The following is a 121,896-nucleotide window of genomic DNA, read 5'->3' as shown; positions in this document are numbered from 1 at the left end:
ACTTCCAGTTTCAAGAAGGCAGTTGCAGATAAGGCAGTTGCAGGTCGCAGTAGGTAGAAATGCAGGTTGCATGAGTGGGACCTGCGCAGACTACTGTATGCATCCATACTGGAGCAAAATTTGCACTAAATTGTGCACCATGTTCACGCACATCCCTGCCCATATACTGTATATATATACAGTATATTATTCAGTTGCTACAATATAGTGAGGACTGTAAGGTGTTTTCCAGTTGGAGGACCAGCTATAACAAGGGGAAATTGTTCATACGAGTCAGAGGCAGACTGTTGTGGTTTCCTCTTAATCTGAGAGGGGCAGATCTACATGTTGGCCTGCCTGACTGGTGCGAAAATGAAACAACACCGTTTCCTAAGTGTTAGATGCATTTCTATATTGTGTGTGTGTGTGTGTGTCATAGCGCAAACATTTTCTGGGAAACTGACCACACAAAGTCCACACGCAAGTAGCCACAGCCTACATGTTCTTCACTAGTCATTTACTAGACACAAGCCTTTATACCGTATTTATCTCAAGAACTTAGTAATATGCTGTTTAACTTCATGTGTGTTGCTTATAGGAACTGCCTAAAGGGCACCTTGTTTTGCCCCAATACACTGCTTTCTGCCACTCACACATCTATTTAGGTGGATGCTGCCCCTACTCTACACTATGAATTTTTTTTTACCCCTTTCTGACGTTCATGTGGCTGAAGTGTAGCCTTTCCAGTGTGAGCAGTGAGCCACCTCTCGTGTGTCACACTCTTTAGTTTGTTAGTAGGACTTAATTTATCACCCACAGGGTCACCATCACTAATCATGGGGCCCTGTTTTACTGAGTTATCAGGGGCTATTCCTACGGAGGGGCCACTTGTTCCCAGGGCCCTCTGGAAGGTGGGCCCTGCCAACAAGTAATATGGCAGCCTTGTGAAAAATACAACGTTCCTCACAAGCATAGTAATGCCCCAAATCCAGCCCACTCACAACCAAAATATACCAAAACTCTGCCCATTTTACTCCAAGCCACACCCTTTTCCCCAACTAGCAAATCATGTCTATCCTTCTTAAGGACCACCTCTGCTATTGGGCCCCTGACTGCAGAACCCCCCTGTACCTCCCTGATGGCTGCCCTGATCACATAAGCCTTAAGGTCCCCATACACGTTGAGATTCGCTCACTTGGCGAGATCGCCAAGTAAGCGGCTCTTCACCCGATATCCCCACCTACCCTGGGGCCAAACGATCGAATTATATGCAATGGGGCAGTCGATTCGGCTCGTTGATGTGGTCCCCGATCCGACTGAATTTTCTAACATGACGGATCGATATCTGGCCCCTCGTTTCTGCCCCTACATGGGCCGATAAGCTGCTGAATCGGTCCAAGGGACCCATATCGGCTGCTACTATCGGCCCGTGACAAGTAATCTGTCCAAATTCATAGACCAACATCTCCAACCACTAGTTCATAACCTACCATCTTTTCTCAAAGATTCTTACCATCTCATACAAATATTATCCTCCATATCCTGGTCCACAGATTACCACTGGCTCACCTGTGACATCACATCCTTATACACAAATATTCCTCATCAATTTGGTTTATCTGCTATTCAATTCTTCCTGGCCACTATCCCCACAATGCCGTCTGTACAACAACGATTCCTGTTGCAGTGCATAGAATTCATCCTCCATAATAACATTTTTTCATTTAACAATAAATTTTATCACCAAATCAGCGGCACGGCAATGGGAAGTTCCTTTGCACCTTCATATGCCAATCTCACCATGGGCTTCATAGAATCACAACTTCTTTTTCCTAATCATCCATTTTCAGACAATATTATCCTTTATAAACGCTACATAGACGATCTGTTTTTCATTTGGAAGGGTGACATATCCTTAATCCCTGAATTCATTCAATACCTCAATAATAATAAAGCAGGCTTACAGTTCACATCACAACATCACCCTAACTTCATTGATTTCCTCGATCTCACCATCTTTACTGAAAACAATTCTATCAAAACAAAAACTTTTTTTAAATCAGTTGATTCAAACAATTACATTCACTATAACAGTTCCATCACCGGCCCTGGACCCATAACACACCATACAGCCAATTCAGACGAATCCATAGAAACTGTACAGACAGCCACGAATATTCCAGACAATCCAAAATACTTAAAAGGAAATTCACAGCACGAAAATATCCAAAGAAACTGGTTAATGATGTGTTCATGAAGGCAAAATCTACTATTCAAAAAAACCCCACACCCCCACTTAGTGACAACCCACCCATCCGGTTCATTACACAATTCACCAAGGAACATCAGGGCATTAGGACCATTCTGAACAACCGTTGGGAGATCCTACTTCAGGACCCCTTTCTTAAACCCCTGTTACCTAAAAAACCTTTAATTACATACAGACGAGCACCCAGTTTGCGCAACATCTTAGCCCCTAGCAAATTACGTTACAGGAATCATAACAATCCAGCAGGATCCATTCCCCTTACACCTGGATCATATTCCTGTAACCATTCCCGTTGTTTGGCCTGCCCTTTTGTTACCAATACATCCACCTTCTCATCCCTCATCACCAACATTCAGTATACCATTAAGAGTCATATTTCCTGCCAATCCAAATACATTATTTACCTTATAACATGTCCATGCCGTCTCCAATATGTTGGCAGGACAACACAAGATGCCCGGAGCCGTATAGGCCAACATAAAAGGAACATTATTAATAAATTTCCTATGCACAGTGTGTCACGTCACTATCACAGAGCACATAGCAGCAGCCCCGACACCTTTTCCATCACACTTATCGACTCCATCAGTTCCTCAGATCCTGCAGCTTTTGACAATCTAAAAAAACGAGAAATGTACTGGATCCAGACCCTCAGGACCTTGGTACCTGAGGGTCTTAATGAAGTTTTAGAAAAACTCTATTAATTCATCTTGTATTATTCCATATGCCATATTGTTCCGTTTTATCTTTTACTAGTTCTTTCTTGTAGTAGCCTTTTTATGTAGTTTTATTACTCTTTTTATATATATTTGATGCTTTTATGACCGATGGTCATGCTATGATGCTATGTGCTCTGTGACCGAGGCTCCTGGTGTGTATATACAAAGACACTGTTTTTTTTGTGCTTATTCTACATTGCCTGATGAAGCAGGAAATGCCTGCGAAACGCGTTGCAATATTGTTGTGAATAAACTATTACTGAAAATTACCACTTTTGTTGGTGTCTGCCTGGAGGAGGTAAGCTTACTACTACCTCCTCTGAATTACCCATTGGGTTTTTAAGTGTTTTTAGCTAATTTTATCCTTTTGGCGCCTCTGTTTTGTCTTATCACTACTATCGGCCCGTGTATGGGGACCTTTAATCACAGATCTTCAGAGAAGAAAATGCTTGGAAGCTTTACTTTCTGTACTGTTCCAAACACTCATAGTCACAATCAGTTTAGAGAAAGAAACGCTTCTCCGAAAGTATAGGAGTTCTAATAGAATCCATTAAAGAGGAACTGGTTACTCGTAGTTACAGTTGAAGTGATGCAATCTCAAGTCCTTTTAGAATTTGAGCTTCATTTATATATTTTGTGGGATTCATTGGAATTGAGTTATGATGAAATTTTTGAAAGATTCCGCGTGAGTTTCCTCAATCTTTAAAAATGTTTTCTATTCCTCTTGTGAAGGAGGAGCCATTCAAATCCCCAGAATGGTTCTGGGGGGTTACTGCCACCTCCAATATACGGTATGGCCTCTACACTTGGGAAGATTTTGTGGTACAACCATAGGTGGATCTTGCAAGTGTTCTTCAAAATTTTACAGCTCCTTAGGTCAGAAGAAGATGTGCAACTGAGTGGTTTATTGATGATTTTGCTTATGATTTGGCCACTATTCATTTTCTTCACCCATAAAGTAGGACGGGGGTGGTTTGATTGGTTGATATGATTTTATACACAGATATTTCTGGTGGGTGGTTGTGAGGAACCAGAGAGTTTCCCATTGGAAGAGGTTCATCACTTGGGGGCAGATTATATATAATTTATCTAAGACATATTGCCCACTTTGCATTAGTACATATAACATAGACGAAAAAACACTCAGCACCTAAAAGCTGCCCAGTGTATGTAGAAATCAATAGGAGTTGTAGTTTCAAAATGATTGAAAATGAAAGTTAGAATGTTATGTTGTATATTACTGTTATATTTATAAAATTCATGTATAAATAACATTTATTCCAAGATGTACAATGAACAAAATCTTATTAGAATTTGATAATTAATAAGATTATTGAAGCGCCGTCTGCCAATCCCACTCTTTCCAAATATACACAGTCCTTGCCCAATCTGGCCTGAGATTATTGCCCTACTGCGTTTGCTTCTGCTCAGATTGGGCCTCCATTGTAGTCTCTTCACCTCCTACAGTTTGTCCTTCTGGTAATTGCAATATGTATTTATACTGATGGTTGAAGAATCCCACCTGCAGGCAGAGGTAGTAGATGATAATATAGAATTAAGTACAAGACTGAACTATGGAAATGTACCCCCTATACACCCACTTACCTTGTACAACCCAGCGCTGATCAGAGCCAGAAGCACCAAGCCCCCCACACTGCTCCAAATAATCACAGGCAGGTAGTTATACTCAATGAAGACCTTCAGCACCGTCTGGGCCTGAGGCAGAAAGAGTTGATTAAACATGAAGACAATCCATGCAAAGAGGTCTAAACCTGATCTGGTAAACAGGGAGCAAACTTGCATTTCTGTTGTATTACACTGTTAAGTTCTAGCTTGAGGTCCCATCAGTTTGCACCTTGAACTGGGCTGTCAGTCCTTAGCAAGGATAGCAGACTGAAAAAACATCTAACCTTGCCCTACTGTTCCCAGCTTGACTTACTGTTTCCAAATTGTCCAGCTGTTGCTATCATTCCCTGAGGTCTCCATCTTGACACACTATTGCCATTTTGCCCTGCTTCTGCTGTCTTACCCTACTATCTTCAATTGTCCAACTATCTTGCCATGAGATTGCCATCTTGTCCAACTCTTCTCATCTTACCCTACTGTCTTCATTTTGTCCTACATGTGCCATCTTTACTCACTATTGCCATCTTATGTGACCATCATTGTCCATCTTGTCCTTAGGCTGCAATGTTGCCTTCATCTATTATTTCCATCTTGTCCTACTGTCATTATACCTCCACTCTTCCTACCTACAATGCTGCTCTGTGGTGTATCACTAAAACCTAAGGCAACTTGCCTATAGATAGCTCTAACTCTTATACTTACTGAGCTGTGAATGGCATTACTAGATCCAATACCTGAGCCCTGGTGAATGGTTGGTTCTGCTCTAGGATGTGCTGGTATCTGTCCGAGTTATACGTAATTTCTGCAGAACTTTGTAGCAGCACTTTCTGGTGGGCAGTCTGAGAACAGAAAAGAATTCAATAACTACTCAACAGCACAGATGGTATTTTAAAGACGTTCCAAAACCAGAACAGAATTAATGTAATCTCCCTCCCTGAAGCACTTTTGCATTGTACATTAGTTTTCTGCTTTTAGTGGTTTCTGAGTATTACCAGTTTTAGACTTTTAGCCCAACGATTCTCTTTAAAAGGCATAACCCATAGGGTTGCCGTTGGGTCTATAGTCTAAAACTGCTAATATTTCACTGAGTATAGTATATTTATTGTCACTCAGGATATTGTCACCAAACACCTGCTATAGGTCCTACATTTTAGGGACTTATAGTACAGATTTTCCAAGACACTTGCTAACATAGGTCATTATCTACATCATGGAGAGGTAATTGTGGGCCTGCCAGGTGGTTTGCTTTGGCTTTAGTGCAAAAAACAATGCCTATAACAACTGTTAGTGCTAAAAACTTTTCTTTCCCTGAGCCACATACTAATGGTAGAACTCACAGTTGTTGAAACCTAGGGGAAGATGATGTGTTTTATGCTGACTGTATGACTTTCTAGAAGACTGATGGTTGACGATGATGGTTCAATAGGATTCCCAACACCTTTGACACATCAGTTCTCTCTCAATACTATATGATGCCTGATAGACATCAGGGCTGAAGAAAAGTGGCTTCCAACTGTAGATGGCTAGCGAGAGCCATTTACGCAAATTATTGGGCACCTCCATCCTGTATGGCACATATATTCCTTTCTAATAAAGAGCTTGATAAAACAGCTCTTATAATAAGATCATATGTGTTAGTATATAACCAAAGCACAAGAAGAAGTAGTAGGGATTTTTCTGGTGGACAAACTTCCATATCACAATAATGCTGATTGATGGCATTACAAAATATAATTATAGACTATATAATATGAAACTTATGAATAATGACTTATGAAAAATGAAAGTTGCATAGATAGAGGGCTCAAGAACTGTACTATACATCTTCATTGTTTCATGTGCTAAATAACATCTCATCCTAACTGGCCTTTAGACGTCCCCAACCAACATCCAATTCATTAAGTCCCTGTCGAGGACGCAGTACCACAGTTAGGCGACAATAGTCACGGAGTACTGAGGTCTCTCTCCCAACATATAGAAAAGGGTGGAGAATGTATAATATAGAGTTAAATCCAATAGGATGTAACTATATTCATGTTTAGTTGGTAAGCTACATAAAAGGACCTTCTATACCCGGCAGTTGCCCATCACCTACATGCAATGTACAGGTATTTCTTTCACTAACCTGGGTGGCCCAGTCTTTGGTCACTTGTCCAGTGATCGTAAAATTGATTGATTTCTGAATGTTCAAACTGTCGATGCTACACACAAACCTGAGACATGTCATCACGGTGCAATTCTGTGGAAAAACAAAATACTTCAAAAGACAAAAATTAGTTCAGAACCTGAAGGGATCAAGAGGCAGTTTAGACACTGAGGATGATGAAGGTTAGGTTGTTGGGCAAACAGACAAACACTGCTGATATCCAGAAGGGTAGACAGGCCAGAGGAACACATTGTTTAGAAGACATGAACTGGCAAAACACGTAACAGGGGTGACAGTCCAGAAGACAGATATTAAAAGAACCAACCTTGAAATGTATTAATAGAAAAAAACACCATGAAGGTATGGGGAAAGAAGTGTTGTAGAAAATATGGCACAATTTGTAGACAACCCAAGAGCAGTGCTGGAGAACTGCATATCTTATAAGGTGTTCAGAGAAACCCTTCCCTTCCACCTTGCTAGAAGACACTTGTGGTGTTACATCCAACTTATTACCCAGTGGACTGAATGGATAGGGGAGCTGCCATCCATTTCTCTGTTGATGCCCAATCCACCTATCAAGATTTTTAGCTTGGTCAGATGGTCAGTCAGACTCAGTTCAACTCAACATAGAAATGGGCAGATACATATACATTCAGTATAAAGTTAAAAGGTTGCCATTCATTTTGACCAGAGATATTTTAGTTTTGATGACCCCTACCTTCTCCATCTGTACATACATTACATACAATACATTTCTTTACACTTATTAGATGTCAAGGTATTTGATTGTACCACTTTCTTAGTAGGCTTAAGCAATGGGCTATATGCCTAAATACTGCACAAGATTATTGACTGAATAATAGTCTACAGGTAAAGTGTCTAAGACTTTTGCACAGTACTGTATATAAAGATAGCATGATAATAATTATAATAGCACCTTCACATGGAAACAAGTGTTTGCCTAATCCTGAGATGGACCAAGCCCAAATGATGGAAAGGATCTTGGGCTTTAACCAAACTCCCTGGATTCTGTTTATTCTTAAAAACAGATGCTCAGTAGTTATTTACAGAGGGATTAGGCAACAAAAAACCTGAGCTCGGAGTTTACCAGAACTGAATGAGCTTCATTTTCCTCCAGGAACTCTCCTGTATTGGTTATTTCCCCGGTGTTGGTACAGTTAGTTGTACTGTTGCTTAGCTCCTCCTACAAAGAGAAGGGTAATTAGGAAAAATAACCTACTACCCTCCAAAACAGTATTTGAGGAAATTTTTCTTGCCAAACACAAATTTCAGATAGTGAGCCAACTGAGAGATATTTTTCATACTTGCAACAATTTTGCTCAGAGTTTTAAACATTTTTTGCCAAAATTTGGGTGAAAAACAAATGTTGGGATTTAAAAAAATGCCTTGGTAAATAGGGCCCAAATATTTAATTTTAAAAGAACACAACCAAGGGGAATAACTTGATTTTGATTTGTCCCTCAGAACAAAGTTATGAGGACTTACTGTGGAAAAATAAGACCCAAAGGGTCAGAAATGAGCATGATGGGTCTACAGGAACGAGCATGATGGGTCTACAGGAATGAGCATGGTGTATATACAGGAATGAGCATGGTATGTATACAGGAACGAGCATGATGGGTCTACAGGGATGAGCATGATGGGTCTACAGGAATGAGCCTGGTGTGTCTACAGGAATGAGCATGGTATGTATACGGGAATGAGCATGATGGGTCTACAGGAATGAGCATAATGGGTCTACAGGAATGAGCATGGTTTGTCTACAGGAATGAGCATGGTATGTATACAGGAATGAGCATGGTTTGTCTACAGGAATGAGCATGGTGTGTCTACAGGAATGAGCATGGTATGTATACAGGAATGAGCATGATGGGTCTACAGGAATGAGCATGGTATGTATACAGGAATGAGCATGGTGTGTCTACAGGAATGAGCATGGTGTGTCTACAGGAATGAGCATGGTATGTATACAGGAATGAGCATGATGGGTCTACAGGAATGAGCATGATGGGTCTACAGGAATGAGCATGATGGGTCTACAGGAATGAGCATGGTGTGTCTACAGGAATGAGCATGGTTTGTCTACAGGAATGAGCATGATGTGTCTACAGGAATGAGCATGATGTGTCTACAGGGATGAGCATGATGGGTCTACAGGAATGAGCATGGTGTGTCTACAGGAATGAGCATGGTTTGTCTACAGGAATGAGCATGATGTGTCTACAGGAATGAGCATGGTGTGTCTACAGGAATGAGCACGATGTGTCTACAGGAATGAGCATGATGTGTCTACAGGAATGAGCATGGTGTGTCTACAGGAATGAGCAAGATGTGTCTACAGGGATGAGCATGGTGTGTCTACAGGAATGAGCATGGTGTGTCTACAGGATGCTTCCAAAGAAGTAACAAGGAAGTAAGAGCTCAGAGCAGGCAATGACAATGACAGCTACAGACCCCAACATGAGTGACCAGTGGTAGATAACAATGCTGTGCATGGATTGTAGGTTTTTACCTCTGAAACAATGATATCTGGATTTTCCCACACAACAGTCTCCTTCAGCTTCACAGGAACCATGAAAATAATGGATATTGGTAACGACCTCTGCCCTTGATTCCCAACCTGCCGGGATAGAGATATTACACTGTATTCATGGGCTACACACATTGGCTATTTAGTAGCCCCTATGCAGACTGCAGCCTACAGAACGCTATGTTTGGCAATTACACTGGGTTTTATGCAAGTTAGCACCTACTTTGAGGCCACAGGGAGCAACCTCCAAGGGGTTGGAGAGCAACATGTTGCTCATGAACCACCGGTTGGGGATCACTGATGTAAACCATTACCTCAAACCCATAACCATATGGGTCTATGATGGCTTTGAACCCCAAATCCTATAAAATAGATCAAAGCCTAAATACTGAAGCAAGTGGGCTCTCCAACAAGAGTTAATTTGGCCTATTGCTTTTTTGTAACAAAGGGAGATCACTCGGCTTGGCAACATTACAGTATAATCAACGATAAGTTGTAAAGACAAGATATCAGTTACCATGATAGCCCCCCCCCCCCCATTCCATATGCCTACATTCTAAATGATTTGAAGGCTCCAGAGAGAGTCCAACTTGAACTAAATTGACAAAACTTGATCAGACTTGGTCAGAAGGGGTAAAGATCTACCTACTTTGTACATGTGCTTCACATCACGCACAATAGGACTTCTTTTTGACAAATAGTAGTTTGTGTACTTGGTGGATTCTTCAAGGCTAAGGCAAGAGAATAATGTCAATTAATAGCAGAAAAAAATGAACAAAACATATGATAACACATTAAGACAAAAATCCTGCCAAAAGTTATTGGGCACTTGGGTGGCCAAATTGCTTCCTAGATTAACTTGTGAAAATTATACCAGAACAATAGGATCTACTCAAGATAAAGTCTAAAAGCAGCAACATTCTTATTGCTTGGTGATAACCTGTTTGTTGAACCCACCTATCTGCCCCATCCATGATGATGCTCTGTATCAGCTTTACATTGAAAAAGGACTTAACGTACCTGGTGATAGTCACAAAGATTCCATACAACACTTTTAATTGGACGGTTGATTTCATTAGGTCATTGGGTGCTCCTCCATTGTCACTGTGGAAAGATGAAGGAATTGATTCGGCTCTGGTGCAACTTAACAGAATCTAGTGGTAAACTATACATAAAGACAATCTTTTAATCTGTCAGCCAGGATGGGAGTTAGTGGCTGAAGGGGCATATGGAACTAGGGATGGGGGGGATGGGGTGTGGGCCAAGAGGCAGGAAGAGAAGTTGAAGGCTTGGCACGCAGAGGAGCTGTATACAAAACGAAGGGGGTGGTGGTTGATGATCAGGCAGGGCACTGGGCCAAATACAATGACTTAGTTGTCAATACTACTTGGCTCAGCTTTGATCTGTATGCACAATAAATAGATATAGCTGTCCCTGGCTGATCCGAGGATGTGCAAACCACTGACTCTCTTCTCCTCTATGTGGCTTTGCATCTTAGTTATCCGGTAGGGGGTGTTAGAAATCAGAGAAGAATGGAGAACCCAACTGTGAATTTTAACCACATGCTTATTCACACTGGCCTTGAATATCTTGTCAAGATGTCTAAATTGTTTAAGGCAACTGGAACATTTTCAACCCTACTGCCTGTACACTCCTGTTACTTGGTATGTTGGTCACCTGGTGACGTTGGTTGTAATGGTCAAACGGTTTCCTAGATTAGCCAAAGAAGAGACATGGAAACTGACCACGAAGATCGCCTGAAAGAGAGAACCATGGAGAACGTAGTTATGCACTGGCACTCTCATGATTGTAGGGTCTAGGGTTATAGACATTTCTTCTGAAAGCTAAAGTTGTGTGTTCTGGATGAAGCACAAGTGGATCCTTAAGTGACTGGACAATTCTAACAAACGCATCTGGGAATAGCCATAAAATATCGACCTTTTGTAAAACATGAGTATATGGGCCTGATTCACTAAAGTGCGATTTAACGTGCGCTATTTATAGCGTGCGTTAAAAATTTTACCGCGTCTTAATTTTGGCGATTTTTCGCACGATTCACTATAAGCATACTCGCGCTTTTTTACGCGCGATATTGCATGCGTTATTTAACTCGCGAAGACTATTTCAATGCGGTATTTGCTGGTACATGTGCTAAATTACGCCCGCGAATAGTCACCGCATATGAATGGTAGCTTAGAAATAGTGTATAAAAATTGTCGCCGCATATAAATGGTGTATATAAATATTAGCCACATATAAATGGTAGCATATAAATGGTGTATATAAATATTAGCCACATATAAATGGTAGCATATAAATGGTAGCATATAAATAGTAGCATATAAATAGTAGCATATAAATGGTAGCATATAAATAGTAGCATATAAATGGTAGCATATAAATAGTAGCATATAAATAGTAGCATATAAATAGTAGCATATAAATGGTAGCATATAAATAGTAGATGCTTATAAATAGTAACCGCTAGTGATGAGCAAATGTGTTCTGGTTTCTTTAGTGAAAATTAGCAAATCTTTCGAAAGATCCACGAAACGGCAAAAAAATTGTTGCTGGGACTATTATTTTTTGACGCTTGTATAAATTTTTGTATGTGCGGTGAATTTTTGCGTGGCAAATTTTTTCAGGCGTTTTGCCATTGGCGGATTGTTTTGCGAAACGCATGAAAAAATCCGCCGCAAAAAAAATTCAACGCACGTCCAAAAATTCGCTGCAAATCCATGCCTGCCGAAACATTTCATCACTTGTAGCCAAATATAAATAGTCGCGCAAATGAACGCACGCCATGTTAGCCATACTCGCCAATACTTGCAGAAAATTACTGTATTAAAAATGACCATTTCGCTGCAAACTGGCGCCTGCGTCACTCTGGGGGAAACACATACTTGAATAAATAACACTGTAAGTCCATATTTTATTGCAAAAAATAATTTACTGTACTTTTGTATAATTTTTCGCCTGCCTGTAGTAGGTGTTAATTTTCGCATAGCCGAATGCGATATTTAGCGCGCAAAAGTTATAGTGAATCATGCGATCATATCCTTTTCAGCACGGAAATGAATGTATGCGGTAAAACTAGCGCGAGAAATACCGCATGCGAAAATGCGACTTATCGCATGCGGTAATGCTGTAGTGAATCGCGCGCTAATTGTCGCGTCTTTTTTACCGCAAAAAAGCGTGCGATAAACTTTAGTGAATCAGGCCCTTTATCTGTAGTGAGATCTTGAGAACAATGCCAATCAAGGACATAAAAGATTCTAAAATATCTAGCAAGAGGCAATTTTAAGCTATAAACTCTCATCTCCAGCTTCCTGATAAACTCATACAAGAAATCAGTTGAAGGTGGTGAGCGGATGAGAGGCAATGCCTCTGGCTTAGATTGTTCATTGATACTGGTTATAAACTAAATGCTTTTGCCTTATAACCTTGTAATTGCCATCAGTTCTCTTACCATAGCATTGGGTCTCAACAGGGGGTTGTTAATACCGCAGATAACATATCTCTCACCCTCAGGAGTAGAACATTTAATTATCAGGCGCCTGTTGCTCTGTAAGATGAAATATTGTACAGATATATACTTTAGCATCTATAATAATTACATTGCTGAAAAGTAGCAAATACAAATTGTAGACAGATTGTGGGTGTTCTTTTTTCCCATAAAAAGGTTCAACGCACCAGAGGCCCCCCCTTTAGATTAGAGGAACGGAGCTTCCATTTGAAGCAGCGTAGGGGGTTCCTCACGGTGAGGGCAGTGAGGGGGTTGGGGAATGCCCTGCCGGGGGATGTTGGGTAGGGGGTTCCTCACGGTGAGGGCAGTGAGGGGGTTGGGGAATGCCCTGCCGGGGGATGTGGGGTAGGGGGTTCCTCACGGTGAGGGCAGTGAGGTTGGGGAATGCCCTGCCGGGGGATGTTGGGTAGGGGGTTCCTCACGGTGAGGGCAGTGAGGGGGTTGGGGAATGCCCTGCCGGGGGATGTTGGGTAGGGGGTTCCTCACGGTGAGGGCAGTGAGGTTGGGGAATGCCCTGCCGGGGGATGTTGGGTAGGGGGTTCCTCACGGTGAGGGCAGTGAGGGGGTTGGGGAATGCCCTGCCGGGGGATGTTGGGTAGGGGGTTCCTCACGGTGAGGGCAGTGAGGTTGGGGAATGCCCTGCCGGGGGATGTTGGGTAGGGGGTTCCTCACGGTGAGGGCAGTGAGGTTGGGGAATGCCCTGCCGGGGGATGTTGGGTAGGGGGTTCCTCACGGTGAGGGCAGTGAGGGGGTTGGGGAATGCCCTGCCGGGGGATGTTGGGTAGGGGGTTCCTCACGGTGAGGGTAGTGAGGGGGTTGGGGAATGCCCTGCCCGGGGATGTTGGGTAGGGGGTTCCTCACGGTGAGGGCAGTGAGGGGGTTGGGGAATGCCCTGCCGGGGGATGTTGGGTAGGGGGTTCCTCACGGTGAGGGCAGTGAGGGGGTTGGGGAATGCCCTGCCGGGGGATGTTGGGTAGGGGGTTCCTCACGGTGAGGGCAGTGAGGGGTTGGGGAATGCCCTGCCGGGGGATGTTGGGTAGGGGGTTCCTCACGGTGAGGGCAGTGAGGTTGGGGAATGCCCTGCCGGGGGATGTTGGGTAGGGGGTTCCTCACGGTGAGGGCAGTGAGGTTGGGGAATGCCCTGCCGGGGGATGTTGGGTAGGGGGTTCCTCACGGTGAGGGCAGTGAGGGGTTGGGGAATGCCCTGCCGGGGGATGTTGGGGTAGGGGGTTCCTCACGGTGAGGGTAGTGAGGGGGTTGGGGAATGCCCTGCCGGGGATGTTGGGTAGGGGGTTCCTCACGGTGAGGGCAGTGAGGGGGTTGGGGAATGCCCTGCCGGGGGATGTTGGGTAGGGGGTTCCTCACGGTGAGGGCAGTGAGGGGGTTGGGGAATGCCCTGCCGGGGGATGTTGGGTAGGGGGTTCCTCACGGTGAGGGCAGTGGAGGTTGGGGAATGCCCTGCCGGGGGGATGTTGGGTAGGGGGTTCCTCACGGTGAGGGCAGTGAGGTTGGGGAATGCCCTGCCGGGGGATGTTGGGTAGGGGGTTCCTCACGGTGAGGGCAGTGAGGTTGGGGAATGCCCTGCCGGGGGATGTTGGGTAGGGGGTTCCTCACGGTGAGGGCAGTGAGGTTGGGGAATGCCCTGCCGGGGGATGTTGGGTAGGGGGTTCCTCACGGTAAGGGCAGTGAGAGAGTTGGGGAATGCCCTGCCGGGGGGTGTTGGGTAGGGGGTTCCTCACGGTGAGGGCAGTGAGAGGGTTGGGGAATGCCCTGCCGGGGGATGTTGGGTAGGGGGTTCCTCACGGTGAGGGCAGTATGAGGGTTGGGGAATGCCCTGCCGGGGGGTGTTGGGTAGGGGGTTCCTCACAGTGAGGGGGTTGGGGGATGCCCTACCAGGGGATGTTGGGTAGGGGGTTCCTCACGGTGAGGGCAGTGAGGTTGGGGAATGCCCTTCCTAGTGATGTGGTAATGGCAGATTCTGTTAATGCCTATAAGAGGGGCCTAGATGAGTTCTTGAACAAGCAGAATATCCAAGGCTATTGTGATACTAATATCTACAGTTAGTACTGATGTTGGTATATATGGTTTATAGGTCAGTATAGGTTGTGGGTGCTGGTTTCACTTGAAAGTATTGAATTTGATGGACTCTGGATTTTTTTTTAAACCCTATGTAACTAACTATGTACAGGGGACTCTGAAAAAGTATTATTATTCTTAATGCATATTGGAGGAACTGGAGTTACAGTGCTTACACTGTAGTAGTACATAAGGCTTAGCCTAAACAACTTGCCAGTGGTTGACAGAGGTAGTAGGTACACATCTAATGTAAACAAAAAATAAAATTGCTAACTATTTACAAAGTGATATATATGACATATTACCAAGTTCAGACTAATCTCCGTCTCTCTACAAAATGGCACATACGCATTCCCAGTTCCTATGTGAGTTCAAAGGTGTTGGCTCTGGACTGTTCATTTGAGTTCAGCAGAACCTTGGTGCCCCCATGCACTCGCTCGGTAAAGAGACTTTACTGAACATTTTGAGGGCCTCCTTTAGATCTAACTGCTTGAAGCAAACTTTAGTTAGAGCTGTGATCCCCAACCCCTTGGATGTTGCTCTCAGTGCCCCCAAACCAGGGAGTTATTTTTGAATTCCTGACTTGGGGGCAAGTTTTGGTTGAATAAAAACAAGATTTCCTACCAAATAAAGCCCCTGTAAGCTGATAGTGTGCATAGAGGCTGCCTAATAGCCAATCACAGCCCTTATTTGGCTCCTCCATGAACTTTTAAGGTGGTTGTGTTGCTCTCCAAGTCTTTATACGTTTGACTGTCGCTCATGAATAAGAAAGGTTGGGGACCCCTGTTCTACATCCTCTGGACATATCTCAAAAGAGACATTATACTGAGTCCAATGCAAAGAGAAACTGATAATGTACATAGAGGCTGCCTAATAGCCAATCACAGTCCTTATTTGGCACCTCCATGAACTTTTATGGTGCTTGTGTTGCTCTCCAAGTCTTTTTACATTTGACTGTGGCTCACAAGTAAGAAAGGTTGGGGATACAAAGATATACAGACCACCCCCGACAGCTAGGCATCACGTCAGTACCTGGATAAGAGACACCGTCCTATAGGACAGTCCTGGTGGGAATGTTATAATAACTTGAGAGTTGTAAGAATCTTCCCCATGGTTTTGAACTGAGAGGATGACATTTACCTCAAGAGATACCCCCACCACAAGGTGTCTGAGACTGCAGTAAAGAGAAGAGTAAAAGACTGTAAAGGAACACGTGAGATATACTGTACAAGGATTAGGATAACCCATAAAGGGCAATTCTTTGCTTTATCTAGAAGACTCAAAAGCTCTTTAACAGAGTCCGAGAGATCCAAATTGGTACTGTGTTTCCTAGATCTTCATATTTTCAACAGATTTACTTCATACAATGCACAAGATACAAGGCAGGAATAGTTTCTACTCACTCTCCGAAAGTGGCGTTGATCCTTAGATCATCCTGGCACCGCCCATCACTCCCACAGTTCTTCTGAAATGAGACCTGAAGAGATACAGACAGTGGAACTGATTGAGTGTATTCATTGTATTTGAGAAAATTACGTTCTGCCACTCCATTGGGGCATCTACTCTCAAAGGGAATCATTTCTCATTGATCGAGGTTCTATGTCTATGTTATTAAATTCATTTGACCGATAATCGTATGGGTATATCATACGCTGCACGTTCTGGTGGACTGAGCTTGTCCATCAACCGGGCATACGGCATGTGCTACTAGATTAGCCAATGACCTGCTTATTCAGCCCCAGTCACAATCTCTGGTCTCTGTAGACCCACAATGGAGTTACTATGTCTCATACTGGAATGAATTGTCATTAGCAAAACTGTGATGCAATTAACCTAATAATGTTGCTAACGCCTGGTTGCCAAGTTGCCAAGCCTGGAGATGGACAAGAGGCCACAACCTTGATAAGAACATGTAAATATTAAGCATAGTAGTAATATTTGAAATGGGAATGGACTTAGATCAAGGGCTGAGATTGAGTTTTTGGCTAAAGGTGTCCAAAACTCATTTCCTATCCATCCTTAAATTGCCACTGATACTTTTTCCCCATTTGATGGAACTGCAGCAGGTTCAGTCTTTGACACCCATGAAGATATAGACCCCCTACTTTTTCAAAAAGAGCATATTGTAGATACCTTACAGCTCATCCGAGATCTTCCAGGTCAAAATTTCAGGGTCTCATCAAGGTAGCAACCAATAGGACTTCTGTTTTTTGATCAAATCTAAATGATGATTGGTTGTTACTGTTGCCAGCTCTGGTGCAATTAAGCAGCTATGTTATTAAATTGGGCCTTGGTTACAGTTCACATTAAACCAGTCAGTCCTTCTATATACATAATAAAACAACACCATTATCTATAGAAATGTTCCAACACTGATGTTGCAAGTTTGTTGGGTTTTGAAGGAACTGTCTCTAAGAACCTACAGGTTTTAGAAAAGCAGTGCTACTTTCCCTTTATTGGTTGTTGATGGGTGACTATGTGATCTCTGATACACCTCTTATACACCTAACTTACTTTGTCCCAGCTTTGTCTCTGTTACTGAGAGTCTTTGTGACCATTACCTGTTCCGAGAGGCTGGTAGGTGAATCCTCACTGAGTACAGATTGTCCAGTTAAGGTGAAATTAAAAGCAACATGGAGAGGGGAGAGGGAGTCCTCCACGCACTCCTGGAAAGAGATGGAAGAACACATGAGGGAGGCTCATACACATGTAGTCATTCCTCTTGATAAAGTGAGTGAATGCCAGATGGACTAAAGATAGATGGGTCTGCCAGCTCATAGCTGTGAAGACTGATGAACTGGTGGAAATAGTTACTTACAGGCAGTGTTATAGGGTATTGGATACAGTTACGGCCCTGTCTTAGTGGAAACGTTTGCTGCAGCGAATGTTCTTTTCCAGGAAACACAGCCCGCTTCTGAACGCGACCCGCATCCAACTGGAGAGTGTATGTCATCTGGGCAGAGACTTCTCCTTGGAAATACAATTGGGAAAGGGTACTCATTATACCCCAGTTTATCAACATGAATAGACAACATGCAGCCAATGCCTTGAGCCATCTCACCGGCTGGGCTCTTCCTTGTGCAGGTCACACACACTCTGATAGTTGTCGCTGCCTTTGTCGTATCAGCATCTGGGCACTCATAGGAGGATAGGAGGATCTCAGCGGGGTTAAAAGTCATGGACACTGAGACTCCAACAACTGTCCTAGACCTATTGATGAGTTAGAGATTCTAGGTGAGGGCAAGGATGCTTGGATAAAAAGTTCATTACAAATAAAGAGAAGTCTTTGCCAAGTTATAACTGGAGCCAGAACTTATCTAGAAGAACATTAAGAAGCAGTAAGAGAAGAATCAAAGGATTAGAGCTGCTACTTTTGCATGTCATTCTACTCAACTTACCTGAGTATGAGGACTTTCCCCGCACCCCCTACGGACAGATCCGGCAGTGAATCTCTAGTCATATCCAGATTCCCACTCATTGACCTTCCAAAGAACATGAGGCCTTTAGCAACCTGACTGCTTGCAATGCGCTAGGGAAAAGCATGAGGAGAAATGAAGACTCAAGTGGTATCAGCACGGTGGCTGCTGAAGAGTTTCACGTAAGATGACCAACCAAGAGGTTTCTTTTCCAAGATGGTGTCCAGTAAGGGACTACTGGGCTCCAGTATGGAAGGGAAAATCTTATAATCTTACAATGTCTGGCTCTGAGATTAAGGTTGTGGTAATGATGACTTGGCACAAAAGACTGATTTATAGTCTGTTAATCATATGATACTTCCTTACCTGAATGTAAGTTGTTCTAAAGCCCCCCTTCTGTCCTGGAAATATGTATATTGCCCCTTGGTTTTGGTTTTCACACGGTGCACCCACGGCCAGTTCAATCAGGTTGTCTCCAGTCAAATCTGGCAGAAGACACATGGCAGAACCAAAAGAGGCAAAGTATTGAGTAGGGTCCCCTTGCAGAGCGATGGGACATGAAGGTGAAACTGAAGCCTTTAAAGGAGAAGGAGAGGTAAAAACTAAGTAAGATTTAGCCATAAGCACTCACAGTAACGCTGCACTTAGTCCTCTATCAAAAGAAACACAGGATTTATTGTCTCCTTTTCTGTAAACATGTTCTTAGGGTATCAGACTTCCTCTCTCAGAAAAATTGTTCATTGCCAGGGCAGAATCTGCACAGCTCTCCCCTCTCTCCCCTCTTCTGCTCCCCCCTCCCATAAGAATTCATAAAACTCACTCCCCCCACCCTTAGGAATGTGTAATCGGAGCTATAAAGGCTAAACTGCAAGCAGGAAGCTATGAAGACCAAGCAAAAAATGGCAGCTGCTATCTTAAACAAACAGAGAGAGCTTCTAGGGCTCTTTACTCAGGTATGGTAAAGTTTTCTGCAGAATAAATGTAGTGTTCGTATATGTGGCTAATCTGTTGGCAGTACAATGCCAAAATGACTTTCCTTCTCCTTTAAGACCTGTGAACAAGGCATCCACATGGGGCTATTATTACCATGGATCCCTCAGAACACAGGGGAAATACCTGGGTGTACATATCCTCGTAATTTAGCAGTTTTCTCATGGCAAACTGGAAGGGACCGCTTCACCCTTCTCACCTCACCGACAGTGCTGAGACATACACACGTGTATTGTGTTCCTTATGGTGAGAACATGAAACAAGAAGATCTTACACTGGTTTTAATGGGACATAGGAACACTCGGCCTTCTGGGGTGCCGGGAGTATAAAAGGTTGGTGCCCCCACCAGAAGGAGAACCTGGGAAGAACCAGAGTTGACAGAGCCTCCATTCAGCACCGATCCAAAGTATGAACCTATCTGAAAAATAAACCAGCTGTAAGAATGGGACAATGATATGGGAAAATCAATACATGGTGGCTAATGATGATAAAAAGATCTACTTGTCCTTGATTCTTACTTAGTGATAAGGCATTCTGTATAAGCCAGATATTATTGTGTATTGAGTTTGAAAAGGCAAATGATACTTATCTAATTCCAAGTCTCTTTATCCTTCATCAATATCCATTTGTTGCCCAATCTACTGCATTTTTTACCTTCTCTCCCCTAATAACAGCCCTCTGGTTCCAGTTGGAAGAGTACAGGTCTTTCTCATAGATGAGGACACTCCCAGTGTGTTGGTATCTTGGTGCACCAATGGCGATCAGTTCTGGTGACAACTGATGCACTGCATACCCTGTTATAGCAATCATAAATATGTCAATATCTGCAACATCAACCATCTCCTCCTATAAATACAAACTGCATTGGCAGAAACAAAAAGATCCATATTGTTGATTAGCAGATAGAATTTCTTTCCTGTTCAAGCCTCAACTGTAACTCCAACCTTGTTTAGGACACCCTGTAGCTCATAACAAGGCCACACATAGAGGAAAACATTGGTGTACCAGCCGTTCGGCAATATGGAGACTATCTAACTCAGTAAGTAACAGTAAGTCACCTAAGTGGACTTCAGGTTGAACCTCACTGTTATTGCTGGAAGCCCCCTGGAGAGGAGCAGCCTGACAGTTTGGGAAGAGAAGGGTCTTATGTTGGGTTTATTTACACTAGAGTTATCCAAGATTTTCCATTGCACAGGACAGTTATCTGCTATTCCACATATTTGAAGACTGTGTTATTATAACAAAAATAATGCTACACTTAGAAGTCTGTGGAGATCTTGGGCATGCTGGGTCACCTCTGAAATATGCGCCTCAAGATGGACAGCCCTGGTCTACATGAAGGAAGGTCACATCTCTAATGACCAAGCGAGACCTCCAGATCAGGAAGGAACACAAACCAACCAACCCTCTATCATACTGTACCTGCAGAATATTTAAGGAATCACTCACCCATATAAGCTTCCTTCATGTCTTTTTGATTTTGTGTTTCATTTATCCAGACGCCCTTCATCTGCCCTTTTGTGTACACAATAGCTCCCCCTGACCAATCGTAGGCCCCAACTGCCCCAAGCACAATATGATCCTGAGAGGAACAGTACGACATCAGTGTATCACTTTTATATCAGTTTATTACGTTAAAGTTTAGCCATATCTGATGGGTATTAATGGCTATTAATGGTTTGGAAAAACTGTCGGTATTTACATTTTATAGGCAAATAAAAATAAAAACACCATTAGTTATTATTTATTAGTAGCTCACAGTGAAATTTCCCAACTGCCACCCTGGACACTAGTGCAAGACCACTACGGGGCACATATTTTTGAAAGCAGTTGTGTCCGGGGTTTAGCTGCATTTAGCATTTCAACAGATTTGCATGGCAAATCTGTCCTTCCTGCATTCTTTTCATGAATACAGGGCTGCCAAATGCAATCAGCACTGTATTCACAAGGAGAACAGGCTCTTTCATGCAAAGTGCAAAAAACATGGCAGATTGCACCTTTTTGTTTTGCATTCTGCATAGTGATGAGCAAATCTGTCCCCAAAAGAATAGTCGCGGGCGACAAAAGAATAGCCTTTTGTTGACCGCGGCTATTCTTTTGACGCCCGCGGCTAATCTTTTGTCGCTCGGCTATTCTTTTGTCATTCAGCTATTCTTTTGTCATTCGGCTATTCTTTTCTCGCCCACAGCTATTCTTTTGTCGCCCGGCTATTCTTTTGTCATTCGGCTATTCTTTTGTCGCCCGGCTATTCTTTTGTTGCCCACAGCTATTCTTTTGTCGCCCGCGGCTATTCTTTTGTCGCCCGGCTATTCTTTTGTCATTAGGCTATTCATTTTGTTGTCCAGCTATTCTTTTGTCGCACGGCTATTCTTTTGTCATTCGGCTATTCGTTTTGTAGTCCGGCTATTCTTTTGTCGCCCAGCTATTCTTTTGTCATTAGGCTATTCATTTTGTTGTCCAGCTATTCTTTTGTCGCACGGCTATTCTTTTGTCATTCGGCTATTCGTTTTGTAGTCCGGCTATTCTTTTGTCGCCCGCGGCTATTCTTTTGTTGCCCGGCTATTCTTTTGTCATTCAGCTATTCGTTTTGTTGTCCGGCTATTCTTTTGTCGCCCGGCTATTCTTTTGTCGCCCGCTGCTATTCTTTGTTCGCCCGTGGCTATTCTTTTGTCGCCCGGCTATTCTTTTGTCCCCGCGGCTATTCTTTTGTCCCCGCGGCTATTCTTTTGATGCCGTGACTATTCTTTTGACGCCCATGACTATTTTTGGACAGATGGTGAATTTTTCCGAGGCAAATTTTTTTTCAAATTTATACATCTGATTGGCTATCCTCAGTTATCCTGTTTCAATCTTTGTGTCTTTTATGTTTTAAGGAGAACTACACTGAAATAGCTAATATTTGGTATCTCCTGTGTCTCCTAAACTGCCGTAGTTAGAATGCAATATTTCTTCTTTGCCTGATCCCCATGGGGACATCCATGTTTAAAATCCTGCACCTGGAAGTTTCTTTTGGGATTCCAAGGTGTATGTGGTTTACTAAGCTCTTGGCCAGCAAGTGAGAATACATGTGGCAACTACAGGGAGCGGTTCTGTTGGTTGGTCAGAAACAGAGGGGCTCGGTTTTCCAAGTGGCAGCTGAAACCCATCAAATCTGAAAAGTTGAAGTGTTAGATAAGATGGGAAGATATGAAGGTGTAAGGTTTTGTTTACCCTAAGATCCCATCCCTAATGGCAACTGCATGAATTCAGGCTGGCTGTTAGCATTGCCACATAGTAGGTATACAAGGAAAGGGTCTGAGGGAAAAATATGTCACCCAGTCCCGCCATAATGTTGGGTTTCTGGTGGAAAGTATTACTGCCCAAACAGAGGATTTCACTGTGTTCATTTAAGCAATATGGAATCAAGAAACAAAGTCTTGCTACAGAAAAACATGAGAGTCCCTAACAAATACATAATAATACAGACTTACTGCTGATAGAACTGAGCTGAACCCTTCCTGAGACATCTCCATTTGAAAGCTACTTCCAGTCTTTACCTGCACACCTGGGGGGTTGGGAAAGGGCAGTTAGTGAAAGGTAAATAAAGGGGCTTGAAGAAATACTCTTAGCTAACAGTTTTCTAGACATGCTGCCCTTTTGCTGCCCATTTAATAATCTTTCCCTCCTTGTGGTACCTTCAATAGCAAATATCTTGTCCTGCAGATCCTTCTGGAACTTGCTAAGAGCAGAGAAGTCACTGACTCTGTAGACATATTTATCAGATGGTTTAGATGCAATAGTAATCAGCTCATTAAGTGCTTTACTGTTTCTGAAGGCCCCTCCAACCTGTCAAGTGAGCAAAGGGTATATTTAGAGACATCTGCACTGCTGAAACTGACAAGAGAACAAATCTAACATTGTGCTGTAGGTCCTCCCCCCAAATCTGTAATGGCATAATATATGTGTTACCCCAATAGCGAAGCGCACAACTCCCATGCCTTCTGCCTCTGCAATGGGCCCTGAGTAATCGAGTGGATCTTCATATTTTTCTCCATCAGTTATCACAATAAGAAACTTCTGGGATCCATGGCGAGAGCCACTGCTAGGGACGAAGAGCTCTCTCCTGAGAAACAAAAATACTTCACTCGCATGTCATGTTATCCTTTAAATTAGAAAAGATTCCACAACAGTTCAGTGTCATTTGCTGTTTTACTTCCCTAGAAGGACAGGAGCTAGTTCTTGAACAAGGCACAGACTAAGGCAATGGGCAGTGGAGTTGGGGAAAAGAAGGAGAGGAGCTAGTTCTTGAACAAGTCCCAGACTAAGGCAATGGGCATTGGAGTTGGGGACAAGAAGGACAGGAGCTAGTTCTTGAACAAGTCCCAGACTAAGGCAATGGGCATTGGAGTTGGGGACAAGAAGGACAGGAGCTAGTTCTTGAACAAGGCACAGACTAAGGCAATGGGCATTGGAGTTGGGGAAAAGAAGGACAGGAGCTAGTTCTTGAACAAGTCCCAGACTAAGGCAATGGGCATTGGAGTTGGGGACAAGAAGGACAGGAGCTAGTTCTGGAACAAGTCACAGACTAAGGCAATGGGCATTGGAGTTGGGGACAAGAAGGACAGGACCTAGTTCTTGAACAAGGCACAGACTAAGGCAATGGGCATTGGAGTTGGGGACAAGAAGGACAGGAGCTAGTTCTTGAACAAGGCACAGACTAAGGCAATGGGCATTGGAGTTGGGGACAAGAAGGACAGGAGCTAGTTCTGGAACAAGTCACAGACTAAGGCAATGGGCATTGGAGTTGGGGACAAGAAGGACAGGACCTAGTTCTTGAACAAGGCACAGACTAAGGCAATGGGCATTGGAGTTGGGGACAAGAAGGACAGGAGCTAGTTCTTGAACAAGGAACAGACTAAGGCAATGGGCATTGGAGTTGGGGACAAGAAGGACAGGAGCTAGTTCTTGAACAAGGAACAGACTAAGGCAATGGGCATTGGAGTTGGGGACAAGAAGGACAGGAGCTAGTTCTGGAACAAGTCACAGACTAAGGCAGTGGGCATTGGAGTTGGGGACAAGAAGGACAGGAGCTAGTTCTTGAACAAGGAACAGACTAAGGCAATGGGCATTGGAGTTGGGGAAAAGAAGGACAGGAGCTAGTTCTGGAACAAGGAACAGACTAAGGCAATGGGCATTGGAGTTGGGGACAAGAAGGACAGAAGCTAGTTCTGGAACAAGGAACAGACTAAGGCAATGGGCATTGGAGTTGGGGACAAGAAGGACAGGAGCTAGTTCTTGAACAAGTCCCAGACTAAGGCAATGGGCATTGGAGTTGGGGACAAGAAGGACAGGAGCTAGTTCTTGAACAAGGCACAGACTAAGGCAATGGGCATTGGAGTTGGGGACAAGAAGGACAGGAGCTAGTTCTTGAACAAGGAACAGACTAAGGCAATGGGCATTGGAGTTGGGGAAAAGAAGGACAGGAGCTAGTTCTGGAACAAGGAACAGACTAAGGCAATGGGCATTGGAGTTGGGGACAAGAAGGACAGAAGCTAGTTCTTGAACAAGGAACAGACTAAGGCAATGGGCATTGGAGTTGGGGACAAGAAGGACAGGAGCTAGTTCTTGAACAAGTCCCAGACTAAGGCAATGGGCATTGGAGTTGGGGACAAGAAGGACAGGAGCTAGTTCTTGAACAAGGCACAGACTAAGGCAATGGGCATTGGAGTTGGGGAAAAGAAGGACAGGAGCTAGTTCTTGAACAAGTCCCAGACTAAGGCAATGGGCATTGGAGTTGGGGACAAGAAGGACAGGAGCTAGTTCTGGAACAAGTCACAGACTAAGGCAATGGGCATTGGAGTTGGGGAAAAGAAGGACAGGAGCTAGTTCTTGAACAAGGCACAGACTAAGGCAATGGGCATTGGAGTTGGGGAAAAGAAGGACAGGAGCTAGTTCTTGAACAAGTCCCAGACTAAGGCAATGGGCATTGGAGTTGGGGACAAGAAGGACAGGAGCTAGTTCTGGAACAAGTCACAGACTAAGGCAATGGGCATTGGAGTTGGGGACAAGAAGGACAGGACCTAGTTCTTGAACAAGGCACAGACTAAGGCAATGGGCATTGGAGTTGGGGACAAGAAGGACAGGAGCTAGTTCTTGAACAAGTCACAGACTAAGGCAATGGGCATTGGAGTTGGGGACAAGAAGGACAGGAGCTAGTTCTTGAACAAGTCCCAGACTAAGGCAATGGGCATTGGAGTTGGGGACAAGAAGGACAGGAGCTAGTTCTGGAACAAGTCACAGACTAAGGCAATGGGCATTGGAGTTGGGGACAAGAAGGACAGGACCTAGTTCTTGAACAAGGCACAGACTAAGGCAATGGGCATTGGAGTTGGGGACAAGAAGGACAGGAGCTAGTTCTTGAACAAGGCACAGACTAAGGCAATGGGCATTGGAGTTGGGGACAAGAAGGACAGGAGCTAGTTCTTGAACAAGGAACAGACTAAGGCAATGGGCATTGGAGTTGGGGACAAGAAGGACAGGAGCTAGTTCTTGAACAAGGAACAGACTAAGGCAATGGGCATTGGAGTTGGGGACAAGAAGGACAGGAGCTAGTTCTTGAACAAGTCACAGACTAAGGCAATGGGCATTGGAGTTGGGGACAAGAAGGACAGGAGCTAGTTCTTGAACAAGGAACAGACTAAGGCAATGGGCATTGGAGTTGGGGACAAGAAGGACAGGAGCTAGTTCTTGAACAAGGAACAGACTAAGGCAATGGGCATTGGAGTTGGGGACAAGAAGGACAGGACCTAGTTCTTGAACAAGGCACAGACTAAGGCAATGGGCAATCTCTCACATTACACTTTACACATTACACATCACTTTACACAATACTATTACATTTATACACCCCACAAATTCACAACACAAAAGAACAGTATTAACTTGGAAGTTCACCGTTATGTTAAGTATTAGTATGTTACAGAATGGCCAATTCTAAGCAACTTTATATATTTTGATTAGTTTTTGAATTATTTGCCTTCTTCTTCTGCCTCTTTTCATTTTTCAAATGGGGGTCACTGACCCCGGCAGCCAAAAACTATACAACTTTATTGTTACTTTTTTTTTACTCATTTTTGTATTCAGGTTCTCTTTTATTCATATTCCAGTCTCTCGTTAAAACAACGTCCTGGTTGCTATGGTAATTTGGACCCTAGCAACAAGATTGCCGCTGAAATTTCAAACTGGAGAGCCGCTGAACAAAAAGTGAAATAATTAAAAAACTATAAATAATACAAAATGAAGACCAATTGCAAAGTGTCTCAGAATACTGTAGAAACATTATACTAAAAGTTAATTCCAAGGTGAATAACTCCTGTAAGAGGGGCACAGCATCTAAATGGGCCACATTAGTAATCAGCACTTATCAGCCCAAAACCCCTCCCTCTGACAGACATAAGGAGGATAACGGGCTAATTTACAACCATAGGTGCTACATTGCTGGAATGAGCTGCCAGTCGCACTCAGTCAGGACTTTGCTTTGATCTTCTGACTTGTAGTAGGCTGTTCAAAACTAACTGCTGATTGGCCAGTAGCACGTATGTCAGAGCCTTAATGTATCTCATTAACTGTTACTGTTCCCCAGAGTAACATGAAGAAAGTAGGAAATTTGAGAAAGAGTAAAGATTAAACGAAAAATTGTTACAGTCCCGCCTGATTTGTGAGAGGGTTGGCATGCCATGTTCATATGAGTCTTTCCCATGTTTGTTTTCTTTCAGGGTCGACACTTACAGAACTTTCTGAATGCCGGTAGCAGTCCAGGTGGTGCCACCTAGCTGAGTGATGCTCATTATAAGGCTATTCTTGTCTCTTGCAGCTGAGAACTCATTGAAATCAAAATGTTTCTTGAACTCATTGGAATACTGCATGATGGCAAACTGTAGGAAAAACATGGGTAGTTTCATATGAGGGGAAGAAATAATGAAAAACAAACAAGCAAGGAAGCAGGGACTTAACAGGTATAGTAGGGAGAGATGGTGCCTATAGTAGCAGTGGGATAATAGCCTCTGGGAAGGGACTGGGGCTGTGGGATAGCAGGTATAGTAGGGAGAGATGGTGCCTATAGTAGCAGTGGGGGGATAATAGCCTCTGGGAAGGGACTGGGGCTGTGGGATAGCAGGTATAGTAGGGAGAGATGGTGCCTATAGTAGCAGTGGGGGGATAATAGCCTCTGGGAAGGGACTGGGGATGTGGGATAGCAGGTATAGTAGGGAGAGATGGGGCCTATAGTAGCAGTGGGGGGATAATAGCCTCTGGGAAGGGACTGGGGCTGTGGGATAGCAGGTATAGTAGGGAGAGATGGTGCCTATAGTAGCAGTGGGGGGATAATAGCCTCTGGGAAGGGACTGGGGCTGTGGGATAGCAGGTATAGTAGGGAGAGATGGTGCCTATAGTAGCAGTGGGGGGATAATAGCCTCTGGGAAGGGACTGGGGCTGTGGGATAGCAGGTATAGTAGGGAGAGATGGTGCCTATAGTAGCAGTGGGGGATAATAGCCTCTGGGAAGGGACTGGGGCTGTGGGATAGCAGGTATAGTAGGGAGAGATGGTGCCTATAGTAGCAGTGGGGGATAATAGCCTCTGGGAAGGGACTGGGGCTGTGGGATAGCAGGTATAGTAGGGAGAGATGGTGCCTATAGTAGCAGTGGGGGATAATAGCCTCTGGGAAGAGACTGGGGCTGTGGGATAGCAGGTATAGTAGGGAGAGATGGTGCCTATAGTAGCAGTGGGGGGACAATAGCCTCTGGGAAGGGACTGGGGCTGTGGGATAGCAGGTATAGTAGGGAGAGATGGTGCCTATAGTAGCAGTGGGGGGACAATAGCCTCTGGGAAGGGACTGGGGCTGTGGGATAGCAGGTATAGTAGGGAGAGATGGTGCCTATAGTAGCAGTGGGGGGATAATAGCCTCTGGGAAGGGACTGTGGCTGTGGGATAGCAGGTATAGTAGGGAGAGATGGTGCCTATAGTAGCAGTGGGGGGATAATAGCCTCTGGGAAGGGACTGGGGCTGTGGGATAGCAGGTATAGTAGGGAGAGATGGTGCCTATAGTAGCAGTGGGGGGATAATAGCCTCTGGGAAGGGACTGGGGCTGTGGGATAGCAGGTATAGTAGGGAGAGATGGTGCCTATAGTAGCAGTGGGATAATAGCCTCTGGGAAGGGACTGGGGCTGTGGGATAGCAGGTATAGTAGGGAGAGATGGTGCCTATAGTAGCAGTGGGGGGATAATAGCCTCTGGGAAGGGACTGGGGCTGTGGGATAGCAGGTATAGTAGGGAGAGATGGTGCCTATAGTAGCAGTGGGGGGATAATAGCGTCTGGGAAGGGACTGGGGCTGTGGGATAGCAGGTATAGTAGGGAGAGATGGTGCCTATAGAAAAAAAATTGACTTATCAGCTTCAGCTAAGAGTAGAAAGTAGGGTATGTAGAAAGTGCTACTAGGGGGCAGTGAATCCTACAGTTATACAGTAAAGTAATAAAGTTGTTTAAAACAGAAGGGTGAATAAAAGAAACAGGGAGAGGAATAAGGTGGGTGTTTGGGCAGTGAGAGTGTGAGGGACAGAAGTCTGTGAGGAAAAAGGATGGGAGAAGGAGATTGGCTGCTACTGTCTGTGTCAAGAAGCTGCAGAAATTGCACCCTTATTATCTTATTTTTTTGGCAACAATGGATAATGGTGACCCCGCCTATAACTGGCTGAGGGAAAGCTTTAGTGAGATACTTACCAGCGTGTCGGTCCCCTCAAAATCCTCAATTACTTTTGACACAAATGTTCTCATCTCTCGGAACTGAAATGGGCCAATGCTGCTCGATCCATCTATGAGGAAGGCAATGTCCAGGCTGCGCACAGGGCACTCTATAGGCAATACGCTAAGAGTCAGAATGGAGACCAGTGCAATTTAGACAGCAGGGCTGACACTCTAATACAGGTATAGTAGGGAGAGAAGATGTTCAGAAGAAACCACCAAGCCAGACACTAAAGGGCATATTTTTTTATCAGTCATGACAAAAATGACATCATTAAGTGCCTGTTATAACTAATGACATCACTAGGCGCCATTTATAAAGATGCGTTTTATAGGTTATTCATAACCTCTGTGTATTATATATGAATATAAAGAGGCAGGACAGTACCTGGCAGGGAGGGGGGGAGAGTTTGCTGGTGCCTCAGGCTACTGTCCAGCTGATAACACCGGCCCATTACATAGATGCTCTGCCCACAGGTTCTCTGCAGGGTTGGGCCACATGCCTGGAATAGACGACATTGGTTGTTACAGTGGGGATATCTGCATATCGGCATAAAGGTCAGTTCCACTGCCTCCACTGTACACTTTAATAATAATAACATGCACACAAGAGAGCCCATTGGCCAGTTAATGAATATCAAGATGCCAGCTGTAACATACCAGTAACTGGGACGGGTTGCCCTTCTGAACCGCCATAGTAAGTCCAAGTGAAATGTTAATATCCTCAGGGGAGCCTAAGGAAAGACAGAAGTTGTGAGTCATTTGCATGTCTCCGCCTATAATGTTATTAGTGAACGACAAAGCCTTTCATTTTTGGTTATAAGTGCCATGTATGTAGCATCAGACACGTGAATACTTTCTATTTCAAGACAGCTCTTGGTTCTTGTCTTGCATTTGAGAAGGGCTCTTCTCTCCCTAACCAATATGGTTCTTTCACTGAGTAGAATCTAGGCAGCACTGATCGGAGCTTCTTATATTCCAGCAAATGCATGTGCCCCCATCCATTTATATTATAAACCACCCGTACACTTCTGCACCCTTTTTGTGTTTGATTTGTGCACCCTGGATAGGTGTCATAGTCCTCTGGGCTTGACCCTAGGCCAAGACTTGGTGGTTCTCACCCTAGCACTGGCGAAAGCCTTGGACACATGAGCATCGGAGCCCATAGCTTCGGGTAGGACTCACAGGTGATGAAAAAATAAATAAATAAATAAATAAACCAGTAATACCATTAATAGGAACTCGTTGACAGCTTGATGTTGAAGGATCACAGCTATATAAAGCTCCGGTTTTATTCACGCCATCTTGTTGAAGTGGAGCACTCACAATCACCCTGCAGTGAGACAGAATGTTATAGGACAACAGTACAGTAGCACCTATAGGCTTGGATTTAGACACAATTAAGGTGATTCTTTCAGCACAGGGCATTGAGGGTAATATATGGAAAAGTTCTAGTAGAATTAAGTCTAAAACAACTGAACTTTTCTGAGTTGGCTGAAGCCACTAAAGGTGCCCATACACGCTGAGATCCGCTCGCTTGGCGAGATTGCCAAGCGAGCGGATCTGCACCCGATATCCCCACCTACGGATGGGCGATATCGGGGAGTGTGTAGCTAAAAAAAATAATAATTTGATCGTTTGGCCCTGGGGCCAAATGATCGAATTATACGGGCGGCAATGGGGCAGTCGGTTCGGGGACCGTATCAACGAGCCGATGCGGTCCCAGATCCAACGGAATTTTCTAACCTGCCCGATCGATATCTGCCCAATTTCAGGCCAGATATCCGTCGGGCAGGCCCCTCGTTTCTGCCCCTCGTTTCTGCCCCTACACGGGCCGATAAGCTGCCGAATCGGTCCAAGGGACCCATATCGGCAGCTACAATCGGCCCGTGTATGGGGACCTTTAAACTTTATTTTTACTAGATACTGCTACTAGATATCATGACCTGGATAAGAATATGTAAAAGTTAATAAATCATGTAGGATAGCCAGGCACCTATAGAATAGGGCAATGTTGAGTCTGGCGTGTCTGTATACAGGATAGTGCCAGATGGGCCATAAAGTAGTTTAGAAAATCAAGTTGGACATTATAGTATAGAAAGTAGGGATGCACGGAATCCATGGTTCGGCACTTGGCCAAGATTCAGCCTTTTTTAGCAGGATTCGTTTGAATCCATGCCTCTGGCCGAACCGAATCCAAATGCTTAAAATCACCCGGAAATGGCAAACTTTTTGGTTGTCTTTAGTCTTCCGATTCAGCCATATATTTCAAAAAACATTCAGGGTTCGTCTGGATCCTAAAATACTGGATTTGATGCATCCCTAATAGAAAGTAGACCTTATGAGGCCACAGCATGATGATGCTGTACCATAAAACTTCACTTTCACCTCTGATCCAGCTGCACAACTTGATATCCAAAGCTCTGGTCTGGATTCTGGAAGGTAATTGGTTGATCAGTGTCCACGAAGAAACCGTCAGCAGAAGGCAGGACTGCAATGAGAGAGATGTTACGAGATGCTTGTTTCACCATCAGGTCCTAACAATAAAATGGCCGCCCATATACAAGCCCGGCGTCTGGATATCCAATAGCCAACTGATCCACTATTAGTTATCCTGTTACCGGGACTAGTAAGCAGTAGCATAGGTCTGCCTAGTACCTCAATGGTAAATTACTTTGTCATCAACTTACTGTAGGCTACACTATCTAGTATAAATAAATCTAAAGCAACTGGACTTGTTAAGTAATCATTGAAGACGTTTCACTACTCATCTGAGCAGCTTCTTCAGGATGAGTAGTGAAATGTCTTCAATGATTACTCAGCAAGTTCAGCTGCTCTAGGTTTACTAATACCCACCTTGGTTTCCCACCTTGGAACATGCTGATTGGTTCCTAGGTACATGCTCACTGGAAGCCAATCCATGGTCCTGATTTAGACTCACAACTATAATAGGCATTTTTCTTGCCACTATACAGCTAGCAGTGGTGATTCCGGGGCCGATGTTCCCCCCCCTTCAGCTCTGTGCTTATAACTTTAGCGTCGGAGCGGGTCCAGAGGGGGCCGGTGCGCATTAGTAATCTCTGCACTAGCAAAGCCGAATTTTTGTCTTAAAGAACAAACATTTGCCTCATAAAGGGGCAGTTCTTTAAATTAACTGTCAGTGTAATGTAAAACGTGCTATTCCGAGACAGTTTGCAGTCTGGTCTTCATGTTTTATTATTTGCAGCTTTTGAATTATTTAGCTTTTTGTTTAGCAGCTCTCCAGTTTGGAATTTCAGCAGCTATCTGGTTGCTAGGCTCCAATTTAACCTAGCAACCTGGCAATGGTTTAAAAGAGAGACAGGGATATGAATAGAGGAGGGCCTAAACAGAAAGGTAAGTAATAAAAAGTAACAATAACAATGAAACTGTAGCCTCACAGAGCAATAGGTTTTGGCTGCCGGGGTCAGTGAAAGTAGAAAAGTAGAAAGTTGAAAAGTGTCTGAAAAGGAAGGTTATTAATTCAAAAATGATTAAAAAAATACCAGCTATCTTGCTGTTATATTACATATAGAGATAATAATGTCATTTTTCCCTTCATTATATGGCACAGGAATCAGACATGGGGATTAGTGATGGGCGAAATGTTTCGCCAGGCATGGATTTGCAGCGAATTTCCGCATTTCGCCATTGGCATAGAATAGTCGCAGGCGACGAAATAATAGCCGCACCACAAAATTATAGCCGCAGACGACAAAATAATAGCCGCGGACGACAAAATAATAGAGACGGGCGACAAAAAAAATAGCCGCGGGCGACAAAATAATAGCCGTGCGACAAAAGAATAGCCGCGGATGACAAAAGAATAGCCGCGGATGACAAAATAGTAGCCGCAGGCGACAAAAGAATAGCCATGGGCGACAAAAGAATAGCCGTGGGCAACAAAAGAATAGCCACGGGCGACAAAATAATAGCCGCGAGACAAAATAATAGCCGCGCGACAAAAGAATAGCCGCCAGCGACAAAAGAATAGTGGCGGACGACAATTTTTTTTGCCGCACAACATTTTTGCCATTTCGGGAATTTTTCGCTGTTTCGTGGATCTTTTGAAAGATTCGCAAATTTTTCAGCTAAGCGAAACGGAACAGATTCGCTCATCACTAATGGGGATAAAGGGACAGACTTGTTTAGTGCTGGGAAACTGTGCTTAATGCTCCCAACTCCAATTGCAGGAACAGAGAACAGGAAGCCAGATTTATACAGATCAGCTGGGATTCTCATTGGGGGATTCTTTTGCATATTAATGCAGCTGCTGGCCCAGGAGAGCTCAGTCTTTCCCACACACATGCACATAATGAATATTGGGTATTGGAAAATAAATTATATCCCAGGCCTGAATGGGTTAACATGTTTCAAGTGTGCAACTGACTTTGCACATACCTCCCATACCCCATTGTTCTGTAATGTGATTACGTTATAGGAAACATATGGAACGTATTAGGGGTAATACAGTGGGGGAGGATCTTCCAACAGGGATATATATCAGCAACAAAAGGCTGGTCTCACACATACACTTACACACTTACACACTTACACACTCAAACTTACTCTCACAGGAATCAGACATGGGGATAAAGGGACAGACACAGGGAAACTGTGCTTAATGCTCCCAACTCCGATTCCCGGAACAAGGACCATGGAGCCAGATTTATACAGATCAGCTGGGATTCTCATTGGAGGATTCTTTTGCATTTCAATGCTGTCGCGGGCACTGAAGAGCCTCAAAAGTTTTATTGTGCAATATTGCTTTAAGAATACAGCCCTGATGTTGCTGGACTACAGCTCCCAGCATGCCTCACCCTTCATTTTTTTTCTGTGATTTTAACTACAGTGTAGAGTTGGATGGAGAACCTGCTGGATCTTAGATATGTTGGACAGCATTGGAGGAAGGTAGTAGTTGAGATTATGTGATTTCATTATGACTGGATATAGTATAGTAAGTACAAATTCCATTGGGGAGAGAGTCGCTGTAGCAGTTTTTATCAACTAAATGAGGAAACAAGTCTGATTATATTTTTTTATAAAGTTCTAGGACTAAAGGATCAATATACACGTCAATTCCACATGAGCCCTTACACTTTAGGCTTTCACTAAACACACATTATTCAACCACACAAATAACCAACTTGTTTAATATCTGGCCAAGCTCATCAACATATCTGTCAGCTAGTCCAAAGTTCTGGCCCCATCACTGGGCAGTAAGAAACTCACTCAGGAGTGGCCAAGTCTGTGTGCTTTATAAGAAACCAGTACCACAGGTTCGGGAAATCAGTACATTTGCAATGCCATTTTCTTTGGAAAAGGCACCTGTCATGGGTGGCCACTATCTCCTTGTAGCACGGTGGATTTTCTATTGATTTTATAATGATTTACAATACATACATCTGCTTTGACACATGAATCAAATCTCAAAACCTCTGGGTTTGAGTCCAGTGTTCAACGTACAATGTCTTTGTTCTATGTATATTGCTGGGTAAACAGTATTGTTACCCAGCAAATATCCTTGGAATAAACAAACAGACAGCTGATAGACAATATACTCTATGTACAACTTATTTGAGAAACAAATAAGGCCTGCTACAAAGCTAATAAATTGTATAGTTAGATCTTTAGTTCATGACAAAAGTTTGTACACAATATTGCACAAGTCAGCACTTGGTGTTGGGGGGTTTGCTAAGAACTCTGGTATAAAAGGGGGCCCCCACTATGTGTCAGTAGCTTCGCCTGGGACTCCTGAACGAGTGCCGGGACATTTGGATCATCGCTTGGTTATTGGGAACCTGAAGGTCTTGCACCCAAGGTTGTGGGGCTCCCCGATTGTGCAGAACTGGCTATGTTTGTAACTATATTCATACAAAGATAGGTAAATCTATTTAATTCTATTATTACTTGTGTGTGTGTTAAGTTAATAAGTAATAAGTAATAAGTTATTGCTCACTACAGTGAGGCACGGGTCTGCCAGAAGGTTTCATCATTGATCCTGCATCGTTATTAATATTTGTTATTAATGTCAATTAATACCACGTTCATCTTTCCCTGAATGATCTTGTTAATTGTGATGAGCGAAATTTAGTTGCGCGTCAAAATTGACTGGCGTTCCTATGCCAATGGTGTCTTTAGGGTAGTTCCAGGGGGGAGGAGACAAAGGTAATGGCGGTATTCAGGATACCCTAAGTTTCAGCTACTACCTGTTGCATAGATATGGGCATAGCAAAGATCCCATCTATTACCAAACCCACTATTTCAGGTATATCAATCAATTGGGCGCTATCCATGCCTTCCAGCCCACAACGACCCAACCCATCAACGCCTACCACCCTAATCACCCATCAAGATGACTTTGTGCTGAACATGAAGTGTTAGTATGATAAGTCTTTTTTTTACTCTGCCCCCATTCCTGGTACAGATATAACCCATAGCCGCCCAATAACCAATATAATGCACAAAGCAGCCCACGAGTTGCAGCACTGATGCACAATTAGAGACTGATCGCAATACTGTTGAAGGAAAACGCCCACCTCTTTACTTGTCTATGGTTTCTTAAACTTGTAGTTGGACAACAGCTGAAGTGCCACCGGTTGTCCAGCCTTGAGTTACCCCATCTCTACAAGTTCTCCAATTAGTAACACAAACCCTCATTTACCAGCATTGGATAATTCCACCTTCTTGCTGTAGCTTATAGTAGCAAATTAGCAATAATTATTGATCAGTCTGCTGCAGGGAGAATAAATGAGACCTTCCCAATGTCTCCCCGTGCATGACCAGGTGTCACTTACCTGTGCCGAGGAGCAGCCAATGGAGCAGTGCAGCCATGGTGAGCAGCAGATAGCACCCAGATAGCTGTGGGTATGCAGTAACACATACACATAGAGTGTGATGCCCTGGATCATGAACTCAGAGACTGTGTGCCCAGGAACTTCTCATGTACCTTATGGGCTGTTTCAGGGCACTCATATAGTAGGGGCAATTCTGGAAGTGTCTTGGAACTGTTTCAAGTCCAAGACTGCCGATTCACAGATTCACAGTCTGCTCCGGGACTACAACATCTGGCACACAGCCTTGAGGAAGAAGAGGACTAAAACCCCTCTCCTTCTCCTCATCCTCCCCTTACAGTCTAGTGTAGGTGGAAAATAAAGCTTGGGGCAAGGCAAGTCCACTTTCCTTCCCCCTTTCCCCCACCCCACCCACTTCCCATCTCCTCCGTTGCTTTATTTGGTTTCAGTTTGAATGAATATTGAAAAAGACTTGTTTTTTGTATATTTATATTATATTATATATATATATATATATATATATATATATATATATATATATATATATATACTGTGTATATATATAATAAAGCATATTTTTTCAATACACATATAGTGTGATACAGTCAGGATTCTAGGTGCCAGGGTTTAGGACTGCAGGGATGCAAGTTCCTCCGTTTAATAATTATATCAGATGTTTTTCTGCAAAACACAGCCCCGTATCCCCTTCACACACCCCCCCCCCCCATGCTAGAGGCGGCTGTCACACCACACATATGATTTCCCTTCAATAACAACACAACTGCTAAGTGTAACCACTCACTGGCCGGGTGTAACACCCTTCCTGGAATTGAACCAGTAACCTGTCAATTGTTGTATAGTAGCTTTACCACTGCTCTATATGAGCAGACAGCTAAGGGCCTGGTTCCCTGCTAGGTAACCCATATATATACATGTAGGTATGGTTAGTTTCACCTGTTGTTATCTGGTCACAGGGGTTCTGTGTTAACAACCAACCTGCCTATATAACCCTCTGCTCTGCACTCAGTCATTGCCCATTATAGGTCTTTCTAGTGAAGTTCCTGGGTGTGCTCCTGTCCTGTGTGTTTGGTTCTGACCCGTGCCTGTAATGTGACTTCATGTGAACTCCACCTGGACTTAACTTCTCTTCTGGATCCTGATTCTGTACCGCGCTTCTGTTCTGGTTTGACCTGGCCTGCCTGGCTCTGACCCTAGTTAGCTAACTTAGTCCTTTTCAAATGATCTGGTTCCCTTGCTTGCCCAGAACCTTTGCCATGGTCCTCTCACTTTAAGACCTGGCAGCACTCGAGTAGCGAACAGGCCTGGATTTGTGGAGAGGCCACAAAGGCCCGGGCCTAGGGTGGCAGAAATTTAGGGGCGGCACGCCGCCCCGCCACAACAAAATGTTGACATTTTGCTTCCATACGGAGCAATGGGGACTTCTCCCCACTGCTCCGTATGGGAGTTTAAATGCCCACTCATGCGCGCTTGTGTCGGGGCGGCGCGGCGCGGGGGGAAGTGGGTTTGTTTGCGCATGCGCGGGGGGTGGGGCGCGAATGGGGGGGCGGCCTAGGGGCGCCCAGATTTGAAATCCGGCGCTGGTAGCGGTGGTAGCTCAAGGGTCCCCCTGCGTCAAAGCTTTGACCATTCTGGCGAGTTAGTACACCAAATGACATCCCATTGGCCCAGTGGTATTAGCTGTGATTGGCCCCTCTGGAAGCTGCCTTTGGGTTGGCAGAAGGAATCAAACCCTGTTCTGCATTTACGACAGGGGCAGCTCCCTTTCTGGCTTACAAAGGCGGCTGCCAACAATTCCAATTTGTTAGTCTTTATTATACACAAGGAAGATCACAGAGACTGCCCAGCTGTAACCATCACATCTGTACCCGCAAGTACCCAGTGCCCAGCCCTGGCACCCCCCGCAGGTAGAACCGCTAAGTGCCGGCTGGCTACCATAGGAACTCTGATTACTCTGGTAATGCTGAAGCTACAATAAAGAGCCTCATTTTCTAAAGGAATTGTGTGTGTGAGTCCGACCCTATGACCATGTCCTTCGCGCGGCTCGGTGCCGTCACATTGACCTCTCTGTAATTGGAACCCATATTAAATCCATATCCAAATCATATTTAATTCATCAATTTCCACAGGTAGGCAAAAAAACAAACTGAAGTGCCTCAATGGTGGAGATAAAATTATTTTCTGACTCCAACAGGGCAATCAGACTAGTCCCTAAAGCTGGCCATACACGGGCAGATCCGCTCGCTTGGCGATGTCGCCAAGCGAGCAGATCTTCAGCCGATATCCCCACCTACAGGTGGCGACATTGAGGAGGCATGCAGGCGAATTCGATCGTTTGGCCCTGGGGCCAAACGATCGAATTCTGCACGCGGCAATGGGGCAGTCGGTTCTGGGACCGTATCAACGAGCCGATGCGGTCCCCGATCCGACTGGATTTTCTAACCTGGCCGATCAATATCTGGCCAATTTCAGGCCAGATATCGGTCGGCCAGGCCCCTTGGTTCTGCCCCTACACGGGCCGATAAGCTGCCGAATCGGTCCAAGGGACCCATATCGGTAGCTATAATCAGCCCGTGTATGGGGACCTTTAGTCAGTTCTGACATTGCTAAAGTGGCATCTACCATTTTCTTAAAACTGTTTAATGTATCATCCAATGAGCTTCATAGGTCTTACGTTAGAATGTTTTATCTTCTGACCTCAGGGGATGCTCTTGTGTCCTCTGTAAAGGTCGACTGGTGCATAAGGCATTAGTTAGTATAATGTATGGAGAACAACCCCAAGTTGGCCAGCCATTCTTCATAACGGAGGCCTTCCATACCCTTTACCAGCTTTTTCTTTGGACTTTCTTCAACAAGTGGAGAGTACAACTGCACTATATATTGTTGCAACTCCATTTAGGTGTCAGGAGCACTGGGAGATCCTACCTTGATGAGCTCCCAAACAGATTCGATGAGTGTTTCATTTGCCCACAAGGCGAGGGAGGGTTATATATCATATATCTAAGATATACTGCCCACTTTGCTTTAGTAAGTACATTTATCCTGATATGCGGGGTGTACTATGTGTGAGAAATACCGAATCCTCCACAAAAAATCCCAAACTGAATCCTAATCTGTATATTCAATTATGAGAAAATGTAAAAAATTGTAGCATCACTCACCCAGAGCTTAAAGTTACGAGACTTTTAAGATTTGGACTCAGTTTGGGGGTAGATTTATTACATAGTTACATAGTTCAAAATTATCAAGCACAAAAAACTGGAAAATTCAGATGAAAAAACATTTAGCACCTAAAAGCTGCCCAGTTTATGTAGAGTTGTAGTTTCAAAATTTGGCAGAATTATTGAAAATGGAAGTTAGAATGTAATGTTGTATATTACTGTTATATTTATAAAACACATGTATAAATAACATTTATTCCAAGATGTACAATGAACAAAATCTTGTTAATTAATAAGATTATTGTCTGCCAATCCCACTCTTTCCAAATATACACAGTCCTTGCCCAATCTGGTGTGAGATTATTGCCCTACTGCGTTTGCTCAGATTGGGCCTCCATTGCAGTCTCTTCACCTCCTACAGTTTCTCCTTCTGGTAATTCCATCAGCTCTTTGTACTGACGCTTGAAGAACCCCACCTGCAGGCAGAGGTAGTAGATTATTATATAGAATTAAGTACAAGACTGACCTATGGAAATGTACCCCCTATACATCCACTTACCTTGTACAACCCAGCGCTGATCAGAGCCAGAAGCACCAAGCCCCCCACACTGCTCCCAATAATCACAGGCAGGTAGTTGTACTCAATGAATACCTCCAGCACCGTCTGGGCCTGAGGCAGAAACAGTCGATTAAACATGAAGACAATCCATGCAAAGAGGTCTAAACCCAATCTGGTAAACAGGGAGCAAACTTGCATTTCTGTTATTTTATACTGTTGATTTCTAGCTTGAGGTCCCATCAGTTTGCACCTTGAATTGATCTGTCAGTCCTTAGCAAGGATAGCACTTTGCAGACTGAAAAAATGTCTAACCTTGTCCTGTTGTTCCCAGGTTGACTTACTGTCTCCAAATTGTCCAGCTGTTGCCATCATTCCCTGAGGTCTTCTTGCCACACTATTGCCATTGTGCCTTGCTTTTGCTCTTACCCTACTATCTTCAATTGTCCAACTATTTCTATCTTGCCATGAGATTGCCATCTTGTCCAACTCTTCTCATCTTACCCTACAGTCTTCATTTTGTCCTACATGTGCCATCTTTACTCACTACGTGACCATCTTTAAATTGCAAATTGTCCATCTTGTCCTTAGGCTGCAATGTTGCCTTCATCTATTGTTTCCATCTTGTCCTACTGTCATTATTCCTCCACTCTTCCTACCTACAATGTTGCTCTGTGGTGTATCACTAAAACCTAAGGCATCTTGCCTATAGATAGCTCTAACTCTTATACTTACTGAGCTGTGAATGGAATTACTAGATCCAATACCTGAGCCCTGGTGAATGGTTGGTTCTGCTCTAGGATGTGCTGATATCTCTCCGAGTTATACACAATTTCTGCAGAACTTTGTAGCAGCACTTTCTGGTGGGCAGTCTGAGAACAGAAACGAATTCAATAACTGACTTGCCACATTGCCCTAGGGCCATTAGACTTTCTAGACGATGGTGGTTGAAGATGATGGTACAATAGAATTCCCAACACCTTAAACACATCAGTTCTCTCTCAATACTATATGATGCCTGATGGCTGAAGAAAAGTGACTTCCAACTGTAGATGGCTAGCGATAGAGGGCTCAAGAACTGTACTATACATCTTCATTGTTTCATGTGCTAAATAACATCTCATCCTAACTGGCCTTTAGACTTCCCCAACCAACATCAAATTAATTAAGTCCCTCTCGAGGACGCAGTACCACAGTTAGGTGGCAATAGTCATGGAGTAGTGACGTCTCTTTCCCAACATATAGAAAAGGGTGGAGAATGTATAATAAAGAGTTAAATCTAATAGGATGTAACTATATTCATGTTTAGTTGGTAAGCTACATAAAAGGACCTTCTATACCTGGCAGTTGTCCATCACCTACATGCAATGTGCAGGTGTTTCTTTCACTAACCTGGGTGGCCCAGTCTTTGGTCACTTTCCCAGTGATTGTAAAATTGATTGATTTCTGAATGTTCAAACTGTCGATGCTACACACAAACCTGAGACATGTCATCACGGTGCAATTCTATGGAAAAACAAAATACTTCAAAGACATTGGTATAAAGAGAAATTAGTTCAGAACCTGAAGGGATCAAGAGGCAGTTTAGACACTGACGATGTTGAAAGTTAGGTTGTTGGGCAAACAGACAAACACTGCTGATATCCAGAAGGGTAGACAGGCCAGAGGAATACATTGTTTAGAAGACATGAACTGGCAAAACACGTAACAGGGGTGACAGTCCAGAAGACAGATATTAAGAGAACCAACCTTGACATGTATTAATAGGAACAGTATGGGAAAATAAGTGTTGTAGAAAATATGGCACAGTTTTGTAGACAACCCAAGAGCAGTGCCGGAGAACTGCAAATCTTATAAGGTGTTCAGAGAAATACTGGATATTTCATAAGACCTTAAGAAGGACAATATAAAGCTCTAATCAGAGTTTTCCTAATGTTACATTTCAGGCTACCCTTTAGGATAAAATGTGACCATTTGGTAAGGAACTCTTCCCCCTTGCTAAAAACCAGAAGACACCTGAAGTTTTCTATCCTAATTACCCAGTGGACTCAATGGACTCATCCATTTCTCTGTTGATGCCCCATCCACCTATCAAGATTTTTAGCTTGGTCAGATGGTCTGTAAGCCTCAGTACAACTCAACATAGAAAATGGCAGATATATACAGTATAAATATTTTTTTAAAAAAGTGATATTGCTATTATAGAAAACAGTACCAGCTGCCATTCATTTTGACCAGAGCTATTTTAGTTTTGGTGATCCCTACCTTCTCCATCTACAGTATAGGCAATACATTTATTTACACTTAGATATCAAGGTATTTGATTGCACCACTTTGCACCTAAGCTCTGGGCTACATGCCTAAATACTGCACAAGATTTTTGACTGAAAAATGGTCTACAGGTAAAGTGTCTAAAGGTCCCCATACACGGGCCAATTCTAGCTGCCGATATGGGTCCCTTAGACAGATTCGGCAGCTAATCGGCCCGTGTATGGGGACTACCAATGGGCCTGCCCGACCGATATCTGGCCTGAAATCGGCCAGATCTCGATCGGGCAGGTTAGAAAAATCTAGGCGGATCAGGGACCGCATCGGCTCGTTGATGCGGTCCCCTGGACCGACCCGGACCGATTTGGCCCCAGGGCCAAATGATCGAATTAGGCTAAATTCCCCCGATATCACCCACCCATAGGTGGGGATATCGGGAAAAGATCCGCTCGCTTGGCGACATCACCAAGGGAGCGGATCTTAAGGTGTATGGCCAAATCCAAATGATGGAAAGGATCTTGGGCTTCAACCAGATTCCCTGGATTCTGTTCATTCTTAAAAATAGAGGCTTAGTAGTTATTTACAGAGGGATTAGGCAACAGAAAACCTGAGCTCGGAGTTTACCAGAACTGAATGAGCTTCATTTTCCTCCAGGAACTCTCCTGTATTGGTTATTTCCCCGGTGTTGGTACAGTTAGTTGTACTGTTGCTTAGCTCCTCCTACAAAGAGATGGGTAATTAGGAAAAAAATAACCAACTACCCCCCAAAACAGTATTTGAGGACATTTTTCTTGCCAAACACAAATTTCAGATGGTGAGCCAACTGAGAGATATTTTTCCCATTTTTAGTTTTACACATTTTTTGCCATTTTTGCCATGGTAAAAAATTTGGGCGAAAAACAAATGTTGCGATTTAAAAAATACCTTGGTTAATAGGACCCAAATATTTAATTTGAAAAGAATGCACATTTTGCATTGAGCCAAGGGGAATAATACTTGATTTTGATTTGTCCCTCAGACCAACGTTACCCAAATGACCCAAAGAGTCATTTATGAACTCTAGGTACATTACATAGTTACATAGTTACATAGTTACATAGGGTTGAAAAAAGACCATTGTCCATCAAGTTCAACCCATCCGAGTAAACCCAGCACACAACCTATACTAACCAATCTATACACTCACATACATAAACAATATATATACAACCAGTAATACTAACTGTAGATATTAGTATCACAATAGCCTTGGATATTCTGCTTGTTCAAAAACTCATCCAGGCCCCTCTTAAAGGCATTAACAGAGTCTGCCATTACCACATCACTAGGAAGGGCATTCCACAGCCTCACTGCCCTCACCGTGAAAAACCACCTACGCTGCTTCAAATGGAAGCTCTGTTCCTCTAATCTATAGGGGTGACCTCTGGTGCGCTGATTGTTTTTATGGGAAAAAAGATCATCCCCCAACTGCCTATAATCCCCTCTAATGTACTTGTACAGAGTAATCATGTCCCCTCGCAAGCGCCTCTTTTCCAGAGAAAACAACCCCAACCTCGACAGTCTCACCTCATAGCTTAAATCTTCCATCCCCTTTACCAGTTTAGTTGCACGTCTCTGCACTCTCTCCAGCTCATTAATATCCTTCTTAAGGACTGGAGCCCAAAACTGCACTGCATACTCAAGGTGAGGCCTTACCAGGGACCTATAAAGCGGCAAAAATATGTTCTCATCCCTTGAGTCAATGCCCTTTTTTATACAAGACAGCACTTTATTTGCTGTAGTAGCCACAGAATGACACTGCCTGGAATTAGACAACTTGTGATCTACAAAAACCCCTAGATCCTTCTCCATTAAGGATGCCCCCAACACACTACCATTCAGTAGATAGTTTGCGTTTATATTATTCCTACCAAAATGCATAACTTTGCACTTGTCAACATTGAACCTCATTTTCCAGTTTGCTGCCCAGTTTTCCAATTTTGTCAAATCGCTCTGCAAAGCGGCAGCATCCTGCATGGAACTTATAGTTTTGCACAATTTAGTGTCATCAGCAAAAATAGAAACAGTACTCTCTATGCCCACCTCCAGGTCATTAATAAACAAGTTAAAAAGCAAAGGCCCAAGGACTGACCCCTGCGGTACTCCACTAACCACACTGGCCCAATTAGAAAATGTTCCATTTACCACCACTCTTTGTACTCTATCCTTCAGCCAGTTTTCTATCCAATTACAAATATTATGTTCTAGGCCAATATTCCTCAATTTGATCATTAACCTTCTGTGCGGTACTGTATCAAACGCTTTAGCAAAGTCCAAGTAGATGACATCAACTGCCATTCCAGCATCAAGGTTCCTGCTCACCTCCTCATAAAAGGCAACTAAATTAGTCTGGCAAGATCTGTTACGCATAAAACCATGCTGGCACAAACTAATAGTATTGTGAACTGCAATGTATTCAACTATCCTATCCCTTATTACCCCTTCCAGAAGCTTTCCTACTACTGATGTCAGACTAACAGGCCTATAGTTTTCAGGCTGAGAACGAGATCCCTTTTTAAATAACGGCACCACATTAGCAATCCGCCAGTCTCTCGGCACCATGCCAAACCTCAACGAATCCTGAAAAATTATGTGAAGAGGCTTGGCAATCACAGCGCTCAGCTCATTTAATACCCTGGGATGAATCCGGCCCTGGACCTTTGTTTACCTTTACATGTTCAAGTCTCTTTTGAATTTCCTCCTGAGTGACCCATGCGCCAGTAGCTAAATTACTAGCACTGGGTATATTAAAAACATTGACTCAATTCATTGAGGCACTTCTATCCAAACACACTCCTACATTTGCTGTTCTGATGAATAGAAGCTATTGTTGCTTAGAAACCTTGGAGCTGCCACTTCCCTGACCTGGTGGAAGCTGGTTTCCACAATGGGTTGCATCAGTAGAAGCACCAAGCTTGCGCCAAATGAATCAGATGCAAATGCTTGTTTTGAAAGCATTCTCTGGAAGTGACACAGCCCTCACTCTGAAAATGGTAGAAGCAACTTGCACCCAATTCACATCAAAACACAATTGCGCATGATGTGTCTACAGGAATGAGCATGATGTGTCTGCAGGAATGAGCATGGTGTGTCTACAGGAATGAGCATGATGTGTCTACAGGAATGAGCATGGTGTGTCTACAGGAATGAGCATGGCGTGTCTACAGGAATGAGCATGGTGTGTCTACAGGAATGAGCATGGTGTGTCTACAGGAATAAACATGATGTGTCTACAGGAATGAGCATGATGTGTCTACAGGAATGAGCATGGTGTGTCTACAGGAATTAGCATGGTGTGTCTACAGGAATGAGCATGGTGTGTCTACAGGAACGAGCATGGTGTGTCTACAGGAATGAGCATGGTGTGTCTACAGGAATGAGCATGATGTGTCTACAGGGATGAGCACGGTGTGTCTACAGGAATGAGCACGGTGTGTCTACAGGAATGAGCATGGTGTGTCTACAGGAATGAGCATGATGTGTCTACAGGAATGAGCATGGTGTGTCTACAGGAATGAGCATGATGTGTCTACAGGAATGAGCAAGGTGTGTCTACAGGGATAAGCATGATGTGTCCACAGGAATGAGCATGGTGTGTCTACAGGAATGAGCATGGTGTGTCTACAGGAATGAGCATGATGTGTCTACAGGAATGAGCATGGTGTGTCTACAGGAATGAGCATGGCGTGTCTACAGGGATAAGCATGATGTGTCTACAGGAATGAGCATGGTGTGTCTACAGGGATAAGCATGATGTGTCTACAGGAATGAGCATGGTGTGTCTACAGAAATGAGCATGGCGTGTCTACAGGAATGAGCATGGTGTGTCTACAGGGATGAGCATGGCGTGTCTACAGGGATAAGCATGATGTGTCTACAGGAATGAGCATGGTGTGTCTACAGGGATAAGCATGATGTGTCTACAGGAATGAGCATGGTGTGTCTACAGGAATGAGCATGGCGTGTCTACAGGGATAAGCATGATGTGTCTACAGGAATGAGCATGGTGTGTCTACAGGAATGAGCATTATGTGTCTACAGGAATGAGCATGGTGTGTCTACAGGAATGAGCATGATGTGTCTACAGGAATGAACATGGTGTGTCTACAGGAATGAGCATTATGTGTCTACAGGATGCTTCCATTGAAAGTAAGAGCTTAGAGCAGGCAATGCAAATGGCAGCTACAGACCCCAACATGAGTGACCAGTGGTAGATAACAATGCTGCGCATGGATTGCAGGTTTTTACCTCTGAAACAATGATATTTGGATTTTCCCACACAACAGTCTCCTTCAGCTTCACAGGAACCATGAAAATAATGGATATTGGTAACGACCTCTGCCCTTGATTCCCAACCTGCCGGGTTAGAGACATTACACTGTATATTCATGGGCTACACACAAAGACTGACCAAGGATACTGACAATACTCCTTGCTCTCTGCTCTTTTTGGTTCTGTCATCCTGTGCTCTCGTATTTTTGGGTATATTTCACTGGCGTGACAACACCCATTGTTCTTATACATGCGGGGTATATAAATATGTCACCCCAACCATAAGCCTCCTGTAACTGCCCAGTGCAGAAGGAATGTAACAGGAAGGTTCACAGATCCCACCCATAAGCCTGAGTTTGGTGGGGAGTGAGGGTGGTACCGGTGCTTGGAGTAGTTCTGTGCCAGTGAAACACCGTTCCATATAAGACATACATAGACATGAAAACCATCACCTCAAACCCTTTACCATATGGGTCTATGATTGCTCTGCACCCCAAATCCAATAAAATAGACAGTCAAAGCCTAAATACTGAAGCAAGTGGGCTCTCCAACAAGAGTTAACTTGCCCTGTTGCTCTCTTGTAACAAAGGGAGGTTACACTGCAGTATAATCAACAATAAGTTGGAAAGACAAGATATCAGTTACAATTAGAGAGCCAAACTGAACTAAATTTACAAAACTTGATCAGATATTTTCAATTTGAGGGTCAGAAGGGGTAAAGATCCACCTACTTTGTACATGTGCTTCACATCCCGCACAATAGGACTTCTTTCTGACGAAGAGTAGTTTGTGTACTTGGTGGATTCTTCAAGGCTAAGGCAAGAGAATAATGTCAATTTATGGCAGAAAAAATGAACAAAACATATGATAACACATTAAGACAAAAATCCAGTCAAAGGCTTTTGGGCACTTGGGTGGCCAAATTGCTTCCTAGATTAACTTGTGTGAAAATTATACCAGAACAATAGGATCTACTCAAGATAAAGTCTAAAAGCAGCAAAATTCTTATTGCTTGGTGATAACCTGTTTGTTGAACCCACCTATCTGCCCCATCCATGATGATGTTCTGTATCAGCTTTACATTGAAATGGACTTAACGTACCTGGTGATAGTCACATAGATTCCATACAACACTTTTAATTGGGCGGTTGATTTCATTAGGTCATTGGGTGCTCCTCCATTGTCACTGTGGAAAGATGAAGAAATTGATTTGGCTCTGGTGCAACTTAACAGAATATAGTGCAAAACTATACAAGACAAGCTTTTAATCTGTCAACCAGGATGGGAGTTAGTGGCTGAAGGGGCATATGGAACTAGGGATGGGGAGGATGGGGTGTGGGCCAAGAGGCAGGAAGGCAAGTTGAAGGCTTGGCATGCAGATCAAGAGGAGCTGTAGACAAAGGGGGTGGTGGTTGATGATCAGGCAGGGCACTGGGCCAAGTAGTATTGACTTAGTTGTCAATACCACTTGGCTCAGCTTTGATCTGTATGCACAATAAATAGATATAACGGTTCGTGGCTGATCCGAGGATGTGCAAACCACTGGCTCTCTTCTCCTCTTTGTGGCTTTGCATCTTAGTTATCCGGTAGGGGATGAATCAAAGCAGATTCTAACTGTGAATTTTAACCACATGCTTATTCACACTGGCCTTGATTATCTTGGCAATATGTCTAAATTGTTTAAGGCAATTGGGACATTTTCAACCCTACTGCCTATACTCTCCAGTTACTTTATATGTTGGTCACCTGGTGACATTGGTTGTAATGGTCAAACGGTTTCCCAGATCAGCCAAAGAAGAGACATGGAAACTGACCACGAAGATCGCCTGAAAGAGAGAACCATGAAGAATGTAGTTATGCACTGGCACTCTCATGATTGTAGGTTCTAGGGTTCTAGACATTTCTTCTGAAAGCTACAGCTGTGTGTTCTGGATGAAGCACAAGTGGATCCTTAAGTGACTGGACCATTCTAACAAACTCATCTGGGAATAGCCATAACATACTGTATCAACCTTTTGTAAAACATGAGTATATATCTGTAGTGAGATCTTGAGAACATAATGCCACTCAAGGACATAAAACAAGAAATCAGTTGAAGGTGGTGAGTGGATGAGAGACAAGCCTACCTCGGCCTTAGATTGTTCATGACTGATACTAGTTATAAACTAAATGCATCTGCCTTATAACCATCAGTTCTCTTACCGTAGCACTGGGTCTCAACAGGGGGTTGTTAATACCGCAGATAACATATCTCTCACCCTCAGGAGTAGAACATTTAATTATCATCAGGCGCCTGTTGCTCTGTGAGATGAAATATTGAAGTTAGGATAAAATGAAACCAAGAGGTTGCTTTACAAGTGGATAGACACACCGTTTTGGACCTATAATAATTACAGCGAGTACTGGAAAGCAGCAATCAATTCAAAAACTGAAATAAAACTGATTGCTTCACTTGCAAAGACCCATTTCCACATTTTTAAACCATAACAATAACAATTAAGCTTGTGGCCTATTAGAAATGGAAGTATATTGGTTATAAGGGACTGTTTTTCTCAGTATATGCTAGATGGACTCACATTGTACTAGTACATATGGCTTAGCCTTAACAAACTGCTAGTGGTTGCTACAGGTCATACTGTAGTATGTATACAGCAATACAACTCAATATCTTCTCAATATAATCTACCTCTTATCATGCCCTAACTTCTAGTTTATCCATGATTTGGAAAGAAATGAAAGGCATCTACAATTTGCAAATGTTCCTTTGTGATAGGTCTATTAAAACAGTCCCTGTTCCCACTAAAACCTAGAACCTAGAGGGAGTCTGAAAGAATGCCAGTAGGGGTTCTGGAAAGTTAGTAAAGTTACTTGATATTACCCAGTTCTCTGTACAAGAAGGAAGACATGTAAGGCAGGTCCCCACAAAGCGCCACTAAGTACAAAAGTGTTGACTGGGAGGTTCATATGAGCTTAGAGTGAACCGGGCTGGTAGAGAGTTGGGGCATTCGTTAGCTTCTCCTATATAGCTGACTGTATGAGACAGTCTTCAGTTAGAGCCAGGGATACCAAGATAGACACAGACCCCACCCACCACTCTTCATGGAACAACAGTAGAGAGAACATCAGTACCTGGCTAAGAGACACCCTCCTATAGGACAGTCCTGAGGGGTGAGTTATAATAACTCGAGAGTTGTAGGAATCTTCCCCATAATTTTGCACTGAGAGAGTGACATTAACCTCAAGAGACACCCCCACCACAAGATGTCTGAGACTGCAATGAAGAGAAGAGACTGTAAATTGTAATCTGAGGTATACCAGCATTAGGATAAGTCACAATAAACAACAGTGTGGAGTATCTCTGCTTCATAATACACAGAGAGATACAATAACGTAATTAAAAAAGTTTGTCAAACCATCAGAAAATTCATTGGTTCTACTCACTCTCCAAAAGTGGCGTTGATCCTTAGATCATCCTGGCACCGCCCATCACTCCCACAGTTCTTCTGAAATGAGACCTGAAGAGATACAGGCAGTGGAACTGATTGAGTGTAGTAGTGTTGTATATAGGTTCATACCGTTGAGCACTCCCATGCCAGTATATTAAACTGGGTACAAGTGGGCTGATAATCAAACAACTGGACACATACTACAACACAGTAATCAAGCTAACAATTAATGTTGCTGTGGATAGTTCAAGCCACACACTAAGGTTCAAGACTAATGTCACTAAGCCTTGCCAAGCTTGGAGATGGAGAAGAAGGAACTGGCACTTTCTTCCGATTTCTTGGGTTTTCATGAACTTCAGCAGGTTCAGTCATTGATACCCATGAATAAATAGACCCCTACTTAGGGAAGAGCATTTATTGTAGAGATCATACAGCTGATCTGGGGTCCTTTGTGTCAAAAGGTAAGTAAAAGTAGGCTTTTCAAGTAACTACGTATTAATGATAAGACCTCCCTTATCATTTTATAGCTTTTAATAGACTAATCAAATCTATTCGATGATTGGTCATTATTGCTGATGGTGATGATGCAATTTAGCAGCTATGATATTATATTGGGCCTTGGTTACAGTCCAACATTAAACCATAGTCAGCAACATGGTCCTTCTGTAGCTTCTATAGATAATGCTATTAGCTATAGGAAAGTTCCAACAGTGATGTTGGAAATTCAGTTACTTCTGAATGAAGTTTGTCTCAAAACCTGTTGTCTCTCTCATTGTCCCTCTTATCTATCAACAGCTGGAAGATCTCTACAGCATACCAGTTTTTAGAAAAGTAGTAATAGTAATACCCCATTAATGACTGTTGATGGGTGACTAAGTGGTATAACTCCTGAATGTATGCTGTGTCCCAGCTTTTTCTCCACCGATGAGAGCTTTTGTGACCATTACCTGTTCCGAGAGGCTGGTAGGTGAATCCTCGCTGAGCACAGATTGTCCAGTTAAGGTGAAATTAAGAGCAACACGTAGAGGGGAGAGGGAATCCTCAACGCACTCCTGGAAAAAGATGGAAGAACATATGAGGGAGGCTCATACGCAAGTAGTCAGGCCTCTATATTACTAAGTGAATGCCAGATAGGGATGTAGCGAACCTCAAAAAAAAAGTTCGCGAACCTGTTCGCGAACTTCCGCCGAAAATTGCGAATATTCGCGAACTTTGCGAACCCCATAGACTTCAATGGGAAGGCGAACTTTAAAACCTAGAAAACCCATTTCTGCCCAGAAAAGTGATTTTAAAGTTTTTAAAGGGTGCCACGACCTGGACAGTGGCATGCAGGAGGGGGATCAAGCAAAAATTTCTCTGAAAAATTGACACACGCTGTTTTTCGAAATGATCGGTAATTTTGCGACTTTTTCGTATTTTCCGGCGCTTTCGTAAAGTTATCGTAAGTTTTGTGACTTTTTCGGAGCTTTCGTACCGTTATCGTAAGTTTTGCGACTTTTTCGGATCTTTCGTAACGTTATCGTAAGTTTTGCGACTTTTTCGGAGCTTTCGTAACGTTATCGTAAGTTTTGCGACTTTTTCGGAGCTTTCGTAACGTTATCGTAAGTTTTGCGACTTTTTCGGAGCATTCGTACCGTTATCGTAAGTTTTGCGATTTTTTCGGTGCCGGCGAACCCAAATTGCGAACATCACGGAAAGTTCGCGAATTTGCGGACTTGCGAACACCTGATGTTCACGCGAATTAGTTCGCCGGCGAACAGTTCGCTACATCTCTAATGCCAGATGGTGCACAGGTTTCCACCATGATGAGCCGGTGGAAATAATCACTTACAGGCAGTCTTATAGAGAATGTCATACAGTCATTGCCTTCTTTTATGGGGAACTTCTTCTGTAGTGAACGTTCTGTTCCGTCAAAAACAGCCCGCTTCTGAGTACGATCAGCATCCAACAGGAGAGTGTATGTCATCTGGGCAGAGACAACTCCTAGGAAATGCAATGAATGGGAGGAGGAGGTCATTTTCCCATAGTTTAGAGAGTGTAGTACATGGATAGATGATAGACAAGCAATGTCTTGATTCATCTTACCGGCCGAACTCTTCCTTGTGCAGGTCACACACACTTTCATAGTTGTCGCTGCCTTCATCGTATCAGCATCTGGGCACTCATAGGAGGATATTGGTATCTCAGTGGGGTTAAAAGTTATGGACACTGAGACTCCAACAACTGTCCGAGACCTATGGATGAGTTAGAGATTCAAGGCGAGGCAGGGGAGACTAGGAAAACAGAGAAAAGTTTTTGCCAAAAAAAAACAAGTTACTGCTGAAGCAAATTGATGCAACTATGGGTCACCTAGAACTTACACAATCTAGAACAACAGGTATAACATTGAGAAGCAATAACAGAAGGTTTTATCTGTCACCTCTACGTTTGCAATTAACTTACCTGAGTATGAGGACTTTCCCTGCACCCCCTATGGACAGATCCGGCAGTGAATCTCTAGTCATATCCAGATTCCCACTCATTGACCTTCCAAAGAACATGAGGCCTTTAGCAACCTGACTGCTTGCAATGCGCTAGGGAAAAGCATGAGGAGAAATGAAGACTCAATACATATATTAATCAATAAAATCAATGTTTGCAACAGTACCACACAACAGCCAGATTTTTAGGCTGGTAACCATATAATACTTCCTTACCTGAATGTAAGCTGTTCTAAAGCCCCCCTTCTGTCCTGGAAATATGTATATTGCCCCTTGGTTTTGATCTTCATATGGTGCACCCACGGCCAGGTCAGTCAGGTTGTCTCCAGTCAAATCTGGCAGAAGACACATGGCAGAACCAAAATGGCCAAAGTATTGAGTAGGGTCCCCTTGCAGAGCGATAGGACAGGTGACTTGGAGGACTGAAGCCTTTAAGACCAGTAAGCAAAACACCAGAGAACAAGGCATAAAATACAAATATTTTGGCACAAGTCCATGAGTTTTGGAGACAAATAACACTTTGTATTAACATAGGTCCTAGGGAACGCTAAGAAACACAGTGGGTGTTCCTTTCTAGTTATGTGACCAGCGGCACCTTTATAAAAACAGTAAGTGGAGCCAAACCATGATGAAGCTATGGAACTCTATATCATTATTGAGCAAGACTGTGCCACCCTTTTTAATTTGGGAAGAACCCCATAGTCATATATAAGTCTAACATTAGTAATTCATCAGTCCCTTGACAATATGTGTCACCCCTATGTTATAGAGCAGGGATCCCCAACAGTCAACAGTCAAATGTAAAATGACTTGGGGAGCAACAAAAGCATCCTAAAAGTTCATGGAGGAGCCAAATAAGGGCTGTGATTGGCTACTAGGCAGCCTCTATGCACCCTATCAGCTTACAGGGGGCTTTATTTGGTAGGAAATCTTGTTTTTATTCAACCAAAACTTGCCCCCAAGTCAGGAATTCAAAAATAACTACCTGGTTTGGGGGCACTGAGAGCAACATCCAAGGGGTTGGGGAGAAACATGTTGCCCCTGAGCCACTGGTTGGGGATCACTGTTATAGAGTAAATGCATAAGAAACACAACTGTTGGAATGTACTGAATTATGAACAGAAGTAAGTAGATTTAGCTAGCCAAACAGGCTTTGGCCGACCACATGCTATGATCTAAGGGTAGCTTTATCAGTGGAGAGCTTACCCTGGTATTAATGGGACAAAGAAACACACGACCTCCTTGGGTCTCAGGCGTATAATAGGTTGGAGCCCCCACCAGAAGGAGTAACTGAGAAGAACCAGAGTTGACAGAGCCTCCATTCAGTACTGATCCGAAATACGAACCAATCTGAAAAATAAATCCAGTTATGAGAATGGGAAAATAATATGTGAAGAAGCAATGTTTGTGAAAGTTCTTGTAATTATATAGTAAATGTGCCAGAATATCAAGCTCAACAATTTGGGAAATAATTCCTCCTAAGCTGGGATCTTATCAGTGTATGCTCAATCTGTACAATACATCTAGTTGGAAGCATCTACTTGAAGCAAGAAGTTTCCCAAAATTCATACTGTATGCATATAAACTGGGGGATTGGTCAGTTATAATTGTGGTTTTTATGTTACCTATTAGTACAACAGTGCTACATGGTACCCACCATGGTTTGGACCTTATATGCTGCTTACCTTCTCTCCCCTAATGACAGCCCTCTGGTTCCAGTTGGAGGAGGACAAGTCTTTCTCGTAGATGAGGACACCTCCAGTGTGTTGGTATCTTGGTGCACCAATGGCGATCAGTTTTGGTGACAACAGATGCACTGCATACCCTGTAAACAGCAATATGAAATATGTCCAGATCTCCTTCTTCTCCTATAAATAGAAATTGCCACCAGTCTTGCCTTGGGACACCAATACCTCTACTTTACTTATCTGCTTGTGGGGTCAGAATTGAGACCCTGACTTCCTAAATGATGAGTGAGAAGTAAGACCCTAACTTCCTAAGGGTCTGGCTCAGGGTCAATAGTGTCACAGTGACTTGAAAAACTCCTTATAAGATTATAAGGGGTATTTTGTTTACTAGATGTGGCGTTTCTTCTGTGTGGTTATTGGAAGCCATCAATCCCAAAATAAAAGGTTCACTAGTAAAAAAATAAATAGACATACGAATCTCAGAACTATAAAAAATATAACATGCTAAATGCTCCCAAAATCCATGCTAGGACCTGCTTATTTAGGCTGGTCTGTGTGGAGGTACTCCCCTATGATTGGCTGTAATCACAAGAGAGTATCAACCAATTACAGATAAGAACTTTGTTTGGGGGTGTATTTAAGGCTCAGTAGTGGAAGACAGGATCAGAACTGGAAGGCAACAAGGCTGTTTTATGTCTAAACTATGGGATATTCCAAAATATGGCTTAAGCATTGTGAAGGTACTTTGGCTGCAGGTCCTATGTCTACAATAATGTTATACACTGTGACTGGGTATACAGCAGCTGAGGCACTAATTTGCCACCCCTGTATGAAATAGTTGGTCTATATGCACCGAAAAAGTTGCCAGAATAAGAGGTCCTTCGTTGCAGACATAGGATCTCCAGTCACTGCACATTCACCCAGATCACTATCCATCTCAAGGCATCGAGACAACAATGCACAGTATAGACCAGCCACTGTCATTTTTTTCTGGTTAATACTTCCCCCAGAAGTCCAAACTTTTTTTTAGCAGAACCTGTAGCTCATATAAGGCTACATATATAGGAAAACATTGGTGTTTCAGCTATTCATTTAGAGCAGTAGAGTTTATCTAGATCAGTGGTTCTCAACCTTCCTAATTCCGCGACCCTTTAATACAGTTCCTCATGTTGTGGTGACCCCCAACCATAAAATTATTCCTAAAACCCTATGGGGCTGATTTACTAAGACACGATTTCGAATCCGAATTGGAAAAATTCCGATTGGAAACGAACATTTTGCGACTTTTTCGCGATTTTTTCGGCGTCTTTACGATTTTTGCGTAAAAACGCGAGTTTTTCGGCGTCTTTACGAAAGTTGCGCAAAGTCGCGATTTTTTCGTAGCGTTAAAACTTAAAAGGCGCGACGTTTCGCGCAAGTTTTAACGCTACGAAAAAATCGCGACTTTGCGCAACTTTCGTAATGACGCCGAAAAACTCGCGTTTTTACACAAAAATCGTAATGACGCCGAAAAACTCGCGTTTTTACGCAAAAATCGTAAAGACGCCGAAAAACTCGCGTTTTTACGCAAAAAACGTAAAGACGCAGAAAAAATCGCAAAATTACCGATCATTACGAAAAAAACGCAATCGGACGCATTCGGCCCGTTCGTGGGTTAGTAAATGTGCCCCTAAGTGTTTTCCGATGGACTTAGGTGACCCCTGTGAAAGGGTTGTTCGACCCCCAAAGGGGTCGCGACCCACAGGTTGAGAACCACTGATCTAGAAGGAACTTAGGAATTCTTCTGAGATCTCACCTAAGTGGCCTTCAAGCTGAGCCCCCACCCCTGTTATTGCCCCAAGCTCACAGTTTGGCAAACACCGCTGTAGATGCAGGAAAGAGTTCCATGTTGAGTCTATCTACAGTCTACATAAAGGAAAGCCACATAACTAATGTCAAAAATATGAGACTAGGAGGACCACCTTTATATTAGCAAGGAGATTCCAACTAATCTGTTCCTATCCCTCTATCATACTGTACCTCTCCCAACTGCAGAATATTTAAGGATTCACTCACCCAAATAAGCTGCCTTCATGTCTTTTTGATCTTGTGTTTCATTTATCCAGACGCCCTTCATCTGCCCTTTTGCGTACACAGAAGCTCCCCCTGACCAGTCGTAGGCCCCAACTGCCCCAAGCACAGTATGATCCTGAGAGGAACAGTATGACATCAATGCATCACTTTTATATCATATCCTCCCTTACTAAGTAATGTCCTATATATATTGATAATGGGGGAGTTCAGAGGGGCTCTTGTTCTAGTCAACAGTAAGAAGTAAGGCTATTAGCACTAAAGGAAAGTGTCAGAAGGAAGCAAATCTGACAGCCAGAAGGAACCAAATCTGACACCCAGAAAGAACCAAATCTGACACCCAGAAGTAATCAAATCTGACACACATGAGGAACCAAATTTGACACCCAGAAGGAACCAAATCTGACACCCAGAAAGAACCAAATCTGACACCCAGAAGTAATCAAATCTGACACCCATGAGGAAACAAATTTGACACCCAGAAAGAACCAAATCTAACACCCAGAAAGAACCAAATCTGACACCCAGAAGTAATCAAATCTGACACCCATGAGGAACCAAATCTGACACCCATGAGGAACCAAATCTGACACCCAGAAGGAACCAAATCAGACACCCAGAAGGAACCAAATCTGACACCCAGAAGGAACCAAATCTGATACCCATAAGGAACCAAATCTGACACCCAGAAGGAACCAAATCTGACACCCAGAAGGAACCAAATCTGACACCTAGAAGGAACAAATCTGACACCCAGAAGGAACCAAATCTGACACTAGTCAACAGTAAGAAGTAAGGCTGTTAGCCCTAAAGGAAAGTGTCAGAAGGAAGAAAATCTGACACCCAGAAGGAACCAAATTTGACACCCAGAAAGAACCAAATCTAACACCCAGAAAGAACCAAATCTGACACCCAGAAGTAATCAAATCTGACACCCATGAGGAACCAAATTTGACACCCAGAAGGAACCAAATCTGACACCCAGAAGGAACCAAATTTGACACCCAGAAGAAACCAAATCTGACACCCATGAGGAACCAAATCTGACACCCAGAAGGAACCAAATCTGACACCCAGAAGGAACCAAATCTGACACCCAGAAGGAACCAAATCTGACACCCAGAAGGAACCAAATCTGACACCTAGAAGGAACAAATCTGACACCCAGATTAATGTTGGGCTTTCATTGAAAAGTATAACTGACCAAAAAGGGTCTTTCACTGTCCTTATTAAAGCAAATAAACCCAAAATAAAATTTAGAATCAGCTGTTGCTACAGAAAAACCTGACAGTCACTAACCAAACGATTGTAATAAAGACTTACAGCTGATAGAACTGAGCTGAACCCTTCCTGAGACATCTCCATTTGAAAGCCACTTCCAGTCTGTACCTGCACACCTGGGGGGGTTGGGAAAGGGCAGTTAGTGAAAGATAATGAAGGCGTTGGAAACCATACAACATTTTTTTGTGAAAACCCCTATGTGTTGACTTAAACCTAGTGGGGATCATTTATCAACGCTGGGCTACTGCCCAGTTACAATATATTGTTACATTTATTGTTCTACCTGCAGCTGGCTAGAAAAAGCCAACCGCCAATTGGTTGCTATGGGTTACTGGCCACAGGCAAATTTGTCTAGTGTTCATAAATGAGCCCCAGTGTGTTTAAAAAGCACAACTTTTTGGACAGATCCCAGCTAGAAACTAGGTTGAAGAGGATTTACGTCCCGTCAGGAAGCTGACCCACTGCACCCCCTAGTTCCAGCACAAACTGATCCTTCTCTCCTTGTGGTACCTTCAATAGCAAATATCTTGTCCTGCAGATCCTTCCGGAACTTGCTAAGAGCAGAGAAGTCACCGACTCTGTAGACATATTTATCAGATGGTTGAGATGCAATAGTAATCAGCTCACTATATGCTGTGTCTTCCGAGAAGGCCCTTCCAACCTGTCAAGCGATCAAAGGGTTACTCTGAGACACCTGCACCTCTAAAATCTTATTCCAGTAGCTCCGCCCCCAGTTTGTAATGGAATAAGATATGTATTTACCCCAATAGCAAAGCGCACAATTCCCTTGCGTTCTGCCTCAGCAATGGGTATGGAGTAATCGAGTGAATCTCCATATTTTTCTCCATCAGTTATCACAATAAGTAACTTCTGGGATCCATCACGAGCTCCACGACTAGGGATAAACAGTTGACTCCTGAGAAAGGAAATACTTTCTTAATAAAAATATTAACCTATAGAAAAAAATAATAATTTCCAAACAGATCAGTGTAATTTGTTGTTTTAGTTGAAGGAACGCCCACAGCTCATAGAGGATTTAGATCAGCGGTTCTCAACCTGTGGGTCGGGACTCCTTTGGGGGTCAAATGACCCTTTCACAGGGGTCGCCTAAGACCTTCACCACAACATGAGGAACTGTATTAAAGGGTCACGGCATTAGGTAGGTTGAGAACCACTGGTTTAGATGCTACAAGGACAGGAATGATTTCTTGTAGAAGGCATAGTCTAAGTCAGAGGTCCCCAACCTTTTTAACCCATGAGCCACATTCAAATGTAAAAAGAGTTGGGGAGCAACACAAGCATAAAAAATGTACATGTGGGGTACTAAATAAGGACCGTGATTGGCTATTTGGTAGCCCCTATGTAGACTGGCAGCCTACAGGAGGTTCTGTTCATCAGTAGTTGGGTTTTTATCCAACCGGAATGTGCCTTCAAGCTAAGAATTCAAAAATAAGCACCTACTTTGAGGCCATTGAGAGCAACTCCAAGGAGATAGTGAGCAACATGGTGCTCAGGAGCCACTGATTGGGGATTACTGGGCATTGGAGTTGGGTACTAAAGACCATTTTAAATGTAACTTTCTTGTAACTGCCAATCTATAAAAGACATGGGGCTCAGTTATCAACACTGGGCAAATTTGCCCATGGGCAGTAACCCATAGCATCCAATCAGTGACTGGCTTTTTCCATACAGCTGCAAGTAGAACAATGAATGAAACAATGTGATAGGTTGCAATGGGTTACTGGACTTGCCCAGTGTTGATAAATGACCACCAATTGTGTGTAGGTCCAGTTTAGCCATTGGAGCATGCGCTGGCATCACATAGCTAAGAACGAAATAACTATGTAAACTTGGTAATACATCTCTAATTAACTTTAAACAACTTTAACTTTAATTTATGGACAAAAATTCAACTGATTTGGAAAGCCTCATGTCTCCCAAATGTGCCAATACCTGATATGTATAGGTTTATAGAGATTTCTGACTTCTATAGATCAAAAACTCTCAGCAGTAAATTACCAAATTTTCAAAGCATTACAGCAGAATACGGCATACTTTAGATTCCAAAGCCAAAAATCCTGGAACATTAGGTTTACCCCAGGAAAACCATATATTTTTTAAAAGTACATATTCTGCCGAATCCAAAATGGGTAACAATGTCTTCCAACTCCTAAGTACCAAACAGCAATGCTTTCCTGAATTTAGCAGTTTCTATAAAAAATTATGAAAATTCTAAAAAATCATCTCAAAGCTTCCACTTTCAAGCATCATATCTCCCACATAACATTAGGTACCAAGAAAACACATCCTAAGTATGAAAGCCAAGGGTCCACTGAACAGTTTGATGCCCATTGTGCATAGGATCACCAATGTATCTGGCATTTAGAGACCCCAAAAGTAAGTTAGTGAATACAAACTGCCCTGGAGATCTCTTTAGCTACTAAAAATCGAAAACATTTACTGCATTTTTGTGGGGTAAAAACAAAAAAAAATACCTTGACCCCCCCAAAACCATATATTTTCGGAAAGTACACATTCAGATGAATTCAAAATGGGTACCCATGTCTTTCTACTCCAAACTACAGAGTTGCAATGCTTTCCCAAAATTTGCAGTTGTGATGAAATACCTGAAAATCTTTTCAAACCTTCTACTTTCAAGCACCATATCTCCCACATAGCATTAGGTACCGAGAAAAAACATCCTAAACATGAAAGCCAAGGGTCCACTGAACAGTTTGATGCCCATTGTGCATAGGATCACTAAAGTATCTGGCATTTAGAGACCCCAAAAGTAAATTAGCACATAGAAAGTGCATACGCTGCAATATAAGCTCCTGTGTATTATGTGCCATAAGACCCCCTAACAGTAGAGAGACCCTAGAAAACTATACATTTTCTGAAAGAACACATTCTGACAAAACAAAAATGGGTAAATACATCTTTCTACTGCAAACTACCAAACTACAAAGCTATGCTAAACAGAACGGTTTTTATGAAATTTCTGAAAATCGTCACAAATCTTGCATTTTGCCTCATTATGAACCCCACATTTCGTAGCATATCAACAGAAAACATTCTAAATATGAACGCCAGGGGTCTACTAAACAGTTTGATGCCCAGTATGCATAGATTTACCAAACTATATGATGTACAGAGGCACCCAAATAAAAATAATGGATATGAATTTTCAAATCTGATGCTCTGGCTGGTGCAATTTTTGCACCCAGTATGTGTATAATGCGCCATAAGACCCCCTAACAGTACCCTAGAAAAACCATATATTTTCCAAAAGTACACATTCTGACAAAACAAAAATGGCTAAATACATCTTTCTACTGCAAACTACCAAACTACAAAGCTATGCTAAACAGAATGGTTTTTATGAAATTTCTGAAAAACGTCACAAAAGTTGAATTTTGACCCATTATGTACCCCCACATTTTGTAACGTATCATACTGCAAATTACCAAACTACCCTCTATGTATTAGAGTAAAAACATCTTCTGCTGCCCCAAAGCCATATAGAGTGAAGGCTTTGGAAAGGATGCTGAAGGTGGGAGATTGACAAATTTATTGTGAACCTTGATACCGGAAGGTTGGCCTGTTTATGTCTCTGTGCCTCTATAATTTCTCTCCACATCAGGTTTTAGTCCTGTTTCCTTACTGGGTTGACACTTACAGAACTTTCTGAATGGCAGTAGCAGTCCAGGTAGCACCTTTCAGTTGATTGATGTTCCGTACCAGGCTATTGTGGTCTTTGGTGGCTAAGAACTTATTGAAATCAAAGTGTAGCACAAACCAGCTGGAATACTGCATGATGGCAAACTGTCAGGAGAAACATTGTAAGTGAATAGGGGCATAGATATGTTGAGCATAGTAAATGTAGCAGTGGGATAAAAGAATCTGGAAAGGGATTGTGGCTGTGGGATAGCAGGTATAGTAGGGAGAGATGGTGCCTATAGTAGCAGTAGGGGGGATAATAGCCTCTGGGAAGGGACTGGGGCTGTGGAATAGCAGGTATAGTAGGGAGAGATGGTGCCTATAGTAGCATTAGGGGGGATAATAGCCTCTGGGAAGGGACTGGGGCTGTGGGATAGCAGGTATAGTAGGGAGAGATGGTGCCTATAGTAGCAGTAGGGGGGATAATAGCCTCTGGGAAGGGACTGGGGCTGTGGGATAGCAGGTATAGTAGGGAGATATGGTGCCTATAGTAGCAGTGGGGGGATAATAGCCTCTGGGAAGGGACTGGGGCTGTGGGATAGCAGGTATTGTAGGGAGAGATGGTGCCTATAGTAGCAGTGGGGGGATAATAGCCTCTGGGAAGGGACGGGGGCTGTGGGATAGCAGGTATAGTAGAGAGAGATGGTGCCTATAGTAGCAGTGGGGGATAATAGCCTCTGGGAAGGGACTGGGGCTGTGGGATAGCAGGTATAGTAGGGAGAGATGGTGCCTATAGTAGCAGTGGGGGGATAATAGCCTCTGGGAAGGGACTGGGGCTGTGGGATAGCAGGTATAGTAGGGAGAGATGGTGCCTATAGTAGCAGTGTGGATAATAGCCTCTGGGAAGGGACTGGGGCTGTGGGATAGCAGGTATAGTAGGGAGAGATGGTGCCTATAGTAGCAGTGGGGGGATAATAGCCTCTGGGAAGGGACTGGGGCTGTGGAATAGCAGGTATAGTAGGGAGAGATGGTGCCTATAGTAGCATTAGGGGGGATAATAGCCTCTGGGAAGGGACTGGGGCTGTGGGATAGCAGGTATAGTAGGGAGAGATGGTGCCTATAGTAGCAGTAGGGGGGATAATAGCCTCTGGGAAGGGACTGGGGCTGTGGGATAGCAGGTATAGTAGGGAGATATGGTGCCTATAGTAGCAGTGGGGGGATAATAGCCTCTGGGAAGGGACTGGGGCTGTGGGATAGCAGGTATTGTAGGGAGAGATGGTGCCTATAGTAGCAGTGGGGGGATAATAGCCTCTGGGAAGGGACGGGGGCTGTGGGATAGCAGGTATAGTAGAGAGAGATGGTGCCTATAGTAGCAGTGGGGGATAATAGCCTCTGGGAAGGGACTGGGGCTGTGGGATAGCAGGTATAGTAGGGAGAGATGGTGCCTATAGTAGCAGTGGGGGGATAATAGCCTCTGGGAAGGGACTGGGGCTGTGGGATAGCAGGTATAGTAGGGAGAGATGGTGCCTATAGTAGCAGTGTGGATAATAGCCTCTGGGAAGGGACTAGGGCTGTGGGATAGCAGGTATAGTAGGGAGAGATGGTGCCTATAGTAGCAGTGGGGGGGGATAATAGCCTCTGGGAAGGGACTGGGGCTGTGGGATAGCAGGTATAGTAGGGAGAGATGGTGCCTATAGTAGCAGTGGGGGGATAATAGCCTCTGGGAAGGGACTGGGGCTGTGGGATAGCAGGTATAGTAGGGAGAGATGGTGCCTATAGTAGCAGTGGGGGGATAATAGCCTCTGGGAAGGGACTGGGGCTGTGGGATAGCAGGTATAGTAGGGAGAGATGGTGCCTATAGTAGCAGTGGGGGGGATAATAGCCTCTGGGAAGGGACTGGGGCTGTGGGATAGCAGGTATAGTAGGGAGAGATGGTGCCTATAGTAGCAGTGGGGGGATAATAGCCTCTGGGAAGGGACTGGGGCTGTGGGATAGCAGGTATAGTAGGGAGAGATGGTGCCTATAGTAGCAGTGGGGGGATAATAGCCTCTGGGAAGGGACTGGGGCTGTGGGATAGCAGGTATAGTAGGGAGAGATGGTGCCTATAGTAGCAGTGGGGGGATAATAGCCTCTGGGAAGGGACTGGGGCTGTGGGATAGCAGGTATAGTAGGGAGAGATGGTGCCTATAGTAGCAGTGGTGGATAATAGCCTCTGGGAAGGGACTGGGGCTGTGGGATAGCAGGTATAGTAGGGAGAGATAGTGCCTATAGTAGCATTGGGGGGATAATAGCCTCTGGGAAGGGACGGGGGCTGTGGGATAGCAGGTATAGTAGAGAGAGATGGTGCCTATAGTAGCAGTGGGGGATAATAGCCTCTGGGAAGGGACTGGGGCTGTGGGATAGCAGGTATAGTAGGGAGAGATGGTGCCTATAGTAGCAGTGGGGGGATAATAGCCTCTGGGAAGGGACTGGGGCTGTGGGATAGCAGGTATAGTAGGGAGAGATGGTGCCTATAGTAGCAGTGTGGATAATAGCCTCTGGGAAGGGACTAGGGCTGTGGGATAGCAGGTATAGTAGGGAGAGATGGTGCCTATAGTAGCAGTGGGGGGGGATAATAGCCTCTGGGAAGGGACTGGGGCTGTGGGATAGCAGGTATAGTAGGGAGAGATGGTGCCTATAGTAGCAGTGGGGGGATAATAGCCTCTGGGAAGGGACGGGGGCTGTGGGATAGCAGGTATAGTAGGGAGAGATGGTGCCTATAGTAGCAGTGGGGGGATAATAGCCTCTGGGAAGGGACTGGGGCTGTGGGATAGCAGGTATAGTAGGGAGAGATGGTGCCTATAGTAGCAGTGGGGGGGGGATAATAGCCTCTGGGAAGGGACTGGGGCTGTGGGATAGCAGGTATAGTAGGGAGAGATGGTGCCTATAGTAGCAGTGGGGGGATAATAGCCTCTGGGAAGGGACTGGGGCTGTGGGATAGCAGGTATAGTAGGGAGAGATGGTGCCTATAGTAGCAGTGGGGGGATAATAGCCTCTGGGAAGGGACTGGGGCTGTGGGATAGCAGGTATAGTAGGGAGAGATGGTGTCTATATTAGCAGTGGGGGGATAATAGCCTCTGGGAAGGGACTGGGGCTGTGAGATAGCAGGTATAGTAGGGAGAGATGGTGCCTATAGTAGCAGTGGGATAATAGCCTCTGGGAAGGGACTGGGGCTGTGGGATAGCAGGTATAGTAGGGAGAGATGGTGCCTATAGTAGCAGTGGGGGGATAATAGCCTCTGGGAAGGGACTGTGGCTGTGAGATAGCAGGTATAGTAGGGAGAGATGGTGCCTATAGTAGCAGTGGGATAATAGCCTCTGGGAAGGGACTGGGGCTGTGGGATAGCAGGTATAGTAGGGAGAGATGGTGCCTATAGTAGCAGTGGGGGGATAATAGCCTCTGGGAAGGGACTGGGGCTGTGGGATAGCAGGTATAGTAGGGAGAGATGGTGCCTATAGTAGCAGTGGGGGGATAATAGCCTCTGGGAAGGGACTGGGGCTGTGGGATAGCAGGTATAGTAGGGAGAGATGATGATTATGGTAGAAGTGGGTGCAACTATTTACACTCAATAACATCTGATTTCTTCACAGCAATGGATAACGGACAACCCGCCTATAACTGTGAAACCGCCTGAAAAATATTGTGTCAGACTTACCAGCGTGTCAGTCCCCTTAAAGTCTTCAATAACTTTTGACACAAACGTTAACATCTCTTGGAACTGATCTGGGTAAATGCTCCCCGATCCATCTATGAGGAACACAATGTCCAGGCTGCGCACAGGGCACTCTATAGGCAATAATGTAAGCGTCAGTATGGAGACAAGGGGGAAGCCTTTCATAGGGAACTCTGAGCATCACTCATGTATTATAAGGGATAATGTACCCCCTACTGTAAATGATAAGGATATTAGCAGTCACTGAGGGGTTCTGTGCCCATATAAAGGCACAAGGCTGCAGGCTGAGTTATACAGGGAACTCTGAGTATCACTCATGTATTATAAGGGATAATGTACCCCCTACTGTAAATGATAAGGATATTAGCAGTCACTGAGGGGTTCTGTGTCCATATAAAGGCACAAGGCTGCAGGCTGAGTTATACAGGGAACTCTGAGTATCACTCATGTATTATAAGGGATAATGTACCCCCTACTGTAAATGATAAGGATATTAGCAGTCACTGAGGGGTTCTGTGCCCATATAAAGGCACAAGGCTGCAGTCTGAGTTATACAGGGAACTCTGAGTATCACTCATGTATTATAAGGGATAATGTACCCCCTACTGTAAATGATAAGGATATTAGAAGTCACTGAGGGGTTCTGTGCCCATATAAAGGCACAAGGCTGCAGGCTGAGTTATACAGGTAACTCTGAGTATCACTCATGTATTATAAGGGATAATGTACCCCCTACTGTAAATGATAAGGATATTAGCAGTCACTGAGGGGTTCTGTGCCCATATAAAGGCACAAGGCTGCAGTCTGAGTTATACAGGGAACTCTGAGTATCACTCATGTATTATAAGGGATAATGTACCCCCTACTGTAAATGGTGCATTATATATGAATATAAAGAGGCAGGACAGTACCTGGCAGGGAGGGGGGGAGAGTTTGCTGGTGCCTCAGGCTACTGTCCAGCTGATAACACCGGCCCATTACATAGATGCTCTCCCCACAGGTTCTCTGCAGGGTTGGGCCACATGCCTGGAATAGACGACATTGGTTGTTACAGTGGGGATATCTGCATAAAGGTGTGTTACAGAGTTGGCAGAACTGAGCCTTGTGTATCAGATTTATGGCTAATACACCAGGCTCAGAAGATCACTATTATGAAAGCCATTCTTGAAAATCAACAATTGTTTTATATTCAACCAAACGTTACTCAGCTGTTGCTGGACTACAAATCCCAGAATAATGTAACATATAATGAAGGGTGAGGCATGCTGGGAGCTGTAGTCCAGCAACATCAGGGCTGTATTCTTAAAGCAATATTGCACAATAAAACTTTCCCAGCTCTCTAGGGCCCGCATTGGCAGCATTGAAATGCAAAAGAATCCTCCAATGAGAATCCCAGCTGATCTGTATAAATCTGGCTCCCTGTTCTCTGTTCCTGCAATTGGAGTTGGGAGCATTAAGCACAGTTTCCCAGCACTGAACAAGTCTGTCCCTTTATCCCCATGTCTGATTCCTGTGCCATATAATGATGGGAAAATGACATAATTATCTCTATATGTAAGATAACAGCAGACACAGTGCTGGGGATCGTCATTGGTGGATTCTTTCGCATTTGTAATGAAGTTTAAATCAGTAGAATTCTCATTGGTGAATTTTTTTGCATCTATAATTATGTTTTTCAGCAATTTCTATAGCAAAACTAGGGGGCGCAGTGGGACAGCGTTATGGTTGGGTTTATATCCCCTTTAATGTAACAAATTTATTGGCCAAGTCAGTTGTTTTCAAATCAGTTCCACTGACTCCAATGTACACATTTAATAACAATAATATGCACACACGAGAGCCCATTGGAACCCTGATTGGCCGGTTAATGACTATCAAGATGCCAGCTGTAACATACCAGTAACTGGGACGGGTTGCCCTTCTGAACCGCCATAGTAAGTCCAAGTGAAATGTTAATATCCTCAGGGGAGCCTAAGGAAGGACAGAAATTGTGAGTCATTTGCATGTCTCCGCCTATAATGTTATTAGTGAACGACAAAGACTTTCATTTTTGCTTTTAAGTGCTATGTATGTAGCATCAGACACGTGAATACTTTTGGGTTTAAGACGGCTCTTGGTGCTAGTCTTGCATTTGAGAAGGGCTCTTGGGCTCCTTCTAGCCCTCTCTCCCTAACCATTATGGTTCTTGAGTAAAATCTAGGCAGCTGTACCCCTCTTGCTCACAGCTTCTCATATTCCAGCAAAGCCATGTGTCCCCATCCACCACTCCCACTAGTCCGAATGCATGTTATGGATTTCAGAACAAAAACCCAGCTATATTATGAACCATTAATACCATTAATAGGAACTCGTTGACATCTTGATGTTGAAGGATCACAGCTATATAAAGTTCCGGTTTTATTCACGCCATCTTGTTGAAGGGGAGCACTCACAATCACCCTGCAGTGAGACAGAGAGTGTTATGGGACAACAGCACAGTAGCACCTATAGGCTTGGATTTAGACACAAGTAAACTGATTCTTTAAGCACAAGGAATTGAGGGTAATATATGTAAAAGTTCTAGTAGAATGAAGTCTAAAACCAACTTGACTATTCTGAGTTTTCTTAAAAACCTTTCACCATTCATCCAAGTGGCTGAAGCCACTTTTGTTTCTTGAAAACGTTTCACCACTCATCCAAGTGGCTGAAGCCACTTTCTTTTTTTGAAAACGTTTCACCACTTATCCAAGTGGCTGAAGCCACTTTTGTTTCTTGAAAATGTTTCACCACTCATCCAAGTGGCTGAAGCCACTTTCTTTTTTTGAAAACGTTTCACCACTTATCCAAGTGGCTGAAGCCACTTTTGTTTCTTGAAAATGTTTCACCACTCATCCAAGTGGCTGAAGCCACTTTCTTTTTTTGAAAACGTTTCACCACTTATCCAAGTGGCTGAAGCCACTTTCGTTTCTTGAAAACGTTTCACCACTCATCCAAGTGGCTGAAGCCACTTTCATTTTTTGAAAACATTTCACCACTTATCCAAGTGGCTGAAGCCACTTTCGTTTCTTGAAAACTTTTCACCACTCATCCAAGTGGCTGAAGCCACTTTCATTTTTTGAAAACGTTTCACCACTCATCCAAGTGGCTGAAGCCACTTTCATTTTTTGAAAACGTTTTACCACTTATCCAAGTGGCTGAAGCCACTTTCTTTTTTTGAAAACATTTCACCTCTTATCCAAGTGGCTGAAGCCACTTTTGTTTCTTGAAAATGTTTCACCACTGATCCAAGTGGCTGAAGCCACTTTTGTTTCTTGAAAATGTTTTACCACTCATCCAAGTGGCTGAAGCCACTTTTGTTTCTTGAAAACGTTTCACCATTCATCCAAGTAGCTGAAGCCACTTTGATTTTTTGGAAAATGTTTCACCACTGATCCAAGTGGCTGAAGCCACTTGGATCAGTGGTGAAAAGTTTTCAAGAAAACTCAGAAAAGTCCAGTTGTTTTAGTCTTAATGCTACTAGATACTGTATATCATGACCTGGATGAATGAGAATTTTCATAGAACATGTAAAAGTTGGGCCCATTGGACAGGAATAAATCATGTAGGATAGCCAGGCACCTACAGAATAGGGCAATGTTGAGCCTGGTGTGTCTGTATACAGGATAGTGCCAGATAAAATAGTTTAAAAAATGCAGTAGGACATTATTATAGAAAGAAGGGATGCACTGAATCCAGGATTAGATTGGGTATTCGGCCAAGATTCAGCCTTTTTGTGACTTTTTGCAACATAAACACGGAAACTGAAGACTTTTTGGTTGTCTTTAGACCTTCCTCATCATAAGGATTCGGCCAAGCATTCAGGGTTCTTCTGGATCCTAAAATACTAGATTTGATGCATCCCTAATAGAAAGTAGACCTTATGAGGCCACAGCATGATGATGCTGTACCACAAAACTTCACTTTCACCTCTGATTTAATTGCACAACTTGGTATCCAAAGCTGCGGTCTGGATTCTGGAAGGTAATTGGTCGATCAGTGTCCACGAAGAAACCATCAGCAGAAGGCAGAACTGCAATGAGAGAGATGTTACAAGATGCTTGTTTCACCATCAGGTCCTAACAATAAAATGGCTGCCCACACACAAGCCTGGCGTCTGGATATCCAATGGTCAACTGATCCACTATTAGTTATACTGTTACCGGGACTAGTAAGCAGGTGCGTAGGTCTGCCTAATACCTGAATGATAAATTACTTTGTCATCAACTTAGGCTACACTATCTAGTATAAGTAAATCTAGAGCAACCGGACTTGCTGAGTAATCATTGAAGTTGTTTGACTACTCATCTGAGCAGCTTCTTCAGGATGAGTAGTGAAATGTCTTCAGTGATTACCCGGCAAGACCAGTTGCTCTAGATTTACTTTTATTAGATATAACATGACCTGGATGAATGGAAATCTTCATAGTCACTTAGGCTACACTAGGCATCAACCTGTCTAAATTCAGAGCAGAGCCTCGCAGTTGGTGGCTACCATGTCGCTTGGAACATGCTATGCTATTACCGGGACTAGTAAGAAGTAGCATAGGTCTGCCTGGTACCTGAATTATAAATTACTTTGTCATCAACTTAGGCTACACTATCTAGTATTAAGTAAATCTAGAGCAGCTGGTCTTGCCGGGTAATCACTGAAGACATTTCATGATCATCTGAGAAGCTTCTCCAGGATGAGTAGTGAAATGTCTTCAGTGATTACCCGGCAAGACCAGCTGCTCTAGATTTACTTAATACTAGATAGTGTAGCCTAAGTTGATGACAAAGTAATTTATCATTCAGGTACTAGGCAGACCTATGCTACTGCTTACTAGTCCATTTAATAGCATGTTCCAAGGTAGGAAACTAAGCGACATGGTAGCCACCAACTACATGGCTCTGCTCTGAATTTAGACAGGTTGATGCCTAGTGTAGCCAAAGTAACTATGAACATTTCCATTCATCCAGGTCATGTTATATCTAATAAAAGTAAATCTAGAGCAACTGGTCTTGCCGGGTAATCACTGAAGACATTTCACTACTCATCCTGAAGAAGCTGCTCAGATGAGTAGTCAAACGTCTTAAATGATTACTCAGCAAGTTCAGCTGCTCTAGATTTACTTAATACTAGATATACTGTGACCTGGATGAATGGAAATCTTCATAGTCACTTAGGCTACACTAGGCATCAACCTGTCTAAATTCAGAGCAGAGCCATGCAGTTGGTGGCTACCATGTCGCTTAGTTTCCTACCTTGGAACATGCTATGCTATTACCAGGACTAGTAAGAAGTAGCATAGGTCTGCCTGGTACCTGAATGATAAATTACTTTGTCATCAACTTAGGCTACACTATCTAGTATAAGTAAATCTAGAGCAACCGGACTTGCTGAGTAATCATTGAAGACATTTCATAATCATCAGAGCAGCTTCTTCAGGATGAGTAGTGAAATGTCCTCAATGATTACTCAGCAAGTCCAGGTGCTCTAGATTTACTTATACTAGATATACCATGACCTGGATGAATGGAAATGTTCATAGTCACTTTGGCTACACTAGACATCAACCTGTCTAAATTCAGAGCAGAGCTGGTGGTTACAAACCTTGGTGGTTTCCTACCTTGGAACATGCCATGCTATTACTGGGACTAGTAAGCAGTAGCATAGGTCTGCCTAGTATCTTAATGATAGATTACTTTGTCATCAACTTAGGCTACACTATCTAGTATAAGTAAATCTGTCTAAAGTCAGAGCAGAGCAATGCACTTGGTGGCTACCATACCATTTAGTTTCCCACCTTGGAACATGCTGATTGGTGCCAAGGTACATGCTCCCCGGAAGCCAATCCATGGTCCTGATTCAAACTCATAACTATAAAAGGTCCTTTTCTCGCCACAGTTCCAGCTAGCAAATGTGACAGAAGGTCAGTGTAAAAGTGTAAGGGCACATATACCTCAAACACTGCCTATTTCTAAAGCATTATGACTTAGAAGCACATTGGATCGTGTCACATGACCCTATTTATATATAACTTCAACTTCCTCTTGAATTAAAATACCGCTGAAATGACCCCTTGCTAAACTCATTGTTTCCACTGGGAGGATGAGAAACATCAGAGCATTGCATTGTGAATCAGAGCATTGCCATTGTTGTGTGGTGTCTGGCCATGCACAGTCCGGTAACGGGTGTTGATTTTGTTGCTTAAAGGGCACCTATCAGTGGAAAATTATTTACCCCAATGGAAGTGGGGTTAATAGAGCCCTCTAGTTGGGGGAAACAATTCCATTTTGTGCAAAAAATGCTCCTAATGGTCACTATGCAACTAGCAATAGGAGCTCCCAGTGGTGGCGGCCATGTTGTTTCACTAACATGCAAATTATACTTAGAGCGTGATATTCTGAGACAGTTTGTAATTGGTCTATTGTTTTTTTGCTGTTTTTGAGTTATTTAGCTTTTTTGTTCAGCAGCTCTCCAGTTTGGAATTTCAGCAGCTATCTGGTTGCTAGGGTCCAATTTAACCTAGCAACCTGGCAGTGGTTTGAAAGAGAGACAGGGATATGAATAGAGGAGGGCCTAAACAGAAAGATAAGTAATAGAAAGTAACAATAACAATGAAACGGTAGCCGCGCAGAGCAATAGTTTTTTGGTTGCCGGGGTCAGTGACCCCCATTTGAAAGCTGATAAAAAAATAAAAAATTATAAAAATAAACAAAATGAGGGCCAATTGAAAAGTTGCTATGAATAGGGCATTCTATAACATACTAAAAATTAACCTGAAGGTGAAGCAGCCCTTTAAAGTTACCAGAGGCGGCTTTTTGCCACTCACTGCCACCTGAGGCAAGGTTCACATGTGAGAGGGCCCCCGCCATCCAAGGCCAATTAATTCTCCTATGAATATCCCAGCTGATCAGCTGATAGGTTGTTTACACATGGAAAACTATTCACCAATGAGAATTCTACTGACCAAAATCATTGGAGGATTCTTTTGCATTTCAATGCTGCCAATGTGGGCCCTAGAGAGCTGGGAAAGTTATTGTGCACTATTGCTTTAAGAATACAACCCTGATGTTGCTGGACTACAGCTCCCAGCATGCCTCTCCCTTCATTTTTTTCTGTGATTTGAACTACAATGTAGTAGAACCTCTGAGATATTACGGTGGACAGCAGTAGTGATAAGTTGGAGGAAGGCAATAGTTGAGATTATGTGATTTCATTATGATTGGATATAGTATAGTAAGTACTAAATTCCATTGGGGAGAGAGTCGCTGTAGCAGTTTTTAACAACTAAATGAGGAAACAAGTCTGATTATATTTTTTACCCTATCAAAATATCTGTCAGGTAGTCCGTAGTTCTGGCCCCATACACTGGGCAATAAGTTTACAATAATATCTGCTTTTGTACGGTGCTTTATAAGAAACCAGTACCACAGGTTCGGGAAATCAGTACATTTGCAATGCCATTTTTTTTGGAAAAGGCACCTGTCATGGGTGCCCACTATCTCCTCTAGTAGAAATGATAAGGACGACACTTACAATTGTAGGGCTGCATTATAAACCAGTGAACAAACATATTTCCCACTGTGCTGACAACATTCATCTTTTCCTGAATGATCTTGTTAATCATGTAAAGGAGTCATGACTCAGTTCTCATAGCATATCCAGTGACTGTTCTTCCCCCCCCCGCAGGTCAATCCCTAACCCCTGCTAGTGGCAGCGATACATTATACAAGATGACTTTGTGCTGAACATGAAGTATTAGTACAGGTATGGGATCCCTTATACAGAAACCCATTATCCAGAAAGCTCCAAATTACAGAAAGCCCGTCTCCCATAGACTCCATTTTAATCAAATAATTCAGAATTTTAAAACTGATTTCATTTTTCTCTGTAGTAATGAAACAGTACCTGTACTTGATCCCAACTAAGATATAATTACCCCTTATTGGGGGCAGAACAGCCCTATTGGGTTTATTTAATGGTTAAATGATTCCCTTTTCTCTGTAATAATAAAACAGTACCTGTACTTGATCCCAACTAAGATATAATTACCCCTTATTGGGGCAGAACAGCCCTATTGGGTTTATTTAATGGTTAAATGATTCTCCTTTTCTCTGTAATAATAAAACAGTACCTGTACTTGATCCCAACTAAGATATAATTACCCCTTATTGGGGCAGAACAGCCCTATTGGGTTTATTTAATGGTTAAATGATTCCCTTTTCTCTGTAATAATAAAACAGTACCTGTACTTGATCCCAACTAAGATATAATTACCCCTTATTGGGGGCAGAACAGCCCTATTGGGTTTATTTCATGGTTAAATGATTCCCTTTTCTCTGTAATAATAAAACAGTACCTGTACTTGATCCCAACTAAGATATAATTACCCCTTATTGGGGGCAGAACAGCCCTATTGGGTTTATTTCATGGTTAAATGATTCCCTTTTCTCTGGAATAATAAAACAGTACCTGTACTTGATCCCAACTAAGATATAATTACCCCTTATTGGGGGCAGAACAATCCTATTGGGTTTAATAAACGATTTATTGATTTTTTAGTAGACTTAAGGTATGGAGATCCAAATTACGGTCCCGAGCATTCTGGATAATGGTTCCTATACCTGTATGATAAGCCGTTTTTTTCTCTGCCCCCATTCCTGGTACAGATATAACCCATAGCCTCCCAATAATCAATATAATGCACAAAGCAGCCCATGAGTTGCAGCACTGATGCTCAATTAGAGACTGATCGGAATACTGTTGAAGGAAAACGCCCACCTCTTTACTTGTCCATGGGTTCTTCAACTTGTAGTTGGACAACAGCTGAAGTGCCACCAGTTGTCCAGCCTTGAGTTACCCCATCTCTACAAGTTCTCCATGTTCTCAAACACAAACCCTCATTTACCAGCATTGGATAATTCCGCCTCCCTGCTGTAGCTTATATCAGCAAATTAGCAATAATTATTGATCAGTCTGCTGCAGGGAGAATAAATGAGACCGTCCCCACTGTCTCCCCGTGCATGACCAGGTGTCACTTACCTGTGCCGAGGAGCAGCCAATGGAGCAGTGTAGCCATGGTGAGCAGCAGATAGCACCCAGATAGCACCCAGATAGCTGTGGGTATGCAGTAACACATACACATAGAGTGTGATACAGTCAGGATTCTAGGCGCCAGGGTTTAGGATTGCAGGGATGCAAGTTCCTCCATTTAGTATTTATATCAGGTTTAAGAATGTGACACTTCTGCAAAACTCAGCCCCGTATCCCCTTCACGCCCTCCCATGCTACAGGCGGCTGTCACACCACACATATTATTTCCTTTCTATAACAATATAATTGCTAAGTTTAGCTTCAGCCACTCGCTGGCCGGGCTGCAACCATTTATTTTCTATTTTGAGAAGCAGGCTATAACTAAATAACCGTAACATAAGTTTCATAACGTGCTAATGGAAAAAATTCAGGTTTGTTGAAGTTTCTTCCAAAACTTCTGATCTGATGGGTGCTTTATAGTGTGTGCCATACAATGCATGGGCCCCTGTGAAGGCGAACTGGGCCACAGTGTGATTATAAGTAGTGATGGGCGAAATGTTTCGCCAGGCACGTATTCACGGATGAAAAAATTTGCCGCAGAAAAATTTGCCGCATGTCCAAAAATTGTCGCCGGCATCAAAAAAGAATAGTCGCGGGCGTCAAAAGAATAGCCGCGCGACAAAATAATAGCCACAGGCGACAAAATAATAGCCGCGGGTGACAAAAGAATAGCAGCGCAACAAAAGAATAGCTGTGCCACGAAATAATAGCCGCGGACGACAAAATAATAGCCGCGCAACAAAAGAACAGCTGCGCGACAAAAGTAGCCACGCAACAAAAAAAGGTTCACAACTCAAACAGCCTGACTTAAACACACCATTATGTAATAAGCATGTAGGGATATTCAACTTCCTGCAAATTGTAGTCAAACTCTTTTTAAACCCAACCACAAGATTACCTCAGATGCAGGCAGTGATGGGCAGACCTGGGAGGGCAGTCAGGGGTGAGACAGGGCTCTACCAGTGGCGCAATATGGCATGGTCAGGGTGTAACAGAGCATGTTACTAACTAAAAGCACTAGGTTGTTCCCTCTAACGAAGGAGGGTCCAGCCAAGAGTCTCCAGGGCAAAGTCGACAAGATCTGTTCACAGACAAAGACAGATTAATATCAAACACCGTCTTTCATCATCTCTTTATTTCTAAAGAGAAGAGCAATTTAGATAATAGCCAAGTTCTCTCTTTTTGCTAAAGGAGAGACAAGAGCATCAGTTTGGCCTCTGACTGGTTCATCTCTGGGTTCTTCTTGTATATCGTTACTTATAAAAATAAAAAGACAATACTTGTCCATCAAGATTAACCTCTTGTCAACCACTTGTGAAACCCTTCAGGTTGAACCAGAGGAAGACAAAAAACAAACTGAATTTGCCTTAAGCTGGGCATATATGCACCGATGAAACCTCGTTTTGTACGATATTCGGTGCGTGTATGGAGGCTCGACAAGGCGACCGATATCACAAAAAGCTGCGGATACTGGTCGACTCGTCAATCGGCCGGGTTACAAGATTTTGATTGGGTGCCATTGAAGGGCTGAATCGGCAGAAGGAGGTAGAAGTCCTATTGTTTCTACCTCCATATCTGACAATTCAGCCCTGAACCTCTGTGGAGGGTAGGAACGATCTCTTGTGCGAAAAGATAGAAAATCGCTGTGTGTTTGGCCACCTTCAGAGGTGGAGATAAATGATATGAATCCCTGAATAAATTCAGTATGCTTGACTTTGTTAAAGAGAACATCCAGCCCAAGACCAAAAAACCACCTTAAGGCCATGCTTTGTGTCCTCTGGAACATCTACTGGAGGATAGGACATGAGTGAATTGAATGCATGAAGATGTTCTTCAGTGTAAACAATCTTGACCAGCCATTCTCTACAACTGAGACCTTCCATACCCTTGACCCTTCTTTGGACTTCCTCTTCAAATATCTCCTTTGAGTACTGGAGACCAAACCGGCAATGCGTATCTTTGAAGGCACTAGAAGATTTTGCAACTTTGATTATGCGTAGGCTACTGTTTGCATCAATACTGGACCAAAATTTGCACATTGGTTGAAATTGTAAACCATATCGATGCACATCACTGGACAATGTGTGCTGTTCAGTTGTCACATTATGGGAGGCCACTAAGGTGCTTACCAGTTGGAGGCCCATTATTGAGCTGTGGCCTACAAAGTGCTGTTTGGGACCATAGGAATAAACTAGTGTAGAAGTTTAGCATGCAAACTATATACAGGTATGGGATCCCTTATCCGGAAACCCGTTATCCAGAATACTCAGAATTACAGAAAGACTGTCTCCCATAGATTTTTATGAAATAATTCAGAATTTTAAAACTGATTTCCTTTTTCTCTGTAATAATAAAACAGTACCTGTACTCGATCCCAACTAAGATATAATTACCCCTTATTGGGGGTAGAACAGCCCTATTGGGTTTATTTAATGGTTAAATGATTCCTTTTTCTCTGTAATAATAAAACAGTACCTGTACTTGATCCCAACTAAGATATAATTACCCCTTATTGGGGCAGAACAGTCCTATTGGGTTTATTTAATGGTTAAATGATTCCTTTTTCTCTGTAATAATAAAACAGTACCTGTACTTGATCCCAACTAAGATATAATTACCCCTTATTGGGGCAGAACAGTCCTATTGGGTTTATTTCATGGTTAAATGATTCCCTTTTCTCTGTAATAATAAAACAGTACCTGTACTTGATCCCAACTAAGATATAATTACCCCTTATTGGGGCAGAACAGCCCTATTGGGTTTATTTCATGGTTAAATGATTCCCTTTTCTCTGTAATAATAAAACAGTACCTGTACTTGATCCCAACTAAGATATAATTACCCCTTATTGGGGGCAGAACAGCCCTATTGGGTTTATTTAATGGTTAAATGATTCCCTTTTCTCTGTAATAATAAAACAGTACCTGTACTTGATCCCAACTAAGATATAATTACCCCTTATTGGGGCAGAACAGTCCTATTGGGTTTATTTCATGGTTAAATGATTCCCTTTTCTCTGTAATAATAAAACAGTACCTGTACTTGATCCCAACTAAGATATAATTGCCCCTTATTGGGGGCAGAACAGTCCTATTGGGTTTATTTAATGTTTTATTGATTTTTTAGTAGACTTTAGGTATGGAGATCCAAATTACAGAAAGACCCCTTATCCAGAATACCCTTGGATTCTGGATAACGGGTCCCATACCTGTACACTGGAACCGGGCCCTGTTCATAACCATGGAAAGTGCCAGTAGATTGCACAAATACAACAGCTACAGATCTGAGGTTGGAAGTAGGGTTAATCTAGAGAAGAAGCCAAGTAAGAAGGGGAAGTCATAAGGAACTATAGCAACAGACAGGGAAGGGAGACAATGTACGAAACTGAAAAAGTCAAGAAACAGAGCAATAGGAAGTGACTGGGGAAATGTGCAATCTGTTTGCCTGGTCCGTTCAAAATACAGGAGATGATTATCCAAGCTGGAGAGTAGGTTCCTAAGAAGTATACATTATGCTGGCAATTGGTTGCCGGGGTCAGTGACCCCCATTTGAAAGCTTATTAGAGTCTGAAGAGGAAGGCAAACAATTCAAAAATTATAAAAAATAAGAAATGAAGGCCGATTGAAAAGCTGCTAGGAATAGGGCATTCTATAACATACTAAAAATTAACCTGAAGGAGAAGCAGCCATTTAAAGTTACCAGAGGTGGCTTTTTGCCACCCCTGGTAACTGGCAGCTCACTGCCACCTGAGGCAAGGTTTACATGTGAGCAAGCCCCAGCCATCCAAGGCCAATTAATATGCAATTAATTCTCCTGTGAATATCCCAGCTGATCAGCTGATAGGTAGAATTACATGGAAAACAATTCACTGATGAGAATTCTACTCACCAAAAGTTACAGATGCAGGAGAACTGACCAATGAGAATGAGGGACAGACTTGTTCAGTGCTGGGAAACTGTGCTTAATGCTCCCAACTCCAATTGCAGGAACAGAGAACAGGGAGCCAGATTTATACAGATCAGCTGGGATTCTCATTGCTTCTCCCAATGTTTTTCTGGTCATTTTTGGAGTCAATAAAATGGAAACCATACAAGTCTCCCTATGGCTCTGAGGGACCATTTCCCCACCCCCTTTAGGCTCACAGAGTCATTCAGCTTTCCTTCCATCCCCTTGTGATGTTATTCTTGGAGGGTGGAACAGATTCTCTGAAAAGCAGAGAGGTCCCCAAGTCCCAAACTCCTTCACTTCAACAAAGATCATGGGGAGGGAGGAGTTGACTCTGCCAGCCTAAAGTTATGGGTGGGGAAATGGTCCATGTGGGTCAAAGGCAGACTGTCATGGTTTAATCTGAGGAGGGGGGGCATCTTTACAGTTTGGGTCCCCGGCCTGATTGGTGTGAAAAGGAAACCACACACTGCCCCCTGATTAAGTTTTAGACACATTTCTATGTTGACTTTATGTGTTTGTCTCATAGTGAAGATAATTTCTGATTTTTGGTTTACTGACCACACAAAGTCCACACACCTATGTCACACAAGCCTTTATATTTAGCTCTAACGTGTAGTAAATGGCTTATGGTATATTCTGTTTAACAGTTTTTGTTGATAACAAGTTGTCTAATGCCAGGCAGTGTCATTCTGTGGCTACTAAAGCAAATAAAGTGCTGTCTTGTATAAAAAAGGGCATTGACTCAAGGGATGAGAACATAATTTTGCCCCTTTATAGGTCCCTGGTAAGGCCTCACCTTGAGTATGGGGGGCAGTTTTGGGCTCCAGTCCATAAGAAGGATATTAATGAGCTGGAGAGAGTGCAGAGACTGCAACTAAACTGGTAAAGGGGATGGAAGGGTTAAACTATGAGGTTAGACTGTTGAGGTTGGGGTTGTTTTCTCTGGAAAAGAGGCGCTTGCGAGGGGACATGATTACTCTGTACAAGTACATTAGAGGGGATTATAGGCAGATGGGGGATGTTCTTTTTTCCCATAAAAACAATCAACGCACCAGAGGCCCCCCCTTTAAATTAGAGGAACGGAGCTTCCATTTGAAGCAGAGTAGGGGGTTCCTCACGGTGAGGGCAGTGAGGGGGTTGGGGAATGCCCTGCCGGGGGATGTTGGGTAGGGGGTTCCTCACGGTGAGGGCAGTGAGGGGGTTGGGGAATGCCCTGCCGTGGGATGTTGGGTAGGGGGTTCCTCACGGTGAGGGCAGTGGGGTTGGGGAATGCCCTGCCGGGGGATGTTGGGTAGGGGGTTCCTTACGGTGAGGGCAGTGAGGTTGGGGAATGCCCTGCCGGGGGATGGGGTAATGGCAGATTCTGTTAATGCCTATAAGAGGGGCCTGGGTGAGTTCTTGAACAAGCAGAATATCCAAGGCTATTGTGATACTAATACCTACAGTTAGTACTAGTGGTTGTATTTATAGTTTATGTATGTGAGTGTATAGATTGGTAAGTATAGGGTGTGGGTGCTGGGTTTACTTGGAAGGGTTGAACTTGATGGACTCAAGCCTATGTAACTGTTGATAAAGCACTCCCTGTTAATGTACCGTAGGACAAACAAACACCCTCATCTGTGGTATCTATGGTATCTCTCTGTACAGGCTATGAGCAAACTTAGGGGGCTGTTCCTGCTGAATTGTGCTTAGTACAGGGGAATCCCTATGCCGCCATAGTTTTATGGTATCTCTCTGTACAGGCTATGAGCAAACTTAGGGGGCTGTTCCTGCTGAATTGTGCTTAGTACAGGGGAATCCCTATGTGCCATAGTTTTATGGTATCTCTCTGTACAGGCTATGAGCAAACTTAGGGGGCTGTTCCTGCTGAATTGTGCTTAGTACAGGGGAATCCCTATGTGCCATAGTTTTATGGTATCTCTCTGTACAGGCTATGAGCAAACTTAGGGGGCTGTTCCTGCTGAATTGAGCTTAGTACAGGGGAATCCCTATGTGCCATAGTTTTATGGTATCTCTCTGTACAGGCTATGAGCAAACTTAGAGCAATGTTCCCAGCAGGAACAGCCCCCTACCTAAATACACACACACAAGCCACATTAGGACGTAGGTTTGAGGCTGATACAATCTCTAGTCCTTCCTGTCCCATCTGGCAGGTGAAGTTGTAATATCAATTAAATGATCTGAGTTTACAGTTCCTACAAAGAGGCGGGACTTGCTAGTAACTTGCTCTCTGATACGCTAATATCGGTACTGAAACAGGATGTGCTGTGGCTAGCAGCAGAGGAATGTGGCAGTATTTATAGTGGTGTTAGTGTGGGGGCGACTGGTGTGAATTCACCTGCTCTGTGACTAAGCATAGGAACCTGACTGGGTGCAAAACTTCCTGGAGCGTTTGGTGGTTTTGCTTTTACAATGTTGACAAATTTGAATTTAGTTGTATTTCCTTTTTGGACCATTTGCAGCCGAGCATTTTATAAACAATTAATGTGCAGCCCAGGTCAACTTATAGCCACAAAAGTGTCCATCTATCCTTGAAGGAAATGGCGGGTCAGCCTAGAGAAATCTCCTGAACATACTTGGTTCCATCTTGGGCGGTGGGGATTTCTCATCATCGTCACACACTTGAGGTAAACTGGAATGGTTTATTTGCTAATTACAGGCTATTTCACACTTATACAAGTCAAAAAAAGGAAATGTGCAGAGGGGTCACTGGACAGGGTGGTCACAGGGTGATCTGCACGCACGGTCCTAGAAGGGACAGATCCGAGACGGGGGAAGATATTCCAGCTACGCTGTGTCCATTTGAAACATGAAGCATCTCTAGTTGGCTTCCAGCCTCAGAAAGGATTTCTAGGGGTAAGAAGAAAGTTTGAGTGAGCCATGGGCAAAGGATAATAGAGGAGAAGAGTTGAGTGAGCTGAGGACAAGGGATAAAGGAGGAGAAGCGTTGAATAAGCCAAGGGCAAGGGATAATGGAGGAGAGGGGATGAATGAGCCAAGGGCACGGGATAATGGAGGAGAGGGGATGAATGAGCCAAAACAAGGCATACAGGCGGAGAAGCGTAGAATGAGCCAAGGACAAGGGATAATGGAGGAGAGGGGATGAATGAGCCAAAACAAGGCATACAGGCGGAGAAGCGTAGAATGAGCCAAGGACAAGGGATAATGGAGGAGAGGGGATGAATGAGCCAAGGGCAAGGGATAATGGAGGAGAGGGGATGAATGAGCCAAAACAAGGCATACAGGCGGAGAAGCGTAGAATGAGCCAAGGACAAGGGATAATGGAGGAGAGGGGATGAATGAGCCAAAACAAGGCATACAGGAGGAGAAGCGTTGAATGAGTCAAGGGCAAGGGATGATAGAGGAGAGGTGTTGAATGAGCCAAGATCAAGGGATAATTGAGGAGAGGGGATGAGTGAGTCGAGGACAAGGTATACTGGAGGAGAAGGGTTGAGTGAGCCGAGGGCAAGGTATAATGGAGGAGAAGGGTTGAATAAGCCAAGGGCAAGGGATAATGGAGGAGAGGAATTGAGTGAGCCGAGGGCAAGGGATAATGGAGGAGAAGGGTTGAGTGACCCAAGGACAAGGTATAATGGAGGAGAAGGGTTGAGTGAGCCAAGGACAAGGTATAATGGAGGAGAAGGGTTGAGTGAGCCGAGGGCAAGGGATAATGGAGGAGAATGGTTGAATAAGCCAAGGGCAAGGGATAATTGAGAAGGGTCCAGTTAGTGAGCCAAGCAATAATGCAGGAAATGGGCTGAATGAGGTGAGGGTAAGGGATAGCGGAGAGTAGGGGCTGAATGAGCTGAGAGGAAGGGATAATGTACAAAGATTATTCTACGTCTAAAAGCCACAGTGAACATGAAATAAATAACTGTAGGTGAGCATGGGAAGCAACAGGAGTGAATAAAAAATTAAATCAAATGATAATACAGATGAAGAACCTCAGAGGAAATCTCTCCTTGTACCTGTCAGTTTCAGAAGTGGGGCAGACCCCTCCCATAGGAGCAGAGTGCCGCGGAGTGTAACGGGGCTGCGGAATTCTGAGGCTCCAATCTTTAGGAGACATGGAATGGAATCACTCAAACCCCCAACTAGCTGGATACCTTCCCCAGACACCTCCAGTCTTGTTTCTCCTGCGCCTGTGGAATGCTGGGAGCTGACCTGTAGAGGAGGATAAGGTACAATGCAGAAACTTTATTATCTGGGATGTAGAACTGTTGTAGAACTGTTGTAGAACTACAACATTCAGCGTTGCTTGAAGCTGCTTTTCCCATTAACGTCATTTTAAGGCCTTTACAGATAATTAGGATTCTGGAACTGGTGGGAACAGTCCAGTGACCAGAGTTACAAGTCATATATTTAGACACTGGTCTCTGTTCAATGTTTGTTCAGATATCACAGAGCAGGGCAAATGTCCCAGAAGCCAGAAGGGCACTTATGGCCATGGATGGAGCCTGTTGGCAATACTGCAGGGAAGGGTGCCTTGAGAGGTTACCTGAATCCCTGTGCTTTTGGCGAATAGAGATCCATTAACGAGGTTGATTTTCTCCTTGTTCCCCCGTAGCAGACCAACCGTCACTGCCGAACAGAGGAAACTCCCAGCATCCTTCAGGAGATCACCTAATTACCCAAACAGGAGAGAAAAACACAAGGCAAGAAAAAAAAAATGAGAAGCTGAAGAGGAAAGATCGAAGTAGGTTGGCTGCCTATTGGTCATCGTTCCTTTGGGTGGTCAACTAAGTCATACGACCCTACTCTTCCAATTCTCCATCCAAAGATACCCAGTCTGAAATCCCCACAATCTACGTTGCACAAAGGGATTTGTGTTTTTTGTCAGTCAAGCATGGGAGTAATTAAGTAAGCAAACATCTGATTGGTTGCTATGGGTTCATGGACATCTTCCTATCTACAACCCCCCATAGAGCGGTGGGAATGGACGGTCATCTCTCGGCTTTTCCTGTTACAATGTTTTAGTGCAGTGGGAATTGATATCTTGAACAAAAACTGGTTCTTACCAGATGTTTTGACCTGGACGCTCCCACTGATCTTGGGAAACAGGGTCTGAAGAAGACTTCCCATTGCCTCCCCCAGCTGGATCCATGGTTTGGTCTCAGGCGAGAATGCTCTGAATAGAGCCGGTGCGTTGACCTGGGGTGTGTATTATAATACAATATCAGTTTCTGAGCTTAAAGATCATTTCCCATGGGCAGGCAAAAGAAGAATACCAGTGGGGAAAAAAAGTGAGACTCATATGAACATGGAGGCTGAACTATAATAATCTCTGTGGCCCATGTCTCCTGGCTACCTAGCAGTGCCCACAGCATGCCGTAACTCCCTGTGCCGCGTGTATTTTTCTTTCTACTTATTTTGCATATAATAAGCCACATTCCAAGCTTACAGATCCCCTGCGGTCTGCAGCACGTAAGAAGTGCTAAACCTCACTATAGGAGGATGTGAGCTTGTGGTCTTCGCTCTTGTGTGAAAAAGGTTCACAAGCTATGAAGATGTAAGCTGAAATGCTCTATTAAATAGCATAATACAGAACTACTGTATATCGAGGCTACAAATGCGGACCTTTATGTGTAGAACTTCTGTACCGGCCCAAGGCCCCCCCAGCCCTTAGCATAGAAAGATGCCCCCTGTAGCATCAGTGAGACATGGAGATATGGTGGAACCTCACTTTCTGCTAATGGTTGGATAATATCCATTGGCCCCTGAGCTTAGTTTCTAAACCGCTGCCCAGAGCACACTGAGCATGTGCAGTGCCCTGGAAGTCCTGGATCATTACTGTTATAGGGCCTCTGGTCTAGTACAGTGAGTTTAGTGTAGCCAATTTATAGCCATCTTCATTTTAAAGGGGATATAAGCTCCAAAATAAAGTCGCATTAACTTTTTCAGGCTGGTCCTTCAAGCTCTTTTGCAATACATTATTATTATTATTATTAACATTTATTTATAAAGCGCCAACATATTCCGCAGCGCTGTACAATAAGTGGGTGAAGAGAGCCCTGCCCAAAAGAGCTTCCAATCTACAAGGAGTAACATATAAAGCAATCAGTAACCGATACAAGAGGGGAAGAGAGCCCTGCCCAAAAGAGCTTACACTCTACAAGGAGTAACATATAAAGCAACCAATAACCGATACAGGAGGGGAAGAGAGCCCTGCCCAAAAGAGCTTACACTCTACAAGGAGTAACATATAAAGCAATCAATAACCGATACAAGAGGGGAAGAGAGCCCTGCCCAAAAGAGCTTACAATCTACAAGGAGTAACATATAAAGCAATCAGTAACCGATACAGGAGGGGAAGAGAGCCCTGCCCAAAAGAGCTTACACTCTACAAGGAGTAACATATAAAGCAATCAATAACCGATACAAGAGGGGAAGAGAGCCCTGCCCAAAAGAGCTTACACTCTACAAGGAGTAACATATAAAGCAATCAATAACCGATACAAGAGGGGAAGAGAGCCCTGCCCAAAAGAGCTTACAATCTACAAGGAGTAACATATAAAGCAATCAATAACCGATACAAGAGGGGAAGAGAGCCCTGCCCAAAAGAGCTTACACTCTACAAGGAGTAACATATAAAGCAATCAATAACCGATACAAGAGGGGAAGAGAGCCCTGCCCAAAAGAGCTTCCAATCTACAAGGAGAAAGTGTTGAGACACAAGGTGTGGGAATACATTCATTTTCTATTTGTAGTGGTTCGGAGATGGCAGCGGTTTTAGACTGGAAGGACTAGGCTTTTGGCTGCACAGCTCAGTGTTAATCACCCTGTCTATGCACTCCCTGTATAGAAAGTTGACCCTAGAGTTGCTGAATCTATGACAGGGGTCCTCAAACTACTGCCCGTGGGCCAAATCCGCCCCCCCCACGGCCATTTACCCGGCCCCCCACCCCCGCGGGCCGTAGTTTGAGGCATAAATGAGTTGCGGGCAGTCTCCTCCCCCATCTACTACTGTGTCAGTGTTCTGCTCTGCCCAGCGCATTACTGCGTTACGTTCAATGCAGTGACGCGCTGGGCAGAGCAGAACGCCGACACAGGAGTAGACCAACCCCCCCCCCAACAGTCTGAGGGGCCCGTGAACCGGCTCCATGTCAAAAAAGTTTGAGGACACCTGCTCTATGACTTTCGGAGAGAGCCATTGAGCCAAAAGCCTGATATTAACAGCCTAAAACTGCCAATATCCCAAAAAAAAAAACTACAAAAATTGAGTTGTTTTTTTTTTTTGGTAAATACCAAGGAGCACTATAAACAAGTTTACATCAACTTTTTTTTTTTTGGTTTAGATCCTCTTTAAAGCTTTAGTTCTCCTTTAAACCACAAGCCTGCAATGTTCTGATACTAAGGTCTGTGGAAAGCACTTCCTTCATTTAAGCCAAGTTATAGTTATAACTCACATGTGTAATGTACTGTATGGTCTTGTACATTAGCAGTGTCAGACTGGGCCCCCTGGGTGCCTAATAGCGTATGTGACCCCCCCCCCCCCCCCCCCGTGTCTGTCTGCAGTAATATCCAACAACCCCTAAGCTTAGCTTCTCAACAGCAGCCTGGAGCACACTGAGCATGTGCAGTGCCACGGACATCAAAACATGGCCTAACAAGATCCAAGATGGGGAGCTGCTGTGCACAATTTTGAAGGTTTAGATTATTATTGGACTGCTGAACTTCTGGGCTGATACACTGAGCAGACACAGTGGAAGGATATATAAGGGGCTTAGTATCAGAGGCTACAATGGACCAACACAACCGGGGCCCACCGGGACTTATCCTGGTACTCCAGTGGGCCAGTCTAACCCTGCTGCCCGGGTTAAGGCTCCATTCATTTGGATTCCTAGATGTTACCGGACTGCAGCATCATCCAACCAATGAAACAATAAAAGGATAGTGAAGCTACCATTGTGAATAAGATGATAGTTTTGGTTATCGGGATAAAATGGAAAGGCAACATTAAACATTTGATTGACTAAAGGGGAGGTACAATAAATGTGATCATTGCATAACAGTACTTAGCTGAAAATTCTCTTTAATTCCTCTCTTTCTTCTTAATATCCTTAATTCTTACTTCCCCGTGTATTCATTTTAGAATTGTGCAAACACACTGACACATAAACGTACTCCCACGCAGAAAAACTATACTACAAGGGGCCCTCTGGTGGCTAGCTGTGGTAATTAAATAATTAGCAGGCACACGTGCTCCAGGTAAACAGTGCCTTCTGGTTGCCCACGGTAACTAGAACTGGAGAACTTGTCATTTCATTCCATCCTCGCTATTTCACAGTTATATAAAACTGTAGTAGGGGCATAACAGAGAGAGGAGGAAAAAAAGAAGTAGATCTGGGGGCACAGGAATTCATAGGACCGGAGTAACTGGGTTGTCCTAAGTGAGGGTCCATTTAAATATGTTTGTGCAAAGCAGTTATTTTTCAAGGTTAGAAAAGCTTGCCGGGGCCCTAAAATTTCTAGTTGGACAATTAAGGGGGTGTAGTCACGTATAAGAACCAATTAGCGGGCAGCATTTACTGGCCACCTTTCTAAAGAATAGAAAAAAAAGGTAAAATCACTGGGGGATGATCAGGCAATAGCTATATCCCCACAATAAATCCAGATGCCTACTCCCTGCTCTGGCACAGCGATGCTTGTCTTCCAAAAAGCTTAGGTTACTTTCAGTTGAGGGTCATGCCTCCCTATTCTTCTGGCTGGCTTGGAGTAGCAAGTTCCAGATCAAAATCACTAGGAGGTGCCTACAAATCAGCACTGCCCCATATTTTTAATTTTAGTTCTCCTTTTAAAGCAAAAATTCATTGGTTGCTATAGATCAGTGATCCCTCAACCAGTAGCTTGCAGGCAACATGTGCTCACTAACCCATTGGATCCCAGTGGCCCCAAGGATGGTGCCTATTGTTCCTGGCTTGAAGGCAAGTTTTGGTTGCAAAAAAATACAGATGTACTGCCAAATAGAACAGCCAGCCCACATAGGAGCTACCAAGCCAATCACGGCCCTTTTTGGCACCCCCAAGGAATTTTTTTCTTGCTCGTGTTGCTCTCCAAATCTTTTTATATTTGAATGTGGCTCACTGCTGAAAAAGGTTTGGGACCCCCACTATAGATTATTACACCTGGGCAAACCTTTTTGCCTTTTATTAACCCCAGAATGCCCTATGAATACAAGATTTCCAGCTAGTTTTCCAAATTTTTCACCTAAGAGTTTTCGCCAGTTGAGGTGAGGGAAACTTTTAGAACCTATGGCAAAACTTGAGCAAGTCCTTCAGCATTCTATCAAAATGTTGATTGGAAAGGTGGCACAATGTGGCTAGAACTTATAAAAGTAGATGTCTGGGGAAGCATCATCCTATTGTTCATGGCGATGGAGAGTGTGAGCAACGTTGGATAAATCAGCCCTACAGTCTGGCATTGAGCACTAGTAAGTAAAACATCTGTCCTTCCCATCATCCAAACCTATTATTTCACTACATTCTAAGGATGGTTTATAGTCAATAGTGAATCTGGGATGGGACTATACATGACGGACACTGGACACTTACAGCTCCCACCAGCGCTCGGTCCTTCACCAGGTCGACAATTTGTTGAGCGATCTCTTCCCCGCAGCGATTCTGTGCTTCCTCCGTGCTGGCCCCGAGGTGGGGGAGGCTAATGACCAGGGGGTGCTCCACTAAGGCTCGATCTCTGGGAGGCTCCTACAATGGGGAAATTGTAGTAAACAAACAGGCCAAAACTTCCTTCCACTGCCTCTATATAAAATAGTTATTGGTTTTCTTCCTTAGAGCAAAAGTACCCTCTCCCCAGTTCAATGTCCTAAAAAACGCCAAGTAATTACCCTTTCCCTGTGTTTCTTATTGGTGAATAGAAATAATACTCAGATAGAGATCACTTTTGGACCTAATCCTCATTAGTCCATCTAGCATCAACCTACCATTCTCTAGGTAAGGTAATACAACCCCCTGCCTACAGTACAGACCCACGTAGAGAACTCCAATTATCTGTTCTGATTCTGCGCTTATTTCCATGAAGGGAAGGGGGAGCGGCTTGGACCCCAATCAAATGTAGACTGGAGGTTTCCCATGCTCTCACTCAAGCTTCTTTACACAGCACTTCAATGTAGGTTAAATGGGAACCTCCCCCTTGTCTTCAGCAGAAACAAAGCCCCATCCCCAGACCATAGGAAAGAAAGCAACCAAGAATGTACCGAGAAGCCTTTACTGAGGTAAGTATTTGGAAGAAACAGAAGAAACCCCTAACCTGAGAGGAAGTGACCAACATGCTAAAGGGTCCACTTTTCAGATGAGGAAAATTTTACCCAGGCTTAGGTGGCCCTGAAGGAGTTCCTTCACTTGGGACTACCAACATTGAAGTATTATTTGTTTGCCTACTTACCTCTACAAATACATCCAACCCAGCTCCGCCACACTGCCCACTCTGCAACGCTCTTAGCAGTGCCGCCTCATCGATGATGCCCCCTCTAGCGCAATTTATAACTTTTACTCCCCGTTTGCACTTTGCGAATGCGGCGTCATTTATCAGCCCTGGAAGTGGGAAAATACAAAGCAGCAAATAAAACAACAGTGAAAAAGAGAAGAAAAGATAGTGTAGTGGTCCTTGGTTACAGATGGAAATACAGTAACCCAAATGGACCAATATGAAGTTGCTCTTATGAGAGCTTTGGAGAGACATCACAATGTGGTATAACAGCGACATTCCAGACGGGCAGAAGAGTAGAAGAGTACCTGTAGTAGAGGGTAGGAGGGGAGTATGTACTGTGATATAATCGCACTGCTCCCAGATTTCTTCCAGTTGAAACTGCTCAACTCCAAACTGAGCGGTCACCTCAGGGGGGATGATGGGGTCGTAACCGATGGTCTGAAAAGAAGCGGAGAGATTTAGATAAAAGGAAGAAAAAAACTGTGGGGAAAAACACAACATAGGACAATGCCAAACACCAAACTGGAATTTTGAAGCTACTTAGTTGACCCCCCCCCCCCTAGAACAAGCACACTAATGGTATGATCCACAGAATCAGGGGTCCTTCTTTAAGTTATCTGGGTTTGAGTGCAACATAGTAGCACCCACATAGCAAGATTATTTGCAGTTGATTAGTGTGGTGATTGGCTGTGTTAGAATGTCTTATTCCTAGCAACTTTGTACTTGGTCTTCATTATTTCAAACTATTTGCCCTTCACTTCTACATTTCTTCCAGCTTTGAAATAGGGGTCACTGACCCCTGACAGCCAAAAACTATTACAAATATATTTATAGTTACTTTTTTTTATTTATCTTACTATTCAGACCTTCTTCTTTTCATATTCTAGTCTTTCATTTAAACCACTGACTGGTTGCTAGGGTAAACAAGACCATAGCAACCACATAGCTACGGAAATTCCAAACTGGAGAGCTAAAAAAAGCTAAAAAACCCTCAAAAATAAAAACCAATTGCAAATTGCTTCTTAATATCAATGTCTACATCGTACTAAAATGTCATGACCAACCCTACCCAGTCTTGTTTTTGTCCAACTGGACTAGCATGATAACAGTAGCCCTGACTGGCCAACCCAACAAAGAAAACCATGACCCCATCACCATGTATAAGGCAGTAAAATGCACAAGGGTGAGTATGGAACTGTTCTTCCATATTGCAGTTGACCTGTAGGACCTGTAGTCCTCTGGTCTGATAGGTCAAGAAGCACAAAAGAGCATGACCAACTCTTTCTATTGCTCTGTGGCCAAGGACTGTTGGTTTCACAAGCAGGTTCTACTGCAAGTGGCTTTCAAGCAAATCTACTGGCAGTTGGAATAAGTCTTGAGAGCGAGTCATTTTTGGTGAAAAACTCATTTGAACTCTCTATTACCTTCCCTATCTCTTGCTACTATGTGACTGTAGCAGTGTTACTATAGGGTTGTTGCAAAACAGATCCACCCATTATAGTGATGGCCTAACATTCAAGCCAGAATACAGAAATAACGGATTTCTTAAGAAAGAGTCTACCCACTAATGCTACAGTTTCCAAATGGTGGGCCTGCCCCAACAGAGGCTCCAAAGAGGGGACCTACCCCATGGCCAGTCAGTGAAATCTGAGGAAGAATGCTTATTTAGCATCTCAGATATGCCTGTGACTATAGGAGAGTCACTATTCTAACTTTTATTTCATATATCGATAACTTTGCTTCAAACTTAAGAGGTGTCTAACCAAATCATAGACCTCAAAAGGAACCTCAACCCAATAAATCTGAAGACCACTGTACTAAATGGAAGAATGAGACTTGTATCAATGTCTCTGGTAGACTATAAACAAATAAAACCACTATAGATAAGGGGTAAGTGACAGAAAACGTCTAATTAGTAAGTAGGAATGATAGAACAGCTGGGATTAGGGCTTGAGAAAGGTGATTGGTTAGGTTTGGTTACTGAAACACATAGCACTGTGCTCTCACCCGCATCTGGAATGACTGCATTCTGATAGCCACCTCTTTCCCAATTCGACCAAGGCCAAGGATTCCTACTGTTTTCCCATACAGTTCTGATCCCATGAACTGCCCAGAGAAGAAAAAAACATAAGGAAGAGTGGTTTATACATTGGAACTATCCCATCCTTCTTTGTCTCCACTCTGCTTCCTTTTCTATCTAATTTTTTATTGGTTCATTCCTTGTATCCCTATCAGCTTCCCATTTCCATCTTTTTGTGGATCTCCTTGTAAATTCTCTCTTACAAACCAAAAACTTCATCTCCTACTGTATCTGTTCCCCCACCTGCTTCCATCTTTATTCCTTCTGCTGTCTTCAGTCTCCAGTATCCATCCCATTAGTCTCTTAACTTTCTAATTCCATCCTTTCCTATCCATCTTCACACTTATTTTGCTCTTCCTTTATTCTTTCCTAGTAGCCAAACACTTTGCCCCCTTATATTTTCCCCCCATCTCCAAGGTTTCTTACTTTATCTTTATCATTCTCTATCAAATCTTCCAAGCTCCCTCCTGAAACCATCCTTGTTATCTTCTCAATGTGCCCCCACCCTTGTCATCTTCTCAATGTGCCTCCTTTACTTATTTTCTTACTTTGCTCCTTGAGTTGTATCCTTCCTTATCACCTCTCCACTTTGCTACTCTTTTGTACCCTTTCCTGTCTGCTCCTTTAGAGTCCTCCCCATCTATTTGTTCATTCACCCTTATTGGCTTGCTGCTGAACTGGGGATAACTAGGTTGTGTGATAAACTTATAGGGAACCATAGAAATAATTTCTTTATGTCACTAAAAAAACATTTTTGAACCAAAAAGCCCTAAAATGTCCAATGTTCCTCTCACTATAAAGAATATTTAGCATCCCTGACCCATAACATCCCCACCCTAATGCTTATAATATCTCTTCTCTCCTTTCTCTGTAATATATTCTTCTATGCTTTTATTCATCTTCCATTCTTTTGTCTACTTCTTAAGGTCCCCATACACGGGGCGATTGTAGCTGCCGATATGGGTCCCTTGGACCGATTCGGCAGCTTATTGGCCCTGAAATTGGCCAGATATCGATCTTCCAGGTTAAAAGATTCAGTAGGATCTGAGAACGCATCGGCTCGTTGATGCGGTCCCCGAACCGACTGCCCCATTGCCACCAATATAATTAGATCATTTGGCCCCAGGGCCAAATGACCGAATTAGCCTACATGCTCCCCGATATCGCCCACCCGTAGGTGGGGATATCGGGTGAAGATCCGTTCGCTTGCCGATCTCGCCAAGCAAGCAAATCTTAACATGTATGGGGACCTTTACTTTTCTCCAAGTATTGGCTTTATCTCATCTACTTTAACTCTTCCACTTATTGTTCTACATCAGGGATTCCCAACCAGTGGCTCGGGGGGCAACATGTTGCTCTCCATCCCCTTTGATGTTGCTCCCAGTGGCCTCAAAGTAGGTACCCATTTTTAGATCTCTGGCTTGGAGACATAGAGACTATTTTCATGCTTGTGTGGCTCACCAACACTTTTTACATCTGAGTGTGGCTCATGAGTAAAAAAGGCTGGGGATCCCTGGCCTACATATTCCAAGCTTCACTGCTTCGATAGAGACATCTCACCTTTTTCCGATCCCATTTTCCAGCTCTCATGGATTCAGCAGCCTGTGGAATTTGCCTAAAAAGAGAGACCATTGGTAGGAAGTACGGAGGGAAGCAGGATCTGCGAGACATGCAGTGATTAAATTGCATCCAATCCTTTGCCTTATAACTTACCTGGACAGGCTTAGAATGAGTCCACAGGTGAGTTCTGCTGCACTGATGCTGTTCCCTGTTGGGGTGCTGTAGAAATAAACACATATTGTTTGTTGTGACCCATATTAGGTATCTGAAACACAGTCTATGGCATCTGCAAACCTTGGAGTTCCCTCAATGTGGAGCTCTCTCTAGTGGGGTGCAATGAAAAACTTAATTGTGTCCTGTAGATTTATCTCCTTCTCTGGGATGGGGCTTTAGCTGTAGTATGGTTTGTACAGTAATGCAAGATAACGTGGAAATGTGGCGTTACTGTTTGTTTGCCTGTGTGGTGCCAAGAGAAGTGGGTGTAACTGAGGCCTGGTGTACATAATAAGGGCAGTTACTGTGGGTAAGTAAGTAGTGTAATGTCAAAGAGAGTTCTAGAAGGGGCTGTTACTATAGCTCTCTCTCAGTAGAACCAAGGGACCCATAATATCGCCTTCATTACTTCATTACGATGATGCCTTTCTTGGTGGCGCACTCGACGTCCACATTGTCCACTCCTGTCCCCGCTCGTCCCACCAGTTTCAGCCTGGACCCCGCAGTCAGGACTTCTGCTGTGACTTTGGTGGCTGAACGTACAATCAGACCATCATAGTCCTAAAGAAAAAGGAGAGAGTGGGAGTCGCCCCCAGTCCAAAATGATTACTTGCCGTCACATTATAAAACTGTGGATTCCTTGGTTGTCATTTGTGGGCTTTTGAATTGTCCTAATACAGTATGTTCCCTTGCCCCTATGTGAGTCTATTCTATCACACTCATCAAACGGCTTCTCATTGCAACATTCTATCCCTATCTTCTACAACTTCCTTCTGCTGCGCCAACAACTTCCTCCTTTCACTTACTTCCTGAGTTCCATCAACCCTACCCCACTGATTCTCTCTTACTCGCAATAACTACATGAGTTCTACACGTCTTCATACCTCAGAGAAAACATCACAAACAGAGATAAGTAAACAAGGGAACCAGTACATCTCCTAGAAGAAAAACTCCAACACTGGCCAACCAGTGGTTCGTGGGCAACATGTTGCTCACCATCTACTCTGATGTTGCTCCAAGTGGCCTCAACGTAGGTGCCCATATCAGGTTTGGAGACAAGTTATGGAAGCCCAGAGACCCAGTTCTACTCCAAGCAGAGGCTCCTGCAGACCAGCAGGCCACATGGGGCTACCAAATAGCCAATCACAGCCCTAATTTGGCATCCCCAAAGAACTTTTTTTTATGCTTCTGTGGCTCACCGACACTTTTTACAACACTTTGTGGGGCTCACAAGTAAAAAAAAGGTTGGGGATCATGATTAGGAACAGTTGTTGATGATGGAGGAGAAGGTTAGAGTTGGACTTGACACCAAATGATGCCTCCAGCTATGCCACTGTGAGTGAAACCAAAAAGTTTTGGTTTTTCAGAACTATAATTTGTGAAACTAACTCCCCCATCCCTTTAGTCACAGGTATGGCATTATTAATGGGGGACCATCTTAGGAAGGGTGCCACCCATCTAAAAACATAGTGTGTATGTGGACGTGGCTAAGGTAAACTGCCCTAACTTCATCCCCTGTCCCCCACCATTTTACCCATTACATATGTTCCCTTTACTCCGGTGGTTCCCAACCTCCCTAATGCCGCGACCCTTTAATACAGTTCCTCATGTTGTGGTGACCCCCCAACCATAAAATTATTCCTAAGACCATCGGAAATACGTGTTTTCCAATGGTCTTAGGCGACCCCAGTGAAAGGGTTGTTCCACCCCCAAAGGGGTCCCGACCCACAGGTTGAGAACCGCTGCTTTACTGCTTCTCTGCAACTTTGGGCCATAGTTCAAATTGCGTATAGTAGGCTGGAATATTTTTCTTTGGAGACAGACTGTGCTACAATGGGCCCCTAGTTACGTCACTGGAACATATGTCTGACTGCCGCGTGTAACTTGACTGGGAACAAAAATTTGCCACCTTGCATAACTTGCAAACTTTGAACCAGGTATTATCACTCAGAACAGCCAATCAGATGAGTTCTTTCAAGCGGGTGATCAGTAAATGATACCTTATCATTGCTTTCTGTAGTTTACTAGCTGACATAAACTATGCCCCATTGATACACATATATATTAACAGGCACAGGCAGTTTCTAGGTCATGTGGGAACTATAGATCACATGATATCAAACCCCCCAAGTGGAGGAGGAGTTAAAAGGAGTAATATAAAAGGTTAAGATAAAAGTTGCAACATATTCATCTGGTCTAGTAACCCATAGCAACCAATAAATGAGTACCATTGACTCCTCACTGGTTGAAGGAAAACGTATAGTTTTTACCAGTTCCTATGCATGGAGGGGGGCATCCACATTGTACAGGTAGTCGGTAGGGGGGCGGTATGGGTAGGGGTGGGGGTCAGCAGATCAGGCTTCTCTGCCCCCCATTTCTGTAGGGAGCTGGGCCAAGCAGGTAAGAATGCTAGTAACGGGTCTGGGTGCAGCTCTGCCCACTTACACCCATGTAGGTCCCTTGGGTAAATATCCTGTAATATAAATATGCAGTATCAATGAAAGATCATTATTATTGCATACAGTGTTAACACCTGTAGGCTGCTAGGGGCTGATGGGAGTTGTAGTTTTAAGCAGAACAGCAGCAGCAGCAGCAGCAGGGGGTGGGTTCATGAATGAATGAGCCGTGCCAGGCAGGATGCATTAGTGCCAACGTACACCCAATGCCAGGGACTTTGCCTTCCTCCTCTCCCCCCTTCCCTGCTATGTACCCGCCATGCACTCCTGTTGCTTGGGAGCAAATCAGATCATTGATTTCTTTCAGGCAGGTACAACATGTTTCCTTGCCCCCCTTCCCTGTCTCCTCCTCCTCTTCTCTCTGTCCCTGCTCATTGCCTCCTGCCCCCCCCTCCCCTCCCCTCCCCTCCCTGCTAGCCCCTCCTCCCCTCCCTGCTAGCCCCTCCTCCTTCTCTGCTGACACCTCTCTCCTCTCTTGCATCAGATTTCCCGAATGAATGAACCCAATTGAGTTCAGATTCCAGCCTGCGAGACCTGGGGAATAGTTACTGCACTCACTTGTGTATGCAGAGCACATTGGCCTCTCTCCCTGCAGAGCACATTGGCCTCTCTCCCTGCAGAGCACATTGGCCCTCTCTCCCTGCAGAGAACATTGGCCTCTCTCCCTGCAGAGCACATTGCCCTCTCTCCCTGCAGAGCATTGCTGTTTAACCCCTTCCATGCATCTCACCTTCCCTCTTTCCTTTCCTAAACCTGCAACATTGCCTGCACTGCTGTATGCACAGATACTCGCTGCACTTTCCTCCTAAGTGGATTCATTGGGGGTCACTTATCAAAACAGGGCAAATTTGCCCGTGGGCAGTAACCCATAGCAACCAATCAGCGATTGTTTGTTTTTTTTCAGCCAGCTGCAGGTAAAACGATAAATGCAATGATTTGATTGGTTGCCATCAGTTACTGCCTATGGGCAAATTTGCCCAGTGTTGATAAATGACCCCCATTGCGCCCACTTTATCCAGTGAGCAGCTGCTTCAGATTTCAATGTGATCACTTAGACCCCCCACCACCCCCTTGTTAAACTCAAACACCCTGCAATTTAAATTCCCAGCTCTAACTTATCCATTCACAAGAATAGAGGGGGGACTAGAACGACACCTTGTTACAGGACCCCAGCGGAGAAAAAGGCTCATTAGTGTCCCTGTGAGCCGGCATGGGCATTGGGTGCCACCTCATCCAAATAAAAAGCATGCAGACTCCACATGCACCCTGCATGGCTGTATAGATATCTGCACAGCCTGCAGCAGCAGCATGCCTTAAATTAACTGCTGTGTATTATTATTATTATTATTATTATTTATAAAGCACCAACATATTCCGCAGCACTGTACAATAAGTGGGTTTCATACATTGTAATGGGGGGTGATGTGGCACCAGTAAGGGGGCAGTCTGCGCAGTCTATTCTGCAGAACCCATTGGCACGCTGCCCAGGCAGCATCTGTATCCCATCATGCACCCCAGTATTTGCCCCCCCCCCAAGGGGTAACCCCAATACTCCCACCTGTATCTGCCCTAGGAGCTGCTGATGTGTCAGTCCCGGGCTCTCCGTCACCTCGATCCCCCCCTGGGTGCGTAGGGTTTGGGCACAGGCTGGTGCCAGGCTGTCACTGATAAGCACCCGGCGGATGTCTGATAGAGACATGTCTGTCTGTCTGTCTCCCTGCAGATATCTTGCTGTCTCTGTGCAGCCGGGTCCCTGCAGTCTCTCTCTCTATCTCACAAATCCTTTCCTTTGCAGATTTTCTGAATCAGTGGTTTTCTACCCACCTCCTCCCCTCCCCTCCCTCTGCACTTGCACCGGCCCCTCTCCCTCCTCCCCCCGTCTCTCTGCTTGGTTCCTCCCAAAATAAGCCTAGAACCTGTGAAAAATTGGGGATATTTCAGAATATAGGGATGAGTTTGCAAGTGAAACAAACCTGCGCCTTATCAATGCCCCTGATATAAACCTATACAACAACATTTTGCTTAATGAAAGGAAATGTAATTCTGAGCAACTTCGTTGTATGTGTTCTGTTGTTTTAAAGTTGTGTTTTTTGGTCTTTTTTTTTTTTTTCATGTCTGTTTAGTGCAGAATCCTAATATAAATAATGGGTTTCAGATGAGATGTGTGACTGCTCTGGCATTATGCTTAGTTAGATAGCTAGAAACTCAGCCATAAAGCGAGGAAGCACTGCTGTTTTGTTAGAAAAAGGAAACTTTTGACTATCCACTTCCCAGAGGCTATTATCCCCCCACTGCTACTATAGGCACCATCTCTCCCTACTATACCTGCTATCCCACAGCCCCAGTCCCTTCCCAGAGGCTATTATCCCACTGCTACTATAGGCACCATCTCTCCCTACTATACCTGCTATCCCACAGCCCCAGTCCCTTCCCAGAGGCTATTATCCCCCACTGCTACTATAGGCACCATCTCTCCCTACTATACCTGCTATCCCACAGCCCCAGTCCCTTCCCAGAGGCTATTATCCCCCCACTGCTACTATAGGCACCATCTCTCCCTACTATACCTGCTATCCCACAGCCCCAGTCCCTTCCCAGAGGCTATTATCCCCCCACTGCTACTATAGGCACCATCTCTCCCTACTATACCTGCTATCCCACAGCCCCAGTCCCTTCCCAGAGGCTATTATCCCCCCACTGCTACTATAGGCACCATCTCTCCCTACTATACCTGCTATCCCACAGCCCCAGTCCCTTCCCAGAGGCTATTATCCCCCCACTGCTACTATAGGCACCATCTCTCCCTACTATACCTGCCATCCCACAGCCCCAGTCCCTTCCCAGAGGCTATTATCCCCCCACTGCTACTATAGGCACCATCTCTCCCTACTATACCTGCTATCCCACAGCCCCAGTCCCTTCCCAGAGGCTATTATCCCCCCACTGCTACTATAGGCACCATCTCTCCCTACTATACCTGCTATCCCACAGCCCCAGTCCCTTCCCAGGGGCTATTATCCCCCCACTGCTACTATAGGCACCATCTCTCCCTACTATACCTGCTATCCTACAGCCCCAGTCCCTTCCCAGAGGCTATTATCCCCCCACTGCTACTATATGCACCATCTCTCCCTACTATACCTGCTATCCCACAGCCCCAGTCCCTTCCCAGAGGCTATTATCCCCCACTGCTACTATAGGCACCATCTCTCCCTACTATACCTGCTATCCCACAGCCCCAGTCCCTTCCCAGAGGCTATTATCCCCCCACTGCTACTATAGGCACCATCTCTCCCTACTATACCTGCTATCCCACAGCCCCAGTCCCTTCCCAGAGGCTATTATCCCCCCACTGCTACTATAGGCACCATCTCTCCCTACTATACCTGCTATCCCACAGCCCCAGTCCCTTCCCAGGGGCTATTATCCCCCCACTGCTACTATAGGCACCATCTCTCCCTACTATACCTGCTATCCCACAGCCCCAGTCCCTTCCCAGAGGCTATTATCCCCCCACTGCTACTATAGGCACCATCTCTCCCTACTATACCTGCTATCCCACAGCCCCAGTCCCTTCCCAGAGGCTATTATCCCCCCACTGCTACTATAGGCACCATCTCTCCCTACTATACCTGCTATCCCACAGCCCCAGTCCCTTCCCAGAGGCTATTATCCCCCCACTGCTACTATAGGCACCATCTCTCCCTACTATACCTGCCATCCCACAGCCCCAGTCCCTTCCCAGAGGCTATTATCCCCCCACTGCTACTATAGGCACCATCTCTCCCTACTATACCTGCTATCCCACAGCCCCAGTCCCTTCCCAGGGGCTATTATCCCCCCACTGCTACTATAGGCACCATCTCTCCCTACTATACCTGCTATCCCACAGCCCCAGTCCCTTCCCAGAGGCTATTATCCCCCCACTGCTACTATATGCACCATCTCTCCCTACTATACCTGCTATCCCACAGCCCCAGTCCCTTCCCAGAGGCTATTATCCCCCACTGCTACCATAGGCACCATCTCTCCCTACTATACCTGCTATCCCACAGCCCCAGTCCCTTCCCAGAGGCTATTATCCCCCCACTGCTACTATAGGCACCATCTCTCCCTACTATACCTGCTATCCCACAGCCCCAGTCCCTTCCCAGAGGCTATTATCCCCCCACTGCTACTATAGGCACCATCTCTCCCTACTATACCTGCTATCCCACAGCCCCAGTCCCTTCCCAGGGGCTATTATCCCCCCACTGCTACTATAGGCACCATCTCTCCCTACTATACCTGCTATCCCACAGCCCCAGTCCCTTCCCAGAGGCTATTATCCCCCCACTGCTACTATAGGCACCATCTCTCCCTACTATACCTGCTATCCCACAGCCCCAGTCCCTTCCCAGAGGCTATTATCCCCCCACTGCTACTATAGGCACCATCTCTCCCTACTATACCTTCTATCCCACAGCCCCAGTCCCTTCCCAGAGGCTATTATCCCCCCACTGCTACTATAGGCACCATCTCTCCCTACTATACCTGCTATCCCACAGCCCCAGTCCCTTCCCAGAGGCTATTATCCCCCCACTGCTACTATAGGCACCATCTCTCCCTACTATACCTGCTATCCCACAGCCCCAGTCCCTTCCCAGAGGCTATTATCCCCCCACTGCTACTATAGGCACCATCTCTCCCTACTATACCTGCTATCCCACAGCCCCAGTCCCTTCCCAGAGGCTATTATCCCCCCACTGCTACTATAGGCACCATCTCTCCCTACTATACCTGCTATCCCACAGCCCCAGTCCCTTCCCAGAGGCTATTATCCCCCCACTGCTACTATAGGCACCATCTCTCCCTACTATACCTGCTATCCCACAGCCCCAGTCCCTTCCCAGAGGCTATTATCCCCCCACTGCTACTATAGGCACCATCTCTCCCTACTATACCTGCTATCCCACAGCCCCAGTCCCTTCCCAGAGGCTATTATCCCCCCACTGCTACTATAGGCATCTCTCCCTACTATACCTGCTATCCCACAGCCCCAGTCCCTTCCCAGAGGCTATTATCCCCCCACTGCTACTATAGGCACCATCTCTCCCTACTATACCTGCTATCCCACAGCCCCAGTCCCTTCCCAGAGGCTATTATCCCCCCACTGCTACTATAGGCACCATCTCTCCCTACTATACCTGCTATCCCACAGCCCCAGTACCAGTCATCTATCGAAGGCGCATCCCACTATCTTTTATAACTACTGGAGGGCTTCAGTTGGCCCAACCATGGGCACTAATTGCAACTTATATCAACTGTTCTACAGGTTATTCATGACTCCTGCATAGAGTAGAACTGATCATTAACGTTTTATAGCGATTCCACCGAGCCAAATACATAAGTCTTATAAATAAATACACTGGCTCTGACTGGTATAAGGAATAATGCACCTTTACTTAACATTGAAAGAGTATCAAAAGTCACCGCTTGAAGGTCAGTGACCTATATTGCTGCATATGTGTTGTGACAAAAGTGACATAGCTTTACATAGCACCATTTATGAGGATATACTGGCATACGGATCTGTTATCTGGAAACCCTGCGTCCAGAAAGTTTTAAAAAATAGGTCAGGAGGGTAAACTCATCAGAACTGGAAGAGGTGGTGATATTCCCAGAATACCCCACTTCCATCCCACCACCCCCCTGATGACATTTCCTCCATGATTCAGGTTTTCTTTAGGGTAGGAATTTGGGTGGGGGGTTCAAGTATGGGTGGAAGGTATATGCTGGCTGTGGGTCTTCTGAATTAGGCCTACACTGACCTCAGAACTGATGCCCAAGTGCAGGCTCCATCCTAGGAGGCACCAACCACCAACTACAGGTTTACACAGCAAACTGCAGTGGCTATGTACCTAAAGTTATAGTCACGGCAATGACACGTTGGGTAGCCATGTTGGTATGTGAATGAGCCTATAAAGCACAGTATGACCTGTATTTATGCAGATCAACACGTCTAAGCCTAAAGGTAGCCATACACATTAGGATCTTCTCCCTATATGCCCACCTAAGTTGGGTGATATAGGGCCGAATGATTATAATTAAAATGGCAGGTATGCGGGCAGTCAGACTGAGGACCACATGGGAAAAACAAACCTGCCCAAATTTAGGCCAGATATCAGTCTTAGAGGCCCATACATGGGCAGATAAGCTCTGAAGGACCCACATCGGCAGCTGACATCTGCTTCTGTATGGAAACCTTTAGACACAATACCAATCCCCAGAATGTGGTGTCTTTTATCGCTTTATATTGACTAGCTACTGGGGACACCAGGTTGATGTGTTCTATTTTTTAGGAAATGCTTTAGTCTCTCTTTTACCCTGAGGTTTCCCAGTGGCCTTTACGACTGGCTGATTTTCCATGAACAACAGTTAAATCTAATGGTCATTTTGCTTATCTGGAGATGGGCATCACCAACAATCCTGTGTATATATCTAAGAATAGCGGTGCCCGGTGTCTGTTTAGTTTATTGTCTTATAAATACTGATTTTTTTTATTTTAGCTTAAATAAATAAATAGTTCTATATTGCGGAGTCTCCTTATACTCTTATATTGCGTCTTCCAGCTCAGTGTCCCTCTCTTGGTATTTGGTTCCAGAGATGCACAACATAATATTCTAACAGGCGTAGGGATTCCGGGATCTGGAGGAAAGAGGTGAAGGTAACATCGGTGCCATTAAGGTCCCAATAATGAAGTTCCTAGGAATTTAGCCAAGAAGTTTGTTCAGCAGCAGTGAGAATATGAGGATTTCCAAAGACGAAGCCAATGTCCCACTGTGGTTAGGCGGTGGGATTTGTGCTGGCGTTAGCTGGAAACCAGGAATGTATTCCTGAAGCCATGCAGAGTAGGCCGGGACGCTGGTGTAGACCCCTGGCCTGTTTGGAACAGCGCAGCCAAAGCCCCAGCTCACTATTCCTGCCAAAATCCATGACCCATTCCAAGGGCAGACGAGGGGACCTCCAGAATCACCCTGCAAGCAGAAAAAGTACACAAGATGTTCTAAAATAGCCAAGGAGTGATTTATAGTTTGATGGTTGGGATTTGTGATGAACCTACCAAGTCACCTTGTAGAGACTGTTGGCATGGGATGGGACGATTGCATTCAGAATAGGAGAAGTAAGTATGGGCCCAACAGTGAGCATTTGGTATCTGAGATAGGTCCCTAAAAACCCATAATCTGCAAATATGAAACAGGTTCCCAGAACTGGAGAATACAGTAGTGGTAAATGTTTTAGACCTAATTGTGAAGAAGTCTAATTGGCCCCACAAGTGAGTCTAGCACTTAGCAGTCTAGTTAGGTATTTGTGAGATGCAACTAGTGCCTCCATGCTGTGTAGAGGTGGAGCAAAGTTACATGGTTACCTGACATGCGTCCTTGCCCCCAGCTTTGTACCCTGCACAGATCATATCCCACATGATCAAGCTCTGAGAAGCCGGCAGCGAGGGGTTGTCAACGTGGTACAGTTGATCGCAGGTTGTACGTTCTATTATTGGAACCTGGACCTTTTGTAAAGTCCTTGGATATGGAAGGTTCACTGTGAAGACAAAAGGGGTGGCTGTGTGAGGTTCCTCTCTTTACTTTTAAAGTGGGCCCGGCTGTGCTACAGTTTTTTGACTAGCTCCGGCCCCCTTTAATCTATTATGGGCCCTGTCATCAATACTTGAATCCCACTGGGGCGCAACTTTATAAAAGGGCCTGTCTTCTTTCCCGTGGAAAGTGTGAGGGAGTCGTTCGGGAAGTATCGCTGGAGATGCCGCCGGAGGAGAAAGAAGACCCTGGAGAAGGCACTGTCTTTTGGGGGCAAAGAGTTAGGGGGGGCCTGTGTATGGGGGCAATTGGGGCCCTGTCTTTGGGGGCACTGGCCAGCATAGAGTTAGGGGGCCCCTGTGTATAGGGGAAATTGGGGGCTCTGTCTTTGGGGGGCACTGGCCAGCATAGAGTTAGGGAGGCCCTGTGTATGGGGGCAATTGGGGGCCCTTTCTTTGGGGGGCATTGGCCAGCATAGTGTTAGGGGGGCTCTGTGTATGGGGGAAATTGGGGGCCCTGTCTTTGGGGGGCATTGGCCAGCATAGAGTTAGGGGGGCCCTGGGTATGGGGGCAATTGGGGGCCCTATCCTTTGGGGGCATACTGGCCCAATTGTAAGGGGGGGCCCTAGGCACCAATGTATTAGGGGTACACTGATGGGAGGGGCCATTGTGGGAGTAGCCCTTGTGGGAGTAGCCACGAGGGAGGGGGACCCAGAAAATGTTGTTGTGAGGAGCCCCATGATTTCTGATGGTGGCCCTGCTTATACTAGAGCAGTGTTTTCGGATTTAACGCCCCTGTAGACAGACATTTGTCCTAAGCTCATCTTTATCATACCAACTTTTGTGGTCTTTGATTTCTTGCAGAGCTTTATTTGTTTCCTTACCTAGGTACCTGATGGTTCCCCATCCAGTTACAGTGCAATTTATTCCATTGGGAAAGACAACTTCCGGGGTGGGAATACAGACAGGCATGATCAAGTCTGTAAATGTCACGGGACTGGCCAGCTTGATGAGCGCGATGTCTCCACTGTTACCGATCCCCTTGAACGTGGGGTGGATGTGAATGGAATCCACGTTCATCAAAATCCCAGAAGGCACTGATAGTTGGTAGGCGCCAAGGTTCACTTGAAATTCTGAGGCTGAGAAAGGTCTGAGGAAAGTAATTGAGAAGTAAACTTTATGTGTGAATTTGTTATGTACCTCATTGTAAGCAGTAGGGATGGTCTGTAAACAATTTAGCCCCTATAATCTTTGCGACTCTGTTGACCTGCAGTCTCGATATTCTTGACATAGAGATGGTGGGGCAGAAATGTGTCAAAACTTACTTCCCGGTTCTCCTGAAGATCTGCTCCAAAAGAACCAGTTTCCACCCCTGAATTTGCCAGACGATCAATTTGGATCAATACTTTTTGGGCGTTTTAACTTCATGGTTTCCCTACCTGATTGGTCATTCTGTTGACTGCTCAACGACCTGATTTGGGCCTGCACTAGGCAACGGGGCTGGGAAATTTTAATCAGAGAACTGACTTAATGGAGTCCATACTGGAATGGTCAACTTGACAATATATTTAGGCAACTGTTAAGAATCCAAATTGGCCATTTAACTGTCTAGAGGTCGATGTGGTTGTCTGCATTAAGTGTTTTACTAATTCCTTTGATCATTGTTGTTTACCCATTGGAAATATTAACAAAAGAAATTGTTTAGCGTCTGGTATGCCCCTCCAATGCACCAAAACAAGTGACTTACTGTGCAAAACAATGAGCAGCACTGACGGCCCACTGGCTGTCAATGAGAGAACCCCCACAGATATGCAGGCCGTTCCTCCTCAAGCTCAGCTGCCATGGAAACTCCCCCGGCTCTGAGTCCTGACCACCAACAATACGATTTGGTATGATAGGCTTGCCGCATCCTAAGCAGAGATAAAAACACATTATTACACCCATTAAAACACTTTATCACTCATAGGAGAAACTACTTTAGTAGTATGTCATTCCCTGGGCCAATGGTTGAGTCATAATGTGACAGTAACCAGTTGGAAGAGGACTGCATCAATGAATTTGTGCAGTCTTTGCCCAAGGAGATTTATAAACTGCCCTATACACATTTGGCTGATTATTTGCCAGATAGGCTATCAGCTATTGTTCAGATATTACCATGGCAACTTTGTAGGGGTTTCTACCTCTGTTTCTAAGGTGGAGATGCCCCCAAAAATTGATGTGGCTAAATAATTGGGCAAGCACTGATTTATGCAAGTGAACACTAATGAGATATTCTGTGAAACTGAAGTAGCACTTACCTGAATATGCCCAGATATGTGAGGGACCTAAAAAAAGAGAAAAATATATCACTTTGAATATAATTTGTGCATGATACCAAACAGAGGTCCTATCTTGTTAGGAGTAAGCTCTACTGCCCATTACTGTACTCATTCATCCAGGTCATGGTATATCTATAGTAAGAAGTCAAATCACCTAAACTCGCTGGATCCAACTGGCTTTCTCAATTCAGAATTCAGAGAAAGCCAGTTGAACGACTGGCAAAACGTCTTCAAGAAAAACACTGGGTTGTGGTCCATTGTTTCAGAGGTCAGAATCACCAGTGCAAGGAATTTTTTTTTAAATCCAAAAAAAAAATGTTTAATAAATGTATATTGGAGATTTGATTAGAATTACATTTAATTTTGTAAGCCTAAGTTGTGTTTTGGGGTTTACATTCAATTAATTATTAATGGGTCCACAACACCAAGCAGAAGAATAAATAAAGGTACCTATGCCAAAAATAGAAAGCCGTAACTGTCTCCTAGACCTGCTAGGGGTCGGTTTGGTACAGCCAGATTCAAAGGACTTGAATACATGGGAATCCTTAATAAAGGTTAGTATTTTGAACGGAAGGCGGTTTCTGTGGGTGCTACTAGCAGGAACACCTTTAGAATTTTAGGGTCCTTGATAGGCAGAGCATCAGCTCTCTATAATTTATCTTAATAATAAGTATTTTTAGGTCCACAGCAATGCAAAATCCTTGTTTTATAGTACGTAATTCAATTGCAGTTACTTCTGAGGCAGATATCCAGACAAGGATGGTGGAAAATAAGAATGAAGGCGAAAAGAGAGAAGATACAAGGATGAGAGACAGAAGAAAGAATAATGGAAAACAATGCCTGGAAAATGTTGGAATTAAGAATGGGAGAAGAATGAGAGATACCAGGTTAAATTATATTTCTCATCATTAAAACTGAGGAGAATAGAAAAGATGGAGAAAAATACTACAGAAATAATTGCAGAAAACAAAATAGTATAGCATTGTAATGTAAGAGAAGAGACAAGGAGATCACAAGGGTGGGGTGAAATAAGAATGAAGGCGAAAAGAGAGAAGATAAATGGATGAGAGACAGAAGAAAGAATAATGGAAAATGATGCCTGGAAAATGTTGGAATTAAGAATGGGAGAAGAGTGAGAGATACCAGGTTAAATGATATAGCGAATAATCAAAATTGAGGAGAATAGAGAAGGAAAAGATGGAGAAACATACTATAGAAATAACTGCAGAAAACAAAATAGTATAGCATTGTAATGTAAGAGAAGAGACAAGGAGATCACAAGTATAGTGAGAAATAAGAATGAAGGCTAAAAGAGAGAAGATACAAGGACGAGAGACAAAAGAAGGAATAATGGAAAACAATGCCTGGAAAATGTTGGAATTAAGAATGGGAGAAGAATGAGAGATACCAGGATAAATTATATTTCTCGTCATCAAAACTGAGGAGAATAGAAAAGACGGAGAAAAATACTACAGAAATAATTGCAGAAAACTAAATAGTATAGCATTGTAATGTAAGAGAAGAGACAAGGAGATCACAAGGATGGGGGGAAATAAGAATGAAGGCGAAAAGAGAGAAGATAAATGGATGAGAGACAGAAGAAGGAATAATGGAAAATGACGCTTGAAAAATGTTGGAATTAAGAATGGGAGAGGAGTGAGAGATACCAGTTAAACGATATAGCGCATCATCAAAACTGAGGAGAATACAGAAGGAAAAGACGGAGAAACATACTACAGAAATAACTGCAGAAAGCAAAATAGTATAGCATTGTAATGTAAGAGAAGAGACAAGGAGAAGCACGAGAAGAACTGTGGTTAGTGGATCCAATGTCAAGGTTGATGGCTAGTCACCACCACCACCATCTAACCTTGGCACTCATGCCACATTCATTAAATATGCTTTGTCTTTCCTCTTGCCTCTCCTCATCCTTTACTGTTATGCTTCATGGATAGAACCATGCTCAGTCGAACGAATACACAGCAATATTAATAACGAGATTAGGTTTTTCTTACCTGTTGCTATGATAAGAAGGGCAAGAGAGCATAATATCAGCTGTCCCATGATGCTTTTTGCTGCTGTTTCAGATTAAAGGACTCCAGGGGTGTCCGTGATCTCTAAGGGAACCTGAAGAATGAAATACAGGACCACCGAGAACTTGAGGATAAAGTTAGGAGTAACCCCTGAGTAACAGCTGCTGGCATGAAGAGGTTCCGCACAAACAAGAACTGTGGGACAGGTGCAGATATATAGCTGGCTTTATAAACAGTAATTATAGCAAGCGTGTTAGTCAGGTGTTCATAGGGTTGCAAAATCCCACATTCACATGCATTATCATTCCTTTGTTACTTGCCTCCCATTGTAAACTCTGTCTGTATTCCCCTCCCTTAGTGAATCACAGGGACTGCTCTCCATGCCTAACAATCTTCTGCCCAGACGGTGGTACAGCAACATCCTCCCTGAGCCATAATGGGGGATGCCAGAGGGTGGATGGACCAAATGTACCCCAGAAGCTTATTGAATTGTATTTCCATATGGGGCAGAACTGTCTTCTGCTTTATACAGGGATAAACCTACTGTAAATAATATCACAGTCTTACATAGGACCTTATAAGTTCATAAGTTCTCCAAACTGTCCTGTTGAGGGATTCCAAAGAGCAATTGTAATACTAGTAGTTAGTTTGTCTTCGGAGGGAGGGGCACATTATTGTCTATAATACATCCTATAACCAACCATTATCCGCAAATTATCTGTATATTGAACATCAATGTCATTTCACTGGCTATCTTGCTAAGCTCTCTATTATTTCTTTATGAAAAAGTGAGGTTACTATCATTTTGCCTCGGCAGTGAAACCAGAATGGCAGTACCCACTGATATCAGCAACTGAAACCATATGACGAATGCCTATATTCTGGTTTTGGCATAGTATTAGTAAGGGGAACCATAGGATGAACACCTATATTCTGGTTTTGGCACAGTATTAGTAAGGGGAACTATATGACGAATGCCTATATTCTGGTTTTGGCATAGTATTAGTTAGGGGAACCATATGACGAATGCCTATATTCTGGTTTTGGCATAGTATTAGTAAGGGGAACCATATGACGAATGCCTATATTCTTGTTTTGGCATAGTATTAGTAAGGGGAACCATATGACGAATGCCTATATTCTGGTTTTGGCACAGTATTAGTAAGGGGAACCATATGACGAATGCCTATATTCTGGTTTTGGCATAGTATTAGTATGGGAAACCATAGGATGAACGCCTATATTCTGGTTTTGGTATATTATTAGTATGGGAAACCATATGACAAAAAGTAATATTCTGCAATAAATTGTACTTGCTAAGGTCATACTAGGCAAAGTTTCTCTGGTCAGCTATGGGATATAGATGAGAAAGTTATAAAAAATGCCTCTACTAACTTGTCCAAAGCATCTAGACCAGTGATCCCCAACCAGCAGCTCGGGGGAAACGTTGCTCACCAACCCCTTGGATGTTGCTCTCAGTGCCCCCAAACCAGGGAGTTATTTTTGAATTCCTGACTTGGGGGCAAGTTTTGGTTGAATAAAAACAAGATTTCCTACCAAATAAAGCCCCCCTGTAAGCTGATAGGGTGCATAGAGGCTGCCTAATAGCCAATCGTAGCCCTTATTTGGCACCTCCATGAACTTTTATGGTGCTTGTGTTGCTCCCCAAGTCTTTTTACATTTGACTGCGGCTCATGAATAAGAAAGGTTGGGGATCCCTGATCTAAACAATACTGAACCCATTTCCATCTCATCCAAGCAAGCTCTTTAGATCAGCCTCTGAGCACTGTTTCTTTGGGTTTACGTTTTGTTCTTGACCCTCACTCCTTTCTTCATGATACGATTACATGTACACAAAAACATTGTTGGGTCAGTCATCCCACTAATGTACCCAGAATATCTGGGACAGCAAGTAAACGATTTTATTCAAATTCAAACTAATACTTTCCAGGCTGGGATTCCAGAAATATCTAGGAGAGCAAAGAAGCATTGACCTCAAATGCCTCTCTAAGTGGCCTTCAGCTTAGATCAACACAATGAAGGGAAGTGGCCTTCAGTTTAGAGCAACACAGTGAAGGGAAGTGGCCTTCAGCTTAGAGCAACACAATGAAGAGAAGTGGCCCTCAGCTTAGAGCAACACAATGAAGGGAAGTGGCCCTCAGCTTAGAGCAACACAATGAAGGGAAGTGGCCCTCAGCTTAGAGCAACACAATGAAGGGAAGTGGCCCTCAGCTTAGAGCAACACAATGAAGGGAAGTGGCCCTCAGCTTAGAGCAACACAATGAAGGGAAGTGGCCCTCAGCTTAGAGCAACACAATGAAGGGAAGTGGCCCTCAGCTTAAAGCAACACAATGAAGGGAAGTGGCCCTCATCTTAGAGCAACACAATGAAGGGAAGTGGCCCTCAGCTTAGAGCAACACAATGAAGGGAAGTGGCCCTCAGCTTAGAGCAACACAATGAAGGGAAGTGGCCCTCAGCTTAGAGCAACACAATGAAGGGAAATGGCCTTCAACTTAGAGCAACACAATGAAGGGAAGTGGCCCTCAGCTTAGAGCAACACAATGAAGGGAAATGGCCTTCAACTTAGAGCAACACAATGAAGGGAAGTGGCCTTCAGATTAGAGCAACACAATGAAGGGAAGAAAGGCCGCACTCCTTTTCCGATAAAAACAGTCCTTTAGGCTACTGTCCCCCTTAGGATTTTTAAAAAACAAGTTCCAGCAATGTCTTTTCCTAAGAAGCGATTACTAGAGATTTCAACAACGGAGCAATTCTATTTCCCACAAGTCAGTGCGTCATATTCCCCAGCATTTCCAATGGGGACATTATCAAACAATTGCAGCGACTTCCCGCCCAATGGCTTTTCCTTTCCAGTAGTTCTGAATGGCAATGCTTTCTTTGTGAGATCACTCAAAAAAGAGTTTGAAGTAGTATCTTTGGTTTAGGTATTGGACATTTATAAAGTAGAGGCAAAACAAATGACTAGTTGCTTGGCCTTGCTTTGTAAAAATCACATTGACTAATCTCCCCGTGGGACATTAGCCTTATTGGTTAGTTAAACCCATGAGTGGCTACTACGATAAAGAAAGCCTGACTCGTTTCGGGTATGACCCATTAGTCATAAGCCTTCAGCTTAGACCCCAACATCTAATGCTTTGGCCCTTCATTTTGGAAGCCTCTGTTTCAACTGATGGGGAACTTTGTCATTATTTTCCTTATAAGTCACACAGAGCACATAACTAATTGTTTCTTTCTTGCTATGTTAACCCAGCAGTCGTTATCAGAGGATTCAAAGAATTGTAGTTTAGCAAGTATTGTAGAGGTTCAAATGGTTGGCCACCTGATTTCATACTGTCACTATGACTGACTTCCACATTATGACACTCTGGATTTTTCATTTGTTCTATTGTTCTCCTGAGACAAAGAGCTAAGTTATTTCAGGTGATAAACATACCGTGAAATCACAGCATCCTTAACAAACCAATCACAATTATGCAAAACAAACAATCAGATGCCTGATTTTAGGATGCCCTAAGATGCCCAAAGGTCTAGTAATAGCGGCACTTTTACTATTAAACAAACCTAAATCAGTGACTTCTAAAAAATATGCCAACAATTTTCTTCAACAAAATACCATGGGAGTTTAGAGCTTAATACATAAAACCCATCTATATTCTATTGATTCCTATGAGAAGCATGTTTATCAAAGGGTAAAAATGAGAACTCACCAACTGATAAATACACTTCTAAAAATCCCATAGGTTTTTATGTATTAAGCTCTAAACTCACATTATGATAAAAGCGCCCCTAAAAATAATAATAAGTAATCAAATTTGCCAGGGTCTTGGCACATGTGACCTGTATGGAGTATAAGGGTGATCATAAGTCTCTAGACTATCAATTTCCTTCTGTAAATACTCTTCTAATGTACAGTGTGGGACTGGCCCACCAGGATACCAGGAAACTCCCAGTGGGCCCTCTTTCTTCTAACTATTAAGCCTATTTCATGGTCATTCCCTATTTCTGTATGGGAACAAGGAAGCTTGATAGATGGAAGAATAGAGTATAGTATATACAGAAAAGAGACCAGGATAATAAAATGTTTGAGGGAGGAGAGGAGGAATTGAAGTTTTGAGAGCGGGCCCATGGTCCAGGGTTTTTTGGTGGGCCCCTGCCATCTCAGTCCGACTCTGAATATGTACAGTAATCTAGTTATTATCAGATATCAGCCTACAACATCTATGGTGAGATACTGGAGAACCAGAACTTATAGGTACAGTGCTGATAACAGACTTATTATGTGCAAGGTCCTGGAGAAGATGGCTTCTTAGATGTTTAGCTGATCCCAAAAAGAGCTGTAGTTGCTTATAAAAACGGGCCTTCACAAATGTCTCTGCTGCAGGGCTACACCGCCTTCATTCCTTGAGATAGGTTCAAGCTATGAATTATACATAAAAACTGAAGAATTAATAGTTTGATGGTTTAATTAGTCCTGTCCATATATATATACAGATGTGGGTCAATATCATACGAAATAGTTTCTAGAGATATGGTCATGAGTTGGAGTCATGGAATTGCATTTACACCTTTGTGAGTTTCAGATGTCACCTTTCTGAAGAGTTACAAAGTGTCATTGTGATTGGATTAGTGGAAGAGTACATATGCTGAGGACTTCCCATACCAGTCAGTTGAACTGAAGAAGCTCCTCGGGTGAGTAGTGAAACGTCTTCAATGATTACTTAACAAGTCCAGTTGCTTTAGATTTATTTATACTAGATATACCATGACCTGGATGAATGAAAATCTTCATAGTCATATTGGAGTCATGTGATTTTAGGTGCCAAGGGATCTGTAGGTGTTGGAAAGATAAGGAGCCACATTCTGATTTTCTTCACGTGGATGTCAGTGAGAGAAATGTCCTCCTTCAAGCCTGCATATGGGCGTTTTATTTTCTTTGTAGAACATCAACGCTTTGCTGTAGTCTGGACATGAAGATGGACAACATTGTCCCAGGAAATTATTCAGAGCTGAATTACTACAAGCATTTTGGCTTTTTGACCTCAACCATGAGGCTAATGCGGCATTCTTTAGGTTATTGAGGGCAAAGTGTTCCTATTTCCATTCTTGGTCCACCAAAAAGTCTTCCTTATAATAGCCCTAGGGCACAGGAGTCATTTCAGTTTGAACCTAAAGCCTAATATTCGATTTATAGTCCTCATTTTTCCAAAAAGTTATGTGCACTCTGAGGATTATCAGCAGATATAAAAATAGAAGGAGAAGGTACAACATTTTATCTCGATTAATAACTAATAACGTATTTGTGTGTATAGAGAAGAGGATGAGCTAAATAGGATACATGTTAAGATAACAGGCAGCCGAGAGAGAGGACTCAGTGGGGAGCGGGAGAGGGGAGTTGAGAGAGGGAGGATGGATGGAGCTGGCAGAGAGAGGACTCAGCAGGGAGTGGGAGGGGGAGCTGGGAAGACAGACGGAGCGTGGGGAGCTGGAAGAGGGAGGACTCAGCAGGCAGCAGGAGGGAGGAGCTGGGAGAGGTAGGACGGATGGAGTGGGGGGTGCTGGAAGAGGGAGGACTCAGCGGAGAGTGGGGAGCTGGGAGAGGGATGACGAACGGAGTGGGGGCGCTGGAAGAGAGAGTATGCAGGAGTGGGCCATAGTTTGACCCTTGGGGGGGCAGTCTGGCCCCCCAACAGTCTGGGGGACCATGAACTGGCCCCTTGCTTAAAAAGTTTGAGGACCCCTGCACTAGATCCACAAAAAAAGTGTTGTTTAATTACCTAAATAGCATGATGAAGAAGTAGAAAAAAGTTCCTAATGAGCCTGTTCCCAATGGGCCAGTGCAGCTAAAAGTATAGGAGTGAACGGATGTCTAACATAATAGCCAGAGCACTACTCTGTACTTCCTTTACACCTTTCTAAGCTGTTAGCAGTCAGTGACTTGTGGGGGGGGGGCTATGGGACATGACTGTTCAGTTAGTTTGCATTTGAACCTGACCTGTGTGGTCACAAACTTACTTAACAGTTATGTCCCACGTGCCCCCACCCCCTAAAGTCACTGACTAACTAAGAGGTTAGAGAGCTGAAAGCAGGAGGTAGTGTCCTGGCTATTATGTTAGACATCTGTCCACTCCAGCCTTTATAGATTACATTTTTGTCTAACTATCTATATTAGAAAGTGAAAGGGAGAACAAGAGAAGAACAACAGAGTCAAGAGAAGAAAGACCTATGGAATGTGTTATTTTATATAACCGATTTATATAACCGCACTTATGAACCTTGTATGTTTGTGAAAGCGGAATAAGTAGTAGACATGAGTACTATCGGCATGTTACTGCGTGTAAATTGTAGGTCTCACAGACACTAGCAGTTTGCAAGCCACAGCAGATAAACCAAATTACAACTGTACACTAGGAATAATATGGACTTAGCGAGTATAAAAATGCCTCTGACCTAATTTAGACGGCTGCATTAAAGTTACGGACTGTAGGGAATCACACACAAAGAAACCACATCTAGCTTCCAACTGAAAGTCAAGAGAAGCAGTTCCATACTTAGTGGTAGCAAGCATGTAGCTAACAGCCCATAGCTCCTGGTACAACGTTGGCACAATGACCCTTTTTATCATCCCTATATATGTGTCTCATATTCCATCTTGGTTCCCCACTCATGTCCTACACATTAGAGTCTGTTTTGTGAAATCTATAATTATGTATGTTCATGAGAACCCTTGGGCCTCAGGGCTCCATTCCAAACATCTAGCTTCATTCCTGGGTCAACAGAAACCTTATTCCTTGGTCTTCCTTGTCAAATCACTTTTCTAGTTCTGCTCAATCCACTCCTTTCTTCTCTTCTGTCTTTGACATGTTCCTATTTTCATCTGTTTGTCTCTTCTACTTACCCTTTTACATATTCTCTAACTGGTTGACTCTTCAAGCACAATCTGCCTCATCTCTGCTGGTCAATATTTTTGAGCTTCTTCTCTAATTTCTAACCCTATTCCCCTTCTCCTCAGGTCTTTCCAACTGTATTACATTGTCTAATTATTGTTCCCTTTCCCCTCTCTCTTCTACCTCTGTTTCTGTAATCTTCAACCTTCTGTTTGTCATTCCCCTGCCCTCATAGCACCCTATGGACTAGAACAGCCATAAGGGGTATACCAGAGCACAGTAGTTCCTGTGGCAGTTCCAGTGCAAGCAGACCATTGGGCACTCTAACACCTCTGTAGGCAGCATGGTGAGGGCAATGGTTAGTGAGCGGGCCAAGCTGCCCATCCCAGTGCCATGATACCAGAGCACACATTAGCCACCCTTATCCTGTTAGCTGCTGCCTGGCATACTGGTTATTTGTGGTCTCAACTGGGATCCCCATGGGGCCATAGATTAGGTAACAATATGTTTCTCCCAGGTTTTCTAGGAGTTTTAACATTGTTATTAGACTGTGTTTTTACATGGGACTTGGCGCTTTCTAGACCTGCCAAGCTCACTATTTTGGATTTCGCTCACCACCAGGATTTTCCATCGTCCCCTTCCGGAAATCCATGGCAAAGGCATAGACTTTTCCTAGGACTGAGACTGCTTTTGTCCAATTGGCAGGTTCTTCATCGGGACATTTGGCCAATGGACTTGGGGGTGAATTTTGGTTGTAAGTTGTAATTATTGGCCAGCATGTCGGTCTGAGTTATGTTAATTCTTTCTTGTGAAGTTTTTAATAAAAAAACATAAAAACCCTTTCTGTGTACGGCTTAAAACCACTGTGGAATAATAAGCCTACTGGTCATCCCACATCATTATCATCATTTTAAATCTTTAACCACGGGGAACAAAAAAATCTATCCCAGACTTGCAAGAAGAAACAAGGGATATTCAATATAGTCACCTGGCTACCAGCATCGTTGACAATACAGGTGGCCATACACGGGCCGATTGTAGCTGCTGATATTGGTCCCTTAGACTGATTTGGCAGCTTATCGGCCCGTGTAGGGGCAGCAACGATGGGCATGCTCGACCGATATCTGGCCTGAAATTGACCGGATATCGATTGCCCAGGTTAAAAGATTTAGTTGGATCGGGGACCGCATCAACCGCGCCCATTGCCGTCGTTATAATTCGATCATTTGGCTCCAGGGCCAAACGATCAAACTAGCCTTAATTTGCCCGATATCGCCCACCTGTAGGTGGGGGATATCAGAAGAAGATCCGCTTGCTTGACGACCTCGCCAAGTGAGCGGATCTTCACGTGTATGGGCACCTTAAGTCATATAAATGAGTCAAAATACTAAAGCTGGCCATACACACACCGATAATATCGTATGGAACAAGGTTTTGTCGAGGCGAGGCCTTGGATATTGGTTGTCTCTTCGATCTTCGATCGGGCAGGACAAAAGATTCTGATGATTCCCCAGCAAAAGCTGCGTTTAGGGCTGAATTGTCAGATAGGGGTAGAATTCCTATTGTTTCTACCTCCATACCAAACAACTCAGCCCTGAACGTCATTGGAGGGTATGAGCAATCTTTCTTGGGACCAGTGGTTGCAGGAAAGATCTTAATTGTTACATGTATGGCCACTTTTAGTCATATAAATGAGGCAGCTTTCATTGAAGCTCTTGGGAGCATGGTGTCCACATATCTTGTATTTAGCCTGCGGATAATAATAAGTAATAGTGCTGGTTTGAGCCAGTAAGATGTGAGGATGGTGCTGATGTCAATGGGTGGCCCAGTGCTTCATCCTCACTGATTGATATCACAATGTACAAAGACACTCGCCAACTGTTGCCGGAAATTTTTATCTCATTGGTCAGTGAAAATCATCAGCCTTTGCAAACAATGTAAAAATCAGTTATCAAATAACATAGACGGAACAGCACACTAGTCAAGAATTTATATACGAACACATCCTTAAAAATTACCACCTCCAAACTCTGTTTCGGAACTGTGCTTTCCTGTTCCAGGGTGTGTGACGTGAGGCATCGCAAACCCAATAATTGTCCCGTGGTGGCGATTGTTCTCTGGAATTTTTATGCGGGAACCGGGCGGCACATTATTGAACCGCACCCAGCAGAACACGTGTCGTTGGCATTGTAAATTGGCTTAACAATTTGTAGTGTGTTTATTCGATATCAGTCAGTAGGCAAAGGGACGCTGATGAGAAAACAAGAAAAATATTATAGAGGGAGGTGGAAGAGACTGAACTACTCTAGGAGTTATTCATTTGGATTGTTGGCATTAGATGATATGCTTGCTCAGGAACTTAAGGTGGCCACAGTGTGGGCAGGGGCGGGCCAAGCCGACCGGGTGCCCTAGGCAACCCGGTCAGCCAACTCCGCCCACCTCCCCGCCCCCCCGAACGGCGCATGCGCGCCAAAGCACAGGAGGCGGTGCAGCGTGATTAGAACGGTCATTGCCTCCGCCACTAATGACAAGCGGTGGAGGCAATGACAAAGTAGCACTAGGGGTAGGCAGGAGAGGCTCCTGTCTGGCGCCCCTCAATCGTTGCGCCCTAGACAGCTGCCTCTTCTGCCTACCCCTAGTTCCAGCCCTGAGTGTCGGACTGGCCTACCAGGAAAACTCCCAGTGGGCCCAGGGGTCAGTGGGCCCTCCTGCTCCTGACCATTTAGCCTGTTTCACGGTCATTCCTTATTTCTGAATGGGAAGAAAGAAGAGAAATAGATGGAAGAATAGAAATGGAAATAAAAGAGACTAGGAGAGGTTAGGTGATGAAAGGAGGAAAAATAGTTTGGAGAGTGGGCCTATGGTCTAAGGTTTTCTGGTGGGCCCTGGGGTCCCAGTCCAGCTCAGGGTGGCCCTGGGGTCCCTTAGACCGATTCGTCAGCTTATTGGCGGTGTATGGGCACTAACGACGGGCCTGCCTGACCAACCTCTGGCCTGAAATCGGCCAGATATTGACCAGGCAGGTTAAAAAATTCAGTCAGATCGGGGACCGCATTGGCTTGTTGATGCGGCCCCCGAACCGAATGCGCCCATTACAGTCGTTATAATTCGATCGTTTGGCCCCAGGGCCTAATTAGCCTAAATTCCCCCGATATCGCCCACCCGTAGGTGGGGATATCAGGAGAAGATCCGCTCGCTTAGTGACCTCGCCAGGCGAGTGGATCTTTACATGTATGGCCACCTTTCCAAACTTAAAGTCAATTGCAAGGAACAACCAAGGACAGATGCTGATTTCAAGGGCAATTACATTTACAAATAAGCTTGAAACCACTACAAATGTTTAATTTATGTAGGCTTGAACGTCTGCCAGAAACTAATTTGCTTTTATCATGCAAACATTTATATTTGGGCTTACTACATGTGTAAACCACAAAAACATTTACTCTAGATCAGGGACCTTTCCTACTTTGTGAGCCACAGTCAAATGTAAAAAAACTTGGAGAGCAACACAAGCACCATAAAAGTTCATGGAGGAGCCAAATAAGGGCTGTGATTGGCTATTAGGCAGCCTCTATGCACCCTATCAGCTTACAGGGGCTTTATTTGGTAGGAAATCTTGTTTTTATTCAACCAAAACTTGCCCCCAAGTCAGGTATTCAAAAATAACTCCCTGGTTTGGGGGAACTGAGAGCAACATCCAAGGGGTTGGGGAGCAACATGTTGTCCCCGAGCCACTGGTTGGGGATCAAAGCTCTAGATACTCTAGATGAGAATTTAACAGCAGGGTAACAATTTGTAGGCGGTAAATCTAATATCTATAAACATAGCAGCTACATTAAGTCCTGTCTGGAGTAGGAATACTTGGGTGCATCGGGAAGTTGTAAACAGGCAATAAAAGCCTTGCAGACAGAACCCGGACCTACTCACAGTCACAGAGACTTAAATATCATCCCAGCAACCTCTATTATCATGTTCTTTCTGACCTGCTGGTTTCTTGACTGTGTAGAGAAGATACATTGGGTTTATGGACAAGTAATATGAAAAAGATTGTGTATAGTATGATAGGTAAGTCAAACTGGGACCTTTGGCATTGTCCCAAATGAGTATATTAAGCAACCGAGCCAAGTACTTGTGTATATTGCATTCCTGAGCTGCACTCTTTCACAAGGTTAATTAGGCTTAAGAATAAGAGGTTATGGGAGTTCCTACGCTGCGCTGATGTATCTATCCTATAAAAAGTCATTAGTCACGATGGAGGTGAAAAACAGGGTCTAGGTAACAGAACAGCCCTGGGGAGAGAATGTACAGAGAATGGGTATGGGACCTGTTATCCAGAATGCTAGGGACCAAGGGTATTCCGGATAAGGGGTCTTTCCGTATTTTGGACCTACATACCTTAAGTCTACTAAAAAAATCAGTAAAACATTAATAAACCCAATAGGACTGTTCTGCCCCCAATAAGGGGTAATTATATCTTAGTTGGGATCAAGTACAGGTACTGTTTTATTATTACAGAGAAAAGGGAATCATTTAACCATGAAATAAACCCAATAGGGCTGTTCTGCCCCAATAAGGGGTAATTATATCTTAGTTGGGATCAAGTACAGGTACTGTTTTATTATTACAGAGAAAAGGGAATCATTTAACCATGAAATAAACCCAATAGGGCTGTTCTGCCCCAATAAGGGGTAATTATATCTTAGTTGGGATCAAGTACAGGTACTGTTTTATTATTACAGAGAAAAGGGAATCATTTAACCATGAAATAAACCCAATAGGGCTGTTCTGCCCCCAATAAGGGGTAATTATATCTTAGTTGGGATCAAGTACAGGTACTGTTTTATTATTACAGAGAAAAGGGAATCATTTAACCATGAAATAAACCCAATAGGGCTGTTCTGCCCCCAATAAGGGGTAATTATATCTTAGTTGGGATCAAGTACAGGTACTGTTTTATTATTACAGAGAAAAGGGAATCATTTAACCATGAAATAAACCCAATAGGGCTGTTCTGCCCCAATAAGGGGTAATTATATCTTAGTTGGGATCAAGTACAGGTACTGTTTTATTATTACAGAGAAAAGGGAATCATTTAACCATGAAATAAACCCAATAGTATTGTTTTGCCCCAATAAGGGGTAATTATATCTTAGTTGGGATCAAGTACAGGTACTGTTTTATTATTACAGAGAAAAGGGAATCATTTAACCATTAAATAAACCCAATAGGGCTGTTCTGCCCCAATAAGGGGTAATTATATCTTAGTTGGGATCAAGTACAGGTACTGTTTTATTATTACAGAGAAAAGGGAATCATTTAACCATGAAATAAACCCAGTAGGGCTGTTCTGCCCCCAATAAGGGGTCATTAAAGCCAGACTAATAAAGGACCTCAACATAAGAAAGGTAGCCATAACAGTTACTGTGAATGGAGTTAGAACCACCAGAGAGGTAAGTAGCCATCACCGTAAAAGAGGATTACAAAGTACACAGAATGTATTCCTTATTTCGCCTATGGGTAAGTGCTGTGGGCCCTGCCCGTACATTTCATTCTTCCTCCTTATTGTCACTAACATAAGGACACAAAAGAGAGCTGCCTATTTTACTACGTACAATATATTGATGGATATTCCTCATTAAAACATAACAGTAGTACTTGTCACAATTGAAAAGTGAAAGCTCCAAGGCATTGATCTATGCGCTCCAATGTATGACTACGTTCAAACCATATCGACTGTGCTTCCGGTTGGGTATAATCTTGCTGTGGGTGAATGTACAAACTTCTTTTGCTGAGGTTGATTTTTGACTCAATTCTAGAGTGGATGGGTAACAGGTTCCATTTACTGGAATTCCACTTACTTACTTACAGTGGCAGAAACTTACAGTGGCAGAAACTTTCCTGTCCTTTTTTTGCTAATAGGGATTAAACAACAAAGTGCAGTGTCGGGCTGGCCCACCAGGATACCAGGAAAACTCCCAGTGGGCCCAGGTGTCAGTGGGCCCTCCTGCTTCTAACTATTTGCTGGAGTTGGACTGGTCCATCGGGATACCAGGAAAACTCCCTGTAGGCCCAAGTGTCAGTGGGCCCTCCTGCTTCTAACTATTTGCTGGAGTTGGACTGGTCCATCGGGATACCAGGAAAACTCCCTGTAGGCCCAGGTGCCAGTGGGCCCTCCTGCTTCTTATTTGCTGGTTGGACTGGTCCATCGGGATACCAGGAAAACTCCCTGTAGGCCCAAGTGTCAGTGGGCCCTCCTGCTTCTAACTATTTGCTGGTTGGACTGGTCCATCGGGATACCAGGAAAACTCCCTGTAGGCCCAAGTGCCAGTGGGCCCTCCTGCTTCTAACTATTTGCTGGACTTGGACTGGTCCATCGGGATACCAGGAAAACTCCCTGTAGGCCCAAGTGCCAGTGGGCCCTCCTGCTTCTAACTATTTGCTGGAGTTGGACTGGTCCATCAGGATACCAGGAAAACTCCCTGTAGGCCCAGGTGTTAGTGGGCCCTCCTGGTTCTAACTATTTGCTGGAGTTGGACTGGTCCATCGGGATACCAGGAAAACTCCCAGTGACCTTCATGGTCATTCCCTATTCCTGTATGAGAACAAAGAGACTAGGATAATAAAGAGATTAAATGAGCAAAGGAGGAATAATAGTTTAGCGAGTGGGCCCATGGTCGAAGGTTTTCTGGTGGGCCTCTGGCATCTCAGTCCGACACTGACAAAGAGACCCCCATATCCATGGTTTTCACTTCCCAAAGGGGTTAGTTCCACAACCTTGGAACCCCTAGTTCAGCAGTTATCAACCTGTGGGTTGGGACCCCCCCCAAGACCATCGGAAAACACATATTTCCGATGGCCTTAGGAATAATTTTATGGTTGGGGGTCACCACAACATGAGGAACTGTATCAAAGGGTTGCAGCATTAGGAAGGTTGAGAACCAGTTGAAGAGAAAGGCCTGGCCTATAATTCTACTATATATTTTTTTTGGGGGGGGGAGCTAAATTGCATGATCATTGTAGATCGTTAAGAAGGCATGTGTCAGTACAGCTGGTTATTTACCAGAAACAGCGTTGGATCAATTGCAAAACACCTTGAGTGCAGTGTTATTGTTGGCTTAGGAATCTTCATTGTTGGGTGGACAGGTACCAGCTGCAATATCCTGGCTGTGATGAAGGATCTCATTATACAATCAAGCATGCTATTGTTAAACTACTAACCTGCCATTAACTGAGCAGTTTGAAATTAATAAACTATTACGGCAAGCTGAGATACATACTGAACTCAGTGATTAGTCTACAGTAGTGATCCCCAACCCAAGATGTTGCTCCCCAACCCCTTGGGTGTTGCTCTCAGTGCCCCCAAACCAGGGAGTTATTTTTGAATTCCTGACTTGGGGGCAAGATTTGGTTGAATAAAAACAAGATTTCCTACCAAATAAAGCCCCTGTAAGCTGATAGGGTGCATAGAGGCCCCTAATAGCCAATCACAGCCCTTATTTGGCTCCTCCATGAACTTTAATGATACTTGAGTTGCTCTCCAAGTCTTTTTACATTTGACTGTGGCTCACGAATAAGAAGGGTTGGGGATCCCTGTCTACAAAACTAATACAGCAAGGCACAGAGCTAGATTATGCACCCTTCCTAAACTCCTATGTTGTCTAAGGTTATATTTATTCTAAGGGGGTCTTAACAGAGAAAGGGAAACTAGTTAGAGCAGTATAAGAACAGGTCAATTCTAACCAATTATTGGGTTTGGGACAAAATAAATTCTGACATTTGATAGTTAAAGTAAATCTTTCAGGGCAACAGTACTATAAAGTGTTACTGCTGTCATCTTGTCCTACAGACACCATTTGCCTCTACAGTCACCATCTTCTCCATGTAACCATCTTGCCCTACTGTCACCATCTTTCCCTAAAGTCACCATCTTGCCCTACTGTCACCATCTTGCCCTACTGTCTCCATCTTGCCCTACTGTCTCCATCTTGCCCTACTGTCTCCATCTTGCCCTACTGTCACCATCTTTCCCTAAAGTCACCATCTTGCCCTACTGTCACCATCTTGCCCTACTGTCTCCATCTTGCCCTACTGTCTCCATCTTGCCCTACTGTCTCCATCTTGTCTTACTGTCTCCATCTTGTCCTACTGTCTCCACCTTACCCTAATGTCACCATCTTGCCCTACTGTCTCCATCTTGTCCTACTGTCTCCATCTTGCCCTACTGTCTCCATCTTGCCCTACTGTCTCCATCTTGCCCTACTGTCTCCATCTTGCCCTACTGTCACCATCTTCCCCACTGTCACCATCTTTCCCTAAAGTCACCATCTTGCCCTACTGTCTCCATCTTGTCTTACTGTCTCCATCTTGTCCTACTGTCTCCACCTTACCCTAATGTCACCATCTTGCCCTACTGTCTCCATCTTTCCCTAAAGTCACCATCTTGTCCTACTGTCTTCATCTTGCCCTACTGTCTCCATCTTGCCCTACTGTCTCCATCTTGTCCTACTGTCTCCATCTTGCCCTTCTGCCACCATCTTCCCTATTGTCTCCATCTTGCCCTACTGCCACCATCTTGCCCTACTGTCTCCATCTTGTCCTACTGTCTCCATCTTGCCCTTCTGCCACCATCTTCCCTATTGTCTCCATCTTGCCCTACTGCCACCATCTTGCCCTACTGCCACCATCTTGCCCTACTGTCACCACACCCTTTAGCTATAATGACACGTATGAT

General features: G+C 43.9%; 5 protein-coding genes across 5 annotated transcripts; all 5 read right to left on the bottom strand.

The window, feature by feature from the left end:
- Positions 1-4,195: 4,195 nt before the first annotated feature.
- LOC116407804 (integrin alpha-M-like) lies at positions 4,196-10,366 on the bottom strand. The gene is made up of 8 exons (XM_031893829.1): positions 10,311-10,366; positions 9,940-10,021; positions 9,273-9,380; positions 7,848-7,943; positions 6,719-6,832; positions 5,328-5,432; positions 4,573-4,683; positions 4,196-4,489 (listed from the first exon to the last, which is right to left on the bottom strand). Exons 1-8 carry the CDS (start codon positions 10,364-10,366, stop codon positions 4,376-4,378), a joined length of 786 nt encoding a protein of 261 aa, XP_031749689.1. The 3' UTR covers positions 4,196-4,375.
- A 117-nt stretch (positions 10,367-10,483) lies between these two features.
- On the bottom strand, positions 10,484-19,436 carry LOC116407803 (integrin alpha-M-like). Its single transcript, XM_031893828.1, has 10 exons — positions 19,425-19,436; positions 18,675-18,884; positions 18,291-18,421; positions 17,954-18,102; positions 17,711-17,862; positions 17,454-17,558; positions 16,296-16,369; positions 15,925-16,066; positions 10,968-11,047; positions 10,484-10,595 (listed from the first exon to the last, which is right to left on the bottom strand). Exons 1-10 carry the CDS (start codon positions 19,434-19,436, stop codon positions 10,484-10,486), a joined length of 1,167 nt encoding a protein of 388 aa, XP_031749688.1.
- Positions 19,437-39,094: 19,658 nt separating this feature from the next.
- Positions 39,095-73,712, bottom strand: itgad (integrin subunit alpha D). The gene is made up of 30 exons (XM_002940770.4): positions 73,582-73,712; positions 68,482-68,584; positions 66,872-66,975; positions 66,434-66,507; positions 65,448-65,562; positions 64,519-64,649; positions 60,844-60,989; positions 57,927-58,080; positions 57,675-57,825; positions 57,207-57,280; positions 55,869-56,001; positions 53,811-53,950; positions 53,332-53,475; positions 52,342-52,554; positions 52,088-52,218; positions 51,731-51,879; positions 51,477-51,628; positions 50,593-50,697; positions 49,641-49,714; positions 49,329-49,470; positions 48,402-48,500; positions 47,946-48,025; positions 47,302-47,385; positions 46,931-47,012; positions 46,176-46,283; positions 42,513-42,608; positions 41,013-41,126; positions 40,388-40,492; positions 39,624-39,734; positions 39,095-39,540 (listed from the first exon to the last, which is right to left on the bottom strand). Exons 1-30 carry the CDS (start codon positions 73,682-73,684, stop codon positions 39,433-39,435), a joined length of 3,525 nt encoding a protein of 1,174 aa, XP_002940816.3. The 5' UTR covers positions 73,685-73,712; the 3' UTR covers positions 39,095-39,432.
- Positions 73,713-80,202: 6,490 nt separating this feature from the next.
- On the bottom strand, positions 80,203-96,103 carry phgdh (phosphoglycerate dehydrogenase). The gene is given in 12 exon segments (NM_001015929.2): positions 80,203-80,430; positions 81,549-81,744; positions 82,079-82,203; positions 82,599-82,731; positions 87,132-87,284; positions 87,982-88,130; positions 88,332-88,464; positions 90,034-90,132; positions 91,667-91,721; positions 91,820-91,885; positions 92,289-92,440; positions 95,894-96,103. Coding segments are annotated over 12 exon segments (1,530 nt in total). The 5' UTR covers positions 96,035-96,103; the 3' UTR covers positions 80,203-80,302.
- Positions 96,104-99,774: 3,671 nt separating this feature from the next.
- On the bottom strand, positions 99,775-106,438 carry LOC100495333 (serine protease 27). The gene is made up of 6 exons (XM_031893706.1): positions 106,243-106,438; positions 104,207-104,233; positions 103,657-103,819; positions 102,794-103,059; positions 101,744-101,916; positions 99,775-101,351 (listed from the first exon to the last, which is right to left on the bottom strand). Exons 1-6 carry the CDS (start codon positions 106,289-106,291, stop codon positions 101,088-101,090), a joined length of 942 nt encoding a protein of 313 aa, XP_031749566.1. The 5' UTR covers positions 106,292-106,438; the 3' UTR covers positions 99,775-101,087.
- Positions 106,439-121,896: the final 15,458 nt, after the last annotated feature.

The sequence above is a fragment of the Xenopus tropicalis genome, chromosome 9, assembly GCF_000004195.4.
Source record: "Xenopus tropicalis strain Nigerian chromosome 9, UCB_Xtro_10.0, whole genome shotgun sequence".
NCBI classification, from domain to species: domain Eukaryota; kingdom Metazoa; phylum Chordata; class Amphibia; order Anura; family Pipidae; genus Xenopus; species Xenopus tropicalis.
Note: the sequence above shows the minus strand (reverse complement) of the source record. Positions and strands in the feature narration are given on the sequence as shown.

Excerpts from the sequence above, each read along its gene's own strand:
- itgad (XM_002940770.4), bottom strand. The coding sequence starts at position 73,684 with ATGTGTATGTGTTACTGCATACCCACAGCTATCTGGGTGCTATCTGGG. Across the intron at positions 65,563-66,433 it reads GCAACCCGTCCCAGTTACTG|GCATGTGGCCCAACCCTGCA; the intron begins GTATGTTACAGC and ends CGTCTATTCCAG. Across the intron at positions 51,880-52,087 it reads GGGAAAGTCCTCATACTCAG|GTCTCGGACAGTTGTTGGAG; the intron begins GTAAGTTAATTG and ends ACTCATCCATAG.
- LOC116407804 (XM_031893829.1), bottom strand. The coding sequence starts at position 10,366 with ATGAAATCAACCGTCCAATTAAAAGTGTTGTATGGAATCTTTGTGACT. Across the intron at positions 10,022-10,310 it reads ATCTTTGTGACTATCACCAG|CCTTGAAGAATCCACCAAGT; the intron begins GTACGTTAAGTC and ends CTCTTGCCTTAG. Across the intron at positions 4,684-5,327 it reads AACCATTCACCAGGGCTCAG|GCCCAGACGGTGCTGAAGGT; the intron begins GTATTGGATCTA and ends TTTCTGCCTCAG.
- LOC116407803 (XM_031893828.1), bottom strand. Across the intron at positions 17,559-17,710 it reads AATACCCTATAACACTGCCT|GAGTGCGTGGAGGACTCCCT; the intron begins GTAAGTAACTAT and ends ATCTCTTTCCAG. Across the intron at positions 16,067-16,295 it reads ATCAACGCCACTTTCGGAGA|TCTCAGACACCTTGTGGTGG; the intron begins GTGAGTAGAAAC and ends TCTTTACTGCAG.
- LOC100495333 (XM_031893706.1), bottom strand. The coding sequence starts at position 106,291 with ATGGGACAGCTGATATTATGCTCTCTTGCCCTTCTTATCATAGCAACA. Across the intron at positions 103,060-103,656 it reads GCTGCTCATTGTTTTGCACA|ACCTTTCTCAGCCTCAGAAT; the intron begins GTAAGTCACTTG and ends TACTTTCCTCAG. Across the intron at positions 101,352-101,743 it reads GGGGCAAGGACGCATGTCAG|GGTGATTCTGGAGGTCCCCT; the intron begins GTAACCATGTAA and ends TTCTGCTTGCAG.